The following is a 144,179-nucleotide window of genomic DNA, read 5'->3' as shown; positions in this document are numbered from 1 at the left end:
TTACACAATTTAAATTAGTGAAGAAAGTAAAGGCAGCCAAAAAAAATCGAAACCTTCGACAGATCTGTCGCTTTCGTCTCCCAAAATAGCCATTAGGGAGGTATCTTAGGAATGCATTCACATTCCACATCGCGTTCCATGAGGAGGCAAATGTTGTGTTCTCACCGAGAGAAAAGATAAATTGTGTAAAGGAACAGGAAAAAGATTTTAAGAAAAGGCTGATAGAGAGAATGACACGTGGTTTCGTAATTTGTCATTGGCACTCGATATACAGAAGATGAGACGGCGTTTGAGACGTGGGTGTGGTTTTCACGTGGATTGCGTCTTCACAGAGCGGAGAGAATGATAGATGGGATGGCGCTTGGATAGGTGTTCAGAGGGAAAAACGTTCCGACAAGGCTGAGATAGAAGAATGACTGTCGCTGAATCAATCTGACAAGATTCTAATTGACATTTTGGCCGATGATGATCAGAGCTGGGGATTAGCTGAGTAAAAGTAACTGAGTTACCGGCAACGATTACATATCAACTACTTTCTACCTGATATCGTTAATTTTGGACAAAAGTATTACTTGTTATCTACTCATTGGTTCATGGAAGTAACTGTAACTTTTCGCCACGTAGGCTACCGGGCTATGTTGTTCAAATTGTCAAGACAAATGCTTCTGAAGTGAGATTTTAACAATTTACTTAAACCCTTTCAACTAAAGATATTTGTTTTCAACCACACCACGACTAACTAAAATGGCAGTTAAATGCTATTCATTTAAAGATATCTATATTTTGACTTTTTTAGTAGAAATTATGGATTGAGATAGTATATCAGAATGATATACGTCATTGAGAGCCCGAGGACACTACATGCTATTATGAGCCTTAGTAAAGACAGTAGGAAACCAAAAAATATGAAAAATGAGACCCTGATTTTAGATGGGACTATGTCATTATCTAATTTTCACGTAAACTAATACGTTAGGATGCTGACTTGCTCCGGTGATTACAATTATCCTTGACAGTCAAGTGGAACACCGAAAGCGCTCCTTATTTATCGCTGGCCTTTGAAGCATGGGCGTATGGTTCAAGGTTATACCGTTTGTTTTCCTAAAAAAGGTAATTTTCCATTATTTTTTACTGCGCCGTCACGGCAGATCTAAACTACGACCACTCGAGCTTCATTTGTTTTCTGTGGTTCAAAATAGAATGCTAGGATGGTAGCGCAAGGTTATTATTATATTCTGTGGGATGGAGAATTGAGCAATAACATTTGTGGTTGATACAATGCAACCAGACATAGGCACGTGCCCCCCCCCCCTCCAGACGCTTAAAAATAGGCGAGATTTTTAATATGGTTATCATTAAGTTCATATTATTTTGTGCATTACGGAGCCTCAATGATTTAATTTAATATTAATAACTTTCATATCAAAATAAAGATAATATGTTCTTCAGTAATTGTTATATTTGTCATTAATCTCAAATGTGAAAATATCTGTGAGACCCTTGTGCCCCCTTAGAAAAAAATCCTGGATCCGCCCCTGCAACCGGAGGCTGTGACTTCTCCAGAAAAAGATGAAAACTGTTTTTCCATTGGACGAGAATAAAGCATCCATCCTCTCAATCTGACATATGAATATCTCGCATAGCGACAGGGCTGGCAATTTACCCCATTCGGATCAATGACAAAATTATACGTCACGGTTATCGCTGCATAAGAGGTGAATATCACCACTTACTTCCCTAGAGAAGGAGTCTTGATTTCACACGCCTAACAGCAAAGTTTGGTGTTCACTCCACAATCCGTATCATCGTCATATTTACCTTCCTGGTGTAGGTAAAACAAGGCGAGAATGATTACAAGAAAAATTTTAGAGTCGTAATAAAAGTATTAAGACGGTTCCCATTATACAATTCAACGAGAAATCCAAAATAAAAGCAGTCTATTTAATATACAGTGTTGGATAAAGAGAGTATATTAGGGATAAAAAACATATACAGGTAAAAACTCTTTTATTTTTGACAAATAGTTAATGTCATTTAAGTCATATGATTTTGACAGTTTTTTCATGTCATACACAATATTTTCCTTCCAGGTTTCTACTTCCAGGTACTCAATTTTTGGTCCCAGATTAGACTAAATTAAGAGAAAGCCTATCAAATCTTTACGCAAACGAATGATTAACTGGTTTTCGCAGATATTTTTCAAATTAAATAAGGTAAAATATCTTTACTTTGGAAGCTCAATGCTGACTGCATCGATATCATTACCTATGAAGGGGAAAATTAAAAAGGGTTTCTCCACAAAGAGCATTGTGAACATTGGAATATTGCACCATCGCCACCGAGAAAGCACATTTAAATACGACTTCACTAGATTCATTCATGTTTTTACATGAAGAAAATATTTTTAGAAACTTCTTCCAAACATTTTATGGCCGACGCAAAACTTTCTCCAAACAGTTGATAAATCCACGGGTAAATCGTTTACTCATCTCTTGCTCGAAGTAGCCGATTCTTTATTGGGACATCTTCAAGAGAGAATAAACATAGTACCATTCAACTACGATTACCTTTCCTCTATAACGCGTTAAGCCCAGCTCTCACCAGGAAACAAATTCTCTGGCGTAGGTAGAGATCGATACGGATTAAAACTCCTTAACCTATGTCAGCTTTTTTTAGAGACGCACAAGTTATTTCCTAAATAGATGGAGAGATTTCGAAACGCAAAATTTTTATAGATTAATTTAATAGATTTCATTTGCTACGGGGATCGGACTGGTGTGGTAGCTAGAGTGTTGGCTTCCACCCCGTGGACTCGAGTTCAAATCCCGGCAGTGGCCGAGAATTTTCAGAGACTGCCCGCTTGAATGATGTCTGGAGGACATTTCCAACGCAAAAGTCCGTCCGACGGATGGGATGTTAAGCCGTGGTCCCCTTGGCGCCATTCGTTAAGAGCAGGCTAATGCTGACGCCGAGTTTCTCTCCACCCTTCCTTACCTACCCTTCCCTCATGGCGCAAATGACCTCAGCTGTCGGTCGCCTCCTCCAAATGCCATAGCATAACTTCATCAGCCGCTTCCCTCAACTATAATGTGAACTACTTCGATACCGTACAAAACAATCTTAAGCCTGAATCACCCGATCATTTTTTTTTTCGTCCCTCTTAGTGATCACTCTAGCGATCGCTTTTCCCGACCGGAAAAGTGATCACTCGAGTGATCATTTTTCTGAATCACACGGTCCCTACCGCCGTCCCTTTTCGCATCATTTCCGATATCATAGCTCGTTGTCGAAGGACTCGCATCACGAAAATATGTAGCGTGTTTATGTTTACCTATGTCGTTCCCACGATTGCCAAACGTTGCGCTGTAATCGCTCCATACGGGCATACGTTCTGATTGGCTGATATGGTGTTTCAGTGACGGTTTCAGCGACGGAAAAAGCGACCAGACGAGTTATGAAAAAAGTTATGGGAATCCTCTTCATTGGAGTGAACGCGAAAAGCAATTGCCGGCGACGATCATTTGCGAGTGAACACTCGAATGATCGCTGGAGTGATCACTCGAAAATTACGAAAAAATTATCGTGTGATTCAGACTTTACGATATTTCAAAAACATCAATAGAGACGTAGTGTGCGGCAGACCAAGGTGAAATATTAGGTCTCTACTATTCTGAGCATTCAATGCCGATAATATGCACTTGAGTAAAATAGAGATGATTTGGCGGACGGTTTGTGTTAATAATTTATGTTCTGCTAGTGTTTCCTACGGAAAATTGAACTCTGAGCTTTTGCCAGGTAAGACGCGAGGGGATAAGGTATTGAGGGGCGCAGAACCAACCAGCTAAATCGTGACTGCTCCCCACAAGTTCTAAGAAGGGGAGGCGGTGCTGAGGGTAGCGTGGATTGGCGAGGGGCCGTATTCCACGGTAAAATACGTAAGTAATACCAAAGTTTAGCAAGTCGCATTACTTTACCACGTGACATTTCATTGGTACCACTTTTTCATCAATATCGGTAGTATCAAATTTTGATAACCAGGATTAGTTTATGACATCATTGTTTTCATCATTTCTAGTGCTATCAAATTTTAATTACCAAAGTGATATTTGAATTATATAAATTTTGTATCACCTAAGGGGGGGATACGTAGAGGTGATATTGGTGGTCCTAAATTGATATCATTTAGACTAAAAACCAACATGTGGTGGTCCTTAGATACCTTGAGCGCTCTGTTTACTAAAAGGTAGAAGGTGTAGGTTTTAAGAAATACAAAAAAATGCACCTAAAAAAATCACCATGGCATGATGAAAACCTTAAACAGAGCCACCTTTGAGTTTCTCCCAATTTCAAGGCAATAGAGCAGCTACTTTTCTTTAATTTTTGTTACCCTCCATAAAAATTTCATTACACTTTTTGAATGCTCAATTAGGACGCCATCTTACGCGGGAAAATTTATCACATGCGTAACCTTTGGGCCGCGAAACTTTGCCACACAGAAAAATGTCAAAAAATGGGCACAGAAACCATTGATACGCTTATGCTCGAAAAACGTTTCCCAAATTTCGCAAAAAGGAAAAAAACTCGAAAATCCACGAAACGTGTGTTATTTTGATTCGAAGTCCGAGAAATGCAAGTAATTCCCCTCATCAAGTTCATATATATACATCAAATTTGAGCTTCACTCTCGCGAAAATTCACAAGCTTCCCCATGTGAGGTCCTTACTGAATAAGGACCAGATTTGAAGATCTTGCCTTCGAACAATGAACAATTGCTAAAATAAACAACTTATCATAACAACGATAGTTTTACTGCTCATCACTTTGAACTGAAGACAAATAAATGTACTGATTATGATTTTTTGAGTTCAAAAAGAACAGAGCAGGAAAAAGTTCACAATAAATAGAAATGCAAGATTATTAAGATAATATTTTACGGCCATATATCACAATCTGTACAAAAACTAAGAACTAAGGTAACATCATTCTGAATTATGCTGAAATATCCAGGTATGAAAATACCTAGAATGCTTCATGGCGATACTTAGTGGAAATAAAGAACATTAAACATGGTGAATGAAACAAACTTTGTAAGTTCCCCGATCGTTTTGGACGACTAAGGGCCGTATTTCATAGCGTAACTCAAGACTTGATCCCGACTCAAACTCGACTCAGTTGTCACGCTAGTACTCCTAGACCTCACTCTAGTCCCAGCTCACATTGAGTCACTCCTTTCCAAAAATTCCGCCGCCATCACCACACTTTTTTAGAATGAAACTTCCATCGTAAAAATATATCCATATGTGTTACTCTAGTAAATATGTTTTTTGAAGAGTAGGAGAACATGAATGAAAATAGTTCCCGTAAATGCATTATTTTTTAAATTTTTGATGAATAACGATTACTAATGAATAATAATTAATAATGATGAATAATTAACGAATAACGATGAATAATGAACAACGATTCTAGTCGGTTGAGTTAAATTTAGTTTCTAAAACACCAGTGGCGTAGCCAGGAATTTCGTTCGGGTGGGAGTCCAAAACCAGGGGGGAAAATTTTAGAGAAACAGGGTACTAAGTAATGGGTTTTGAAATAATTTTAAAACTTTTCACCATCGGAAAAACTTAACATCTCAAAAAAATATTTCGTAAATTCATGCTTTTTCGATATTTTGTTTACAGAGGAAACACAATACATAGTTATCATGTAAAATTGCCATGCATTCTGCAAAATTAAAAATAAATTACTTTAGGAGGAAGTTGGCAGTATTGTTTAATACATCGTTAGCGTATCAAGATTTGGAGGATATTTCCCAGGAAAATAAAAAAGAACCATCGTTACACAATTAAACACCGCGCTAGCGCCACCCTTGCTGTGGGAAACACTGAGCAACGCGAAAGTTGCGAAAGAGAATATTTAAGAATGGGTAGTGTGAGGAGAGGCGACCTCAAAAGAAAAAGGCATCTCCAGTGGGCAACAACCTCGCCGACCAACCAACACAAGCACGCGACCATCCTCCTATTTGGAATATTGTGTAAGCGTGGGCAATACTAAAAAATAATAGTTCCCCATATCCTAATCCACAACCTCCGAAAACGAAAGAGCGAACAGTCTCACACGCGACCGCCTCCTATTCCTCGGAGAGCTGACAGCTGCGCGGCAAGATCGTGTACAGGACTAAATGGATATCAAAACAGAGCCATTACAGCGAACAAAGGGACTATTTAGAGGACGCCCAATTCCAACACGCAAAAGCTTGATTTCGAGTAAGTAAGGAGGAAGTGCTAACAAGAGTGAGATAAAAGAGAAGTCTTCCATAAATCCTAAAAAGAAGACGAAGGGACAACACAATCGACGATATCAAGAGACGTGATGGCCCGATGATGATATTCGTCGAAGGACAAGTGGACGAGGGACGGCCCCTAATACATAATAGTTACATTTATGTTCAATATAACAGGACTAAGCGTGTAAAAGAGAATTAATCCGTCACTATGAAAAGGTTAGAAGACAGGAGAGTGAAATGGAGAGCTGCGCCAAACCAATCTTACGATTCTTGACTTATGATGATGTTGATGTTGCCATGACATCGCACTTTAATTGGTTTCCAAAAACGTCCGCAAGGAGGCGATAAGTGCAGAGCGATCCACTTATTTTCAATTTCCGCAGCGTATAAAGGCGTGGAATATTACATATTATATAAAGAGGTGGAAGTTACATTGAAAGTGGAAAAGTCACGTGGAAGATTGACAAGTTACGATATCGATTGATCATATCATCACAAATATTGTTTTAGGATAAGAGCTCCATTTGCAGCAGTGCTTAAATGCTTACAGTTGCAAAGCCATTTAAATGCGCGGTGGGTGAAAGCAATTTCAGTAGTCGACTGGAGATTCCTCTGCTGCAATATTCGTGAATCCCACACGCGACCGCCTAGCATTCCGTGGAGAGCTAACAGCTGCGCGGCTAGAGTATCCCAGCGACAGGGCGATAAAAAGACCAAAACAAACCCATTAACGCGAGAATGAGGAGGGAAGGAACGTAAAAATCCCAAATTTGGGTGAAGGTCGTATCTTTTTGCTACACGAAAAGAAAGAAACATCGGTAATGTTATGAAACAGGCCACCTCGCGCAGAATATACCTTCCTCCCAGTTCCCCCACTTGGATCCAGCCCCAAGAGGAGTAGCCACGAGTCGAATCTGACCTTGGTCGCGTTTGACCCCTTCACCACAATAAGCGACGCAAGGCGTAACACGGACCCTCAGCCCCGTTTCCTTCGTCGCAACAATTACCTATTCTCGCTTTCGTAGGCCATTGTTCGCTCTTGCCATGTAACTTCCACTTTGTAAAGAGCGCACGAAATCATTGAAACTAGTACATGGCTCTCCACTATGGTGGCCCAAAAAGAATTTTAAGCGCACGCAACTTTTGCTCGCCTATGGGAATGTTGCAGTTAAGGTAAAGTAATGTTAAAATAACTATAAACAGTTTTTAACCTTTTCAGAATAGGGAAAGAGGACTTTTATCACCAAACGTAGTCTTTACTAACTGATAACCGGAATGTCTGCCATAGAAACAAGAAAAATTCGAAGTTCGACCGTGTAAAATATGCATCCACGAATATTACAAAAGAGGATCCTCAAGTTGTCTTCTAAATGTGTTGTCACTAAACGCTCAATTAAAAGGATATACAAAAATCGCCACTGGCGTCGCTGAAGGACAAATTGATCCGAGTTTCACGGAGAAATAAGGTATAATTAGGGGTATTAACCAAAATTTATGCACGTGATGATGTGATCTAAGCTATTCCTCGGAATAACGAGCATTATACTGCAAAATATTGGAAAAAAGTGGATCGCATTGCACATTAAAATGGGACCGAAGTGGAAACAGAAATCAGCCTTCAATGGGATGGAATTGGGCCCCCTTGTGTCCCCTATCTTTAAAGCTCTGTGGTTTGTATATAACGAAACAAAAAATTCGCCCACACTTGCAACCATTAAAAAAAAGTTTTCCGCAACACTATTGCTGCAAGCATTCAGTAAATACAGTAAGAATTTAAAGGCATGATTCACCTTATTACTACTTATTTCCAAAGAAATCCTATCGATAATATGTGACGAATTAATGCAGCGATTTTGTTTATTTATTTACTATACTGTTTTTAAACTATTGTGGTGCAGAATTAAGAGTTCACACCAGAGTTTTTGCCAGTCTCGGTGGCAGCGGGATTAAGTCTTCGCCTGCCAAATTTAAGGTTGTGGGTTCAGGCCTGGTCTGGGTAGGTTGCTCCTATCCAGCGTATGGGTGTTTTTGATCGTGGTACGTTATTGTTTATTAGATTCCCCCGCTGTAAAATTAAGAACTGCTGTGCGCTGTTTTCAAGGCGATGAAGATAAATAAAATGAAATTTGAATATGTAAAAGCATCCGATAATGTGCCCACTTTCTAGAGTACGTATTCTCTTCTCCTGTTTAATGAAAAGATTATGTGTATAGCCAATCTCATAATGGAGTATGCATGAATTTTTTATAAGAATACATGTGTACTGAACGTAGACCGTGATTTCCTAGGTACGAAATATAACCCATGTCATAAAGGTTATTGAGGCCAGTTTCATCTCTAGGGCCACATCACCCCGCGAAGATTTTTGTTTGGGGTGTCCGGTACCTGTGGGGGTGGGGGTACCTGACGCCAATTGTCCAAGGGAACCTCGGTAGTTTTTCGCAAGACGCAGAAGGATAGGGATTTCAAAAATGAGTTTTCAGAGCGACATAGGGGATAATATGAGTCTAAAACATTACTTGAAGAATTTAATTTTAAAAAAAGTATTCGCGATTGATAAAATATAAAAAGGCATTGAGACTGACATTAGAGTGACGAAAAAATGGTCGGTAGTGGAGTTACATATTAAAGTGTGGAGATTACTATCGTTTTTTATATAATTTTTATCATGGATGTATCGCATTTCCATCGCGTCATGCCTGAAATGATTTCATTTATTCTCGATGATTGATTTAATGCTAAGATACTTTTTCCTTGATCACTTTTGAATTTGTTTAGCGACAAGGAGCGGAGGAGGAGTTAGTTACAACTAACAGTGGGTAGGAGATACTGGGGTACGATTGCATACGCGGTGCGTAAACACACTGGTTATAGTTCGAAATCCGTGAAGTAGAGCACGTCACAAGTAATACTATCTTCTAAACATGGGCGTACCCAGCGAGGGGCAGGAGGGGGCAGCTTCCCCCTCCCCACCCCCCCAAGAAGCAAAAATTGCAAACGTCTTAGAGGAAAATAATATTTTTTCAAGCAAATAATTTTGAAAACTAATAAAGAGCTGTTACATTTTCCATAAAATTTTGATTTCATTCACCTTTTCCATGTTTAAATCTTACCTACAACTTGAACAACCATGGCTTGCCCCCCCCCCCCCCCCTAGTTTTGATCCTGGGTAAGCCCTTGCTTCTGAAGGGCTTCTTTTCAACCTTTACTGCTCCAATGGAAAGCATTCAGTCACGACGTTTATTCAAAACACTAATGGGATGATTTGACCGCAATTTTACTACCACTAAATTTTACTGGTGCTTAAAAATGTGAATTGAAATTTATTTTAAAACTCCAGTTAGTTTACTATTTATAAATCATTAAGTTATTTATTGTAGAAACGTTTTTGACAGCAATTGCAAGCGAACTGTGGAATATATTTGTTAGGATGGGCCGGAAAAAAAACTCATTTTTTTATTTCAAAGTTGTAATAGCGCGGAAAAGTTGCGACTTGGATAGACCAAAAAAATTTTAAAAATATCAAGATCGGCTGACATATTCCGGTCGTGCATAGGCCCTAAATTTTGTCAAAATACGAAAAAAAACTTCATATTTGCGATATTTTTTTTACTTTTGAAATAGATGTTTTCGTAATGCAATAGTTTTGTTTCTTCTTCAAATATGGCCTAAAAACATTTTGTTTTAATTTGGTGTTCATTAGTTGATATCTTCCGGTCGAGCAAAAGCCCCTAAATTGGCTAAAAAATTGAAAATTTCACGTTTTTGCAAAATTTGGTTATTTGATAAATAATTAGTACCAAAATGTGATATTATAGTTTTTAGGAAGAGGTGATTCAAGATCCCGACTCACATTACGTTGGCCACATTATGTGTGACATGTAGTCGAGATTCTGTGATTCAACTCGAAAAACTCACCTCGAACTAAGACTCAGGTTTGTAAATTTAAAAAATTCAGGTAGGGAGGCCAGTTTATTTCCCCGGGCCACCTCGCTCCAGGGGTGTTCGAAGACTTTCACGTGGATTTGAACCCTAGAACCCCCAGCAGCCAAGCGCTGAACCTAGTTGGCTGCTGCGCTCTCTAAAATAATCAGAAAACAATAAAAATAAGTGGACTCTGACGTAATGCAGAGATCCAAAAAAAATAATCCACAAGACATACGAGAGCGATTGAAAAATATACATAAAAATTTACGTAGAAACATCGAAATTTCTTTTCCTATTAGCCAAAAAATTCGATAAAACTGCCGAGTATTTTACTTAGGAGACCAATTGGTAATATGCAAAGCATACATTATGCATAGTACACCCAAAATTCCCGAAAAACAGGTAAATGCGAAAAAAAACAGGAAAAAAACGTGAATGTTTACCTACTACTGGTGCGACTACTTCAGCATTTGTCTCTTAGAAATGCAATTCTAATCCGAGGAAGCGAAAGCTGAATAATGAGGGAGAATGAGATGGGGGTAGGATTAACAGGGAGGGTGAAATACTGAACGAGCTAAAGCTATTGCGGTTTGTACGGAGACAAAGAATGACTTAATTGAGGTTCTACATGAGAATGGAACGACCGCGCCTCCTATTTAAACTCCGCCTATCAACGTATTGACTTGCTCTCCCTTGTCAGTGGCTCGTTAATTTGTGACCCCACCTTCCCTTGTCGGAGCCCAAGTTCTTAATGTCATTTGTACCGGCGAAGGCGGAACTACGGTTGAGTTACAAGAGCAGACAGCTGAGGGCGTTTCCCGCGTGCTGAGGCGATAAAATGCCGTCTTGCATCGATGGTCCACCACCAGTTAATCGCCTATGACTAAAAACTCAAGCACCGCTACCAGAAATATATACGATTGCATTTTACCTCGTGACCTCTCGCGGATAGGAAAAAAAATCATTTTCATCCACTACACCCAGCTTCCGAACGTTGTCCGAGGTCATTGTGCAAAGCAGTATAAACCGGATTCAAAAATAATGAGAATGGCGCTGATATTTATTTTCAAAGAGAGTGCAAGTTCGCTCTCTATGCAGAATTTTGCTGAAGCATATTTTATGATTCAACCAGTTCCAAATTCCATTGAGTAGCTTACGAAAACTTTCGCGAAATGCTGAATTTTTCTCGCAAAATTTCACCGTGGCCAATTCAGATTAAACAGAATTTAATAAAAAAAAGACACTGGTCTTATTGAAAAACGGAGTGTCTACTGTCTAGAATTGTTTATAAATTATAAACCTTATTTAAGGATAAAAATCCAAGGTACCTGGCATGAATATTCTTTAGTTTTAGATTCCGTGATTCAACTCGAAGAACTCACCTCGAATTAAGCCTTAGTTTATAAATTTCACTCATTCCGGTAGGGAGGCCTGTTTATCTCCCCGGGCCACATCGCTCCTGGGGGTGTTCGATGGTTTCACCTGGGATTTGAACCCGAGACCCCCCCAGCAGCCAAGCACTGAACTCAGTTGGCTGCTACGCTCTCTAAAATAATCATAAAACAATAAAAATAACTAGACTCGGATGTAATGCAAACATCCGAAAAAAATAATACAACATACGAGAGCGATTGAAATACACACAACTTTGCATAGTAACAGCTTTATTTCTTTTCCTGTGAGCCAAAAAATTCGATAAAAGTATTGTGCCGAGTATTTTACTTAGAAGACTGATTAATAATATGTAAAGCATAATTTATGCATAGCAAACCCGAAATTCCCCGTAAAATAGGAAAAAACAAAAAAATCTCGCTTTTAAATAACAGATATAAAATTGAATTTGGACTCAAAACCATGATCAGAACAAAATATGTAAAATAAAACGTTTATTTGTTATTGCGTCTACAAAACAAGGTAAAGAAAGAATCAAATCAAATTTCAAACTCTATTCAAGTACATTAATTTAGGACAGCTCCTCACATAAGGACACATTTTAATGAAACATTTAGTTAGTAACGAGAGGATGATGATAATAATGAAAACCTCAAAACAATGTAAGAGTTTTCTTTTGACAGCGGTTTCGGGGCTTTTTGCCAACTATCCGTTTCATGGACACCTAAGCCGCCAAAAAATCACCATTCAATCTTAATTTTGTCGTAAAACAAGAATGTTTATATCGTATTTAAATACAGAAAAAGTCGTCTTTTACAAAATACATTTTGCCCCGTCACACGCTTGGTATAGAAATGAAAACATCCAGTATCAGAGTCAGCTAGAGAAATACGCATACCTAACAGGCACAGGATGAGTTATTTGATATTTTCCGATTACTGCATCCAATATATTTGGTCATTTTCTAATGACATCAAATTAATTAATATGTAGTAACAAACGTTTTATCCAAAAGTACATCATTTTCGAATGAGTTCTATGCATGCGAAAAAAACCTCTTGCGATTTGATAAAATTTTCGTATTTAAAATCTGAAACCAGTGATTTGATCTTGATAAATAAAAATCAGCAAAGTTACTGGACATCGCGTACAAAAGCAAGCGAGGGAATCATTCACGGTCTCCAAGTTACCTTGATTAGTATGTATAATGGCTGATTTCAGGTATTTTTCAAAACGCCAGTTTCTACATTATCCTTAGAGACTTCTTTGTGTCGATCAATAATTAAATCATCACAGCCAACGATTCCATAGTGCAGTTCTGTGCCTCTAAGCGGGTGGGTATGCATAAAATATGGGTAAGGTCATGTTAAAGGAAGAAGATATATGCTCCCAAAAATAGTCATCCTCGTCGACGATTTCAACCAAAGGCGGCAAAGCCACCGACTTAGTCAACGTAGTTCCGTTTTCCGGCACAAATTGGCGCTTCATACAAGACCTGCTGCTGGACCTGCTCTTCTGAGGTGTCTGTCGGGCTTAATCACAGGCAAAGTCTAGAGTTTTATGCTGGGGGGGCAACAATCCTGCCGGGGGATTGGGGATATGGAATACCCCTAGTGAAATATGGGGATCCCAGGGCTCTTCCCCCTGTAAAATGTTTAAATTAGCCTCTGAAAACAGCATTTTAAGTGCTATCTAAGATTAAAATTTATTTAAACTTTGGATATTTTTGTTTTCATTGTTCTTGAATTTACTGGCTTTGTACTTTTTCCGGATAAATCACCATTGAAGTTGGGTGGGCTATGCTCCCCCTGGCCCACCACAGCCCTGCCCATGGTCTCTCACCACGTGGGGTGTATTTGGGGTTAGGGACCATCCATTCTAGAAGTCCTCACAACCTGAGGGGGTCCCACCTTCTTTACACCTTTCCCATACGAAATTGAAAAGCCTCAATCTGCACTCCTGCAAAGCACGTTCTAAACCAACCTGATCTGCAATTCTAAATGTACTCTTCTATCCCCCAGTGTCGGATTCAGGCAGGGGCGCCGACTTACAAAAAATATTGGGGGGGGCCATTTCGGAGGTCTTGCCCCGGGAAGAGGTTATATTCAAAGTGTGTCGCAACACCGAAACACTAGCACGATTCACACCACCTGATTCAGTTAACCTGCTTAACCTTATAATTAATTGTTTCATCACACATTGTTGAATTTATTTTAAAAGGTAACTATCGTCAAACATGGGAAATAAAAATTACCAATATATTTTTGTGATTTCACTAAGCATAATATAACTTAATTATTTTCTTGAATTATTGAGGGGGCTCCGCCCCCCCAAACGAATCTTTGAGGGGGCTCGGGCCCCCTCAGGCCCCATGGAGTCGGCGCCACTGGATTCAGGTCATTGTTATCAGGATTGGGGGAGAGAGTTCCTAGGAAGAATGCAATAACTCTTCCCCATTATGTGTTGAGGTCTAATATGTGTAGATAATTGGTTTTTAGATACATATGTTCATCAATTATTTTTTTTTGTTATTCACAGCAATGGCTACATGAAAAAATTTCCTGGCTATAAGGTAAATCATTGCCTTTCTGGGACAGACAACTATGCTATCCAGGTGTCAGGACTAAAAGAGTTGAAAGCCAGTGACTCCATTCCGAGTCTTAGGAAACAATTTCCCAAGGTGATTATTATGAATTTCACAGCTGCTAACACAAAATGTTTGAAATATTTAACGATGTTTCCTTAGCTGGTTATATATACACTTTCATTGGCAAGACACCTTAAAGACCATCTTTTCAATTTTTACGGGGGGCAGCCAAGGGCATACCCAGGACCATAACTAGGAAGGGGTCAAACCATGGTCTCGGCAAAGGGGGTTTTGGGGGGGGAGGGAAGGAGCCTGGGGGGGGGGAAGTCAACTTGGGACATTTTATCATGGGAAAGGTGAATAAAACCAACATTTTAAGAAAATTATAACAGCACTTTATTATTTTATGGCATTATTTCCTTAAAAAAATAGTTTTATTTTAGTTACATATCTTGTACTAATATATATCATTTTCCGTGGGTTTGAAGAAAATTTGTGGAATACTCTCGTTTCAATTCAGTGCTGATTTTGCTATAAGACTTATGCGATTTTTGCTTCTAGGGGAGGTAGCTGCTCCCCCCCTGCCCCTCGCTGGGTACACCCATGGGGGTAGCCACCCCCAACCTTCCACTACTACCCCATACAGGCAGTTGATTTTGCTTTAATTGAAAGTTATCTTTGCAGACTCCACCATTCTACTTATTCCTAGTCCCTTAAAGACAAAGCACAGCACCAAAATATCTGCCACCCGAGAATGGTATCTTTCAAATATGACTAGATGCCTTTGGGCATTTTTTTATTGCAAGCAAGATTATGAGCAAGGTTCCTTGAAACAACCCAGAAAATATTATGGTTTGGAGTCTTGAAAGTGATGAAAAGTAACATGGGCGTACCCAGGATCAAAACTAGGGTGGGGGGGGGGGGGAAGCCATGATTGTTCAAGTTATAGCAGAGAGGAGAAGAGAGGGCCAGCCTTTATGGGGAAAAGGATATACATTTGTTGTTGTGAATTGCTGTCGAGAGAGGGCAGTGGCGTACTCTCGCACGGGTAAGCTGACCTTGGGTCCTCTCCCTCCCTTCTTTCCCCTCACTGTTTGACGGGGGGACACTCGTGACATTCGACACCTCAGTCCGACGGGAGACGAAATCAGATCGGGCTGTGTGAGGGAGAGAGCTGTTGGGACAAAAGAAGCATGGATAGGAGGGATTTTTTTATCGCCTGGCGAGCTGCGTCTTCCACAAATCCTTTCCTCATCTCTCTGCTTGGCTCTTCCCGTTACTACTGAAAACACTTTTACAACATGCAGCTGTGAATAACTGTTGAAACAGTCTCATACAGTTCAAAGAATGCGGTCCGAAGGCAAGAGAGAAAAAAAATTCAGGGCACCGGGACCCCCGGTTTGATGGTTATAAGTGAAAAATGAAGCATCCTTCATTATTGAAAACTCAAAATTATGTAATCTAACCTTGAATTAATCATCGCTTCCGCAAAAATATTATCCATCAGTCCGAAAGAACAGATTCTTAAATTCTGAATGCATCTCCATTCCGGGTCATATTCCTTTAGGGTATTTTGTTCCATATTGATAAACTAAACGAATAAGCTATCAGTGAGAAAACTTCCGGGAAGTATCCACTCGACCTCCAGGGATTTTTATGAAATTTTGAGAGGAGATATGCACGAATATCGAATGGACGTTCAGAGGATTTCAATATAAGACAAGGTCTCAGGCGTTATTTTATGGAATTGCTTCATGTTCAATGAAATAAAACATAGTTATTTTATTTCATTTAACAGAGGATTTTATATTCAGCAATGTGAGACTCAATGAGTCCTTTGACGAAGTTCTGCAGCCTTCCGCAATACGGTACTGGCACCAAGGCAAATTTGAAAGATAATAACGTTTATAGTATTTTGTCGGAAGAGATAAGCCACTTTGTGAAACTTATTGGGCTCCATTAAATGAGGCAATTAAATATTATCCGCTGATAAGTTGACGCAAAAGTGGAGACAAATTTATGAAAGTAGGAATCTTTCGTTCGGAGTTTCTTATTTCAGGAATGAAGAGCATATAAAACGAAAAAGTTGGCGCACAACAACATGCGAAAAGAATTACACAAAATAGTTCACTATCTCAATCCTTTTGATTAACTCAAACATTCTCCTGCGAACAGATGTTTTTTATATACGCTGAAAATAGGGTATTTTCGGACAAATTCTAAATTAAACGATCACACACACACTCCTACAAAATATTTTTCCTCTGTTGGAAGTATTTTATAACGTCTGAAAACATTTTACTAGTTTTCAATCGTAGGGAAAATAGTCCCTAACAATGGAGGAAATTGAGGGCTTTACTTCGGGAAAATTATTTATAGAATACATGTCAGTGAAATGATCTCCGGAGGGGCTCGTCAACAGGTCGTTAGCAGCTAGAACTTTGAACTTTATGTTGCACACTGGGAACAAATACTGTACTAACATTGAAAATCAATATTGTATTGAATAATTTGTTATCTAAGACAAACAATTAGTTTTGGCTCGTTACATTCTTTGCAAAAAGTCAATCAATATCTAAAGTACATAACATCAAATATTTTGTAGCCTTCAATGAATGGATAACTCAAAATACTTACGCGATGGCGGTTTAAGGTTTTGGACGTTGGATTAAGTCCACAAAGTTTTATTTGTGATCAGGGAAGCTGAAACAGAAAAGCTCTAAAAGACTTGGTCGTCTCGTTTGAAAATCCTTATTTCGAGGTAAAAAATAGAAAAATTTATTGCATATTAGATGTGCCTCATCTAGTCAAATCTTTAAGAAATAACTTACTAGTGACTTTGTAGCGGATGGAAAAATAATTTCATTCGAAAATATCCGCAGTGTCCATAAGAGCGACACTTCGAGCTCAACCACAAGAGCGATGTGGAAATTAACGCCGGCTCATTTGTGGCCAAATGCCTTTCAGAAGATGTCAGTGAAGCTGGCTACTCAAATATTCAGTTTGTCCGTCGCCGCCGCAATCCGTGCGAGTTGCTCCACAGAAGAGCTGATACTATCATCAGCTACCTCTACTGCGGACTTCATTGAGATGATAAACAACATTTTTTATTTGCTCAACTGTAAATTAAATGTCCGCCTTTGTGATAGCAATATTAAAACCAAGTACCTGCTGCATGAAGGGTATCGGATAATGAGTGGGATAACAAAAGTAGACGGAAGTCGACCTCCGTGTTTCGACGGCTTTCTTTTGTCGATTAAGTCAATTATGGCACTTTTAGAATCTAGTGAAGAGGGAGTTGCGACAGCAAAACTAAACCAAGACGCCCTGGAAATTTTTTTATCCGTGATGAGGCAGAAGGGGAGATTTAATCGCAATCCCAAATTAAAGGGATTCAGAACGAGCTACAGGCAAGTTTCAGTGCCGAAAGAAGTTTGCTGAAACCTCCTAGATCTTCAAGCTACGACTTGGATGATAGCTACATGCTGGACATACAGAATGAGGAATGGATTAGATCCATGGAGCCATGCTCTTCAATTTTGCCTACCGATATGGAAGAAGGTGAAGAAGACACTTCAACAAACTCCTCCGAGGAGCATGTTGACGTCAACTCTGATATCGGAACGGATGTGATCACCCTCCAGGATTGCTCCGACGTATACTTCTCAGGGTACTTGGTAAGAAGAAAGATTTTCCTGTCCCAAGTGCAAGGAAATGTTTGTACACAAGGAGGACATGAGCGATAAGTCTCAACTCCTAATTTTATATAAGACCTTTCCTGGCCTGAAGAATACATCTTCTGGTCTTCATTACCCATCCAGTGACTTTTTTGTTTTTACTAAAGCTGCCTTGAAAGTTTCCAAAAGAATTTTCAAAAAAATTCACATAAACAAAATGTAAGAAAAAATTTAATTTCTAAGTTGAAAAGAAATCTGAAATAGAAACTAGAGGGCCACACCGACGCGAGCATTCCATTTGAATGCAAATTGCATCTATTCTATGCATTTGACCTGCTTTTTACGTGCCCAATTTAAAAAATTGTTAATGGATGTCAGTCAGTAAACGCAATAGCCGAGATAAGATAAGAATTTTGTCTCATAAATAAAAAAAAGTGGTAAATATGTGTTTGTAGTAAAAAACTGAAGTTAGTACACTCTTCTTTACACAAATCATGCTATTTTATTCTCTCCATCAAAAAACTCATTTTTTATAAAATTACTCTTTACTGAAAATATTCTCTGGAAATCTCTTGAACGACTATAAAAACGATATCGAAGGTCATCGGATTTATTTATACCAAAATAGAAAGTCATTTTCAATGATTACAAGCTTGAACGTTTTGAGATAAGTTAGAAGACAAATTACCTTAACATGGAAATTAATTATATTAAATAAATACTATATTAATTTCTTAATTAGTAAATCACGGCTCCAAAATACTTGGAATCAATCATAAGCTGAAACAGTAAAGTTAACGGTTCTCTTTCTAGGATATTTGTCTTCGAATGGGGTAAAAATTCTTTGGCGCCGAAAAAATTCAAGAATTAAGAATTGAGTTCGACTTATTACGTGATAGACGGATAGATTCAGGGTGTAACTTGATGTAACTGTATTGAACTACACAAAAAACTACAGTAGCAGAGAAAAAGCTTCAAATGGTAACTCAGGTGAATAGTGGCAACAGCTCTCTGAAATATTATATACTATCAAAATATGAATGGACTATCTTGAAATATTTAATGCCCACATTGCACTAAAGAATTTTATAAAGATGTTTTAAACGGCCTACGTAAAATTGACAAAATTCAATGCGGTCAAGTAATTTTAATGTTGTTTTGAAAAAATGCAGACTAATCGAAAATGATGGGAAGTATATGTGAGCGTGTATATGGAGTTTCTATCGGGAAAAATAGAAACCTAGTCGCAAAAATGGTTTCCTAATCTATGAAATATTAATTTTCGGATTTTTGTAGAAGTGAATGTTGTGAAAACTTATAAAGCATCCCGCACTGGTGTTATTAAAAAAACAATACGATTTAATTACTTACCACAATAGAAGATCCAGAAGATCTTCTCCATACAAAGACAGAAATTCAAGATTCTTGACGCGGTAAACGCAGAAGTAAAATGATAGTAAATGGAGCCTAGAACCTTGAACACTGAAAATTGTGTTATAAATTATGATACAGCAACCGATGTTTTTTAGAGTATATGTATACAAGGGCCGACAAGCCCATCTACAGCAGACAAGTCTTTCTACAACCAAAATTGGTAAACCTTCTTAAAAATGAAAAATAAACCTTTGCTATTCTCTCGAGAAACCCACTACTCATCCTCCGAAAACATTGTCTTTGGTCAGAATAACTCCCCAAATTAGTGAAAATAAACTTTATGGTGGTAGCAAGGCCCCAGAATTCGAAACCACCTCATTATAAAGACCCAAGGCGAAATTCGTCGTTCCAAGCCGTCAAAATTTGCTTTATTTCCTGAATAAGTAAGTAAGTATTGAAGTTACAGCGAATCAGTATTCTCCTTTAGGGATATGTAACGAAGGAGTACATATTTCCTAGTAAGCATTGACAAAAATATCCTTTCCCGCTCGAGAATTTTCTCTCCGCGCGCATGGAGGTTGCGAGAAGCTCGGCTAAGTGGCGCCGTAATATTTTTTCGTAATATCAAAACCTTGTAACTCCCTTCCAAATTGAGATAGGTAAATGATTTTTTCACTAAAAATAGCTATATAGTTTTCTTCAAATTTGATTCACAGCATATAGGGACCTATGATGTAAGAAACGTAAGTTAGTAGGCGACTACTTTTTACCTTACAAAAATCCCAATTTTCTTGTCCTGGTGGGTGTAACATCGGTATAACAATTTTTTTCCCAATAACTTTAAAAAAAGGTGAAAACCTTCAAAGAGAAAATAGTATGAAGAAATGTATGCAGAAGATTCAATTCAATACACTCAACGGTTAGGCGGCAATTGCGAGAAGAAGACAAAGTAAAAAAATACACGTTTCTAACGGAAAGTTAAGGAAATGTTTTTTATAGCTTTTGTTATAACTTTTATTGAAAAACTATAGGTACCAATGAATGAAGCGTCTTATTCTACATTAGAATGCATTTTTTAACTAATGCAGGGCGCAATCTTAATTTTCATGCTGTAATTGACGACTTGGAACCGCGCTCCCAGCCTTATGGAGAATAACATGGGAAACGAATCTCCATAAGAAACCATACTGTCAACTGAATGTGGAGCGCTTTATACGACGAGAGTCAAATAGCCCGCGCGATTGGAGCTGTGAGCCTTAGAGCCATCTGAGCCACAGCTCCAGAACTACGTCAAAAACGCATACGCTCTGATAACATGGGCTTGGTCCTCCTCTCCTCGGTTATAGGTAAGATTTAAGCATGGAAAAGGTGAATGAAATCAACATTTTAAGGAAACTGTAACATCTCTTTATTAATTTTTAAAATTAATTGCTTGAAAAAAATTATTTTCCTTAAAGACATTTGTGATTTTTGCTTCTAGAGGGGGGCAGCTGCCCCCTCCTGCCCCTCGCTGGGTACGCCCATGAGAAGTAATACTTGGTGGTAACACCTAAAATACAGGAATGGGTTCAGTTCATCTGGGGGGGCAGGCCTAGTCGGAAAGTCAAGCAAGCCTGATTTTCAAAAGCTAATAATGATTTCAGTAGGTTACTATAAAAACTATCTGAAACAGCAGATGAAGTAATTTCAAGGAGATTGGTCCCACAAAATAACTACAGAGAGTATGCAAATATAATTCTGAATAAAAGCTCTCAAACTATTTTTGAGCAAATATATTTTGGCACAATTTTTTTTCAGCAGTGGTTCTAAGTTCAAGTACCATTACTATTGAAAACTCAATTAACCCATCCCTCGTGAGGGTATCCATTCTTTGATGGTCTCTTTCACAAATTCGAAGATATACAGCATCTAAATTATCACAGATGATGATGAACAGCTAATGTGTGGGGCACAGGAGATCTGTGGGCTTATATTCACCTGCATTATGGAGATGGAGAAACTTAAGTAAAAAATATCTTCCAGACCATCAGTTTTGTCCATGGCCACTTTGAGTAAAGATCCTAAAGCAGAGGAAGTGAATATGGTTGATTCGCCAAGTGATTGGGATGGTCCCAGCATCTTGAGTGCTGGTTATTTTATTGATTGATGAAGTGTTATTTGTTAGAAGAATTATCCAACCCGTCGTACAGTGGTCACATAATTAGAGAGATAATTACATTTATGCTCAGTTTATTGAGTTTAAAGAAGACGTAAAGCAGCAACAAATAATTAAGCTGCGCAATTCAACAAAAAAAAATAATGATGCACGGAGATGAGGGTGTAGAGGAGAATGGAGGGAGTGAGATGAATGGAGAGGAAAAGGAAAGAATGAGTGGATTTACATGGTGGGTAAGGAGAAAAGATGGAACGTAAGTGCCAAAGGGGCAGGAATAGTGGTGAAATGAATAGAATAAAATACCCATACTGCAAATTGAAGTGGGTCATTCAATTTGGGAGGGGGTGATTTGGTGGTATGATTTACAAAATGCTTCTTGTGAAAGCATATTATTAACAATTAGAAAACCTTCATAATAATTATCAAATATACTCCTTATTTCACTGAATTGTTAAAAGAAAAATACCAATGTAAGAGTATTCCTGTGAAACAAAAGGACACTTCATTCTTCATCCAGGTCTCCTCTGATAGGGTTGATATTACACACTTAGCTCTTTCTGTAATCAATAGATTGTCAATTTAGAGGGGAGGGGTTGTTGAAAATTGAAAACAGTGTGTAAAAGTGTAGAATGTTAGGTAAACGAGGGAGTGGAAGGAAGAGAATCGGACTTTTAGATAGAATGAAAGGGAGTAGGCCTTATTTTGAATAGAAGAGGGAAGTACATGAAGGAAGGGGTGGCGGCCAGAATACTTCGTAAGTACTCCATGGACACCTGCCTTAATTGGTAGAATATTTTAATAAAACTGCCTCCATTATGTTTCGTAAATAGCTGTGCTGTCTCAAGATACAGCCAACCAAACATCATATATCATATATAACTATCATCTTCATGTTTCTGCATTGGGTTCCAAAATACCTTTTGAAGCTCTTTCTTCTCCTGTTTCTCCATATACATCCTCATTCCTCACATTATATTTTGTGTCAACCTAACCTTCCTTCTCCGCCACTGGGTTTCATTTTTTCATTATTTTTCTCAAGGGCACATGTTTCTGATCCACAGAGTTCTACTGCCCAAAATCATTTTTTCGTGTACTTTTTGTCTCCAATCAAGTACACTTTCAAAAAAGTCACTTTGTCTAAAAATACAGTCTTAGCTTTGGATATGTCTGCAGGCAAATGCCTGATATCAGCTACACAGACTGTCAAAATAAAACAAATATTTTTCATTTCTAACTGGAGTGGTAGAAAAAATTTGAACCCCTTGATCTCACAAGCCATGGCTCAAGGTAGTTCTGACAAGTTATTTCATACATAAATCAGACCCAGTATTGATCACATAAGATTTCAAATCATTTACACTCTTCTCCTCTTCTTCTTCATCCTAGCGTTTGTCCCGCGCAATTGCAGGGTCCGCTTTTCTGCAAAGCCATCTCCACTTGGCTCGATCCAGGGCGTCTACTGGCGTGGCGTTGATGGTCTTCAGGTCCGCCTTAATTTTGTCGAGCCAGCGCATCTTTGGTCGTCCTCGTGGTCGGCGTCCTTCAGTACTCAGCCGCATTGCTGTTTTGGCCACGGAGTTCTCATCACTACGCACCACATGCCCATACCACCGCAGTCGAGCCTCCGGCATCTTGTCTGTGATCGATGCAACTCCCATTCTTTTCCGAATGTCTTCATTCCTGATGTGATCCAGGCGGGAGATGCCTAGGATCCATCGCAGCATCCTCATTTCAATGACATGCATGGCCTGTTCTTGATTTGCTGTGGCTGGCCAACATTCTGTTCCATATAGGGCCACTGGGCGGACTACGGTCTTGTATACTTTGGCCCTGAATCGTTAACACAACACATAAAAATGATTTCCATTGCGGCAGATGCATCAGTAAAACAAGAAAATGCTTTCATCGGTGAAGAATACCTACTTCCTCTCAATAATTCACTAACAAGTTGGTGCATGATTGGACCCAGGTTGTTGTGTTATCAAGCAAAATTCACCAAAATAAAGTACATTCTCAGGAAATAAAAATTACTGAGTCCCACTGGTGCATGACCCTAAAAATAATTTACAGCTAATCTACAGCATTCACTTTAAATTTAAAATTTCTAGCATTTTAACACACCACTCACCATACATTAACTTCACTTCACTCTTCCACATTAATTTATTTCATCACCATACATGGCACAAAGGCTCTTAAATTGGCTGAACTCTAATTATAACTAACAGCTTGGATAGAAAAAAATAAATAGAATACAAAATTTTCAAATGACAGAGGGAGGATTATGGGTTAGAGAGTGATGAATTGTCCAGGAGGCATTTTAGGGAGAATTAAAAATAGTGGTAGAGGAAAAGAGGTCCAAGGACGGATATTTTGAAGCCAGTGAGTTAAACAAGGAGGGGATTCAGTAGAAAAGGGAGCATTGAGAAATGTAATGACAGAATCAGGGAATATGAAACCAAGAGCGATTATGTAAGGGGCAGGAGGAACATGAAAACGAAAAAGAGAGAGAATTTCACAGGCCCGGAGAGGTTCGATGAAGATTCTAGGCGCTTAGGTCGCACGGGCCATACGGCCCGTGCTTCGACTCCAACTGTGAGTTACTGAATGAGTTCCTGAGTGCGTCCATTCCAATAGCATCTCCACCGTGCCATTATATAGGGAAGTGGAACCAGGATGTTTTCGTCCAATAGGAAGGGGAAAGGAAGGGGAAGAGGAAGGTTAGGCGTTCTTGAAAGTGAAAAGGTGCAAATCCCAAGGCATAGTTTGTCACAGCTGGCTATTCTGAGACGTCACACAACAACATATTTATGCATATTTTGGAAATGGAAATCTTCCATTTCCGGATCACTACAATGGTAACATGAACTGAGGAGCTGTGGATTAAAGATAGAGAATTTGAATGGTTATTGCACTGGTATTAATGTTCATGCATGAGTAACAGGTGGCTAATGATAGGATAAGTCTATGTGGCATAGTTTTTATTATAATTTTATTATATTTATTTATATTTTTATTATTTTTAGTACCTAAGAAATATTTGTGCACCACGGCATTCACCTACATCTATTTGTTTAAATCATCTTGCTTGGTCTTTTTACTGAGGGTTCTAGTTGACACTTCCTCTTTCAATTAAAACAAGCATTTACTTGCTGATGCTGGTAGCTTACTTTACATGCAATTTCCTTGAATGATTGGCACATGTTATAAGTAAACACAACTCGAGCAATAGATTTATTGTGACTATTTTCTAATAAAAGAAACTTAGTAACAAATGAACCGCAGCTAAAATATTGTAAGGCACTCAGCTTAAGGGTATACCTTCTCAAACCAACAAATCAATTTGTACATCACCACAAAGCCAATACCTTTCACCAAAGTCTTCAGTATCCCATTCACAACCACATCTCAAACATACGATAATGACCATGGCAAAAATTTTCCTTGGAACGGGAAATAAAATATGCTTCCTTGACTTTACTATCATTGCGCTGAATAGTATTGCGGAAGTGTAATAAATTCCTAATCTGCTACTCTAATGGCAGTGAAATTCACAGTAATTACCATGGGAAAAAATCATCGTGGACCTTGTGGCTTTCATGGCCACTGTGCAGACTACAATGCTGTAGGTTCCTTGATTCCCATGGCAATTTACCAAGGTTCATGATGCTAAGCATTAGGTCAAAGCCATAAGTCCGAAAACCCAAAGTATCAGTGATTCAATTCCCGGACCAGAATTTTTCCCATTAGAAACTACTCTTGAATTTCACCGCCATAAAGGCTGCAGGTTGAAAATATATCACACATCTCAAATACCTTCAGTCTCTTTCCAATAGGTTCAGATATCTCCACCAAATATCAATGTGTATTCTCCAAGTCTGACTCTACCTAGGCATCTTTCCTTCATGGTCTTCCTCAATATCTCTGCCATTAATTCTTGCCCAACGGTAAACTCATTCTTTGTCAAATAATGGAAAGTGTAGAGATATTAAGACTGACAAAAGAATCAATTGAAATGCACACACCAACTGTGACAGACTAAAATAACACTTAGGCCCACTCCCTACCAGGGAAAGAGCTTTTTGTTTACAGCTTTGGGTGCATCTGGATTCAATCCCCTTCTTTGGCAATGAATCTCCATCTACCCTCAACTTTATAAAAAGATCATTAACTAGGTCCCACTCATTGATTAGCCAAGTTAATTTATGTACAAAACCTTAATTCTCTGCTATAAAAGTTTTATGCAATACCTTTTTCTGATCATTTCAAGTTCTAAAAATTCCTAAGATTTTAATGGTATTTGTGGCAATGTAATGCATTGCTGGGCATCATACGTACATGTTGTTTGACAGCCTAATTTCCACCCCACCAAAAGATGCATTTCTCAACCATAACCCAATCATCTCCTAAAATAAGTGCATACATTTAAAGTGAGACAGTTAATACTTCATGAATTAAACCGAGGATAAAACTCTCCTCTCCTCTCTGATAAAACTTACACCCAAATGTTCAAATGATATGATATGGTGAAACAACTAAATAAATTGAAATAAAACTTCACTGTTCTGTCCTCCCCTTTTCACTGACTAAGGTTACTTATTATGTGTTTCAACACCAATGACTTTAAATGAATGAACAATAACGCCGTTTGAGTGGCAGGTTCGAAATTTATGACTCTATGATAAACGCATCTAAACTTCATAAAAAGATCGTAAAATAGGTCCCACACATTGGCAAAGTAAATGCATAATCAGCTCAAGTTTGGATCTAGATTTATATCATAAGTTGACCTGATGATATTGCTACACATCAAAACCGATTGCAAGAAACCTTTGCCAATAAAAAAGAAAGGACAGTAAAAAAAAGTTTTACTTTGTGTGACTATCTGCCTAAAGGTTACCATTGAATCATGATTCTGGAAATTTTAAGCAATAAAAAACATAAAAATAGAGAAATGATGATATGTTGGAGGACAACTTATTAGAAGAGTAATAAATATAATTTATTACCACATCCAGAAGTATTTACTTCATTACACTTGAATATCAAAAACAAAATACATATAACTTTTTAAAAAATGAAAACAAATGGATATACCAGCACCTACCCTTTTAAAAAGGGAAATGCACCTCTAGGGTTCATTATCCTAATGAAGAATCCACTTTTTCAGAGACACTTCTGAAGGAATTTATTTAAATCCAGCAATGCAGCGCTTAAGGCACCTTTTCATAAATGGCAGTCAAATGTTCAGTCAGAGGCTGCGTATCAGTTGCCATAGAAATCACTTGCTTCAGCTTATCTCCTTCCAGTGACAAAGTACGCACAGTCTAAAAAGAAAAGATCAAAAATATTGTGAAGCATAATAAAACTTTGGTCAAGTTTCTTGAAATCTAAATCAAAGTCCTTCAACAATTTTACCACAAGAACAGCAGATCCCTTAGCAAAAGACATTCTGTTAATTTTTTTGGTCTTTAAGACAACGGTTGTACCATCTACAGTTCCTTCTTCAATAACACTAAGACCTGCAAGAGCAATCAATAGATCATGAGTAACAATACATTAAAAACTACAATGATTGCATCAATACTACATTCAATCTGGAGAACTGAAACTCAAACTTAAGAGCAAAAAAACCATTACCATTGTATCAATACAGGATCATATTTGCACAAAGGATATGCTGGTTTCAGAAAAGTAACATTTTTTTGGAAAAAAATACAAAAATTAAACAAAATATTTTGGTGATAAGTCGATTGCCAATTGGCTTGTTCGCCAAATTTTTATGGTAAGTTACAATGGATCTCAAAAATGAAATTGTCCAAGCTTTAATTTTCCAGAATAAATACTTGAGATGAGTTACTAATTGGCTTAACATGTTCACTGGGGTGTGACCCACCGGTGAGTCAAACCTGATTTCCTCCCTGTTCAATGGCATTGGCTTATTACTACTTCTCTTTATTTTGCCATTCAATGACATAAAATCAAGAATTTTCATTATGTAGCAAAGAGAAAATATAAAAACTCATTGAGCAGAAAAAAAAATTCATAACGTTGCAAAGAGAAAAAAAAACTTGGTGTGTCTATACTATACATTAGGGTGGGCCGAAAAAAGCCAAAAGTCATCCGATCAAAAACATCTTAAAAGTTGTGCATCATCTGTAAACAAAATATTAGGTCTATCGAATAATGTCTTAAGACTACACAAATGCCGTAAAATGTTATATTTTTGTGAACAAAATTTCAATTCCCAGATTTTTTTAAAATATGTTTAAATATATGATATTAAAAAGGTGGATGTATATCTTAAAAGTTTCTTTTTAGATATAGTATCATTAATAAAAATATTAGACCCATGGTAGAATAATTTTAGAGTGCGGAATGGGGTTAAAAAAGTGATTTTCGTGATGAATTTCGAAATGATTTCAACCATCCAATTGTGATTTTAAGATTGTCAAGAAAGCTTAGATAGCAAAAGAAAATATACTGTGGATGTAATATAAGAGTTTATGAGGCTGCATAATCCTTAAAAATGCTGTAGCAAATGAAAGTAAAACTACTCCTTCATCCGAGAAGATTGTCCTTCTATCATTTTTTGCGCAAACACAATGAGATACGGACAAGAAAAAATATATTTATCAAAGGGTGTAAAGCTGGGTAATAGATGAATTCTATGGTACGACCAGCTTTCCAAATGAGACAGAAATATTTAATATTCCTAATGACAATATATGAAAGAATTTATATAATTTCAGCATATATTTGTAAAACCTCAGGTTTTTATGGTTAAATGTATTTACATCGATCCTAGGATAAATGCATTTAACCATAGCCAGCTGGCAGGAATATCGATAAGAATGGATGAAAACGAAATTATTTCTTAGAGATAAGGGGCACAATGAGTAGATATCTGACTACGTGCAATGGCATTAATAGTGAAGACAACAAGAGTATAAAATGCATCGGTACATCACACAACCTCAGCGAATGGTACGATGAACATCAAGCAATGGTGAGAGAAACGTTTGCCCAATACATCGCCTGGAACCGTTCACTGAGAGATTTTATATTCGAATACTATAAGATACTAAATACTAATTGACATGAATTGAAATGAAGCCAAAGGCATATTTAAATTAAATGCATACTACAAACTCGAAATCCAAAGAATAAGCAGCTTTACGTTAAAATTAACCCATTATTTCATTCCAATTCCACCCTCAATTATTATCTGGCTAATTACAACAATTATTACCGAAGTTGTGAGCCACCATGAACGCTAACTCGTTGGTTCCAGGTTTTATTCTTAGAAAGCCGGTTTCGAGATGCATTGGATTTTTCTTCTCGGGATGCCATGAATATGAGTGGTAGTTCAGAATGGGCTGGCCTATAGAGGTGAATTCGACCTCTTCACAATAACCAAACGGTTCAATTGTGGGATAATAACCCTTTCCTTGCTCAGTTTTCCATCTTCCGATGAGCCAAGAAATAGGCTTCACAGCATCGTTCACAACAGCATTGTATACTATGGGAAGGTAAGGAAAAAGGGGTCATTAGTAGAATGTTCACTCTTTTAATGATAATAGTACTTAGAACGATAACTTACATGAAGGTTGACCTGCCATTTTGCTTCTTCCGAATATATCAAATGGTAATTTAAGGTAATTATTCCGATTATTCCAACATGCGAAGCATTCCCGCTGAAGCGATAGTAGCACCACCTGCGCAGAACCCAGAACCGGTGGCCGGTGGCATCAGAAAACAGACAAGATTTGAAGATCCCAGTTTATCTGCCACCTGTAGGCATATTATAGAAACATCTCAAGTAGCCAGCATCAATCGGCGGGTCATTTAATTAATTCTTTAGGAAGACTGCACAAAGTAAAATACATACATTTACCATTGATTGATGTAAAACAGTATTCGGAAGCTATTTTACTGCTGCAAACAGCAATTTTAATTTCTTGTGGCCAGGTTTTATCCATTTTCTGAATTTTGTATGAAATATAATCTTCTAAAATGAATGCACTAACTTTAAGTATTATTCTCATTCAAACTCCTCGTATTATCTAAAATTATTAAATAACAATCATTTAATAGTTTTACGGACCGAATTTTTTTTCAGTCCTCAAATTGGTAACCACCGGTGCAGAGGAACTAAAAGTATCTTTAGATAAATGAATGCATAGAAAAAATTGTATTTTACTTAATATTTATTTCAAAATCTAGGGAAATATTCATTCCAATGTATAGAAATATATCAACTACATTCTCAATTACTCACTTACTAAATCTTCAGTAAATCAACTACATTCTCAGTTTAAATGCGGTTCGTATAAATTATTGTATTGTAGCATTCTTTTATTGCGTAGTTTTGCGGACATGCCTGAGACACTTTACCGCGGACGAGACCTTGATTTGGATTTTGAAAGTACATTAAAATGAAACCTTAACATCTAACAAGGGCATGAAAAGAATCCTCTGGCAGAAAATACGAAGTCATAAGATGCTAGGGTGACAGTCTGAACTGACCTAAGTCATCGTAAGGTGAATGAGATAGAAATGCTGTAAAATCCAAGTCTCCAAAATTCTCTCAAAAATTACCATATAGATTTCTGCGAACATTCTTTGTCTATGTCCGCTCCCCAATTCAAGGTCGAGATTACAACTAGATTTCCTTACATCCCGGAATCAAGAGAGTTGATACTGAAATTTACTCCCATGAATGGAGCTTCATTCTTCAACCAAGCACCTACAGATGCATAATGAGACCCATCAGAGATGAATTTATAAGTTTTTACGTAGGAATATGATCATTAGAACAAAGACTTAAATTAGGGCTAAAAATTATCGTTGGTTGGGAGTTGCATAGTATATTTTATAATCAACTGTACTCAATGCAATCACGCACACTGATTTACCTCAAATATCTGCTATATTAAAATCGAGTGAAAGCCATGACCAAATGTGATCATCAGTGGATTTCTGAAATAATGATCATTACGACTCCGGCAAAGTATTTTTGCCTCCAAATTTGTATTACATTTCCTTGTGATGTGAAATTATTGAAAAAAACTTCTCTTCCCTGGGAGGGCTCTTGACTCGATTTTAGGGTTTTGGTTATCGTGCTTATAAGAGAGTAATCATTTTACATAGTTTTCGAAGACTTCATCATACTCCTAGTAATTCGCAGCTTTTCTACCTGATATTTCTCATAAGTAACTCTATGATTGCCATCGCAAAAAATATAATGATGCAGATTAGAAATGTTTTTTGAACTTAATTTTCTGAATATTAATGAATGAGATATCACTCTAATGAAAGAAAGGACTAATAAGAGAGATGTTATAGGATTTGTAAGGTTCGTTTTCACTTATTATATTATACTTACTTCTTCTTGACTGAGGCTGCTTGCCCGATGGTTCATTACCTGAATTATATGTTCATTATACTTACGAATAATTCCCCGTGCCTAACATTTACGTATTATAGAAGTATGGATGCAGGGGCGGAATGGGATGATTAGCAACCCTCGGCTGGGGCTGGAGGCTATTCATGGGTCCTCCCCCGGAAAATTTTAGGATATTGAATGCCCGGAAATGGATTTTGATGCTATTCTGTCTCTTAAAAACCACATAAAAGTTAATAAAAAAGCTATTTCATAAGAAAAAATACTATGAAAAGTGAGTATTTCACAGCTTATAAAATTTAATAATGTGTAGTGGTTCTATTATCTGTTATTTGGTGAACTTGTTCCTTTAAACTACGTCGAAATCTAAAAAACACTAAAATAAACTTTTAGAATAACTCTTTCAAAAAAAGCATCAAATTCTCTTTTATCTTCCGATAACTTTATTTTTTTCATATGATATTTTTAAACTTAGCATGTTTTAAATAAATTATGCTGTAAATTAAGCATCTAATGAAAACGTAGAATTTTATAATTATAAAAACTTAAATTCAAGTAATCTGATTCCTCTTTATTACACCTTTCATATACGCTTCACGATAGATGTGAGCGTTTTGGGCGCCCTAAGCCCCTAAGCTCGGGGCCCTCGGCGATTGCCGACCAGCCGACCTAGCCAGACCGCCCCTGAATGGATGGTTGGGGACAATTCATTTCTCTCTAAGAACATTCTATTAATGTGGCATGAGCAAATATTTTTCCCTAAAATCACTCCCTCTTTTAAGAAGTGGTGTAAATGAAAGTGAATGACAACAGTCTATGCTGATAGTGTGGTGAGTAGGATGTCCCTTAAAAATAACAACCGTAAAGATAATGGAGTTACTGAGATCCGGTGAAGATGATTTCAACTGCAGATTGGACTATTTTTTGGAGATTGATAATTAGACATATGCCGCTAATTTCTACATATATCGAGAAGTACGTCATTTTTTTTATTTTTAAACCTTTTACTTACCAATAACATACGAATATCGATATAAAGTTCCGTTCTTATAAGGGAGGGATGAAAGGCCGTTTTTTGGGGGATTCATCACCTTCCGTGCCTCCTTCGTGGTTTGTATTACCCTGCAGCGATAATACGTCTGAGTTCTCACACTCTCACAGGTGGCGCATGTGTATTTATCAATTATTTTTAAAAATTGTATCTTAAGTTGATGAGTCAGATACTTTCATCGGATAGCCACCTTATAGAATGCCACATTTTCAATTTTTCCAGAAATTACCTTTTTCCCCAATAATCCGCCACTGGTTCTAAGCTGCACTTATATCAATATGGAAATATCTTTTAGCGAGGATATAAAACGTTTTTTTAATAGCTTTTTAAATAGTTTCTAGGCAACTTTGGGTAACTCAGCTCATTATTAATTATTTGTTTCGTAAATATAAATGGATAATCATATTTTTCACATAATTACATCCATTAGGCGGCTAAGACTGTATGCATGCTACCGAAAAGAATGGGAAGTCTTGCTGACAATTTTCAAGTATACGAAACATCCTTCAAGCAAATGCTGAGATCATTTATCAATGTTATGTGCAGAAACTTGAATATCATCTACTTTCAACTAAGAGATGGAGAGATTACCGATAGCGAATACCTATTACATGGCTTCGGAGCTCCATGAAGAGGAGAGGAAATATATACAAGCCTGCAGGAAAATGCTGAGATCATATCTCAGTTTTTTGTAGAAACTAGACCATTAACTACGTTCAACAAAACAGTGGAGAGACTACGGAAATGAATACCGATTACATGGCTTCGGAGCTCCATTAAGAAGCGAAGAAATATCTACAGGTCTGCAGGAAAATGCTGAGATCATATCTCTGTTTCTTTATGCGGAAACTTGACCATTACCCAAGCTGAAAAAAGGCTGAAAGATTTCGGTAAACGAATACCGATTACACGGCTGCGGAACTCCGTGAAGAGATGAGGAAATATCTACAGGCCTGCAAGAAAATGCTGAGATCATACCTCAGTTTTTTTGCTGAAACTAGACTATTAACGACATTCAACAAAACATTGGAGAGACTACGGAAATGTATATCGATTACATGGCTCCGGAGCTCCATAAAGAGGCGGGGAAATACCTACAGGACTGCAGGAAAATGCTGAGATCATGTCTCTGTTTCTTTATACGGAAACTTGACGATTACCTACGTCCAACAAAAAGATTGAGATACTACGGTAAACGAATACCGATCACATTGCTTCGGAGCTCCATAAAGAAGTGAGGGAATATCTTCCGCAATATCTCCACTAAAGTGAAACATAAATCATTGGGGGGGTCATCTGTCACTGAGACTCTTTACGCTCCGTTGGCGAGAAAGGTGCCCGGCCTTCTGGACACTCCAGCTCATTAATTGTAAACATTCTCGTAGTCGCTCGGCCGTCACGAAGCGGTGAACTCGAAAAGAAATTAATGGAGACAGAATAGCAGCACGCCCAGAATCGTTGCATTCACTTGCTGCAGCCGGTCGCACGAGAAATGCAGACATTATTTCTTGCCCCAGGTTCCTTCACCTACTTGTTGCGGAGATGCTTCCTTCAATAATTCATCAGTAAGCCGTACCACATGTAGAGATGCTCGGATAGTATCACTCATCAATGATCCGTCAGCCAGATGCTCCTCTTTCCCCATTGGCTGCCAGAAACTGTTTCAACGTGGGTCATTGAAAAATCAAATCTTCTCTGGAGATTTTATTAACCGTCTTTATTGAATTTTCGCACAGGAATAACGATCTTAAAGGGCATAGTCATGGTTCGCGTGGTCACTCTGAAGATACCTTTATTGTTCAGTCAAAACAGCTCCAGTGCTGGAATGGCATTAAATATTATACAAGTACAAACGAAACTTGGTATCAAAAATACTGAGAAGGTGACGGAATGACCCCTAGACAATGGGTGTTCATCTACATCTTCAGTGGACGAGTTGGTGGGCAGGTTGCTGTCCACGGTGGTGGTTGATTCATTCGCGTCCTCGTCCACGGCAACCTGACGAAAAATGAAAGAGTGAATTAGATGACCAATGATATTCAGAGAGAAAAATCAAGAATATAGGACAGACTGGGGTGATGACGGTCACCCAAGGGAAAATAAGTACAAGGCTTCACTTTGTCTTAAATTTGAAACGCAGTCGTATGGAATTACTTGCATATAGTATATATTACCTATTGCAGACCTCAATTTAGCCCTAATTAACCTTAGCTATTGATAAAATAAAAAATATTGCAAAATCAGCTTTGACCGGTACTACCTCTACCCTAGGGTAATAGCATTCGGTAATGTCATGTTCCATTAAATGGTTGTAAAATAAAAAATATGAGGATTTTCAATGACATAGGCACGTTAAACCGAAATATTTATGTTTATTATATTAAATAATCCTGCGTGTAAGAAATTAAAAAAAAAGTAAATGGAAGTATGGACATAATAAAAAGTCAATTATTGAAAAAAATATCTTTCCATGGTAAAAAAAGGGCTGAAAAATGTAAGGGTACGGCCAATATGCTTACATAAGTTGATGAGCTTTTAGAAGCTAAGTTGATTTTACATTCCGGAGCACATGTCACATAAATACCCCCTCAGGAGTGTTCCATCTACAACATTCTTGATGTGCCCATAATTCACAAGTAGTGCACCGATACCACATTTCTCCATCTTTTCCGGTGTCTTCGCAACAGAAATAGGTTTCTTTACCCATTTCCTTTAGAAGTAACTCACTTTCTGATTCGTCTTCACAAATCTTTTTCTCATCAATTTCAAGTGTCTGAGTCAAATTCAAAGAGTTTCCTGCTCATTTTCTTTTGCTTCTCTTTTTGTGTTTTTATTTTAGCAATAGCAGCCGTTTTATTATGATTTTTTATTGAAGATCTCTGCTAAACGCTACTACCTTTATTTGCTTTCCTTATTATTTTCTGGGCTTATAAAGCATATAATAAAAACAGATGAGTACTAATTGGGCAATACTGGTCAGTTGCCAAAGCGCCTGCCATTAATTACCCCAATTGCATGTTTCCATTCAACGGCTAAAAAAATAAATATCAGTGCTAAAAAAAAGTAAATAAAACGCTACGTGATAGAACAATATGGCTTACCTTGTTATTTGCTTTGTCCTATGAAAAGTAAACGGTAAGAGCTGATAGTGGATTAAACTATTGTCTTTCTAGTAAGGCGAAACGTCAAAAGTATTTCTTACACAATAGGCAATTTACGATTGGGAAGACGGCGATCACTCCAGAAGTATATCCATAAACTGTCGTGAGTTGACAGCGCCAATCAGTTTAACTCTGCATTGTCCACTTCACGAGAAATCATAGTGGCAGCCATTACCTCAGTCTCCCCTACATTGGCTTCATCATTGGTAAGGCCAAGCTATTTATTTTCCAAAAAACCGTTTCATTAAAATCAATGTGACCAGTCAAATATCAACCTCATTTCCTGACTTTTCCAGACAATTTGATAATTAGTGTTTTACGAAATATAGCAGAGCTCCACTTTACGATCCATTATACATGATGGATTTGGCCACGAAAATTAAAATAGAGGCTTCAACCGTCGGTCACTAAATGTGTTGTCACTATAAGCACAGTTGAATGGGTTTACAAAAGTCACCACTCGCGGCGCTGACAGACAGAGCGACCCGATTCACACCGTAAAATGAACTATAATTAGAGCTGTTAACCGAAATTTTTATTCTTAATGATGCAATCCATCAAATTCACAACTTTTCAACAATATTTCTCTCGATGTAAAAATTATTTAGTAAATATTGAGAATAAATGGATCGCTGTTCACGCATCGCCGCGCTGCGGACATTTTTGAAAACTGAATGCAATGCGCCAAATTTTGCGGCAAGAGTCAAGCTTCTACGGCACGGATTAGAACATGTTTATTCCATTCCCCTTAGATTCGGCATTCTATCTGTGCCGATGTTGCGCGCGCTTTTTCAAATTTCAATTTCCGCCGATTTTTAAAAATTTACTTTTAATGAAGTATAAACCTTATCATTGTAATTTTTGGCGAGTTAAAGCAATTCGATACCTCCTCTGCACAAACGCTCAACAATCTTTATACTACTTTAAGGGCTATTAGATGAGCGGATTTGATTCGGTGGTCGATTGCGTTGAGCGTTTTCGCAGTGGAGGTATCGAATTAAAAGCATTTATTTCCTCACCTCTACTGCAGCGCTGAACGTCGTGTTCATTGTTGGCATCTGACACTCGTACCTTCCGGAATCTTTCCCGTTGACATCTTCTATCTGCAATGAAATCAAATTGATTAGTTCCACTGATGCACACCAATTCTAGGAAAAAATTTAACTTCGCAATTTTAGCCATTCTATAAGTTTTCGTGGGTGAGAAAGATTTCGTGAAAATTCATCTGAGTTTATGTAGGCATTTATTTGCCTTAGGCGCTGCAAAAAAATCTATCAATACCCACTCAAGAATTACTCAATATCTGCTCTTCTCAGTGGTTAAAGGACTACCTGTCATACAACCTCATGGAAGAGTATTTTACAATTATTTACGATATAATTTGACAGCAGTACGCAATACCACCCATAGGAGGAGATTTATGGCCAAATTTGAGGAAAAATATAACGTGGGATAAAAAATTGGGATTGATTTTTAAAAAACATGCTATATAGTGATCAGCCGGAGTTGTTGCCTCTGAAAGGGGGATGTATTATCAGATTTGGGAAGACGGCCACCCCTGGTTATGCAAGAGAATATGATCTCCTATCGAGGTAATATTGGCCGCACCTATATAATATACGTACGAATAACGATGGTAAGAGTCAAAATGAAAGTAAAATTTCGCAAAGTTTTACTCTCACTGTGACATGGAAGAAATTTCACAAATATGAGCCTAAAAAGATAGGAATATTGATTGAGATTGTGATTTACTAAAAATAAAGCAAAATACAAGAAATAGTGGGTTTTTAGAAGACTTTATGCTTGTGCATGGGCGTACCCAGCGAGGGGTAGGAGGGGGCAGCTGCCCCCCCTCTAAAGCAAAAATCGCAAATGTCTTTAAGGAAAATAATATTTTTTCAAGCAATTAATTTTAAAAACTAATAAAGAGCTGTTACAGTTTCCTTAAAATGTTGATTTCATTCACCTTTTCCATGCTAAAATCTTACCTACAACTTGAACAACCGTGGTTCACTCCCCCCCCCCCCCCCCCAGTTATGATCCTGGTTACGCCTTGTGATTGTGATTTTTTATTTAGTTTCTGGGAGATAATAAATACTATCAGCCAAAAATAAGGATTAAAAATACTGGTAAAATTAGATAAATTACATGCTCCAGAGATAAAATAAGGTGCAAGCATAAAAAATTGTACAAGTCAGGCATAGAGCCATTTTTCACATCTTGGCGATTTCCTCTATCCTGAGCGGGTGCCTTCCAAAAGCCCCAGTGTCAGCATCCAGACAAAGGCAAAAATAAACGACGAACACACGACGTGACGGAAGTTATTGAAGGAGGAAAAGCCGAATAAACACAGCTTCAGGTTCGGATTGGTTGAAATAACAATAACAATGGACTTGAAAGCTATATAGTTTACTCATAGCATAGCCTTTAGTCAGTTTCCAAAGGAACCCTGCGTCGTGATGTATCAATAAATCTTCAATGGATGGACGTGTTATTTTTACGTGATATGCGGAATGCAAAAATTACATGGCCATGATTTAAAAGAGGTGCTGAGGAGTAGAGTATTATACGTAGCTGCGACCTAGCACATACTCGGGAACAATAACTTTTGGGAAAAATTGACGACTATTTTGTGCCACAGTTATAATATCCGTGCACAAGAACCTAACAGCCATTCCATATGGTGGCATACTTCGCCTTCCGGACGTGTTTTGTTCTCTCTGCTCTTTTTCATTTTTGTCTCAACCGCTGTGCACTAATCCAGAGAATAGTAAATTAAACTTTTCGTTCGTGTCATTTTATTTTCATTTTTGGCCAATCTCTGGACAGGTTTTAGTTTTTTCTGGACATCGTGTCGGAGATTCACTTCACACAACGATTAGGTAAAGCCGGCGACATTACTATATAGACCCCTAAATTTGTCACCGTCGGTTCAGGACGTATATAACAAAATCTTAGTAGACTAGAAAATATAAAGTAGAATATATATTCAAAATATCATCTGACTTTTCTTTTGCCCACTCCTGACTTCTGATCCAGACCACTACGCCACTGATCATGGCATAAAAATTAGGAACACACAAAAAGTATTAAGGTGGAATGGTAAGGATATGCATATTAATTACGAAGCGCAAGTTAAAATTTAAATATTATTATTTCTTATTTTCTCTAAAAAACTTGAGCATAATTTTTACTTCAAAAGATTAAAATTTCATTACTCAATCACACTATAAGATATGATTAGCGCCACCATGAGGAACATGTCTTTCACCACCTAAAACCCTGGTAATTTGTTTATAAAATGAAAATAATTAAGTTTTTTCATCAAAATTAAATAAAAATATACGCTTAAGGAGAAAACAAATGCCATTTATGTCTCTAAATAATAAAAAAGAAAGTGATGTGATTCGTTATTCCATGCACATCTATCCTCCATTGTCTCTTACCTTGAGCAACGATATTCCTTCCGACGAGTTGTAATTAATGGAAATCCGATCGTTCTCAATGAGAAGTTTCTCATCGTGAGAGATTATGACAGAGCCTGGAAAAAACGAAATTTTAGTGATGAGGAACACTTAATTTCCACAATAATTCTTCTAGTCCCTAATAAAGATAAAATTAAAGACATTTTAGCTCCAAATTTTAAAAAAATCTATTTTTTCGTAAACGGAAAAATAGCAAATTACTAAATATAATAACCAGTGTTAAATAATTATCTGAGCCTATTGATCAAAACATCAAGTACTTCAGCCTTCAAATTCCACTCCCGTGGAAATTCTATTAGAAGATTTGCTTTTAGGAGAGATCTAGGAAATTGCACTTCAGCCGTAGACTTAAACAATTATCTTACGCGAAAACATTAAACTTTCGAAATGCCCTTAGCCAATAAGATATTATGAGGGCTATTTATATATTACGGTATGCTTTGGATGCATATTGTTTACAAAATAATTCATATGGTACACATCCAAAGGTCTGGTACACAGTGATGCCAGTTTCATTCATCACATCCGAATATTAAGGTAACTATTTGAGTATGAAAATAAGATTGTCATACCAGTCGTTAAGCGAAAATAAGCATTATTTGATTCGGCAAATTCCCAGATGGAACACAAAGAATTGAAAAAAATCGATTCCTTAGACATTTTAAGTGGCTTGCAATGATTCTCAATTATAATTTTTCAAGGTAAAAAATTGGAAAGTTTAATATAGTAGTGAGAGCTGATAGAACTGTGAAGCACTATTTTTTTACCCAGAATTAATAACAAATTGTTAGATGTCACGAGGTAAAACAGCATCAAATGAGGTAGTGTAGCTATAAACAGCTACACGGTAAATTTTCACGACTAAAGCAAATGGTGGGTAATCATTTTCGACACCGGAAAAATCATCATGCTGAGTTATTGATGATTTCTCATAAGTAGCGAGGCCGTTACGCTTCACTTATGGCTATTGAACTGATCATTGAACAAGCCTGCTAGTACAAACTCGTTCAAAATTACTCACGCTTCTTTCCCCTACCATCAATTGAGACAAATGCGCCCAAACGTTTCCATTTATGTGTTTTATTTTTAAATTTCAGAGTAATAAGGGCACTCAATAGTTAGACCTGTTCCCATTTCGATTCAGAATATATAGCTGCCGTAAATCGAATAAATTGACCCTGCTCGTGAGGCGTTTCCCTGATCTATTCGTGACAATAAATTGCCTCGGCGCATTCCACATGCAGCTATAAAATGGGAATATTTTAATGCTGCAAAAAATTCAGTGATAGCACCACTCCAAAAAGAAATTAATGACGAGATAATTAAACAGACGCAGCGAGTCTGTAATTGAGTCAAGCATTGTGACATTATTGGCACCCACTTGTAGCACCACGCCGATATCAAATTAATGACGAGATAATTGAACAGACAGATCAACTCTGTCCCGAGTCAATCATTAAACATGAGATAAACAATTAAATTAAGGATTGCCAGTAAGAAGAGCAATTGATAACTCTATCAAATCAAAAAATAATATATAAGCTTGTTGCTATTGGAAAAATCCTCCAATATACCCAATATGCCAAAATGTCGAATACTCCATAACCGCTTTGGTCACCCTCGCAGGACATGAAACACTCAGGTCAAATTGAGGCTGGTAGTGGTATTTGGAGAAGGCGACCAGCACGTCATTTTCGCCATGAGGGAAGGATAAGAAAGGAAGGTGGTAGGGAGAGGGATTTGTTCATCTCTTCTAGTGATAATGAGTGGTTGCTAATTCAAGATATCGAAGAAATTAGCGACTCTGCAAAACTTGTGATTCAATCGTCTTAGGACTAGAGAATTTAAACTACCCACATACGAATAATATGTGTATAGCGACGAAATAACTGGAATAAACGAACTTTTCGCCATTCTCACCCCCCTGCTGTAATACATAGGGCGTTATAACACCAACCGTTTATTTCCAGTTATTCCGTCGCTACAACACCTAATGCGCAACTGAGTCACAATACCTAATGAAATCAACGTCCTATGCGTTTACCAGGCAGATATCGTATGTAAGATAAATATATCATGCGTCCCCTAAAAAGCAGGCCGAGGCCAGTGTGTTTATTAATATTTAGCGATTTTTCGTTCTACATAGCGAAGATACTACGAGGACGTGCCCCGTGAGCTTGTTTCGGTAGTATCATAGCAATGGAAACGACAGTAGCTAGTATCTTTGCTACTTTGAGTAAGCAGCCAATAACAGAAGACGGAGAATAAACGGCCAATCGTAGGCGTTGGCCTTCTTTTGAGAGGACGCGCCACTCCCGCGAGACAGGTTATTTTTGCAAGGAATTTCTAGGTTATGACTTTCACCATCATCTGAAATTTTCATTGTATATTAAGTAGACTCTCAACGAAATTTACTAATATGTACGTCAAATTAGAAAATTTCACATCAGAGTTTTCAAAGATTTAATATTTTCAAACTTTGAGATAAGGTAAATCGTGCGAAAATTCCACAGAGAAAAATCACTCGCCTTGACCGGGATTCGAAGCCGAATCCCCCGATTTCCGGTCGAGTGCTAGAACCAATTGAGCTACCGAGGCTGTAAAAATTTGTACACTATACCGGACTATATGGTGGGGACTGCTGAGCATATTACGCGACTAGCAGTCCAAGTCGTGCGCAAAGCGCCACAGCCAGAGAGCAAAGCCCTGACATTGAACACTTAAGGTGTTCGCTCTTCACTATTTTAATAAGGAAGGAAATACTGTTAAATTTCAACAAAATTCTACTTCAAATATCCTTTAAATTAATCAAAATGATAACTTCAATTTCCAGCGAGTAATTCGTCGCGAAAAAAAAGATATAAAAGGAGAAAAATGTCCTTTGTTCCATACTAGTAGTGCCTTCCACACAGTGGCCAAGCGGGAAGTTGTCGCACTCTGAAAAATCTCCGCAACCACAAGGGATTGGAAACCGCACCCAAGGGGTAGGACGCGAACATGCCAGCCACCACACCAAGCATATCCCCTTAAAACTGAACAAGAGCAAGACCTTGCGAGGACGTGCTTCAGTGGTTGAGGGAACTGACCGTCATCGTTGACTTTCACCCAGAGGATGTTGGATGGATCGGAGATTCTGGCGTGGCAGGTCAGTTCAAGGGAAGAATCAGCGGGCATCGATACATGGCTGTCACCCTCGATCCACACCAAATCACCCTCAGGAGACTCCTCCACTCCTGCAACGGAGAAAACGATAGTAATTAAACCACAGGCTAAGTGAAGACTGACCAACATTCTTTGCACAAGAAAGCATTTCATTCGCTGAAAATAATCTTGGATTAATTCAAACTAACACTATTATAAGGGGTATTATAAAAATGTTGCCGAATGACACCATAATTTTACATAATTTCCATTAGTATGCAGAATATTGTGAAGATCTTTGTTACCAGTAGCTCAGGCAGTATTACTTTTGTATTGTGTATCCGTATCTGTGTATCAGATAAATTTGAAGTTTCTTATATTAAAAATATTGTACAATGGCATCGCAAGCGCATTAGGGATGCGCGGTCGATAAAATTATATCAATATACGGAAGAAAAACTAATATTCTCCTGCAACTTAGCTTACAGTCACTAACCTTGTAAGCAAGTATACTTCGGCTCATATAACTAGAGGAAAAATTCAAGAATTAATGGATGAAGTTTTTTCAATTAACTTAGTTGATTTTATTCTCGGATGAGAAAATTATATGGGAGTCATTAAATATTATCTAATTAACCTTTACCTTACTAATTTGATTGTAGTACGATATTATGTACCCAAAGAGCGAAATACAACGCTAAAAAGTAATTGAACCCGCGTATTCTAATACAGCACGACTCGATTCAGCAAAGTTTTTAGATATAACACTTTTTCTGTCCATCTTTAAAACTACCAAAGCCAACACTACGACTTTTCGCCATGAATAATTATGCTACTGCTCGAAATCTCCATTACGGAAAAAATCAAACTATCGACCATAATATCCCCAAGAGTGAGCACAAAAAACTTTTAGTGCCACATTCCTGCGAAATAGGTTTATGCTGTCTCGGAATTCATGACTATGGATTTTACTCGCCAAAATTAACCGGTTCCATGACGACAAAATCTAAAATAACGTTCAATTACACTTCAGGAAAAAAAATGATTGAGTGAACCTAATCACTCAAAAACATCCTTAATTGCAGCAAAAATTTTATACAATCAATCGACCAATAACATCGAGTAAAACAAAAAAATCTACACACAAAATCGCGGAAATCAAGGAGCCAGGCACATAACTCTAAAAGCCTACAATCTCTTTAAATCCTCTCTCCTCATCGCTCGTCTTCAAATACTGAGATAAGAGCAAGGAATAAATGGAAAATGGTCTTAGCGTGCCAAAGAGTTCACCAGAATATTAACCCCGTGAGAACAGCATCCCTGCTTCCGCGTACTCTTAACGATGAGCGAGTAGCGCTCTCATAAAAGTGACGCCCGCTAAGTGAGTGTGCTTTTCGAATTAAGGATGAGAACGGAGTGAACAAGATGGATAGAGGAGGAAGCTGCGAGAAAAATGAGACGAGGAAAGCGACTAGAAAGTGAGCAATTACGCTCCCTGCGGAAAGTAATTCACTTTCCGCTTCGAGGCCCCTTGCCGAGCATTGGCCCCCGCATGTTCGACGTACTTTACGTGCTTTCAGAGACCTACACCAGGCAGCGCGTCGGAGCACCTCTATAAAAATTCATCCTTAACCTTTGGGCTGTGGGAGTTCACGATTTTAGCCGCCAGCCAGTGCAGAAGAGTCCCCCGGTGAAGGATGCACCCCCTGCCACGAGGGCTGGTCTGGTAGAGCTAAGCCCCTTACCGATTCTTGTGAAGAGGGAAAGTGCCCAAGTGCAAGATATCCAGGTAGCTATAAACAATTTGGATAAATGCCGCAGTCAGCGTGCAAAACGTACAAAAAAGTTCCCGCACTCTAAGAGCCGATTTTATAATGTCTGGTTAACGCAAAACATGAGATGATTCAGCCAGGGGTGCCGACTTACAAAAAATATTGGGGGGCCCAAACTGGGGATCTTGCCCCGGGAAATATCATAAGTAGTGAGTTTTAAGTTTTTTAAGCATTTTAGAAGAGCCATATGATCAACATTAGAGCCCTGATAACTTGAATCTCGATATCTGGACACTCCGGGGAAAATCAGCAAGCCTGACACATTTTTTCATCACACCCATAATGAATTTTTGAGGGGGCTCGGGCCCCCTCAAGCCCCATGGAGTCGGCGCCACTGGATTCCGCCTTCTACGTTACTTGGCGGTGGCTGAAAGTTAAGGTTAACTTTGGAGCCTGATCTTGTGCAGAAGCTGATCAGTACCTTAAGCCATCACCAAGTAAATTGAACGGCTGTATCATCTTATGGTTAGCGTTAATTAGGCATTATAAAACCGACCCTTAGGGTCAAGTGCGCGTTTGCATTTGGAGCCTGAGCTCATATTAAAATATCCTAAGACAACAAAATCCAAGCATCAATTATATTTGTAAATGATTGATGTATCCGAAGCCAGCTTTTCCATTGATTTAGTCAATTATCTACTGGGAGGAAGATATGTAAGGGGCTATAATAAGTAAGAATGTTGGGCTTATGCTAAGGATACCTCCGCTCATAAAAGGACATCCATACGCCAATTACAGTGGTAAGCTAAAAATCTGAAAAAGATACGAAATTTTTTCGATTGACTTGGGAAATCATCTACATAGAGGAGAATGAGTGTTAACTCATCGAGGGCTAGACTAAGAGTGGAGGTATCCTTAGTATAATCCTTACATTCATAGTATATCTCTCGGCGAGTTAAAACTTACTTTGGGTCCACATTGTCAAGCATGCTTACGGAATCTTCGCTAAGTGGCAACAACTTCACAATTGATTGATTAACTACGTATTTGGTGGTCAGGTAATGATTTCAATCCATATGCAGAGTTTTTGGTCAATTATTACGATTTGCGGATTTTTTTATAACAACGGAACGTGATACAAGTAGGTACACGATAGTTTGTTTAAATAATTTGAAATAGCCGCATGAAATTTTCTTGTTAGCATTTTTTCTTAATTAGCTGAGACGTTTGGTTAATCAAGTGTTTGCTTAGGATCCCTGCATGTTACTTCTGCCGGTTATAAATGTCACACATTGAAAAATTATTCCACTGGTCATATGTTCATTATCTATATATAGCGCATTTAACTATGCATACCTCGTTTGTGTTTTATGATTCAGAGTTCGCTCAACCTAAGCATTCGTAAAGTCTATTCCGATGGCTGCTACGTGATTGGGCTACATGCTATACGTTTGGCTTAACGACTTCGGTATTTGCAAAGGCTTCGAGTGCAATCAGAAGCAATTGGACCGTCTCGCGCTCAAGGGCGAAGCACGGATTTTTTTCTCCTCCCTGTAGACGATTGCCTAAATCAATCAAAAAACTGGTTTTGGTACGCTTCGGTACACCATCTACGCTTTTGTATACAAACCGCCTCCTCACAACAGAGCTTAGATTGATCGCTGTTGACTGGGCTCCTGAGATAGCATGCTTTTACTACCACCTCTTTTCGTCCACTCTTTTTTATCTGCAGCCACTACTATCAATTCCAAAGTTTCCGAATGTTGAACTATTGTGCTCTATAGTTTTTTTGTCATTTTTTGCTGCGGGTTCGCTGTCTGCTAGGATGGAGTACCGATTGTTCGATTGTTGATTGTGTGCGCGCGCAACTACCGGTGCACGCTATGATTGAATGTGATCGCGCCTTTCGTGCAGTTGTTGTAAATGATGATGTGTATCTATGTTAATCCAAATACATTTGTTAAACTAACTCTGTGTAAGTCCTATTATCACTGCTTAAAAACCTAAACCACAACCAGGTCCACTAGAAATCCTTGGCCAGATACTAAATGATGTGGGGCCCATTTCTCAATTGTGAATATTTGCAAGTACATTCTACATGCGATTTCAGAGGAATAGAAATCGATAAATTCCTCCTTTCATTGGTTATAGAATTATATCAAACTGATTTCTAAAGTTATAATCGATTCACTTGAAATTCATTTAAAAAAAAGGAATCGAAATATGGCATGATAAATAACAAATTTAAATACTCTTACAGCATACCGTTCGTAAAATGTTTAATTCAATCAAATAATTCTTGATTTCCACTAGGATATCCTGGATACTGTCAATTTAAACTTGCATAAAGATAACATCTCAATAGAGTCTTACGCGTAAATGCATCTCGATAAATGGAATTCCTAATAGATAAAAATTATCTACAATAACTTTTACTTAATCTAAATGAGAATGGAAATTTTTGCACAGTCTGGCTTAGTCAAAACAAAAAAATTGATGCAAAAAGAACAACAATACCTAACAAAAATCGACCATGAAAAACAATCTATGACCGTTGCTGGCACGAATAAAAATTACAACAATAGTATAAGTGGGTGGAGCATAGGACATATATTTTAAAGTCAATGGAGTCTTTGTAAAATTTTTGGAAACGACGGAAAAAGGTATTTCAAAGATAAAAATTCCATATCAAAACTTTTAACCCCTCATATTTCGTACTCATTCAGCAATAACAGTTTAAGAGTTATGTTTCAGATATTACTTATTTAGTGACGCGAGTAAACTTTGCCGCCACACATTGCAAACAACTACGAGCTTTGTTTACAAAATCTGCTTTGTTTACATTATCTTTTCGTGTAAGTTAATGCAGCAAAGTAAATATGACTTGGCTTTAAGACAAGGGCATATCCAGGATCAAAACTAGGAGGGAGGGGAGCAAGCCGTGATCGTTCAAGTTGTAACATTTTAGCTCAGAAAAGGCTAATGAAACCAAAAGTTTAAGAAAATTATGACAGAAATTTAAAAGTTTTTACAATTATTAGCTTGAAAAAAATAATGCTTTTCATTTTAGTTCCCTGTCTTATACTTAAATCATTTTTATCCAAAAGAAGTATGTTTGTTCAAAACTTTCGTTTTTAACTAAATTTATTTTCGCTTCTAAGCTGCCTCCTCCTGCCCCCCGTTAGATACGCGCATGCTTTGAGATGCTAATGGATAATATTGAATATCACACCATACAGGCTAATAACACACGAAATTTCGGATGATAACATGAATTTTAGGGTTTTGGGGTACGGTGTTCTAACCTACTCACTCCCCCCTTCCTCCACATATACGCCACTGAGTTACAGTATATATATAGTATTGCCTCAAGCAGTTAGCATAAAGTTTCTCTAATGCATGTTAGTATTAATCACCAAATCGATCTTCCGCCTCTTTTGGACTTAAACCGCTGTAACATGCGAAAACATTTCGTCATCATGCCTTCATTTTATTTTATGTGCCATGTTTTCGATAGGAAACATAACCCATGCATCCAAGGCCTGTGACGTCATGGAACGTTATTACTCTTTCAATATCAGGTAAAAATTCACTTTGCAGGTTCCGCACTGAATATTTATAAACTCCGACTATAGCTTCCATAATGTTATACCTTATATGATAATCATATATCAGTATCGAAACCGCGAAACAATGCTAATTAATATTTTGTAGAACGTGAAAAGTGAATTTTATTCTCTATATACTAGTTCCACTGAGTGAAGCCGGAAACTTTAGAATGCCCTTCGACATCGATTAAAAAATTACAATATTACTATCATTTATTATTTACAACGTGCAACTAAATATTTTAACACCGGTATTGAATCTCTTATGGTATAAAAATTCCCTGATGCATCACTTGTCATCCAACTCTTACCCTTGAAACAAGTTAAAATTGTTTATTTTATCGATGTAAATTCGTCTGATCTGTGTCCTCGTTAATAAACCACTCTCGTAATTATCTGGTAATCCGAAGGGAGAATATTTTGTCATTGTTTGGACCGCTCCTTTCATTGTTCAGAAGCCAACTAAATTTGATCTGAATCTCACGTTAGCCCAGAGTGGAGCACGCAAGCAGATAAGAACGCTTCAAGCGCACCTTCATCATTTCCTTCGGGAAAACCCGGAAGGATACTATATCAGGGTGGGGCTCGATGGGGTCGTTTCTTTTTATTATTCGGGGAACATGATGCTGGGAGACTTTTAACGAAACAGGTGCTCGCGGCATGGGAGAGATACGGAGAGTAGTATAGTGGAGCTATAAACAGCGACTGCCAGGTGGACCAAGTATATAGTTGAGAGTAAGTATATATACTACATAAAAGAGGATGTATGTTTGTCTGTTCACAATGCGTTTCCATACGGCTGCACGGATTGCGACCAAAGTTAGTATATAGGTGCTTCTCATGCTCAAAAACCCCGTAGTGCTACTTTAGGCTGCGTCCGACGCTTCCTTCGCGTCGTTATCTCATTACCATCAGTTTCGAAACGTCACACAAATTCTACGGTTGGACATCCTGCTGGGTAGGCACACATCTTGACACGCTCAAAGGGAAACGTAAGTCAAATCATTCTACACTTAATGAATAATCCTCTTGGTACAAACCTTTTTGCTGTGGTATGCGTTCACACGACGTTTTTGGCCTACGCACGTACAGACGAACGTAACGATCAATTTTGTGGAGTAGGGTATAAGCTGATCGCGTGCGCGGCATACGGAAATTGTTTTTTCCATTGTTTGCTGTTACATATGTACATCATCATCATACCCCCTCTGCTTTTTTACCTAAAAGTCCTGCCATGTGACCATGAATTCCAAGTTTCCCACTTCTCTGGGTACGTACTATCCTTCCCGAGCAACGCCGGCTGGCCTGCTGGTGCCAGAGACCGAGAGCTCAACATAACTGAGCAGTTGCAGCGGAAAACATTGAAAACCTCGGGACTTCTTCATCACACCGATGTTATAATAGAAAATAATACTTAGCGACAGCCTAATAGAAATAGTTCCCATTAAAAACTAATTCCTTTCCTTCTTCATCATCGCCTTCATTGGTCATCAATCCCAAGATTTGTTTCACGCAGCTCTCCACTCAATTCTCCTATCAGCTAATCGTTTCACACCTATATATTTCTTCTCTTTCACATCCTTCTTTACCTGTACCTTATATTTAGATCTAGGTCTTCCTTTTCCGTACTTGCCATTTACCTGTCCGCCTACGATTGTCTTCATCAGGCCAATATGTCTCAATATTAGGCCTACAAGGCTGTTTCGTCTTCTTATAAAGGTTTCCATGTGTCTTCTATTCTCTCCTACTGGTCTTAGGACTTCCTCACTACTAACTCTGTCTAGAGTTTCCTCCTTCGTGAATCCTAAAGCTGAAGCCATGATTTCCAGAAAGGCACACGACTGCTTGACAGAAATTCAGGATTTACATATTTTTTGCAAATCTTTGCAGCTACTAAAACTGCTGCTTGTACCTCTAGTAATCTATCAATTCATGGCATAAAGTGGAAGTGACGGCTCCATAGCTTCGAAGATGCACTTCAGAGTGGGTGGTTGGTCTTCAAAAATCGGTGAATGACAGAGAAATCAGGTCTTCAGTAAATGGGTGTACAATTTTTTTCGACCCATGCCAATTCACCGCTTCGATTTAGTCAATATTTTTTGACATAATCGGCCAATAAGCCTCTTTTATTGCACGGAAGTGTGTGGGATGTTGAGAAAGGGAAGAAGTGAGTTCGAAGATTTTCATTTTTTTCCTAGTCGCATGATTTTGAGCCAACACCGTTGTTTCTATCCTCTTTCGGAAGTAAGCGTGGCCAAATGTACTATTGGACAGGTGTACTATTCGTGTACCCTTAATGGTACTAGAGCATTCATATGGATAATCCAGTATCGACTCGTACATTCGTCCAGGCTCTCAAATATCCAGACAAATAGGTAAATTAATTACCACATTTAGTCCTTATAGGTGGTGTCATGGCGCCGGAACGAGCCGGAACGCCGTAAGAGTCAAATGACACTTTTATCCATTTTTTTGCTTTAAAATTTCTAATATTTGCATTCGTAACCAAAACAAAATTTTTTATAATAAAATGTAAATAATAGCTTCTAATAAAAAAAGACAGAGTAATATTTTACTTCTAAAAAAGTTCAGGAAAGTGCGTTGCGACACTACTATTTTTTCCATGATATTACTGGCTACGTATTCCGGTAATTGTATTGGAAAATCTGCACTTTTATACAGATCCTTATGGGGATGCTTGCAGAATCTTACGAAAAAATGATAATTCATGCCAGAATATATTAGTTGTTTTTAAAAATTTCCCAAATAACTTACGTCATACCTAAAGAATCACGAGAAAAACCTAGTATAGACGCATCACCGGACTACTTTATAAATCATAAGCAAACTTTTGGTGTAATTGAAGTTAAACATTAGTTGCATGAAAATTCCACTGCGATCGGCTCAAATAGCTGTGAAAGTGTACACTTCAAAACAGAATGATCGAATAATCCACATTCAGTGTCAAATCAATGGTTCGCGAGTTCACTTCTAGGAATGGTGACATGGTAGGTAAAATAAGCATTGTTATATTCCACACAGTATTTATTGAAAAACTTGACCGCTTTCGACTTTTTCGGGTCATTGCCAATTAGTGATGACCTGAACATGTTGAAACCGATATTTTTCAATCATTACTGTGTTGAATATAACAACGTTTATTTTTTAATCTGCCACATCCATTGTATTATCAGTTTAACTTTTGAACAGTGGTTTTCCTCTATGATGACGCAACTTTATTTAAATAATAATTACTATAGGCGGATATATGGGGGCACGGGGGCACGTGGCTTCCCCCACCCTAGACCCCAAAAAATAGACATGATTTTTTAATACGGATATTATTAAGTTCGTTCTTTTCGTATTACGGATCCATAATCATTTAAGCCTTGAACCCATGCCATGAAGACATATTTCCCGGCCTTCGGTCATTCGCTAGACTCAATTTTCGCTATTCTCGAAAATAATCGTTATTATATGTGTAACTTATTAATATTTCCCAATAATAACTTTCATATAAAAATAAAGAGAATATTTTGCACTACAATTGAAGAACATAGAAGCCAAAGGAGAATATCGTGCATTCTTTTATTTTTGGAGATAAGTACAGATCATGGTTGTGGGGTACACAGTACTATTGTGGCAGAGGGATGCAAGTGAATCACTTATAACCATGTACATATAGATTCAGTTATTTACATGCATCTCTTTGTTGCAACAATATTGTGTACCCCATCTACCATTATCTGTACTTATCTCCAAAAATAAAAAATATAACACTTAATATCCCTTGGCTTCTAAGGTCCTCAATTGTTGTATGTTGTTTTAATCTCAAAGGTGAAAAGACCGTTTGCCCGCCCTCCCCCCCCCCCCCCCTGCACAGTAAAAATTCTAGGACCGCCCTTGACAATTGCGAAAAGTATACATCGTGAATCGTGCAGACCTTCCACTTGGCCGAAGCTGGGATTTCCCGGGCAATGGAACGGGAGTGTGTGATCGCGAGGAGAAGATGAGTCTTGGCGATAAAAGAAGCCGGTCGGGAGACGGCGAAAGAAATCAAATCGAAGAGTTGCATCGGCCGACGAGGAAATAATAAAGGAGAAAAAGAAGCAACCGGGGCCCATTGTTCCGACGAAGAATGTATATTCAGGCGGTGTGCGCGATTTTAATGGTTTCCGCGAGTCGGTATTGGAGAGGGGGTGGGGTTGGATGGACAAGGTTGGTCGCCTCCATAGCCCTCGAGTCATGTGCGAGGAATCGCGCCGGTTCATTGAATCGAATAACCATTTCGATATCGTGTGGGCGTGGGACCGCGTTTTACCCAAGACCCTCCCCGGCAGATTATTATCGCTTTTTGCGGAGGCGCGTGGACACTGATCGTGCATTTGGGCCGCGCTGGAGCATGCGAGAAGCGAAGAACTTCCGCATCTCTTTAAGCGTAAAAAGTCTTAATACGGGTTCTTTCTTTTGCTAAGCTCTTCTTCGCATAAAACGCCGGCTAACATATCTTGTACCTTAGAGCTAATAAATTTAACGAAATCCACATGATAGGTAGATGGACAGGTGTACAATACACAGCGGTGTTGCAGTATAATAACTGTGAAGAGTATTATCAATAATTTGAGGAGTCACTTCGTGAAATTGCTTCATGTTAAATCTAAAAAAAACTTGATAAATTTCTCATTCACGTGTATGAAATGTACAATTTTATAAAATTTACTGTACACAGGATTTTAATTGGAGCGTGATCACGTGGCACAGTGGCTATATAATGGAGTTGAAGCATAAGAAGTATTATACTTAACTTTTACCCTTTACCGTTGCAAAAATAGAAACTATCCAGCATTCTCGCTTTTATAAGCCATTCCTCCCACAAAAGGTTTCCAGATAGGTCACAGCGGATATCCACTTAAATTTCTGTCTGCAGGATAAGAAGTCTTAACGGAATGTGGCGCGATTTCATTAATGAGCATTCATTCGGGAAAATTTGAGACTTCTACCTACATATTAAACCCCACTTCATACAATAAAAATATTTAAAATTCACTTAAGAATACATCGTTGACTTAAAATTTGACCTTAGTAAAATATTGAAAACATAACTGGAAACAATGAAATAAACATGCTTATAAAAAGAACAGTTGAATATGACAGGGCTTCTATACAAAATATGTATGTGAGAATTCATAGAGATGTAAAAATAACAAAATATTCTAAAGATAAAAATTAATAAACATTTGGACATAGACGCAAGAGCTCTATGATTGAGTGTAACTCTATTTATGACTTCATTCATTACTAAGGAAGGAAAACGCGACTGATGTGAAGAAAAGTGGTGCCAGAATAAAGTTGAACATCCACATCCCTTTGCAACATCAAAATAGAAATCCTTCAATGATGACGAACCACATTTAACGAGATGGTTCAATTTTTATATGAATATGAATTTTAAATTAGAACTATGTGGTGATGGCCACACATGAGAACAGTTAATGATAAGGCAAGGATCGCTTAAGTTGCGAATATAATCGTATTGTTTTTGTAAAAGAGGAAATGATTCCCCAAGGGACTAAATGATAGTTCGTAAAAGTGCTGAATCCGTATCATCCGTATTCGTTACGAGCGGGGAAATTAACGTTAGCGATCATAGGGAAGTCCAAGGGACGTTATAGGTGGGATTTCGTTACATGCGTGATCGTTTTAAGCGAGTTTTACTGTAAACGATTTTAATTTTTCCTGGTGAATAATATTCACGAATTCGTCTCTGGTTTTCGTCTTAGTAATACATGAAGACCAGCGGTGTCATGGTGCCGGAATGCCCCGGAACGCCTTTCCAGCACTGGTTCACAAAAGAAATAATAGTCAGTCAGCGAAAAGACATAATAATCAAAAATTTTATTAACTCTGTCGCCGGAGAATTTCTAACATAAACATTCGTAACCAATGCAAAATATTTTGTAATAAAATGTAAGTAATAACCTGTAAAAAAAACACAGAGTAATATTTCACTTCATAAAAAATTAAGGAAAATGCATTCCGGGACTGCTAATTTTTTTATGACACCACTGATGGAGACCTGTAATCAATTTCATGAAAAACATAAGGAAAGCACATAAAGAACTTCAAAACACCATCAGCCAATCGGACGACACCTGAGCCTTATTGTTGTGCTCACAAACGGTCGATTCGGTTCAGTGTGAAATTGGACATTCAGAGAGCCTTGAGAATGGAAGACAAGTCTTTTTCCGAAACGTCGCCCAATACGATCGAATTAACCTGATGTAGAACCCGGGAAGAATTCCTGAGTTTTACTGTATCTACTAGCAGAGAAGCCTCGCTACTAGTTAAAAGGAGAAGGCTCAGGAGTGAGACGGAACGTGAGAAAAAAGTAAAAAAAATGGATGAAATAAATAGTGGAAATAGACCGCAGAAGAGGAACGTAAATCATAGACAAAACAGGCGATATGGGTGGAGAGAGCGAGAAATAGAGAGATAAAGAGAGAGAGAGAGAGTTGAAAGGAAGAGAGAGCAGGAGCCGAAAATAAAACAATGAAGAAGCGAGAGGCGCGCTCAGCAGTTGCCACCGCAACTCCTTTTCCCCCCTTTCCCGACCATCACACTTTTTTTCGGCCTCCGCAACACCCGCCTGCTGCTATCTCTACTAGTTGCGTGCCGCTCATCCAGAAGTCTCTCACTCTCAAACAGACCTCCTCAGGGCGCATCTGCACCAGATTTCGCCATCTTCAAAGGAAACAGCTTTGGAAGAGGAGTGAATCCTTGATAAATGCACGAAGTAGGGGAATGGCAGAAAATATGGCAGGAACTCAACAATAAAACCTAAAATTAAGCAAATGCTCGGTCTCTTTAAGGTAGTTAGAGTGGAATCGGCTGAAGCCAACTGATGTACTCGGGCACCCTGTGACTTACGCATGAGAGGCAACAAAAATTTAAGCAAAAGAAAACATAATAAGGAATGAATTGTGAATGCAATTTTACACATCAGCACAATGGAAGCGTCAAAAATGAATTTTTTAAATTAGCTACATTTAATTACAGTTAATTTACAGTAGTCAACTTGACTATTTTCAACACTGCTTCGAACCTTTGCACACTGAACTGTTGACGACACACTTTAACTAAATATTTTCAATCTAAGTGGTAAATCCTTAATAAATATATATTTATTTAAAAACAAAAGATATGTAATACGCATGTCAAAGCCGGGAAACTTAATATATTAACGTAATTTTGGCTAAGTAGGTGTAGTGGCTTTCGTTTTGCGATGTTGGTACCAGAGATTCCCAGCCGCCTTGCCAGTTTCAGGCAGTTTTTCGCAAATATCTTTCTTATTTTATCATGAACTTATACTTTCCCGTACATATTTAGATTTGTAACAAAATCTTGCTTCTAATGAGTGCCGTCTAAATAACGCCTTGTTACAAATAGCTTCGATAGCTCGAAGAAAACGTATTTCTCCATACGAGCTCATGTTAAATTATCCTAGTTTTAGTGTCAAATATCTCAAGAACGGCACATGTGAATCCATTTTTCTTTGGATTATTGAAATTGCGTATTGCAAATAATACGTGACCGAAGTCAGCAAATTCTTTTTACTTTTACCGAGGCCTTTATCACTACCACGCATCAGACGAAATGTTCCTTTGAAACAATCAGAGGAATTAACTATCCCAAGTATCGAAAATTGTACCACAGCCACCAGACCAACCACTAAACATTATGAAATATTAATTCACCAAAAATTGACTATAGTCAAGACACCCGGCAATAAAGAGCTAACGACGACTTTGACACTTTGACAACGAAGCTTTTCATAATAAAGCCTAAAATATTTTAGGCAAATATTCCTCACATAAAAGGCAAAGTAATTTTGATACAGCGTCAATAATAAAAATTGAGGGGGACCGGAGTTAGGTAAGAAATATTAAATGGAAGGACTTTTAAGTTTATCAAATGGGAATATCATTATATTATAAAACGTATCCTTTTAATTTATATATCCTGTTTATATAATAAATATCTGGTTAATAATCCTTAACTATTTTACTAACACACATGTAAAGTGTTACAAAATTTCCTTTGCAGCAAAAAGAGCACGTTTGCATGGTTGCGAATGCGTACAATAGCCGAAAATCAAACACCGTAATATCATCTACTCTAAACCGAGATAAGATCATGCCCCTACCTTTAGGGAAAGCAACTAAAAATGAAATTTGAAAATATATTTTTTTTAAGTGCACTCTAAGTACAATATATTTCGAGTGAAAGGCAAATAAATACACTTATTACTATTTTACCCTCCTTCGCACCCAAAATTATCGAAAACCCATAATAGAGTGATCATAAAGGAACTGGAAATATTAGTTCGGTGGCAAACAAATTCCTTCATCTCTTACGAGTGCCGGCTAGTCGATAAGCCAGATTACATAAGCCAACGGTTAAATATTCACACGCTCACATATAACACGCGCTACACTGACTATCGTCATCGCATGAGACCTAGAAATTATAAAATACACTGTGACATATGTGGCTGAATATTCAAATATATCGATTGTGGCGTCGGGAATTTAAAGGATACATAGCCTCCGATACATCTGTCAATTTTCTTGGCGAATTTCTTGTTAAAAACTTAAGCTATCGTCTTGAGATTTTCGAGGTATGCAGAGTATATTTTTTCCCATATTTTCCCGAATCTCATTACTAAATATTTTACCCTCGTAAATACATTCGCAACAAACTGACAGCTTGACACCCTCGGTTAATTAGTGCCTGAAAATGTTGAATAAACTTTGCTCAAAAGACCTACCCACGGTAGATAATTTCCTCAACGCCAACATATATTGCGAGAGCCTTAAACAAGGCAGAAAGGAGAGTACAAAGACGGCCTGCATTGCATTGCGCTCTGGGAATGATTCCCTTCTCATTGGTCATGATTGCGGCCCTCTTGAGTGAATGAGCAGTCTGAATGAACAACCCCTTCGCCAAGGATTGAGTCACGCTCAGCTTTGCATCGAGTCCTCGAGAAACCTCCCTAACCACGCTTCGCTCCAACTGTTGTCGCGCCGCGTCACAAAAAATATATTACACGTACTTAGTGCCCCATTGACGGATGCGTAGACACAGAAACGGTCCCCGCTTTTCCCTTTGAACGCACATGGTGGACGACAAAAAACAGTAAGCGTTAGAAAAATCCGGAATCATACATATGTATCGGGAAATATTATCAACAACAAAGGCGCTTAACTGACGGTACTATCCAAATCTGAGTCTCACAGACGAAGAAAACTGATTTTCCGGAAAACAATAAATACCTTCAAAACCGGTATTTTGATTGAGCTTCGATTCTTATACATCGAGAAGAATAGGCCTCGTGATGGCAAGGTTAAGAGTGCCTTTATAATCAGGGCAAATAATTTAGATTTCCCCAACCGTAATCGGCCATGCAAAACGAAAATGAAGTATTTTTCAAGATAATTCCAGAAAATTAAAATGAGGAGAAAAGAGCCTATGAACCTAGCCCTCGTCGGGTTAATATCTATTCCCTTCCCCATAGATGGTTTCCGATCCAATCGAAATATTGGCCAGGGACATAATATTTCTACTAACTTCAAAAGGCATTTATATTTTTCTTTCTCCAGAAATTTTCACTTAACCAAAGTAGCACTTCAACTTAATTATTCTAAATCATTTTTAATTGCCTTTTAAATTTTAAGAATATTTATTCAGTCTGATGAGTTTGAAAATGATCACAATGCGAGGGTATCAATCAGGGGTGTTATTCAGGACTTTTACGAGATACAGATATTGGCAATTTTAGTCGCGAGATGTCTTTAATTAGGAACATAAGTTCGAGTAAATGACAATTCGGGAAAATGGTTTGGAAACGTCTGAAATAAGTTGCGGGCAATAGAGCCTCTGATCACCACGAAAAAATGGAGCGAAATATTGAAGAGGTTTACCAACCAGGAAAGGAAAAGCATTCCCGAGGTAAACCGCAACACTATTTATCGGTATTCTTTGTTCGGTAATTTTTGGGCACATAATGCAGACCCACTGAGGTGTATTTCTACCGACACCAAGGCCCCAGCCAGGAAACTGGGTCAACTCGGAGAGAGGGTAAATTTAAAGGGAAAAGAGTGGGCAGATTCATTTGGAGGAGATGAATTTATCCCCGTATCTCACAAATATTTCGAGGGTGTGTAGACCCCTTCACCTCCCTCCCCCCTACCTCGCTCACTACGGCTTTGTTCGAAACCAATCGACAAGGGTAAAATTCATTGTTGTGATAATTACCGAATATTACAAATTTACATAATTATTTACCCGAAATTTACCCAAAAAAAACATTGATTTGGTTCTTCCTCCATACGCGATATCGAGTTTAAATCTAAAAAAAGACACAACGGATTTTGCGAATCGAGGAATTCTACAAGCAACAGCGTACTTGACGATACCGCACGTCTCAAATGGAGCATACATGAAATGGTGAAGTTAAACTGAATCACTTAAAATTTTCCATTGTGAATACTAATAAAAGACGCCTTCACCGATTTTTTCTTTCACGGTTATTTGTTATAGACTTAGAAAATTAAAGAGACGTACAGTATTTTTTCAGTTTTTCAATACATGGTATCAGATAAAATGAGCCATAGTATGAGAGATGAGAGAAAAAGTACTACTTTGGTATTAAAAGTGCAATTCTGGCAGAAAATACCATCGCAGGCCAAACGATTTCATCCACGTGAATTTCATCCCGGTAAATTAATTTGCATCAGTGTGCGGTACTGCGAACAAAATTATTTGTTATAAACGATACTTAGGAAAACGTCTGTAGTTTTAGGGTTTCCGTCCCCGACCGAGGCTCAAGCATTACTGCCCTCTCTTAGTATCCAACGATTTGATCGCTGAATTTTTCTCTTTAATAGGAAAATCCTCCAAAATCGTTGGCACATGAATGGCTGATGCCGGGTTTCGCCAGTCAGTGGGCCTTTTCCGCTTCTATAGCGGTAAGGTGTTTTACCCCGTCCCATCCCTTCCAACCCTTTCCCTACCACAGAGGCGTCGACGGGCTCCTATCGCGGCGGCGCCTCTTTCCTTTTTCCTTCCCATCCAAACCCCTCCCCGGGTGATCGGGCGTATCAGTTGAAATACTGGGTCCCGGGCCCGGTGTGTTGTATCCTCAAATGGTTCCCCTAAGCCCTTACATCTCTTGCCGTCTCTTAGTTTGGGCTTGAGACGCATAAGTTTGCTCGAAAAACCTAGCCTGAAATTCAACCTACTTGTTAAAGCAAGATGCTTTGGTGGGGTAACTGTTATCATACCAGTCCGGGTTCGAACCCTGGAGACCCCAAATGATTTTTCTCGGTGAATTCCGTACCAGATAAAAATATTTTTTGACCTAATAGACACTCGAGGAGATATCCAATATCTGTTCTCGACCTCTCTCAACTACATATGCGAAATATTAGAAAACCTATTCTGAAGACCTTAGCAAAGAAAACACGTATCGCATTTCGTATCCTACTCCGTTTTCATGCATACTCGTGGAATAAATCTGTCTCCCACTGATGATTCCACCTTTAAATTCGCAGTCCATCCGTTACCTCCGTCACATCTGTATTTATATTGACGCTGCATTCCGCCACTCCATTGTCGGGAACAAAATGTATTCGTAACCACCACGAAATGCAACCTCGAGCATATTCGCGAGACTTATGGTCCCGAACAACAGCGTGAATCCATAAGGAGGTACTCACATATTCCACTTCCCTGCATTGAAAGGAGGTTTGAGAGAGAGCCAGGCATAACGCGGAAGAGCGGCAGGTGTTCGAAGAGATGCTGAGACGTGATCGGCTCACTTGAAGACACAACGGCATGTGCGATTCCAGGAATTCTACACGCAACAGCGTACTTGACACTACCGCACGCCTCTAATGGAACATACGTGGAATGGTGAAGTTTAACTGAGTCTCTTAAAATTCTCCATTACAAATGCTAATAATAGACTCCTTCACAGATTTTCTTTCACGGTTATTTGTGACAGACTTAGAAAAATAAAGAGACATGTATTTTTTCAGTTTTTCAATCCAACGTGTAGTTCTCGAACTATTTGCGACTAAATATTGACGGCTTTAACCATTTCGCAACTAAGTTGATGACATCACGAACTTATGCCTAGCGGGTCACAGATTCTCACCTTCTCCATAGTGCAATTGAATAATTTTATGCATGGCTTCTTTAATTACTAGGTTGTCACTTAAATGAGACAAGAGCCGATAAATATTTAACGCATATTTGCACAGCAACACTCAATGGCTTAACTCAGAAATTGCTGTAGAACAAGATCGACCCCCAGAAATCGAGCAAGTCAACTCCTCAATCGTCTGCTACGGGTGAGCTCAATACAATCAATTGAATAGCTCATTGAATGGGAATATTACCAAATAAACCCTTGATTTCATTTTTGCATTGGTCGTCCGTGCAATAATTTTGAGACGTTAAGTGATCTATCAAAGCAGGAGATCGAGTTCGACACCAAAACATCCAGAGAGCTAGTTTATGAGACGAATTCAAGTGTCCGTGCTTGTAAGCAGAGCGATGCCACTAATTTAATAGATGCGGGAAAGATGGCAGCCCCAGCAGAGCTAAAAGACCATGAAGCAGGCTTCCTCAAGCAATCTTCATCATCAGCGAAATAATTTAACTCTTGTCTGGAAATGGGGGTGTGAAGAAAATGGCGGGTAGTGTTAGCAAAAACTAAGAATCGCAAAAGAATTTGACGATATTAGCTCATTTTAAATTTCTGCTGTCAACTGAGAGCTTTAAACGCGCGGCATTTAATTGAAAAAGATGGTGTATTGGAATAATCCTAAGCATTCGTCCACAAGGTTTGAATTAGGTATTTATTTTTAAATTCCTTCAATACACAATGATTCCGTTTTCGTGAAAAAATCTGTACGATTTACTAATATCTCGGGTATCCCCGACCACTATAAACATATGTATTTAATGCGACGTCCCACAAAGTTCCCACCACAAGTAGTTACACCCACTTAGTAAAATCGGAATAGAATTATTTATTCTATCCACATGTCACAAATCTGCGTTACCGATTTAGTTCAACTCGGTTTGCAACTGACCACGGTCGGCAGAAAAGTGTTATTTGAAAAGTACGTTACACCTGTACGTAGAATTACAACTAAAGTGGAGGTCAATCACGGATTACGAATAACACTGAAAATATAGTGCATAATGGTAGTATACAGAAAGAAATTAATTCCAATTTGTTCAAATTTGGAATACCTCCTCTTCACTCGTGGATAAGGATTTATGAATGTTTCTCCACATATTTTGTACATTAGACATTTGGGAATGAAAATATTTTCCGAAGAAGATGAGAAAAAAATTCGTGAGAGGAATACATAAATCTATCTTTCTTAGGTGAACAGGTTGGATTCTAAGAAATGTTGGATGAAGATTAATTGCTTTCCTTTAAATACTCACTAACATCACTTGATAATAGTTAATGAGCTAATTTTTCTTAAAAAATATAATCAGTAATATTTAACTTCCTTTAAAATAATAAATATAATTTAATGCCTGTAAGTAATAAATCACTATTATTTCTTCGATAAGCAGATACGTCGACCTGTCATTGCAAATACGTATTTTGAAGACCACCTCTGCATCTTAATAAATAGTTTAAACATTTGAAAAAAGTATAGAATATAATCCTATTTTTTTTCAAATTGAAAGATTGAACAAGACAGCGTAAATCAGTGAAACGCATATACCTCTATGGATGAGACAATAGATCGTTAATGAAATTAAAAACTTTGTTTTATTCCACCAATCCATTTTTAGATACGACAAGTTTCCTCGAAGCGGCGTCATCCTCAGGTTCCTGAATAGTCGTACTAAACAGTCGTACCCAAAAATGAATTGTTGTAATACAGCAAAGTTTTCCATTTCATTAAGTACTACCTAAGGATGTCGCCGCTGCGTCGAAACTAGTCGTACCTAAAAATGAATAGGTGGAATACAGCAAAGTTTTTCATTTGTTAACGATAAAATGTTTCCACAAAGCTGAGCCTGAGACGATATAGATAAGTTAGACAACTGATATTTTTTCGGAAAAAAGCGCTCCTTAGATCACTGCTCGCCGTGAATTTCCCAAATATCTTTCTCCTACGGAATCCTCCTTACCAGACTCTACGAGCGTTCCAGACTGTCCAGACGGAATTCCTAATCGTCCCATCCCCTTTCGCGTTCCCTTACATTGTCATCAACGTTCGTCCCCCGAAGGACGCGGCCGCTGGCAACAAGTGACTAACGTGATGAACGGAGGGGATTTCTTAAAAGATGCGGGCGCCGCGGCCGTATTCGTATGTGTCATAAGTCCCTCCACGGCCAGGAAGAGGAGGATTTGTCATCCCGATCAGATTTACGTCGCTCCCAAAGTGGTTGGTAAATGTACGTATGAATATGAATATACGTAACATCCTTTATGGTGTGGCCTTCCTCTATTTTAATCCGCGGCCTCCTCCGGCATTAGGCCGCCCATTCATGAAAGGCTGAGGAAGTGTATTGGATGAACAGTGTGGGCGGTTTCGATGGATCCTTTCCTTTCCTCTTCTTCGGCCATGCGGCTGAACTGAAGGCTACAAGGAAGGAGTGGTCATTTCCCTCGAAATTCTCCACGGCTTCTCCATGCAGTTATGGATATGACGTCAGAATACTGTGATGTAGCGGACTGAATGCTGAGCTGTAAGACTGCATGGAAGGAGTGGCCTTTTCCCTCGAAATTGTCCACGGCTTCTCCAATCAGATATGGACATGAAGCAGTGGTGTCATGTTGCCGCAACGCCGTTCCGGCACTGGTAAACATTAGACATAATACTGAAATAACACCCTTGTAAATTTTGGTGCCTAAAAATTTCTGATATATACATTCTTAACCAAAATGAAAAAATAATAAAGCGTAAGTAATAACTAGTAATAAAAAAACACACTTTTAAAAAAAGTTAAGGAAAGTGCGTTCTGGCCCTGCTAATTTTTCCATGACGTTACTTATATGAAGGTCAGAATACTTTTAAGTTGTTGCGGAATGAATGGTGAATTCTTAGTGAAAACTAGCCCGAGACACACATTCCATCATTGTGGTAATACCAATAGTGAATAGTGAATGATGAGATATACTCAGCTCCTTCCAAACACCTAAAAGATGGCTCGCAGGATATTATGTAGATTTACTAAATACAAACATATCCAAAGATGGAAGAAAAAAAATGGAAAATGTTATTTTATATATCTAAATTATGCAGTCTAATGACCTATTCTGCGTTTACGCTGAATTACAACTTTAATTGGTGATAAAACCACGGAATACGAACAGCACCGAAAATATAATTCTTAAGAGGAGTTAATTCCAGTAAATTCAAATTTGGAACTTCCTCTTTTCACTCGAGAATAAGGGATTTTGAATGTTATTTCCGCATAGCTTGTACAAATACACCAAATTTCATTCTTTATTCGGTTAATTTTATTCCAGGGTAACAGTCCTCCAATCTGAATGCTTCTAATTCGCCGCTCATGGTATAGTCCACGGTGAGCTCTACTCTCTCCTATCATAACTAACGTTAGGGTCCTTGTAATGAGTTAATCAGAGAGAAGAAAATGGCAATACGTTCGTTTCATGTCAGGACTTCTTGGAGGGGGAATGGAGGAAGGCAAAAACTGCCCCATATCCTTCATTCTTGAAAGGAGGTCGCTCGCTCATACCCAAAATTCGCAAATATGTATTTGAATAATTCATTAGATGGATGGGTAAGATACCTTAGGACGATATATCTCCTCTGTACATCCATTCTCTCATAGGTTGAAAAGGAAAACTTGAAAGTTCTCGTCCACTTTTCATGAGTTGGTGATGTCATAAGAGATCCAGTTCATTATCCCGTTCAAGTTGAACCACTCAATGGGGAAAGAAATTAGCCACAATACCTTAAACAACGACAGATCACGTGAAGTCGATACGGGAGGCCGAGAATAGGGTAGTTTCCTTCATCAAAGAAAACGAAAAGCATTGATGGTGATTCGTTACCCACCATTAGAGTATTCAAAATGTACAAATTACTTCGTTTTAGAAATAGCGGTTTAAACGAATGGCAATGGTCCATTTTTATCCTCATTTGAAAAGGGCCAGATTGGCGCCCATGCGATGCCACTCCACGTGACGTCACAGGGACCTAGTTTCTATACGAGAAGATAGGAGTTATACATCGTCTGAGGTTACCAATGCATGCATGAGGCGTATAGCTCAGGGAAACATGTCTTAATAATCACTTATTAAAACTTGCTAAGGTCGGAAAGTTTTCTTCATTTGATAAGGTATTAATAATCCTTATTTAAGACAAGCGCTACCAGCCAGCAGGGTACTCAGCTACCCGCTAGCAGCCTGCGTCGTATCAGCGCTAAGCCTCGCCTCAAGGTCACCTCACAGGGGGGCAGCGGAAACCAGAAATAAGTCTCACGGAGAGATTTCCCGGCATTCATACTAACGCGTCGCGTTTTCGCGCGCTTGAAAATTTTCACTTTTCATTTAATCGCGAAAAATAGATATCGTCATTTAAAAATCTAAATTCGTGAAATACGTACTCCAGGTTTAATAATATTTCGATTTAGGCAATAAAAAAATAATAGGAAACCACCCTATTGCCATAGACCCATAGAAGCGGTATCCCGCTCGGCAGGAGCGCATGACGTCATCAACTTATCATCGAAAGGTTTGAGACCGTCGATTTTTCGCCGCGAATGGCTCGAAAAGTAGGCCATGGATCGGAAAATTGAAAAAATAAAGGCCTCTTTATTTTTATAACTATCACAATTCACAATAATAATGACTGGTGAACGAATCCATTTGCTTCGTGGCTTAGTCCGGGCTTTTATCATTGTAGTAGCACCAATAGTGAATGTTGAAGATTTATATCAGATCCCTTCCAAATACCTATAAGGTGGCTCCCAGGGTATCATGTAGATGTACTAAATGTAAACATATCCGAAGATGGTAGAAAGCAATGTTTGGGACCATATCATGCTCATAAATTTCCATTCATGGAAAATATTATTGTATATTATTACATTATACGGTCTCATTCATTATAAATATTCTTTTGAACGAGCGAATCCACTCAATTGCCTGTGACTTAGTACAGGGTGAGCTCAATCCCCCAAACTGACTGAAAAAGGGTAAAGAAAATGGCAATAACTTCAATTCCTAGATGTATTTCCTCGAAAGGAGACCGAAAAAATGCAGGGTATTGTTAGTATTCTGAGATGCATGATGAATTCTTCTGTAAATATCAAGTAAATGAAGATGGATTATACTATTTCAGACGAGAACGAGGCAGATTGGTCGGGGGAGGGAGGGGGAACTCTTTAAGTTGCGGCTTCGCATCCCCTCGTTTGGTAGCGCCCGCAACTGTGATGAGAAATGACATGCCATTTCCGTTCTCGCCTTGCAGTTGTGGACGCGGGACCGGATTCCCATCACGAAATGAGCTTACGGAAAAGTTCCATTACACGGGATCTTCACGGAATGGTCACGCGAAGCAACTCGGCTCGAATTCTGCGCACGACAGTAACCAATCGTCACGGGGCTGGACGGAGGAGAGTCAGTAAGCTTCGCAAAACATTTAATGTCTCCTTTCACCAAGAATAGCCCCTTCCACACAACCGTATCTTCTTGCGAGGGGTATAATGTTTCTCTCAGCGCCTCTATCCGTCCGTGCATTCAAAAGACTTGCAACCCTGTAAGCCGCTTTTCATCCCTTTTTCCTCTAGCGGCAGCGATATTTTTAACGCGTGGGGTCGCCTGTTGGAAAGCGCACCAAACGAGCGTATGTCCGTACTTATTTATCCGGTTAGGTTCGCGAATATGATACTTGCCCCTGTTGTAACGTGAGTTTCATGTTTTGCTACGAGTGCAACTGACGATATCTGAGATCGCATAGTTATTTATTATCCCTCGGGTTACCCCGAGAAATGAAATGGCAGCTTTACTAAGAGAACAAAGGGTGGAATTTACCATTCAAATACCTTGATACTTAAAATAAACGATAGTCAATAATCAATCCCCAATTATTTTCTTCGTAACCACGGATTTCTACGTCATCATCTTATGAGTGAGAAATATAAAAATATCTAACACTTATTTGACGAAACCCCTTTTTCCCAAATACCCAAATGAGTAGGCACATTAATGACTCATAAAATCAGGGAATTATCTCTCCAAGAATGTCTATATTTTAAGCATCACGTCTTCACTGGCCCAAACAAATCGTTATCACGACTTTTGTTGAGGATTCATCCCAATTATAACCTGTTTATTATTAAAAAATAATCATTCGTGGGCAAATAACAGTATCGTGTAAATACGAGATGTATCGAATAATTCATGAGTCTGCAATTCGAAAAGGTAAAAATATCACTCAAAAAAGTTTAAAATTTTCTTCCAAGCGAGTAATGAGGGTCCATATATATTCCCAACAGGTACGAACATACTTAGGCTGGTGCACTTGAAGACGCTATACAGAACAACAAAATCTAGATAGTGATACATTCTCTACATAGCATACTTGCCCCTCAGTGACTTTTCCGTTGATATGCATGTCTTGAGGATTACCTCGGGTGACCTCGGAGGTAGAAACGATGGCTGTAAGGCAAATCCCTCTGCTGGGTATAACAAACCACCACAGCCATTTCAGTGTCTACAAGCGTTCCAGATGCATATTTTAGATAATGCCGAAGGTCTTACTTCAATGCATCGACAATGCATGTCCTCCTTTACACGACGAACTGGTGCGTTCACTTCAACGGGCCATTTAGATTACCCATCACTGCGACCAGTGGGGTAGCCAGGAATTTCGTTTGGGGGAGATGGGGAAGTTCAAAACCAGGATGGAAAATTTTAGGAAAACAGGGTACTATGTACAGGGTTTTAAACTTTTTCATAATCGAAAAAAATCATTTGTCAAAGAAATCTTTTGTAAATTCATTATTTTTCAATATTTTGTTTTCTTTTATGAAGGAAAAAAAATGTGTTTTTATATTTCGGGGAGATCCGGACCCCCTAGACCTCCCCCTCGCTACACCACTGACTACGACCGAATTACGAAGGTAGAGATGGCATCCATGTTTTCTTACGCAGGCTATAAAAGCTAATTCTAACGTACGCGTTAACGTAATGCATTTCGTATTTGTAATCATCACGGGTATTTTTGTCTCCAGCATACGTGGCCCCTATGGCAAACATTTCAGGGTAAAATCCATGATCGTTGAGGCAACCGCAATAGTCTGGAGATACACGTTTCATAGGCACGTAATGGCCTGCACAATAAAAATTCAGTAAGATAAAAAAGCAGGTAAATGCATGCAATGGAGATAGTATTCATCCTATGATAAATCTTTGAGTAATTCATGAACTCGACAATACTACAGATTATAGAAGAAATTAGGTCTCCACGATTGGAACTTTCCCTGCAAAACTTTCTCTATATTTCGCGAAAATTGTGCAAAGAATAAAAAGAAAAAAGCTCCAAGCACTGTAAATTTTATAAAGGTATTCGCTTTCGCTTAGATGTTTTGACCCCAAATACCTCCAAAAACCAGAGGCAAAGAGGCAGTTGGCAACACTGTAATAAATAGAAAATTTAGTGTTTCGGCAATTATTTGAGGGCCTACGATGACTTTTTGTCACACCTCGTCTAGTTCACTCCAAACATTTGTATGAATTAGTCAGTCAGTGGTCGGAAGTGGATTTTATTGTACATATATTAATGACTCATTTAAGACTGTTATGGCATGGGTTTTATCGCAGATGGTCAAATCGGAATCCGAATCAACATTATTTGTTTCAAGGAGGCCGCATTTTAATTATCAAGTTCCAGTATTCAGCGCAAAAAATCTAGGTCAAAATGGGCTTAAATCATTAAGGAATCACGACCGAGTAGAATGATACGATGAATTTTTATTGCAGAGCACGGTCGTTCTTCCAGGAAAGAGGTTTCTACGTACGCAAATGGAATCAGCCGTGACATCGATTTTGCTGAAGTCCAACCACACGCAAAAAATGATGTTTTTGCGAGAGCATATTTATTATTCCATAGCCAAACTGGAATATGCCATGGTGACTTAGGAGAAACCGTTTGTAGTACGCCGAGGATTGAAGGTCAAAAAAGGAAAACTAAGAGAGGAAATGGAAAAATTAAATTGAGGAAGTACACATCCGCACCGTGAGATGGTTCAAGTTTTTTACGCTGAAATCCGAATTTCGCGGAAAAGCGACTTCAGAAATATTTTATTGAGTTATAATTAGGGCACGTCTCGCCTAAGCTATATTATTCCGAGTTAGGTATGGATATACCTACCTATCCAGTGGCGGATCCAGAATAGGGACAAGGGGGGCTAAGTGGGGGTAAATTACCAGCATTAGTGGAGGTCCGAAAAAATTACAATTCTATCTAGTGTACATTGGATACTAGTCCCCCCCCCCCCCATAGATCCGCCACTATACCTATCCATGTATAAGTACACCAATCACGGTTACTCCGCTTTCCATTATTGACTGTAGCTCATTTCTGGCCAGGGAAATAAAATCACGTTGTGATCATACTAAATATTTTATCCTAAAAGTTAAAATACAGTGAAACAGCTCGGGTACAGTTACGGATTAGATTTCATCGCAGTTAAAATATTATTAATAACAACTTTAGTTTCTTGGAAAAACAAACTTCTATTTTTTTTAATACTCTCCACTGCCAGACGGGTTTTAGTACTACTAAAGAAGTATTCAAAACGAGAAATATCATGAGTATTCAACATGAAAATCAAAGCTCCTGCATTATAAACCAAGGGTCAGCAATATTTTGGCAACGCAAACAGCAATATTTTGAAGATATATATTGATATAAAAACACTTCAGCAACTAAATTTAGCAATGTATTCTCTCCATATCCCTTTTAGTCATTCAAAACGATAAAATCATAAATGCACCATAGTTTTTCGGGATGCATGACACTGTTTTGGGAACTGCTTAAGACCTGCATGCTACCGATAACTATATCGCAACATTTACACCTACCCAAAACGAAGGGTGGGCAAAGAAAATGTAGTAAACCGCTCGTGTGTTTTCTCCCATGGCTCAAGCTCTTGCATGGTTAGATTTTTATTGGAACTGGTTCGATAGAGAACGAGAGACAGGATATATGGGATGGGAAAGTTGGAAGGGAGGATACGAGTATGCCATCATGATGTGATACAGCCAATCAAACTAAATTGTATTGCAATGATCTCTTTTGCCTCTGGTTTTACTCTCAAGTTAAAAATATAGGCACGCATCAGTGGACTATTTCTAGGAGTACGTCTCCAGCTTTTTTTATTATTAAAAAAATGTGAGGCTAAAGTTAAAAACTTCATTTTTCGATAATCTAGGTTTTCATGACAAGCAGCTAACAACTCTTCTCATAATAGGTGATGGAAAAGAAAATTCCGCAGCTTTGGCCTTGTTTTTGTTTTTTTTTATAAATAAAAAATATGAATCCCTATATCTCAAGGAAAAGAAAGAAGTAATGACAAATATAATCCAGGTTGGGTAAGGCAGATTATGAAAAGACACAATAAAAAAGACTCACAAGTATTTAAACTTTCGGTGGAACTTCCACCTTCCTCAGAGTTAGGAACAAGAGGTAAGAACTCCGAGGAGGGTAGTTGTGCCACCGAAAATTGAAATTCGTGCGTCTTCCATACTGTGTCATACAACCTGGCTTATATTTGTGCTAAATTCATCATCGAGAAATATCAAGAAGTATTATTATTTATAACAATTTCTTTTTCTTGACCTCAGTCATTTAATGATGACTAACGTCACTTTAATGTAATCATTACCATTCATAGCCCTGAAGAAGATAAAATAAATATATCGAAACGTTGCCAAACAATTCGACATATCACTCTCAGACCTATACTCCGAGACGTCAATCATCATTATTGTTTACATGATACGAGAGTACAACTAGAGGTATTTCTCCAACGCCTTTAATGCCTTGATGGCGACTCATGTGGAGATCTCTCTCGAGCAGGAATTTCTCGGCGCGTTGAAGTCTCGGTGGCTGTTGTGGGGGTGGTAGGGGTCGCGGCGGGCCACACGCTTGTCGGAAGGGGCGGGTGGGAGAGCGAATAGGGAGTGAGCGGGGGGTGGTTGGAGGGGGTTGCAGCCGCCGCGTCATCCAGACCGGATCATCAACCCCCGTGGGCCAGCCAAGGCAGACACACCCCAGCGGAAGGCCCGACCCTCGCGGCCCAATCGCTCGTATACTTCCCAAGTTATACTCATGGCTGAGTATGCACTATTACGGGGAGGGATTTGTTTAATACGATGCACAACTACATCTACTCCCACATAATACCCTGCGAGCCACCTCTGGGATGTTTGGAAGGGGGTGATCAATCACCAGTATGCAGCATGCAATAGGATTCCCGCATGCACACCACACGGTCCAAAAAAACGTTACGCATGCTAACAAATAGGGTGGTTTTGTTAGAGTGTGCAATTTCTCATATGATCAATGTTTATAGGTTACCATGATACGGTATAATAATGTGAGTTGTTGATTGATTAAGTTCTTGTGTCGGTTGTGTCTGTATGACTTCTTCAAAAATAAAATAATAAGAATATTAACAAAATACAACAGGTTATGGGTCCAGTCACGATATAAAAGAAGAAAAGTTTTATGTGGATCTGCTAAACTCAGTGCCTGGCCGCGCATAAATCGAAAGATTATTACTCCTGGAGTACGTATTTCACGCTTTTAGATTTTTAATGACGATATCTATTTTTCGCCATTAAATGGAAAGTGAAAAGTTTCTGGGTCCGACCATAGTAATTTTAATAGGTGATTATTAGATATTTCCCTGACATCTGTGCCTCGTGCACGCATTGACAATCTCAGACGATGTAAAACTCCTGACTACTTGCATAGTATCTAGGTCCCTGTGACGTCACGTGGAGTGGGCGCATCGCATGGCCGCCAATCTGGCTTTTTTCAAATGAGGTTAAAACTAACCATTAACATTCGTATAAATTGGGATTTTTTAAACCAAATAATATGTACATTATGAATACACTAATGGTGGGTAACGAATCGCAATCAAAGCCTTTCGTTTTCTTTGATGAAGGAAACTACCCTATTACACTACCACACAGGCCCGTGGTGTACCCCTTCTTAAGGCGGAGAACGGCCGTGGCCAGAGGGCGCCAGCACCGCCAGCACTATGCCGCGGGAGGACTACCGGGTGATGTAGTGTATTTATAAATTGTTTTATGCACTCAATTCGGTGTTAATTATGCTATTAAATGAGACATCATTGAAATCAAGTTAACATCTCAAGGTTGGTATTCTGACAGTAAAATGCGTCAGTTTGGGAACAGGAGGGCGCCAAAGATTTCCATCTGGTGGCTGGAGGGCGCACCGGGACACGTCCGGGCGGTCCAGCACGAGCCTGATACCACATTCACGAAAGGGCAAAACTTTCCAAATACTCATTATGGTAATCTGCCAATAAACCTTTAACACACAAAACATGCTTTTAGAAATAATAAGAAATTCCAACAATTAGGTTCTCGGATACTATTTTTAGAGTTGCATTAAGCCAGTACATAGCAATCAAAATTCCATTGCCTAACATTAAAAGTTTCCTCTTTTATTTGAATCAATGCATACACTACCGGTCAAAATGACCATTACCAGGCTTGTGTGTATGGTCAGAGAGGAGTATGGTCTAGGTATGGCATGGTCTAACGTCATGGGGTTCTAGTGTTATTTTTCACCGGTGATTGCATTCATTTTAATCAGTTATTCTGGTTTATCTATTGTCACACAACACTTTCAAAATTATCGATAGGCATACGACCTCGCTTATAGTATCGTCTCCTACTAGAGGGGCATTCACTTTGCCACTCCCACCCTTATTTGACCACTTACCCCCACCACGGTCTCTCACGACAACCCACCCTCTCTCCCCATAGCTTCGAAGTGGACGCCTTTGGCTGCCCATGTCTTCCGCTGGTGGCTTCGAGTGCTGAGAGTGGGTTACGGGTAGTGCCATGTAAACTGACGAAGCGGAACGCGACGCAAGTATGCCTATACTGGACACAACATCATCATCCGGCCTGCTAAGGACCGCGATCGAGACGGCTCATTGAACCAAGATACGCCCAATGACGACTCTGTGTCAATGCTCAATCAGGAAAATGCTTGTAAAGGGATCAGGTGCTTGGCCAAAGTAAGAGAAGATCGATTAAAAAAATAGGAAATATTATTTCCCCTGAATGCCATAGATTATGGAATAAAAGTGTCGGATGCTCTGAACGGGAGTATAATGTCAGAGATGTGAGTTCAACGTTTGGAATCCGCGGAAGATAATCTGTCCAATGAAGAACTATTTGATGCTGTGGAAGGACTTCAAGAGAACTACAGTTTCTGTAGGAAATAGGAAAGTGGGCGAATAGGAAATCTCCCTTCCAGATCAAATCGGGGAGTTACAACATCATAGAGTGACCACGGTGGCTAAACAAACTCAGGAGAGCATATAAACTCAATGAAACTGAAAATAATAATTATCCAGAATCCAATTCAAATACGAGTACACATGATCAGTGAGTGCCACCAAGAAAATTCCAGGTAAACCTTTGCCGTCCATACCCGTTAAAAATAATCCTGTTCAAACATGATATATCATATCACTATTACATCACATATTAAAAATTTTCACTGATTTTCTTTTTGAAAAAAGCGTTTTAACTACTCGCAACATCAACATGATCATTTTATATCTATCACATCACATGATGCATCAAAATTATTAATTATCATCCTGTTCGTTAATTGCCTTGAAAGTTGTGATGAACAATTGTCATTGGGGAAGGAAAGTGAAAGTTTCTAATAAAAATATGTACTCAGAAATAATACAAGTATGCGCGTCAAAGACTGCCAAGACAATTTATTGTTATAATTCCTAAAAAATTTAAATAGCTAAAAAAAATGCCTTCGATTCCAGAATATACAAACAACATCAACAAGATGATTTTCTAAATACCATGTCACAGAAAACTAAACAACACTTTTATCGTAAAAAAACTGCTACTGGCGTGAAGACAGCGTTACCCAGATGTAAGCGAATTTGGCTGGGAGCCGCTGGAGACACGGAGGCTGCGCGCTAGCCTTAGATTGCTTGAACAATTGAGAATAGATATATTTAGGAGCGACACGGAGAACATCATATTAGAGATCCACTATATTTCCAGGTCCGATAGAAGCGATAAATTAAGAGAGATATTTTGCCGAAAGAATAGATATGGGAATTCGTTTTTCCCCCGAATTATAAAGGACTTTAATTAATGCTAGTCGTAATTTTGTTTGAGCATTTGCTTTTCATAGGTAGATGGCTGGTGTCCTAACACCCCCTGCCACACGCCACTGCCAGGTTTAAGGGACTGGTCGTGAGAGTGGTTTGGGAAAGGGGGAGAATGCGATATCTCGAGTTCCGAGGAGGCTTGGCGTTGTGGTAGAGCGACAAGGGAAGTGTGGGTGCGGTCAGGTGGTTCGGAAGGTCGTTTTCTTTAGAGTCTGTTTCTTGAGAGTGGAGGTACGTCCGCAAGAACTACCGCTCATTACAAATATACGTTTAAGTGCGTATCACCTGATCTAACTTCGTTTGAAAAGGTGTAGTTTAAATAATTTCTGAGAGGATCTGTAGATTTTAGGACATTCATTTTTGGTATTTGAGTTGGAGGAGATCTAAAGCAAATGCTTCTCAACTGTAGGAGGTGTTCGTTAAAGATGGAGCAAGAACCGCACTTTCTGTCGCTTGAAGAGTATCCATTGGAGTCCAACCTGAATCCTACTAGAGATAAACGTTTACATAAAATAATGATAAGAAGCAAAGTGGAAAATCTGAAGAAGAAAACGTTAGCAGTTAAAATACAGTCATGTTTATTGAATGCCTCGACAGTTGTGATAAAAAATCACTGGAGAAATGGAAATTCAAAATTTATAATGCAATACGTACTAATTCTATTAGCTTTAAAGACTGCCTAAACCATTTATTGCTTTAATTATGTTTCTATTATTTTATGAATTCCTAAAATATTTAAATGGTTAGCACAAACATGAGGAGGCATTTACGCATTTTATTCCAGGATATAAAATAAAGATTTGACAACATCTCAGACCAACAATAACTTCTCACTCACTGAAAATTGCTTCAATAAAAGAGTCCAATCCACATGACGTATTGAGACGCAGCCATAAAATATTTAGGATGGAAGGGATATTTCACCGCAGGACCACCCAAAAAAAATATTGTATAAACGATGCAATGTTTTAGCGCAGCAATATAATGACGGTAGCAAATATTACATAACCGTTGAGAAAAACTTTGTACACATTTGGTGGAAAGTTCAATTAAAAATTAAAAAATGAATCGCATAAAATTTAAGTCTTTGTAACCAAGACTGAATGACTTTTGGTAATTTTCCAGCGACGCGACGGAGAAAAGTTATAAATCTAAAGTCAGTCAGACAACATAGCATTATACAAGAGTGAGAAACGATTTAAAAAAGAAAGGCAATAGCCTCAATGAAAAACTTCGGCCTAGTGCCAAAAGTGGGGAGAAATTTTTGTCGCAGACGGTTAAGGGGGATTTGTCTGCTCAATTCTGCGGATCCCATAACGTGCGGCGTGGGTGGAGGGACAAAGGGTTGGGGCAGGGAAGGGGCACAACGGATTGAGTGCTCAACCATGTGCTCAACTCACAGAATGGGGTGATCCACCCGAAGAAATGAATATGCGATCCAATAAACATCCTTCCCCAGTGATAACTTGTTTATAACAACTTTTGAGACAATTTATAAACATGATTTTATTTTGTAGAATTTTAGTTATTCTGGCGTATAGTTTGTAGGCATAATTTCCGGGGGTTCCCACCGGGTGTATTTATGGGTAGTAAATAATAATAATAAAAACAATAATAATAATATATTTCTATCTTTTTTCATTGTACAAATAACAATATAATGTATTTTTTTCAAAAAGAGCAGAGTAATGTGAAATTGGATAACTGATTTGTGAATGAAAAACTTTGCTGTTTCTATAAGTTTTTCATTCACAAATCAGCAAGATGGATTTCTACAACGTGAAGGCCTCTACTATTCATGTAATTTTTTTGTAAATGTAAATTATAATGTTAATACTTTTTAATATTAACAAAAGAATGGCAAGGATAACAACAATTTATGCGAAGTAATAACAATATTACATGCATATATATTACATATATACATCGTGGCCTCATACAGCTGCATCCGGAACTAAAATGACGTCACACGGGCTTTTCCCAGCATTCATACTTAGCCGTCGCGTTTTCGCGCGCTTAAAATTTTTCACTTTTCATTTAATGGCGAAAAATAGATATCGTCATTTAAAAATCTAAAAGCGTGAAATACTTACTCCAGGAGTAATAATCTTTCGATTAAGGCAATAAAAAAATAGGAAACCATCAGTACCCCGTAGGTTAACCTGAATCGGGGTCACCATCATATATTAAAGCAGAGGTCGGTGCAGAATTATGATTTTTTTTAATGTAATAGAACAAAAATAATGTTGATATTCAAATATATAATGCGTGCTGTACAAGAGTGTAATCAATAAAATTCAATAATTTTAAATTACAACGATGCAAATACAAAAAAAACATGAATTTAAAGAAGAAAATAAAATATTGGAAAAAATTGTAAGAATAATAACTTTTAACGATGAAAATACAAAATAAATATCAAATTAAAATTGATCCCAACGATTCGAAGGCTGAGCCTGTCATCGCCTTCAGGGATAGAGACAAAATCAAATGGATTCTAGCCCAAGAGCATAAATGAAGGAATTAATAAACAACGAATAAAGGTTAGAAAAAAATGAGGGATCAAATGAACTCCGCCGCCGCCGCCCAAGTCCGCGCTTCAAGTGTTGAGACTGCTGCGAGCATAAAGTTTATATTATAGCTTATTCCTTCTTGAAATTCTAATCGCTTTGCTCGTCAGCGGCGTGAGTGGCGACTCTTGTAAAACAATTCAAATGCGCGGCGGCTGACAACACAGCTAGAGGCCGACCGGAGAATCCTCCATCGTAACATTGGTGGACGGATGCATCCCACGCGAAAATGCACACACCAACTAACCACACACAACTGCAACCGCACAACACGACGCATCTGTTCGGGAGGCTAGCAAAAGAGCGAAGGATGGATGCGCGTTGCGTGCAATTACTTACGTCTCCTCTCCTCTCCGTTGGGCTATGAGAGCAGCTCATGCTATTTAGTGCGGTCTAGGGCCCAGAGTCCCGCGGAGTGACGACGCGACGGGTGCGGCACACATGTGGTGTGCGCCCGCGGAGAGTAAAAACCCTCCCGCATGCACGGCAAGACGTCATCGGCAGTTGCCTCTTCCGTGGTCATGCGTGGGAGGGGGCAACGAACCCCACCACCTCCTCCAGGGCATCAACCATTCGTAGGTGGCGCTCCTCGGCCGGAGACGCAGCGGACGTACACAGTGTCGTCACAGCGAAACGGGGCGTGGCTATGCCAACGGCGATTTTCACACGACGACACCTGTAAACAGCACGAAGAAAATTCGTCCCCCCCTCACTTACCCCCAGAAATTTTTTCCCTTGTGGCGACCACCCGCGATACATCTGGTGATGAAACCACTATCCCCTGCCTGGGGAACTTATCTTCAAACGCTACATTTTTCGATACATTTAATATCGCCTACCAATAACCAACGATGACGATATACAGCACAATGCACGAGAAATATATAGCTGATTTAATAAAATGTGGTTTTGCGAAGCGTGCGAATTTAAAACAAAAAAATCAGCATAGGCCGCAACTTTCAAACCACTCGGGCTCCCTCGAAACAAATTTCTGGCCCTGCCACACCCTATGAAAAAATTGTGTAAACCTATTTCAAAATTTTATACATTGCCATGGCACAATTTTTTCATAGGGGACCGATCCCTGCGCGTACAGCGCCTGGAAGAACAATTGAGTTGTTCAGAAGCGCGCGTTCTATATTACAGTTATACCAGAATCTCTGAGGAAATATTTATTAGAGTTTACATGTGGGCTTCGCTGAAATCACAAGCTGAGGCGAATACTGAAACCACAAATCCCGTTTAGGACTTGGAGACAACAAAGCAAATGCATAAATAGATAATATTGAAATTCCGATGCTTTTCCTTCATCCCCGAGTATCAAACGTCATGAAAAAAATTCAATAGAAATGGAGAAAATAGAGCTATCCATCAATTTATTTCGTCAATCTGCAAGCCCTGTCGTGAAATTTATAAGAATATTTATGACATAACTCAACTATCCTGCGGCTAGTTCCAGAAAATTTAGGCGCTTCGATTATTGTGTTAAGTCATAAAAACCCTATAGGCTAACGTTCTTTGATATAGTAATCTATAAATTTTAATTACCTCTTTTATTATTTTATGGTTGAGGGAGAAAACCGAATAGAATATTCATTAACTCAGCGACAGCTATTGCTGTGAAAGTATGAGACAATTCCAATGAGGTTACATACACTCATGTTTTATCTAAATGTCTTGATTCTTCTCACCATCAAAACCTTTGGAACATGCTATTATACGCAATCGAGCCGAGAAAAAAAATCACTTTATGGCCAGGTAGTATTTTCTTTCGCAACCCATTAATTTTAACTTCCTTATAAGGAGTATGGCAAAATTCCATCAAATAAAATTCTCTCACGACGCATGCCTCAGTTAATGATCGATCCATTAATTAAAGATAGCATTATATTGAGCCGGAAACTCGGAATGATGCCCAAAGACAGCTGCTAATACTTCTTTAAGAGAGTAGTGAACTCGCTTATATTGCTGCGATGTGAACTTCCTCAGCCAAGATAAATGGTATATTGATTCCATTGCGATGAGGGCAAAGCTGCTGACAACACATCACTCAGTGGTAAATGAAGTTATTAATGCCAATATGTTTTGACATACCTTTATTAGATACCATTAATGAATTAAAATTTACTAGTGCGAAAAATCCACAGAGGAAAAATCATTCGCCTTGACCGGGATTCGAACCCGGATCCCTCGATTTCCGGAAATCGAGGGATCTGGGTTCGAATCCCGGTCAAGGCGAATGATTTTTCCTCTGTGGATTTTTCGCACTATTTGTGCATTGCGGGTGACTCCGTAAAAAGTTATCACCGTGGCTAGTCCCGGTATACTTAAATAAAATTTACTAACAATTTTTCACTAATAAGTTCAATTCAAGTTTAATCTCACGACTGGTCACGACTTTCATATTATCCCCACCTTTAGATCATGCATAATGTATTGAAACCGTACATGAGTTTATGCTACTAAGACTTGAGATTATATTATTACGACCATACTATTACTGGAAATTTCCAAGTAAAGTTTAATTTATTAATTCATAAGAATTCCAAGGTATTAAACACTAAAAGCTATTTATGCATCAAAAAGTTTTCATCTTCAGAGAATTATTTTGAGCGAGGGGTTCTCGTAAGGGCGTTCTTGATTCCAGATCAGACTGAAAATATAATTTCTGATTGACTGAGAATCATGGATGCCTTTGGATGCTCATCGCCCTCTAGTGGTGGGGATGGAAATGAATCCTCGCCAAATGAGTTTTTGACCTTCATAGCATGAGCTCTGAATGAGCAAAATAAATTAGCGACCTTTAGTTGGATTTCAACGTACACCAACATTGTCTGCATGATTTTCCACTGCTGGCCCATATATGCTCAAGATAATGCCTGTGAAAGCGTCGTCTTCCGAAAAAAAACCAACGCGGTGAACACCAGAAAAGCAAGAAGACTTCGCTGGACCAATTGAAGCCGATAGAGAAAATTGCACACTTCCAACAGCCGGTTGCATTTGCTCCGGAGGACTTCATTTGAGGGCGAAAAGGCAGTGTCCGACCCATCGAAGCGTGAAAGCAAACGTGATCGTCCTTGAACGGAACCGAGAGGGAAGCCATATCGCCTCAAACCGCATCGAACAGAATCCAACAGGCAACCCCCTTTTCAACATACACTCGCATGTTTCATTATTTTTATTATTCACTCATGATTAGGCTGAGGAGTGGCTGAAGTATCCTATGCCTTTCTTCACAATCCTAAATGTTCAAGTTCGCATCAATCGGCAATGTAATGTTTTACTAACGGTTATCACATTAATCATCTAGAATTATCATTGATGTTGAATATTGAAGAGCAATAATCCCATTTTGAATTAGAGTAAATTTTCATTTACTTCCCAGTATATATGATAATGAGGACGCAATTGTAATCCCATGCGCTAGGAAAACTTGCTCCAATTCCATTTTGAAGGGTAGCCTTTTCCATTTCCTAGTCTAACTAAGCTAACTAGCATATTGTAAACAAATATGATTTTAAGTTAATGGGTATCCTTGATTAAAAACATTTTAAACATAAAACACATTTCAACAATCTCAAATATGTGATGATAACCTCACCGCTAAATATTTACTTGTTTTAGAAATTTTCCATCATCAATTACAAATGCATTTTTCAAAGTTTCTTATAAATTCTAGGATAGATAATGATTTGACTCATTGAGCAAGCACGTATAAATTAACCATTCAATTAGCCACTGCGAAGGGGCGGATAAGGTTGTTGTTTTGGGAAAGGAGTACGGTTCATTACATTTAGCGGCACAATGGCGGTACGCAATGCCTCTTTGAGAACTTGGGTCTAACGTCTAATATGCGTGGCTTTTAGATATTCGGCAGTTATTTTCAAACATTGCTAGTTAAGCGGGTGAAATAAAAACTTTCGTGGGAGAGCCACCATAAAGATTAACATCTTTCATTTTTTCCAGAAATTACGGAGGAGCTACCCTCCCCCGCATACGTCACTTCTATTGTGGATTAAATTAAATTTAACTACATTTATTCTTCAATTTGGTGCCATAAAATTTTCATTACCTCCAAAAATCGAGCTCATAATTTAGCATATTATTGTCTAGCTTTGAGTAATGGAAGTAGCTTGAAGGTAGCCTCTCAAGAAGACGCATACCCTCCTCTCTACCGGTCGAGTTGTTTCGTTTTTAGTGACGGATTACTCGCAAAAGTTTTGCTATCATCTTGAAAGGCTTAGAGTGTGAGTAGAGTAGACCATTTTCAACGTTTGCCGGTTTCTTAAATGAGAACATAATTGCATCTGAGAAAATTCTAAGTTTAAACTTTCAAACCTTGGGTACAGTAGACCGGCCCTAGTTTTTTCATAATTTGGAAAATTCACGTTGTCCTAAATGTAGCTCATATTCATGTGCTCAATTTTTTTTACTAAAAAATATCGGTAACCCGTGCCCCAAGGGTTTTGAGTGCAAACGACCAAAAGCACGAGTTTTTGGAGCTAAAAATTATATCCCTATAAAAAAACGAGTAAGTAAAGATCCTATGAACAGAAATTTCGTTTTTTTTAACGTATCTCTGAGCATTTATGAGATATGGACCCTCGCAATCCGTTCCCCCCCCCCTCACCCGGAGCACGACCCCGCACTACAACGTCGCCAAAGTACGGCCCGCACCACTGACTTACGCTGCCATACACTTCCCCTCCAATCCTTACCCTCTCCCGGCATAGGAAAGATCTAGTTTCTGAAGGCTTGTTTTTACTTTAAAAAACAATGGTTTAAATTGACGTTACATACTACAATTCTGATCAAGTACGAGCTATTTATTTACACAATGCCCGCGCACGTAAGTAAATACGAACTAAAATAAAAGGTCAAATTAATATACCCTGAAATTTTCAAGAATATTATGCACGTTTTCAGCGAGTGATCTATCACCAAAAAAGACCGATTAAGCGGGACGTATGAGTCCTCATGATTACTCCTTTCCCGAGGTCAAGAGCATATCGAATATCAAGCTTTTATAATACAGTTAATACTTTCCTTTTTATGATACAGTATCATCTCTCTATGTCGTTCTTTATTTATCTGTTGAGTACAAAATAAAAATATACCTTTTTACGGCTCCCTGCTAATATTATTATTTTTATTATTCACTCCAAGATGGGGAAGTAATTGAAGTACGCTAAGCTTCAAAATTTTGATTTGCCTTGATCAGCAATTTGATACTTTGTTAGAGGTTAATTATCAAATATCCAGAAATATCTTTGAAGATATTGAATATCAGCTATCCTGTTTGAATAACGGACGATTGTCATTTAAGATACATCCCCAGTATCTTTCGCGTTTTTGTAAGCCCACAAGCTTAGGAAACTTTTAGAAAACTTAATTTCCATTTTTACAGTGTGTATCATCGTCTTATAAACGTCGTATAAATGTCATCCACTATTTTTAGGCCTTTTCATTTGCTATCCTCTACATTATTATATTAGGGCTACGGCATACAGAACACTATTTTATTGTATTTATTATATAGCACAATCTATCTAGGAATTTCTGATTCTACTATAGTGTGCAAATAATTTCCATACCCTGTGCCATGTTGCTGCCCACTCATGCACTTATGCTAATTTGTGTATATGTGTAAACATGCATATGTGCATTTGCGTATGCACATATGCATATTATATCGTATATGCGATTGCATAGCGCCAGGCTGCCCCGTGCTCCGTAGCTTTCATCCCACCCCCACGACTGAGTGAAGGTGACGTCACACTCCATTTAAGGGAAAGGCGAGGCGTTGGAATGGGGGTGGTTGGGGGAGAGGCCACCAGGGGGGAGGAAGTGCACGGCGGCGCCAGCGCATGCCAGCGGTATTTGAGGTCCACGGACTGCGAATGGATAAAAGAATGAATGTAAAAAAAGAAGAGCGAAAATGGAATGCGCAATGATTCAGACGGTCGAGACGCGCGACAGGGCAGTTTAATGGGACCCAGCCGAAATTTTCGTACTCATTATTTTTACAGGGATAATGTCACGACGGTCAAAGTGTGGGATATGTTTTGGCTCACGCCTGCATGCAGGCTGCAGCGAGGATTATCATAACGCGTTGTGAGGGCATAGCAACCGTAATGCCCCTTCTTCAAAAAGAGCCATATTACAATAATTTATAGCAAGCCATATTAAAATAGCAGTGAAGTAACAAATTATCGTCGTGAAGTCATTCCTTAAAGTACTTGGGGACTAATTACTAGTCCTGCAATTAGTTTAGGCCCATTTAATATTGTAAAATCATCAATTATTTTCCTCAATAACAAAGAGCTATTATTAATTTTTACGTAATGAACTTCAAAGAATATCTCATAGGATGTGTTTTGGGTGTTTGATACGCTGGAAAAAGCGATAATCTATTATTTTTGTGCATTTCACCTCAACAACCCTTTCGATCTCAGTTTTCCCAGGTAATTTAAGGCTGTACGTTTTACAGGGATCCCATTGTTGAAGCTTTCGCTGACCAGTATTTGAGCTGTATTTAATTGATTATTTGGATTTTGCGTAGCTATCTTCATTAATTGACTTCTCAAACGTACTGATCAAAGGTCAAACCGTTTTGACTATTATTCAAATAACCAATGTAATATGAGAACTCAGACGAGATAGAATGGAAGCAAAGCGTAACTACACTTGAAATATGATAGGCAACTATAAAATATCGAATAAGAATGTTTTCGTCCATACAGCATCGCCAGTTGCTGTGACAAGGTACCGTAAAAAAATTTACATGAGTTGAAGCTGCCTGTATTTTCAAATTACCACTTTTTTTCCTCAAACATAGCTTCAAGAGTAATATTTTATATAGTACGACAGAGGTATGATGAACGACACTTAAAATAATGAAACTTTCGTGGTACTCCCTATGCGTCCGTCGTCCACTATAAACTCAAATCAGAGATGGAATAACTGCGTTAACTAATTAAATTTCAAGAATCCTGCTTTGTAGTGACATGGTCTTTTAACAAGGGACGTTAAAGGAACATTTTTCGGGGAGCAAGACTCCAGCTTTCTATGGGAAGGGCGTATGTCAAATCTAGCGAATCTAGCTAGTATATGGTAAACGAACCTGAGTGGAAGGTAACGGTTATAAATATTCACTTGCTACAAAAGAAACAAAAGCACAATTTAAAAAGCCAAAATTGGTATAGGACACATCGATATGCATCGATAAATTTTACTTTTTTTATAATTATCTCTGCAACAATTACAAACACCTGCTCACTGTCTCTTTTTAACACAAGGATAGGGTTTGATTTGACTTATCGGTGAGGTACGTATCTATTAAATATACAATTAGCTATTGTGGAGTAAAATAAATTATATTATGCTTTTTTCTCTAAATGGCAACCTAGAATTTTCATTCCCTGTGTAAATCAAATTTAAAATTTGGCACTGTCTTGTTAAGCTTTGAACAAAACATTCAGTATTTTAATTTCGGGAGGTAAAAGTAGTGAACTGGATTTAAAGACCAATATATATTTGTAAGTTATCATTTTAAAATAATGATTCAATAAAAAATTTAAAAATCTATAAGCTTTGTCATGACTTCACCAACATTACCATGCACTGCAATATTAAAAAAAAAACTGTCGTAACTTCGACATGGAGATATGTTCATTGAGAATATCTAAAACTTCTTTATGCTTTAAAAGGGAAGCTGAAAACCTCATTAAAACATACATTTGACTAAAACGGGAATGACTTATTTGTGATAGTATTTTTTTGCATTTTCTTATAATTAATTCAGAAATTTAATTTCCTGGCTTTTTGAGTTTTCATAATACTATTACTTTAAATAAAATAATTTTTGAACAAGGAAAGAACAGAAATACATGCTAAAAATCAATAAATCAACAGACGGTAATTCCACGGACAAGATAAAATATAGTTCTTGCGAACTGACGATTATTTCATAGGTTGCCACGCCGTAGTTCAAAATAATTATTTAAAGCTGAGCTCAGCTTTAAGCTGGAATGAGATGTAGCCGCGCGGATTGCAACATCTTTGAAACCGTAATTTCCCCAGCGTTGACATCCTTTATTAACCGGTAAGTGGTCCGCTCACTGTTGCACAGAGCAAAAGCACCGCAGCGTGATTCAAGGCACAGATTATTATCTCTAAGGGAAATTTCATACAAAGATAATTATTTATTATCTATCGATGCTAAAAATATAGCTGATTTTGAAGACATTTACAGGCCATTCAAAAGCCTGAGGTCCATGCATTTTAACGCAATTTGTATCGACTGTGTATTCGGTTTCTGCAGGTGAATGAAGACCCGAACTCCTGTGAAACTGGCATCTTAACAGTGATGATTGATGCAGCGGAAAATTCTGTTTCAGCTTCAGCCCGTCGCGACGCGTCGCAGAATTGTACACAAAAGTAATTTACCTCTGAAATTGGTGCGACATTCGACGCAGAGCAGTGAAGCTAGAACTAACAAATAATACAATTAAATTATCTAAAGCGTGTAATAACCCGTTAAAATAAATGTGGCCCCTTAAGAAGGTAAATACAGATAATAAGTCATTAAAATTGTTCAGGAATGAGTAGAAACACAATAAAATATGTTAAACCGGCATAATGCAACTTATACTTCAAGCTCGAGCTTTTCAATTTGAATTTTATGGCCTCAGCAATGTATGACCTGGTAGCACACCACAAGGGAATGGATTTTTAATTCGATCTCTTGTGAATTGCCATCATAATATAGGGTTTCTAGATTTTTAAAGACTTATGAGGCTTCGTAAGAGTTAACATCAAAATTCATGACAAATTTTGGTGGACCCGAACGGAAAATGGATGACTACATGAACCAAATTATAACAGGTTTTTTCTGTGAACGCATTCGTACAAGTTGGGTGGTTTCACGGTGCATTTTTGCATTTATTCACGCATTCATATATATAAATAAATACTCTCGCACGGGTCAATGTACCGTTTACCCAGACCAATGAGAGCGATTCCCAAAAGATATTTCGAAGTATTTTGTGGAATTGAAAGCCATTTTTAAAAAATCTAAAGCTTTTTGACTCTTCAATGACGAAGCTGAAATTCTTAATATAACTACCATAAGACTTTAAAATCAAAGATTAATACCCTCAGTGTGATTGCAAATTTTGTGCACTTACTTGTAACAAAATTAATAATTAAGTAATTGCTAACAGGTTGAGTTCACACAATTTCATTACATATAAGGTAATTTTTGTAACAAAGCAATCCAGATAAAATATACGCCAAAAATGAACAAATGAGCGGGCTAAAATCTTTTGATGATTGGCCGTTAGCCAATCCTCAAGCCATATAAAAAACAATACGACCGTTGGCCGTTGTAGGAAAAGGTGGAATTCACATTAAGTACACAGGAAATATGGTATGTGTATTCAAAGGAAAAGTGGCCGCTGATAGAGGTGGCTGCTGAATAGAGGCGGTCGATTGAGCAGGTTTCGCAATGGATGGTACAGTTGTATAGCATAATGGATGGCTAATGGTTAATGATCATCACTCCAGTTCATTTCTTATCTGCACACATCCTAACTCTAACTAATACATGCCGGCTTTAAGACGGCTCTTGGCTCTGAGCCCGATACGTACTCGATGAGGTTTTCAAGTGGTTTTCCCGGAACCTCTCTCCCATCGCTGTAGATCTTTCAAAGTTTTGGCAGGCGAAGGTTCCCTTCGGGATATGATGGCAGTGAATACTAAGCGATTCGCGTATCACCGCCTTGTCAAGCTTTGAGAACAAAGAAAAATTACTTCCTGGTCGTACACACAAAGTAAATACCTATTCAAATGATTGAATAAGAGATTAAAGCGCTCAAAACTTATTTTTTAGATCCATCAAAATTTATGTGAACCGAGAACATTGTGCATTGATAACTGTCTTTTTAATATGAATACTTGGAAATTCTAGCGTTTCCTCTTACAATGGCCTTAAATAAAATATGGAAATAATAATTTTGCATAGGTTCTTAAACTCTTGCGAGAAAAAAATCAATACTTTTACATATTGCATTCTCACAATATCCCTTTTATTTGGAGTTCCTATGAACACTTGATGAAAACATGTCGTAGATAATACTGCACAAAGTATGACTAAGAGCTCCTTTTATTCATGTCAAGTGTACAGTGGATCTTTGGACCGTTTTCTGAATCGTGGCTATCAAAGAGCATTTTTCAAAATTTCAAGTTTTTACTAATAAAATCAATACCTACAAACATAGGGTAGGTACTGCTACCTAAAAAAAATTTTTGCGGCAGTATCTGAATATTTGAATGAAATATAAAACAATATAACAAATAGATTTTGGCAACCTTGATTTAAACCCTTCCAAGACCAACATCCATGACTTGACTCAAAGTAACAAGGCTTACAAAGTAAATGTAGAGGTAAGCACAGATCTACGAGTAAGACAATAAGTCACCTTTTGTAATTTTTTTCTCAAACCTATGTCATATGTTAAAAGTTGGTAATGTGAATATCAAAATTAATTCCTAGATAGACTGCGCGTCACTTAGTGACAAGCAATTTATCCCTGAAAATTCACAGTAGCTGAGAAATTTTGCTTGCATAAGGAAACAAATGAGATATTTGGACTATAAGCAACTTAAAGTCGCAAATGTTGACAAATAAAGGCGGAGATGAAAGAATATGTCCACCATTTGCTCAAAAGTTCTTTCACCATAAATTTCTTTGAGTGATTTTTTTTGCAATGATCTGCACAGCGATGACCTATTTATTATGCTTACGATTGTGGACAAAAAATGAATACTGACACATTAACACGTGTTGGTAGGCAATAAAGAATTCTAGAGGAGCACACACACTAGTTGAAATTTTTTGGAGATGCCTCTCCAAAGGAACCGCTTCAAGGCCAGTTGAAAAAATTAGGTCAAATGAAAGTGTGAGTTTACGTGCTGTTCTCTCGTGCCTTGATGGCAAATGCACTTGACGCCTTGGTGGGAAAACGCATTGTTTTTAGAAAAACAAAGGTGTAGCATTTTCGTTGCGCTCCTTCAGAAGCTATATTCATTTGCACATTAGAATTGCAGCTGCAGTTACCGTTAATTCCGATTTCAATTAATTATCAAATCATAAATATGACAATCAATTAAATCCTGGTTCAGTTTAGATTTCAGAGAGTCATATTCTAGCCTTGGGTCAGTAAACTCACGTATAAGCGTATCACGCGTGTAGCATTTTCGTTGCGCTCCTTCAGAAGCTATATTCATTGTCACATTAGAATTGCAGCTGCAGTTACCGTTAATTCCGATTTCTATTCATTATCAAATCATAAATATAACAATCAATTAAATCCGTTTTAATTTAGATTTCACAGAGTGATATCCTAGCCTTCGATCAGAAAACTCCTAACCCGAATAAACTGTTTTCCCTATTTGAAATGTGTGAACTCAAAAGGATCAAAAACCACGCGCCGACAATAATTTACAAACATACTGTCTGAAAAAAACTATAACAGTTCTTGAGGTTCATTTTCTCCAAGCAAATATTCATCGGCGGAATCACCGTCCTTAGAACTCCAATGAAGAGCAGCCGGAGAATCTATAAGTTCAATCTCGAAATCACTTGTTTTCTCCCACTCAAACGTATCTTGCACGAAAGTTGTGTTTCTTACATGAAAGCATACGGAATAAGCGTATCACGCCCGATTCTCGCAGAAAAAATTATAACGCTATAGTAAAATAAAAATACTTTGTTCTATTCCACACTTTATTTTAAATAGTACGACCCGAGTTCCTGCATGTGATGCTATCATCAGGTATCACCTGATGTATGATGACCTGGTATGATGAAGCAGTTCCACAAAGTAACGCAGGAGACCGGATCTTATATAATTCTATAGTCTTGCGATTCAGTCAGCTATGGAGCTTATTTCAGGAAAGCTATTATTGGAGAACTATGATCGTCAAACATTCTAGTCCCTCTCTAAAAATGCTTCTATTTAATATTTCACCGAGGAATTCCCTTCAGCAGTCCAAAGCCAGAAGAATTCCAGCATTCACTAGAAAATAGATTTGAAGTGATTAGCATTTTTTTCCAAAAGAAGGCGAATAGAATTTATTCGTGATAATCCCTCATTTCAAAGACTACTGACGGAGCTACAGTAAACATTTGAGCTTCCTAAAAATGAGATCTGTATTACAGAATGGAATAAAGGCAACCACGTGGTGTAATAAACTGTTTGAGGGATTGCCACCCGTGAAAATCAGCTCGCGATGTGATAAAAACAGTAAAGACGGTGGAGCATTAATTTTCAGAGCCAATATTTTTATGTAGCATATGCTTATTAAAAACATAATAAAGAAAATAAAAATCAGAAAAGTAAAAACATAAATACCACCATGAATTAGGGTACTCCATACACACAAAAAATATACAAAATCCTCATCTTCGCATCAAATAAAAAAAAAGTAACGATCAGTTTTCCATTTTCGTGAACACTTATTTGGTTGTTTAAAAATGGGAAAGGATAATGCGAAATGCATAAATTGCAATGCGAAAATGTAGATATGAAGTTGGAAGACGGTGTTGCAGACCGTACCTTTGAAAAGAAAAGCAGTCAAGGCGAAATTTGCGGTTCCGTCTGAGGGAAGGGGTTGGCTGTAAAATAAGAGAAGGGAAGATGGAACTTCGGTTGTTTGTTTACGGCGCGTTTCTCGGGGAGGGGGAAGTGGAAATTGAGAGGAGGGATGGGATGAGTTGCTTGAGGCATGCTTGCCCACTTCGCACTGCGCGTGGACCACTTCTCTCATCCCATTCTTACGAGGAGAGAGGGAATATCTGGATTCCCTCTATCTTCCCTCTAGTGGAAAGAGCGAGACTCCGCCAGTCCCGAAATGGAACTCGCGGGCTATAAAAACAAATGAAGACCTTAAGGCGGGTGGAGGAGGAGGAGGGGAACAGAGAAGACGAAAACATTTTGACCGCGAGGCGATACTCGCTAAGGTTGGAGAGAAACCAAACTTTTTTCTTTTTTTCAGCAAAGAGGGAATTAAGAAGAAAAAATCATTAATAATATTAAGTCCCAAAATGGAAACATTACTGTCGACTCGCTTTTCAAAATATCATCATCAGGTCAGTGACAAAAAATACTTTTTACGATGGAACACGGTAGGTATTCGATCTCGATTCGATCGACTTATATAAATCGATCAGTATTATACATTTATAATTGAGCCTTCAATTTCTTGAACATAATTTCGAAAAACAACTTTTGAATTGGAGAATGAAACATTAATTTTAATATCAGTAGGCTTATTTTAGCTATATTTAGTTAGTTAATTTCATTTTAGCTGTAGCAAAAATAGGTAGGTATTCACTTGTATGAATCAAACAGTCTTAAAAATTTATTAATGAGCCCTCATTTCCTTAAACATAATTTCAACTAAATATATTTCTTATTCGGAGCAATGAAACATTAATTGTAAACTTAGTAGTTATTCTTATTTTCGATTAATTTATTCAGTTAATTTTAATTTTAGTTTTTAGTTTTTTAGTTTCATTACAGAAAATAGCATCGGTGCTTCAAATCGCAAACATTAGACGATATAAAAAACGAACCTACCAGTATCATTAGCCTAAATCTGAAATCCAACGACATATGGCCATTGAAAAAGAAGGAAGATAGACAACATGGACAAGAAGAAAGGAAAAGTGACTCAAAGATAGGCAAAAAAGCGAAGACTGATCAGTAAACCCTTCTAAATGAGACAAGAGAGCCGAATAGAAAATTCTAGATCGATAACGTCATCTGCAGAATAATAAAAAGGATATGTAGCACACATATAGAATCATCTGAGAAAAATCACAATAATAAAGTTGAAAGCTATTCGTTAATAAACCAGCATATACGCTGGTACTTCAAAACAAGGGTTAAATTGTCATTTAAAAGTGTTAATAAATTGTCCTTACACTATATAAATAAATTAATTCAGCTGCCTCGCAATGTGACAATAATTTAAAATAACCATTAAGTGCTGCTTAAAAAAGAATGTACTTAAGATAGGTATTATTTGTGTTTTCAAAGTAATACGTGGCTATTTGAAACTCCTTATATAAATTAATATTCATAATTAATTTTTGCAAAAATGATTTTAAAATTTTAATTTTTCGATAAGAATTGAAGCATTTGTTCACAGTTAATTCTACATTTATATATTTCAAATATCTAAGGCAATGCGAATTTTCGTCCATCGTTGATTCCATTTTTTCGACAACAAGGGTATTACCTAAACATTTCATATATTTTCATCGTTTATTGGATTCAATCATGGATCTAATTCTTCAATACTACCGCAAAGTTCATTGCGTGAGATTACATTCTCTTATTGATCTCATGAGCGCTGGGCCACTCGTAGTTAACGTTGCCGCAAGCAGAATGAGTGATATTTCCTGATAGAAGAAACGCACAGAAAACTGGCAGCGCGATATAATATCTAAAAATCAGAACACATCACCATATCATATCAATACAACACACAAAATATCACATCACCATGACGTTTCCCAATAAATTCAAATAGCCAGTGAAAATGTCCCAAAAAAGAGATCCCGGAAGAAGATTTGATACTTACAAAGCAAACTAGGTGCGACAAAATCACCTCTATCAACTACGATAACCTTTAATACCTCCGAGGAAAGGATAGTTATTAAATTTGATATTAGGCCGTAGCCACAAAAAATCGGGGGAGGAAGGAACGAGATAATTGGGAAAAGAGTACATTTTGAGGTAGGTTTAGTCTACGGTGGTTCGCTCAAGACGTATCTTCTATATATTTCTATGGGTTTTGAATTCAAAGACATTCCCGCTTCCTGGACAATATCAAACACAAGCAAATTTTTACACGATTTTCTGGGTAAACATTAGAGAAATTACAAATAATAAAAATACATTTCTCAATAACTTAAGGCAAAAAATTTATTTGAAATGATTCCATCTTTTTGCAAAAGCAAGGAAAAAGAAAGGCAAACCATAAACGGAAAAATAATGGTTCATTTCAGGCACGTTCGATCATAAAAATAATTTTTAAAAATTACAAAATGCGCTCATACCAAAAGTATGATTCTATAAGTTTTGTGCGCTATTCGTAGTTGTACTCATTAATAAATATGTGTAACAGTGAGCTTCGCCTAAACAATCTGTCCCACGCGTTTCCCCCGCGTTCCTCGAGTGAGTCGACAGCTTTCTCCTCGCGTGCACGACACTATCAACAACCACGAGGATCTTATGACTTCTCTCCATTATTTTTTCGTCGAGTATCTGATTCTAACGCTCGTGTTCATTACTGCGAACACTGCCATGATTATGTTCCTGTGAGTACACTTTCACTGTTCTCCGTTCCGATAACCGGTCATCTACATTTTCCCTTTGAATAGTTATAATTTGACTTAGCCGAAAATTACTTCCACTACACACATTGATATACGTATACAAAATTACTAATTATACGGCAAATTGATGACGCCAATTAACAATCACACGTTGGATGAAAAGATATATAACAATCGAGTACATCACGATTTAAGAATAAAATAGCAACGCTAAGATATTGGAAGGAACTCGGAGAATATTAAGGGTAATGTCGACAAACAATAGTGAAGGCTTAGCAGATATTTACCTATACTCAAGACGCTCTCAAGTATCACTCCCGCTCAACCAGCCTTTTTTGCGACGAATAACTCGTTTAAAACTCACGATACCCTCTTGAAAATCTAAGAATACATAAAGAAAGGCCATTTTCAACATTTTATAGCTTCACAAAATTTGAAAATTTTATCTCAGCATGTCCTTATATGTAATTTTTTGCGTATTAGATACAGGAAAATGTTGAAAAAGGTCTACTTTACACACGATGGAAATTGGACGAGGATCACTTGCGTTTTAAATGAGAAATTCATCGTGAAAAAAAGACAAAATACGACCAATTAGGGTGGAGTGATACGTACTCTTGAAATTAGCCTGTCCGTCCTCCTCAAAAATCGCCCGAATTATATAGCTGGAAAAGGCCAGCTGCCGGTATGTAATCACGTACTCTTGAATTATACGCCTTTGAGGAAGGTACTGACAAGACTTTCACATAAAATCATTTGATGTATGCAGCCACTTCAAAGCTTTCAACATTGGAAAATACGCTTGTCCTCAGAGTTCATATTGAGAATTACGCTCAGCCATATCAGCACATGCACTTCAGATAATACTTTGCAAAGCCAGATGAAACAACGCGTAGTTTAAATTGGGAGAACCACCATTTAAACTCCCTGGAGAGGGGTAAGCAGGCTGACAAGGGAAATTGCACCAGCTGTGAACACAGCTAGAGTCAACAAGCCATGAACTCCATGTGAATATCTCATCAACGGTTTCTCGTTTTCGTATCTCACACTCAAACACGCTTCTTAAGGCCGCTATGCACGGCGAATGATCATGCTGAGCAGTGGCGCAGCGATGGGGGGGGGTTTGGGGGATAAAACCCCCCCCAGAGCTCAGAGAAATTTTTAAGTTTAATCAATTTTACTTAGTTGGATTGATATTACTAATAGAATAGTGTAAGGATTAATAAAATATCCCGCAGAAAACGTAAAAACTCACCATTTTGAACCATTTATCTTAAAATTCCGCAATTTACTAATATCGCACCTACCGCTTATCCTGATGGGTATTCCATACCACCACACACCCCGGATTAATTGCACCTTAACCCCCCACCCTTAATTCCTAGCTGCGCCCCTGATGCTGGGTGATCATGCGAATGAAATCAATCGTCGTGTATAACGGAAAAATTGGCGAATGAACCGTCATACGCATGATCATTCAGTCAAAATTAGAACATGTTCCATTTTGCTCGCATGTGAATTATGGCATGATCATTCAGCATGATTATTCATGTGTATAGCGGCCTTTAAAGATAGACAGCACGCGACTTGGAAAACATGAAGAGGTCTCATCTACAAGTCAGGATTGGTTCCATAATGCTTCTGAATCGTTTATCCAAGGGCATGTGCATCGTACAGTTTCTATATTTAATCACGTTAATTTACACAGAGTTATTTGTTAGCAAGGGAGGCTCGACCACGGCTACCAATGGTCGTCGCTCGACTCGACAGCGATCGGAATTGGTATCGATTTTCCTTCCGAACGACTGATTTCGAGTGGTTAGCAACGCGATTGGAATTTTTTCAGTTTAAAAATTTTCATTCTGATGATAAGATCCGTAGTACTGAGTCGTCGGAGTTAATTTTTTCTGACACAATAGATTCATATGGCGTTACTACTCACCGTAAACAACAGTTCGTAATGGAAACCAATGGGAATAATTCCGATCGCTGTCAAGCACAGCCCCACAAGTCACAGACTTGCATCATCATTATGTACTGATTTTTCTTCAATTTGCAGGCTTCAAAGATCATAAGTCCCTAAAACAAATTAGGCCCTATTCCAGGCCTCTTCATTTTTCTTCACGTACTCCAAAGATAAATTAACCACGGATGGGATTTCATGGTTTTCCCCAAGTAATCAATGAATTAGCATGGACATAAGAAAGATAGTGGGAACGTGGTAGCTCAGTGGGTGGATGGCAACCGATCGAAGTGTCCTGGGCTCAAATCCGGGGTGAAGCAGTCGGACAAGCACAGAATGTAAATACTCAAAGACGTGTTGACCCAAGGAAAGGAGGAGGCCGCCCAAGCTAACAGAGTTAGAACGCGTGCAAAGGAGAGCTGTCAGGTATGTGAAAAGTCGTTACGATAATCTTGTTAGTGTGACTGACCTCTTAGATAAACTCGAATGGGAATCTCTGTCGGACCGTAGATTGAAAAGTAGGTTAAACCCTTTAGATAAATTCAAGAGCAGTGTCATTTCTAACGAAGCTAACCATATCTTACGGACGCCAACATACTACGGAAGATCAGATCATATAAATAAAATAAGAGAGATAGATTGTAGAACAGACGGATTCAGAATGTCTTTTTTCCACGATCAATAAGAGATTATAACGGCAGCGATAGAACTCATAAATAGATTGCATGACTTGTAGTGTAGCCTACTAACCTATGTAAAACTTAATGCATGTTTCTTAATTTTATTTTTATTTTTAACAGCATATGGTAGTATAATTTGTTGTATACGTCACGCTTTTTGGACCGTGTGGTGTGCATGTGGGAGTCCAATTGCATGCTGCATGCTGGTGATTGATCAACCCCTGCCAAACACCCTAGAGGTGGCTCGCGGGGCATTATGTAGATGTATGTGAAATCCACACACAAGTTTGTGGCTTATACAGGGGCGAGCTCCACTTCCGCCAAACTAAACCAACCCATGGGTTGAAACATTCATCTACGTCTGCATATTACCCCGCAAGAGGCGTGTGGCGGAGGTTGTCCGGACACCAGCCTTTAACAAGTAAAAAGAAAATGCTTCAAAAAAATTAGGCCTAGCATTTATTAGTCCTTCATTGTTCGGGGGAAAAACGAATTCCCATACCTATCCTTTCGGCAAAATGTCTCTCTTAATTTATCATTTCCGTCGGACCTAGGAATATAGTGGGTTTCTAATACAGTGGGGCCCGTGTCACTCTTGAAGTTATCCATTCTCAATTGCTCAAAAAATCTAATCCTTGCGCGTAGCCTCTGAGTCTCTAGCTGTTTCCCGCCCAATCCGTTTAACATCTGAGTAACGATTTCCGTACGCCCGTAGCAGCATTTCACCGGACGGGTGGTGTGGCCGGACGAATGCGAAAAAGCACCTCTCTTTTACTTTTTCATTCCTGTGCATGTGCATGATAGGTACTCAAATAGGATATTTCCAGAGTAATAAGGTAATCCTTAAAATACGTCGATGTGTCATTTGCATTTTCATTGCTGCGTAATGTATTAACTTGGGTAAAACCAATCTATGTTACCACCCGACCGAACGGTCTACTTGTAACTTCATTTTTTAGTAATATTATGATAATTTCATAAAAATATTTCAACGGTAACTGACAACATACGTTGGGAGAGGAAACGCGTCTCCGTCATCCGTTGACTTTTTGAAGGGCTCGAAAAAGATGTGGCACCTATTTGTTTACCCATTAAGAATTTTTCTCCGAGGAGACACACAACAAAAGACCCCTTCATTGCAAAAGGCCTCTCCTCAGCTGCGGGAAGAGGACGGGCGGCCAAGTTTGACGACACCGCCCACCCGCTCCGGAGGTGCAGGCGAGGAGAGGAACGAAGCCACGGCACGGCAAGTTGCGGGGAATGAAAACCGCACGACAGGCGACGAGTACGAGCGGCAGGTGGAGAGGAGGGGGGGGGGGTGAGGGGGAAGGATGAGGGCGATTCGAGGTGACAGTTCGGTCCATCGTGTAACTCAAGTCTGCCCCGCAACAATCGCCGCTTCCATCCGAGGGATGACGGTGGAGAGGGGAGAGAAATGTATGGGAGTGTACTGAGAGCGCGAAGGTACTGAAACCACGAAAAAATCAAGCTGCTTCGCTTTCGTAAGGTTTTTAATAATTGATATATCTGCATCTGCCGTCCTATTGGTTTATGATATTCATCCCAAGCAGCAATCAATATCCCAACAACATTCAGGCAACATTTTCAACGCTAATGTATGACATCCGTGCAATATCCATGTTAATACAATTATATCGTTGCATAGACATCCGTTTAATATTCAAAGAACCCGCCAATCACGCTTGCAGCGATGTACAAAATTGGACATGGAGGTCCATATTAGAACATCTCTGAGATATCTATACAAAATCTAATGAGAAGATAATGGGTGTGCTTATCATAAGCGGATTTTGGGTGGGCACGTGCCCCCACCCCCCACAGACGCTTATAAAACAATACGGTTACCTTCGTTTTTTTTCTGTGTTTAATTACGTGTTAATAACTTTCATATTTAAATAAAATGATATTTCGTACAGTAATTGCCGTTTATTGTTTTTAATCCTTAATATGAGGAAACTGTTTGACAGACCTTTTTGCCCCCTTTTTGCCCCCCCCCCCCCCAGAAAAAATCCTGGATCCGCACTTAGTGCTTATTATGGTTTTTGGTAATCCCCAGACATACATACAAAACATTTGTGCCCTTCATTTCTATACAGAACATAAGCTACCATTTGATACTATTTGGAACAACTGTTTTTTAAGACCATGGATATTACAACTTGAATGTCTATATATAACGTTATTTTTAGAACTCATCGTGGATGTTACATATAGGATACCTAGGTAACGTTGTCAAAATATTCATGGTGTAATAACAAAGTGTTTTGGATATATCAACCTTATTTAGACATGCGATGGATAATGTCTGCTGCTTGGATATTTGCTTACAATTAGTGATTCGATGGTATAACAAATTCCATCGTGTGTCATATATTCACGTTATTTGTTGAAAAGGCATTATCTCCGAACGAGGAATCGATTAAAAGGACCTAAGTGCATTCAAATACTGCTACATTAATAAATGTGTTTCGCTGACAAATGACGGCGTGCAGTTACGTAAGTGATGATATGTTGTTCGAGTGGTAACGCCTTCTCCTTCTCCCCAAATGAATGTGTCCTCCATTTTTCCCCCACCCTTCCCATTTCTCACCCTCTCCCTCCTAATCCCACCCTCCTCTTTCCCCTCAGCCTCTTCCCCATTTTGCCTTCCCCTCATGATATTTAAATTAAATATTTTGAGGTGAAGACACCTGAAGATTGAGGGAGGTGAGGATTGAACCTAAGAAAGCTTACGATCCTATTACAGAATTTTTGCCTTCAGTTAAAAAAAAACTAGCTGGCCACCCGGCATTGCTGGGGAAGGATAGTACCCAAAGGAGTGGGAAACTTGGATTTCATGCTCATATAGGATTTTTGTTTCCTCTCAGATCGTGTCAAGAGGTGTGCCTACCCGGCCAACCGCAGAAGTTGTATGACGCGATGTCACAAAAAGTAATGAGAAAACGACGCAAAGGACGCAACCGAAGGTATCACTACGGAATTTAGGAGCATGAGATGCATCAATTGGTAGAATTCATGTAATTTGTACTATAAGATGCACCAATTGGTAGAATTGATAGTACATCTTAGGTTGCAATTCGTGCAGCCGTATGGAAATGCATAGCGAGCATATAAACAAGCATCCTCATTTTGATTTTAAGCAAATCGTAGCAAGTTTCACCTGACACAATCGATTCGATCAAGTTTGTGTCTTTGAGGTGACGCATCCTACCCCGTTGCATGGACACCGTTCGTTAGATTAAACTATTTGTGAAAAATTACCAGTGATACTTATTTTATTTAGAGGCATTCCATAGATTCACCACGAATAAACTTTTAAAGGATACTATGAATCTGTGAACTACGACACCCTGAATACCTGCTGGGGATGTCGTGGTCAAGCGACCAGTGGAGTTTGAGTCGCTCCGTAAGAGAGGCAAAGGGGGAGGAGTGGGTGCATGCCACTTCATGAGGTTGTGGCCGCGTCACCCCTAACGTCTCCCAGAAGATAGGATAGAAAGATGCTAGGGTTTCCCAGGAAATTCGGTATAGCTGTCATTCTAAAACATAAGTAATATTCATAACAAAACACACGAACTAAATAAAATCAGTCATTAATAAAAAATTAAATAATTGAATAAGAATCTGTATTTTTATTCATTAAAAATGTAAAATAAAAAAATACATAACGTAGAAGTAATTTTATGAAGAAATTCAAACAAAATACTTTATATCGATTCCAATGCCTTCCTAACGGGCATAAACATCCTTGCCATCCCTGTAAATATATTACCTTGACTCCACCGGCCGATTCATTAAAAAAATCAACAATAAACTTACAGATACAATAGCTTACATTTCTCTCAATCTATACGGTAAAAAGTTATCAAAATATTATGTACCACACGCTTTTAATTACATGCCTAAAATTTGGCGATCATGAAGGGATGGCATACGTAAAGAAAGAGGTGCATTCATAGTTACAAAGTAAACGAACCCTACCGTAGACTGACAAAATAGAGAGTAGATGGACCAAAACTCCAGTGACGTCAACAACTCATGAGAAGTGGGAGGCAATTTTCGCTTTTTATCATTTTGAAATTAATGTTTATTATTTTAACTTAGATGATTATGATTGAGGAAGATTATTTTTCCTCGTGTCTTATTTTTCCTATCCATCTACCGACTCTTATTAATAATTTGTTACTTCGGGTCTAAGAGATTGACCCCATTCAATTTTCGCTTACTTTTTTCTCTCATAAACGGCCTCACCTCAAACCCCTCGGCTCCTACCCCAGCAAAAACCACCCCATCGAAGACCGATCGTGGACGAGAAGTCCACAGGTGACCAAGGGAACGCAACGACGCATGAGGAGGTGGTGAGGGGCGAGAGGTGTCCAATTCGCGGCAATAGCGCAGGTCCCTGCCCCCGGAATGGGACAGGGGAGATGTCACGTGACATGTCTATCGAGAGTGGTGCCGGCAGTGCCTCTCATCGAAGGATCTCATTACGCCTCCCAGGGAAAGATGACAGTGTCGTGCAGTCAAACGAAAAAAGAGAAATCAGTGCCGCGTCTCGGGAGAGACGCCTGCTCAGAGGGGGGGGGGGGGCAACCGAGAGAGCTTATCCCTTTCAATTTGTAAAAGTGTCATAACCTACCTAAAATTAAAAATGTTTGCTCCCAAATGGTAAAAATGAATGAGCCGTACTTAAATTGGGTACGTGTAAAAAAACCCTTAATCTTATGAACACAATAACCTGTGTCAAGTCGGTCTATCCCTGAAAGTAATCATCAGATTGGCTCATATACAATTATTAGGTACTTCAACTTTCAATAAATATAACTAATTTAATAAATAGTGGTTATTTAGAGAAGTACGAAAATCATAATAACATAATTCACGAGAGTTTCGAAATGCCAAAAATTTCGACCATGCTAGGCATGAATCTATGGAGAAATATTTTATGAAATAAAATTATTAAGCATAAGATTCCGACTGGAGAGGAATAAAAATACGAGTCCATCGATTGATCGTGGTAGATACTGAAGTGCAATGAAGAGGGTAAAACTATAAGGAGAGGCGAAGGTCAAACCCTACAATTATGGAGACCAGTTGATGCAGATTCGCATTAATGAGTAGAGACGTCATCATCTTATCCTCATAATTAGGAAGAAAACGGAGGTTGAATGGACGCCAAGTGCTCATGTACTCATTTTAAAACAATCACGTTGCAAGTCAGGCTTTTACACCAATGATTTTATTGAATCATTTGCATGTTCAATCAAATATAATTATTCACTTCTTAAAATTTGTTTTCTTCTAATAAAGGACGTCTTAACTAAAGATTTTGGCCCAGTGGATGCATTCAAACTTTTAAAGTATGAACAGTCTAAAATTGGGAATCCTAAAAGAAAGGAGTTAGGAGAAAGAGGAGAATATTTAAAATTTCAAATTAAATTTCATGGAAGCAAAGAAGAGAAATCATAAACTTCCTGCATTCACTGCAGAAAATAGTACATGAGCAAAGATAGAGAACATGGTACTCTCCACAAATTCGTGTCGGCGGCCTCATTACTTGCAATTTTAAAAATGCACAAATCCGCCCATTTTTCTGCGACGCAACTTACCATTTGTAAAACGTTAAATTTCTATTTAACCCTTTCAGTCACAGTTCCCAAGGGAATGAACATGGCCATTAGGGAATTTGCACCTAGATGTGTTATTATCTGTTATCATCAGTTATCTGTCCATATCTATGAATGCAGACCTTAAACTTTACTCCGCGAAAATTATCCAAAATTTTAGGCTCAAGTGTTCATGGGAACAGAATTAAGGGAAAACAACTAAAAAATAATTTTCATGGATCTGGAGGAAGAAAAGCTTATCCACCAATTTTGGATTGGTGGATAAGTACATAGTTTTCTTTTCATTTGTTACCCATAATTTTATTTTCAGAAATGGAATTTAGGAGGGTTGCTTCACCGCAATGAGATGAATTTCGAGACAAAAAATTAATCCAGACACTGAATAGAATTTTTTCCAGCAACTTAAAATCAAAAACAATCCTTTACTGTACCACTTCAGTCCCAAGCCATTCTATTGTTTGAGATGGACATTTTTAGAGGAAAACTATCAACAAAAATAACGCATATCTACCTTCTAGCTTCAAAATGATTTCAAAGGAATAATGAATTCATGTTGGAGTAACTAATAGAAAGAGAAGGTAAAGACATTTTAATCCTCACAGTGTCACACTGTGTGACACTGTCTCAGGGATTCTCTTGGGAGAAACTGATGATTCATTATCAGAAATTCTCATTTTTTTAATGTACATAAAAATGGTAAGGAACAACATTGAGATTCCTAAAGAGTAAGAGATTGATCCTTATAAACCATGATAAAAGGGACTGATGGCTATTTCTTCGGGTGAACCGCATAACAATAAAAAATTTAATAAATCACGGACGAAACGGACGAAGAGGGATTTAAACTTCCCAAAAGATATTCGGAAGTGAGTCCTGGGTTACTTTCCCTTCCGATATCAATTCCAACCACAGAAGCCGAAGAAATTTCAGTCTACGGCTTTTTGAGAAAAATACCGAAGATTCAAGAGTGATGGAGTGGATTTTTTCCATATTGAAATAAATACTAGCAATTTTCCACGATTATAAAATTTATAACGACCTCGGTTTCAATGTTACTTCATCATATTCAAGGCGGTCCTCCAATGTCCTATGTCGTAATAAATTTTACAATCGTGAAAAATTGCAAGCACATTTTTCAATATTTTTAAGAAAAGACTAAACGCATAATGTTGTTCAGCGATAGAAAAATTCACAATGCGGTAAAAGTCGTCGACCACGGTGGCGGAGGTGATAAGTCCTCACCTACCATACCGAAGGTCGCGGGTTCGAGTCCCACCTGGATAGGTTGCCTCTTCCAGGACATGGGTGTGTGTGAACGTCCATTGTAGATAGTTTAAACTCCCGATGTGAAGGGCTCATCGTGCTGTTTTCGGGGGTAATTGAGATTAATAAAATAAAATATTAAAACGCATGAAGGTTTGCAGTGAGGGGACACAAGGACTAAAAAATTTTGACTGTCCTTGCCGGAAAATTCAGTTCTCCTCTTCACTTTTGCCTGGTAATCCGATGCATGTTACGTGGTCTTCAAGCGATTATTTTCACATGGACATACTCCAGAATCAAACGACCAGACCAAAAAATCAAAGGATAGACTCCGTGTCTTATCTTCCCTCGGCTCGATACGAAAAGACATCCGAAACAAAGAAAACGAAAAAAAAAAAGATTCACCCTCCGCCGAGTCATGGTCTGCATTCTCTCCCCGCGTTTGACATTGCGGGTCTTGTCCGGCCGATTGCGAATCGCGATTTTCGTCCAAGACGCACCAAATAAGGAGCACCGCTGAAAACCTTGTCATGCAGGAAGGTTCATACACACAAGAACTGCTCCCATTACAATCGACACATATGCACTGCCGTGCCTCTGCTTTCTCAAATACGGCGCCTTTGAGTCAGTCCAACACACTACAGTTATGGATGCCAAAACTAATTTTCAGGAAATATAATAATTCTTTGTATCTGGATTGCGTAAAACGGACTCCGATAGCGATAAAAATGGTTGATAACAATAAAAATTTAATTCATTCATAACAATAAAATCTTAAGACTGGTGCACTGTTTTCCCATAAGATTGGTTTATGGCGCATTTAAGTCAGTCCAACACACTACTGTTACGAATGTCAAAATAAATTTTCAGGAAATGCATCAAGCTTTTTCGGTATCTTGATTACAAGGCGTAGGACGGATTCCGGTAACGATAAAAACGGTTTATAATATAAATAATTTCATTCATTCATAGCAATACAATCGAAACATTAGTACACAACACCCCTATATTTCTCACTTTACCAATCTAATCCATTTAGTTCCCTATCGTCCTATTTAATCTGTTCCAAGTATCCCTTGTCCTCCCTCAAGGGACATAGCCTTCCATTTTTTTCCCTCGATTATACTTGCCACATGATCAATGTGTTTAATGACATGGCATATACACCGGGTCCTTCCCTGCCACAAGGCGCTCCATAGTACCACATACTCACCTATTCTACGGTAAACACCCACGTACCTCACCCTATCCCTCCGTTAGGTCTTCGGCACCCGCCTTCGAGTCGTAGTGCCAGCGCCGGCGCCGCTAGTGCTACGACTCGAAAGCATCTAATCTTTACCTATAAAATTTTCTAATGATGAATAATTATGCTCATTATAAGAAAATGGGGGTTACACATTTTCTTATCACGGTTGCGTCACAAATTATGCCTCCATAAATAGCGGAATATTTTGCATGAAGGATCAATGCGTAACGCAACCTATTCTCATCACGGGTGCGTTATGCAAATCCGCCGCTAAAAAAAGAGCAATTCCACGCGAAGATAAATAATATGTATGAAAAAGAAATGAGTTAATTCAACTCACCGGAAGCTGGATACAACAATGAGGCAGCGAAGAGAGCCGTGAGGAGGGCGGTGGTGTCCCTAACTTTCATCTTGGCAGGAGCGTTGAAGTCTCCGTTTCACACACGATTCTGCAATCTCTTAGCCGGTCCCAGATTCACCACTCGACGCACGTCCGTCCGTTCGGAGGCTCAGCCTCCGGGAGAATGTAACCCGCCCCCAGCACAGCTGCGGCAGCTCCCGCCGAGAGCGCCCCTCAAGCCAAACTAATAACTTCGCGCGCGGGAATTCGAATGGCCAAATGTTTTCACATCATCTCGCATTCACTGAAGTCCTCGCTTCCAACTAAAAGGGATTTTTCTGAAAATTAAAGTATCACTAATGAATTTTTTTTAATCAGGCGTGTAAAATAGGAGCTTTGGGCATAGCTAATGATTACACTGAATATGCATCGATCCATACAGCCTACAAAAAGTTCAAGCCGCTTATTAATGTCATGTCCGGTGTTTTCCGGCGAAAAATATAAATGATGATCTCACGTTTTTCTAACTGGGTTAATTCTGTATGACCATTGATCGAGGAACAGATGTGGATAACCAGTGGCGTAGCTAGAAATTTTGTTCAGGGGGGGGGGGAAATTTTTGAAAAACAGGATACAAAGCAGAAGTGGTAGAGGGTTTTAAACTAATTTTAACACCTTTCGTTTTCGAAAACAGTTCATTTTTCAAATAAATCTTTTGTAAATTCATGATTTTTCAATGTTTGGTTTCTTTTGTGGCGGTAAGTGTGCTTTAATATTTCAGGGACCCCTGGCATTATTTTGGGTGGGCCAGTACATAATTAACCCATCGCTAATGCAGAATGCAGTATCCAGGACTGAGCGAGGAATGCAGCTGCATAGGGCAACGAGCAAAAGGTGGCACTTAAGCACCGCTTTTTAAGCCCTAAAAATATCACCTTTCATACATGAGAGCAAGCACTTTATGACTTCACACTGATACATATTTAATTTTCAACCCTTATTCCTAAATTATATTTATTTTAAAATGTATCCAGAAAGAATCTCTACTACCTCTCAAGCTATTTTTGAAGGGGGTGGGGCAGAATAATGTTCACTTACACTAGAAAAATGTCAAGAACCAGCCCAGGCAGTATATTACAATAATAATATACCTGAGGTCTGTTATGCATAGACAGATGGCTATTGGATATTCTTCAATTATTTTTAAACATTATTAAGTTGATGAAATGAAATCTTACATTTGAGAGCCACTTTACAAATGACCTTTCTTTTAACTTTTTCATCCCCCACCTGGCAGATGTATACCTAACAAAAAAATACACAGGGAAATGGTGGGCCACCTTAACGAGTTCCATTCAAAGTAAGGAAAGTAACACCCATGCAAAATCTTGCTTCAACAGAGTACCTAGAAGGGAATTTTACTAGGTTTTGTATACCTACCTTATCACACATTTACATACATATTTCATTTCAAAGAGAGCGACAATAGCAAAGACGGATAAATATCAAGAGCAAGCAATGTAATAAAAAACTCGGTTGAAAGTACAAATGTATTTTTTTCCATTTACAATAACCACATCATCACAATTAATTTAATACAATTATAAAATTAGACAATCAACAAATTCATACAAAAAAATACGTATCAAGAAAATATATGACCCTAAAAAACAACAGCAATGACTGTATCCCTATATATGTACAAATAAGAATAAAAACATTATATCTTTGATCAGTTGAGCCATAATATCACAGTCACCAATCTCACTATATACCTCCACAAACTTTTTTATGTTTAAATCAACTGCTTCTGCCTACCAAAAACTGGGATGAGTGATATGGCATGCTAAGCCATGAAATACAAAGAAATTCAAACATCAAGTATCATATTCAGAACTACTAAAAGCCTTTAAATGGTATGGTAAAAGAGTTAATGCGATGAATTTACCTGCATGTTAGCTTCATCAAAATTGAGTCTATGTTATCAAAAAATTTCATGCATGTATCCTTACAAACTAATTAAAAATGAAAAATTTGATGGAGACATGCATAAAATCAAATGATTCTTATTACATGATTCAAATCAAATCTAGCTTGAGCAACACTTACATAGCACTCCAATTAATCTTGGCCTCAAAAGGTGTCCATAAAATATTGTCACATCAGATTTTTTTAATACAAGGCACACGAATATAAATGCAGCAATTTTCTACTCTTATAAAAGTGCCAACAGTTTACAAGATACAATTACAGATGAATTCATTCCAAATGCACACAAAAAATAAGTTTGACAACGAAAAAAGCCCATTAAAAAAGTGTTAGGAATTAAAATTTATGATTAATTCCTCATTTGTGAATGATTTCAAGAATAGCAGGAAGTATTCCAGGTTACAAAAATAATATGTACTCAAATTTGCATCCTTGCATAATATCAATGTTATTCAAAGGCACTTGATATTAAAGGTTTAGCCTCTCATTATGCAATAATATTTTTACCTGCTTTTTAACTTAATTGATTCTTGGGGAAAAAATTAAAATGAAATAAACAAGTACCAAATAGTGTAGCACAAATTCAACCAGAAATTTGCACTAACTAAGGCTGAAGAATAAACCAAATACAAGTCATTAAAGGTCATTAAATGTTTATCTCTGTTGAAAATCTCATTTTTTCCGCTCACAGGAATAGGAAATATTTTTAGGCTTTTTACTAATTTATAGGGAAAGAATGTTGAAAGAGCCACTATTCAGGGATGTTAAAATATTCTTTCGCTAAAACATCATAAAGATTTTTCATTGAGTGCAAATAGTTTTTCAAGAAATAGTACATACACCCTTACATATTTGAATTAAAAGCATTTTATAATAGCAAAATAATTTTCCGCAACGTAAAATCAGAGGGCAATTTTTAAATGGCATAATGATGGTGCAATTTATCTTCAACCATCAATTCTGTTCTGTAACAATCTTGAACAATAAATAGTTGCTTGATTTTGGGATAGTGATTAACTGAAGAAGAAATATCCTATCTCATCATCTTGTAAACAATAAACGTCATCAGCTTATTCATAAAACTGTAAATTAGGTACCAGTCTTAACTCATATAATGATTTTCATTTTATAGTCAATGCCTCATTGACTCACCTATGAATAAAAATAATACCATTCCAAGAATGTCACACAAATCATAGATTAATAGCATTGAACAGAATAACACACCTTCCTGTGATATATCCATGAGTACATAACTACAGTGTATACTTACATCCAAGTCATCCTGAACACACTGCATTTCGACAATATGCATAGATATTTGAGTTCACAGTACACTGTGAATAATATTGAAGTCTACAGAGCTTCACAATAAATAAGACACACAATAAAACCTTGTTGACATGTCATCCAAATACATAAGCAGCATTTCATGTAACTATGTACAACCAAGAAAAGTCAAACCTCGAGCCATTTAAGTTCAAGAAAGAGTTGATGCCTGGAGAAACACATGTGGTCCATATAAATGGTAGAGTTTATAGGGTATTTTTAGATGCAGTTCCTAAAAAATTAATTCAATTCAATGTCACTTCCCATGAAAAATTGCCTTAAGAATTCTCCAATGAACATATCAAGTGCTTTTCACAGAATTAAGATTGAAACTTAAAAAAAAGATGCTATTACCCTAGCACTTAGGCTTTTAATCATCACATTTGGCTTAGGGTTCTTGGAAATTTTCCAAAAATGGTGCTTTTGCAAATGTTAACACATCCTTTACATCACCACTAAATTAAAAGCATTCTATATGCATTCACACAATCACATTCTAATCACTTTAACAGTCAACAATGGAAACCAATGTTTAACAAGCAGCATAGAATTATAAAAGGAACATAACAAAATACAAAATTAGAGATGAAAAAATATCGGAGTAGAAAAAAAGCAGCTTTAAGACAAAATTACGTACAACCAAAGATGCTCACATATCAATGCAGATCAATCATAAAATAAAAAATATAAGTACAATAGAGTGCCCTCAAAGTGAAGGGGAAGCCCATTTGTCTCTTTGTAGAGTTATATATATAAGACCTGTACATACAGCAGACTCTCGCTGCAAGATATTAATCCATTCCAGAGGACCGATTGTAAAAAGAGTCATATTGTACGTTGAATAGGCATTATTTCTGGACAAGAAATCAGTTGAAAGAGCAACGGCACCAATGAAATTAGCTACGCCAAAAAGTGTGTTTTATTAACATTAAATGCGGAGAATTACTTAACTGATCGCATTTTGTGCAAGTGGAAACAAATTGGTGAAATTTTAAATTTAAAAAACACATGCAAAGTCAGTACAGAATAAATTTGAATCCATAGTTAATTCGGTGGAGAGAAACCCAGCACTAGTAATAGCCTGTTCTAAACAAATTGCACCAAGGTTGCCACAGCTTAACCCTCAAACTGCCAACTTATCACCTCTGTATTTCATTCCATGCAAAAATTGTTTATTATATTCTGGATTAGTTTCACTTTAACAAGAGATTATATAAATATTTATCACTCCTGAGGAAATGGTACATACTTCTCCTACAATAGTTAGTGATCTATATAAGCAAATTAATTTGTCTCTTTTTCCAAAAGCCTAACATGTTCTTGAATCAGCCTAGAGCTTTCTGGGAGTGAAAATGGAAATTGCAAATAGAGGTTGAGGGTTGGTGCCCTATCTGAAGTACAGTGTGCTGTATTTGAAGTGCCCTCTATGAAGCAATAAAGCAGGGATATGGGAGTCTCAGAAAAATCTCCACCACCATTTTGATTTGAACCAGATCCCACAGGGTGGAAAAGTCAGCTCATTAGCCCCCAAACCAACCCAACAGCTCTAAGCAAGGCCAAACAGTAGTGGTAGCAGTTCCGGAAGGGAAAGAAAGGGAGAGAATATAATTGAGTGGGGGCTGGCAAAGAGATTTGAGGATAATTCACAAGGATACAGTAAGTCCTCGACATATGAATGAGATGCATTCTGAGACCCTGTTCATAAGTTTAATTTGTTCGTAGCTTTAAAGCAAGGCATCGAAAAGTGTATTTATCCTGCAGAATGCAGCACTGTATTACAATTTTGTGCTAACTTCAACGTTCACGATGAGCTGGAGTTGAAAACATTTTGCTACCTGCAGAGAAAGAACGGATGAAACCATGGCCTCATTTAATACTATGTAAGAGAGCTGTAAAGGATGCCATGGATACAGTGGCACAGCGAGGGGGAGGGGTTTGGGGGATAACCCCCCCCCCCCCCAGAGCTAGGAGAAATTTTTAAGTTTAATCCATTTCACTCAACTGAATTAATATTATTTATAGAATAGTGAAGGATCAACAAAATGTCCCTCAGAAAGCCGTACAAGTCATTTTGAGCCATTTATCTGAAAAATTTTCTCGGGGAGGACCACCACACCTCCCACTTACCCTGACGGGTATTCCACACCTTCAGACTTCCCAGTGTTAGTTGCAACTAAAACCCCCCCTACCCTTAATTCCTAACTGTGCCCCTGCATGTATATGCCCCAAGTACAAGTTCCTTTATGCCACACCACATTGTATCAGCCAGCTCCAAAGGCACCAAATTTAAAATTTCGGGCACATTTGAATTTTTTCTAAGTTCACATCTCTGAAAGTTTGTAAGTTGGATGTTTGTAAGTAAAGGACTTGCAGCATTAGATAATTGGCACACTAATGTAACCTCAAAGCAAGGGATGAATCACCACAATCAGTAATTCAGACAAAGACTCATTGTAAAACAACGAAAATATTACTACCTATTTTTAAAGGCTGTTTTATACGGTGCACGGAATTGCGCAATCTGATGTACGTGCAAAGGCACAATCGAAATTGCGTCGTGTAAAGCGGTGAATTGCTAGAACACATGCAAGAATGTGTGGATGCGAGACGGCAAAATAGCCCCTCTTCTAATTTCATTCATGCATTCGTGCAATTCCATGCCATTTTAGAAATTACCTAATGCGGCTCTAACCTGCGCAATTCCGTGCCCCGTGTAAAACGGCCTTAACAATCCAAATCAAAACAATGGCCTTAAAAATATGACATTAGTAAACCTGAAAGTAATGCCGCAATCAGGGCAGGACTGGATGTTGCTACAATATGGGAGGATGAGACTCCCCTTGACTGAGCCGGTGAATCTGTAAAACCAATAAAAAATTATGTCATCACAGTGTATTTTCTTGATCCCTTTTCTCTGATTATAACTGATACTGTATTTTTTTATCTGATCTTCAAACCACCGTGGTTAACAAGTGCTGTCATGGTTAAACACTTGACTTCATTTTCAAATGGAAAAAATATTCATCCCTAAACATAATACACAAGAGAACCCCAAATCTGAAAGTTCAATATCCAGTTAACCCTAAATTCAGAATACGCCCATATTTTGAGTTACCCTTTTGGCCTATGAGGCTAAAATTTGTTTGAGTGCATTTTTTAAAGGGGCTTAAATTCATTGATTAATTATTCTAACAATAATTGAACATGATACTTGGAATCAACTAATCTTGAGAAAAAATTGTAGAGAAGAATGATGGGAAATGCAATTTAACATGAGGTATTAATGCTATTTAAGGTTAGCCTAAATAATGTTTGTCTAAGGAAAGAGTGATGGGGATGTCAGTCATTCACGTTGAAAAATCAACTGACACCATTTTGGTTTGATTTTATGGCACAGATCAAGAATAATTGCAATAAAATACAATAAAAATGAAACAAAATAATTTTGTACAAATCCTTTTTTTACATTAATTGTAAATGTTCACACCATGAGAAACATCCAATTTTTGGTCCCTCACTAATCGATTTAAGTGGGCCGTACGAAGACAAATATAAAATAATTAACAGGAGAGAGGGAATGGAGGAAAATATGCAGTGTTGGGATAGGAGCAAAAAGAAGATCTTTTAGCCACTGAAATGGAGGTGAATGCTAAAATCAAGGAGCTAGATATAAACCAGGTAAGTCTGTGACTAATAGTAACATTTCTGTTGTTTTACACCTGAATAGAGAAAAGTTTTTTTCTCAAAATTTCATCTCACCTACAGATGATTCTGACCCTGACAATTCCTACTCATTTGACTGAATAGCTGATCTACTTAACAGTAAGATAGCAGCATAGAAATACAACAGTAGAAATACAAATCAATAAAAATATGAATAAAGCCACTCAAGGAATTATTTTCCAAACACATCACAAACAAATACAAGTCAACGCTTCAAAAAATAACTTACACTTTTCATTTGGATCTCTAGTCCCACATGGCCGGTAGGCTAACTGCGTTCTCCTCTTGGCATTAGGAAGAGCACCTGGTATATAAAGCGATGGTTGAGCTAATTTTCCAGAACCCATTAACCGGCTAAAGTCCTGCTCCAACTGATTGGCAATAGGACCTAAGGACAAATGAAAATTCACAATATCAAACATATTTCTTTACTATGACTGCTAATTTTCGGGTTCTCCAGCCGCGTCTGTCGTTTATGGTTGACAACAGTTTCGGAAGCCATCCTGCTTCCGTCTTCAGGTCGAAGGTGGACCTGAAGACGGAAGCAGGATGGCTTCCGCAACTGTTGTCAACCATAAACGACAGACGCGGCTGGAGAACCCGAAAATTAGCAGTCATCGTGAACAATGCCACGGAAACCTACGCACGAATATTTCTTTATTATTAGATGCTAAAAATTAAATTATTAAAAGTATTATTTCTGAATATGTAATTAGGTTTAAAAATGAACCATGTGATGTCTATTTTCAAATTGGAAGATAAATTGAATGTTAAATACACGTATAAATTTTGTCTCGCATTGCTAAAATATTTTAACCCATTAGTGCATAGCGTCCGATATATCGGACGTGTCCATGTCTCACATAAACGCTTCTCGAGTCATTAAATTCAATGAGTCAACTAAAATATTAGCGGGGGGGGTGAAGACAGACATCCATTTGAACTTAATACAGTATTAAAATGTGGCGCAAGTCAACTGGAGCCCATAAAAAAATAAAATACACCCATCCGACGTATCGGACACTATGCACTAATGGGTTAAGGCGCTGCACTTGACATAATTAGACCTTGCCCTAAGAATGTTACAGCTGATGAGCAGCATGACTTCTACCCTTGTCGCTAAACAATTATGAATATAACCACTTTTCAGGGTGATATTCTCAATTCTTTAGATAAAGGATAACAAGTAGATGTCATTTATATGTATTTTAAAACAGCCTTTGACATATATATGAGGATGACCATCTAATCGCTTAGTTACAAGGATATGGTTTAACATGTCAAGCTTTATTATAGTTCCATGAGCTACTTGTTGGATAGAATATAGATAGAGTAAGGATAAAGTTTAGTTTACCTGAGGAATATATTGTGACATCAGGGATTTCTCAGGGGTCTTAATTTGGACCACTTTTATTAACCCTTTTTATAAATGCCTTAGGGGGATCCATTAATTAGGTGAGGCAATTACAGGGTGAGGGGGTCATGCCAATTCTCACCCAATCTTACATGGGGGAGAGGGAGAGCAAAGACAAGAATCATATAATTTTTTTCCGTAAGAAACAGAGTAAAATACATATGATTCTAGACTACGATATTAGTAATTTTAAATAAATATGATTGAATAAATTGTTTTTTTTTTACTAAATCCAATGCAAAGAAGCATATTTACACTGAACATACGCATTTTTAACTATCTCACGCGAGATTAGAGGAGGAGGGGTCGAACCAAATCTCACCATATCTCACTATGAGGATAGAGGGTGTCCAAAAATCACCAAAATCACCTCACATAATATAATTAACGGATACTCCAATACCCCAGCTAAGTGTGTGCTCTCTGAAGATGATCTAAAGATTTATCTCAGAATAAATTTTTTGGACAACTGCATGAGGTTATAAAGGAGTATGGACAAGCTTTATGCTCGGTATGATGATAATGCTATGTACTTAAATCTAAATAAGTGTCTTTGTAAGACATTTTAATAACAAAAAATCTATTATATTCAATTACCAAATAAAAAATGAATTGCAGGGTAGGACGTCGTCAATGAAGGACCTAAGCGTGATATTCAATTTAACCCTTTCCTGCTGGCGCCTACAGTAGGAAAACATTTTCATTCCACGAGAAGCATGAGAATATTTTAACCTCTCTGTATGGAGCTCTTTTTTGGGGTGAGTGGCCTGGGTATTGTCGTCCCTCAGATTTGGGACCCAGCTCCTTTACCCCAGCCACTGGACTAGACCCTCAAACCCTATCACAGCACGAATCCACGGTCAACTTATTGCGTTTCCAGCAGTTTTTTCAACCAAACATTGTATTTGATTTTCAATAATTTACTCTTCTAAAAGAATTACTAACATTTTTTAAGCATTGTGGAATTTTAAACAGGCTTCTGGTATTAATAATAACAAAGTTAATTCAAGATAATAAGGCTATAAGTCCAGAAAGGCGTTATTTTTAATGCTAAAATTTCGCTTAAAAATTGCTTTAGCACAGAACAAAACGAAGAATTCATTTCAATTTAAATAAAAGATGGTAGCACTTTTCCACAATGTTTAATGTGTACAATGCATTTCGGCTCACAGAGCCATCATCTGGTACAGTTCTTATACCAGATGAAGGCTCTGCAAGCCAAAATGCGTTGTACGCATTAAATATTGTGGAAAAGTGCTGCCATCTTTTATGTATTTAAATATGTTGAACTTCCACCACATAACGCCTGAATCTGTTCAAATAATTCATTTCAAGGTAAAAAAAATTGTAGCATGCACAAAACATATCACTGAAAAAACTATTGACAATATAACCACCTCACAACGGATTCCTGCAGTGAGGTTGAGTGGGAGGGTTCAGACTTAATTGCCGAGGAGTGGCTCTAAGGACTCGCTAAGCTGGGTCTAGGCTGGGCCTGAATGCATCCGAAAATTGCTAACTCATTGGTCACTTCCCTTCCATCACATCAGCCAGAGCCGACGTCTGGTCATTTGCATTATAAAATCCGCGACATCTATACCTCTATCATGTCTTCTACGTATGAAAATGCCCATCGGCTCCACCCGACGTCCAGTGCGAAAGAGTTAAAAAACGTTTAATGAATACATAGATAAGATAAAAAGGGACTTTAGGATTTTAGGAAATTTTTTTAACTTAAGTTTATGTAGCCCAAAAAGCATTTTAATCCATCTCAACTGCTGGAAATGGTATCTTTTAGAGTGTCCATTGCTGAACAAAGGTGTAAGAGAATGTTTACTCGAGGAGTCTTTAGGAAGAATTATTTATATAAGAGTCCAATGACAAGGATTAAGAAGGAAGGAAATTCCGTACCATTGGAAATTTTTTTAACATGAGTTTCTGTAGGCCGAAAAGCATTTTAAAAAAACACCTATAACTTTTTATTTTACCACTCAAATGTTACTATGTACATTATTTATATTGTGTAATAAATAAATATAAGAATGTCAAGTAGAAGAAATGAAAAACCTAATAAAAAAACTATTTTTACTCATTAATACTTATAAATACAGCAATTACCCTTGAAATGAAGAAGAAACTGGATACAAGCACCTCCGTGCAAAACTTTGGTTTTGCGACTATCAACTGTCAGCATCCACTCTGGCAGCCCCATTACTTCTCTAACATCATCAATGAATTGGGCCCTTGAACAAAATTTGATTAAAATAAATATATATGACTCACCATTAGTGTCCACTTCAAATGACCAGGTAGCTGAGTATTTGGTTATACTAATCAGCTCTCATGCAAAAGGAGAAATGAAAGTTGTGGTATGGCTCAAGAGCCGAGGCAAAGAAGGGTAGAACAAAAATTTAGGGAAGAAAGAGTCCCAACTAGACGTTGCCTTATCAACTATGCTACTTAGGGATACAAATTCAAGGTTAACAAATACTATGAGAAATGGCAACACCGTGACAGGAGAAGGTAATCAGCAGTAAATCAAGATCATTGTTTTGGGGAGGGACAGTTCACTACTTTCTGCAAAGCCAAGTGGTGTACAAAACCTCTTACTGATTATGCAACTGCTTAGAAAAATGGCTTTTATATATTCTCAAATCATCTATAAAATTGTTTCCTTTGCAAGTGAAATGAAAACTTGGATTGGAGAGCCACCTTAATGATTAAATACCAACTTTCCATCTTCACTACAGTGGAACCTCGATAAAACGACACCCCACGGTGCACCAATAAACACTCGCTATAGCGAATTGTCGCTTTACCGGAGGTGGTGCAAATAATAGCCATTATACCTCATATTATTCCTTTATTTTTATTTTCTCGCTTAGAAGTGTTTGGTGTTTTTTTGGCCATGGTGTGTTCCATCAACTATTCATGCAACTCATGGACGTGCGGGTATGCTGACAACTGCTTTCTGCCGCCCAAGGAACAAAAGAAGATCAAGCATTCACGAATGCTAATGCCACAATATTTTCACCAAAATTAACTACTTATTTATCGAACGACAGTTTACCACAAAAATTTGAGACTGAGCACTCCATTAACTTCATTTCTAACAGATCGCTAGCAATTACAGAGATTAAGGAGTCTTGATATAAGTTTTTCCGGCGGTGAAACCCTCGCTATGGCGAGAGCCAACACCAAAAGGGCCTCGTAAAAACAAAATTTTTAACATGCTTATTATAGGATCAATTGACGGTACATCGGATATCTCTCGTAATAGCGGGGGTCTCGCTATAGCCCGTACTCGCTTTAACGAGGTTCCACTGTACTTTGTCAAGAATTATGGGGAGTAAGCAATCCCTATCCCTCCTTCATCTTCCCCCTGATATGTTTTCCCAAGATAAAAGCCGTAGAAGGTTTGAGCTGCTGATAGAAGAAATTTCTTTCTCAATGCTCCAGCCAGTTACATCAAGGCCATAAGGTTGGACTGCAATTCCTTTTCTCAACTATTCCCGTCCTTTTAACTGATAAGTCATTTGAAATGAACTTTGTTTGCATACAAAAAATAATACTGACAATGTCAAAATTACTTATTAAACTTATACAGATTTTCAAGCATTCTGTTTCAACAGGTATTATTTATACTCACGTGACAAATCTCGGGGGCTTGCGAATGTTGGCATACTTTATGATATCCTTATCAGGCTCAATATTAGCACAGGCATAACGCTCACCACCTCCATTCTTATTATAAATCACAATTGATTTCCCAATGGCTGAAAATGTACCCTCTGAAAATAAATAGTAAAGGAAGGAAAAACTTACAATACTACCCTTCATATATCTAGAGTTCATAGTCACATTTAGAAAAATTTTAACAGTCATATCCAAAATATGCAAGCAGACAAACATTCCAAATCAAATCAATACAGCAGGTTCATTAAAAATCATTTCAATGAAGCAAATATACAACACGTCTGACAAAATATTTGAAAATTATGACAGTGCATCAGAAATTAACATTGTCAAAATAGAAATAATTAGTGGAAAAATAAAAATACTCGAGTTTTTCATATGAAAGAATACACCCATGTCTCGTATAGTGCAAGGGATGCGTTCCTTGGGGTCTTTGCGCTATACGAATTTGCGTTATACGAGAGCGTTTTAACATTGGGAAGATAGGGATGCGTTCCTGGAAGCATAGGTCTTGGGTATTGAATTTCCTCTAAAACATATATATTCCCATAAATAGCCTTAGAAAACATTATTTTTATAAATTTTTATAGTTTAAAACACCTTTAAAGATAGTATGCACACATTTGAAGACTTTTATTCACGTTAAAAAAAATTCCTACGAGCTTTTGAAATTCCCTCCTGTCGTGCGGGTGGGCTAACATCTGCTATCTCAGGGGTTCGTAATGCATTGCCGGCAGTTGACGATTTTTCAAACCAGTCTAAAAACAACTATTGTGTCACCCAGGCCCTTTTGTCGCTCATCGAAATGACAGGCAAATGCTACCTTGAATGCCATTTCATAGCTAGCGGAGTTTATGAATGATATCATTTTAATTTGAAGTCCTCCGAGTCATTAGCAGCAACGTGAAACAGTCTTTAAATGCCTTGAAACCTGACCCAGGTTTTCCTTCGCTGAAAATGAATGAACGAGAATGCATTCTTTTCCAAAAGAATATCGTCTCGTCAACACTAAAAAATAGTTGAGGGGGAAAGGAGCCACTTTCAATCACAGCTAGGAGTTCATCAGAAAATGTTGTGATGACTGCGCTATCAACATTTGCAGATTCTCCTGATATCGCCGCTCTGAAAATACCTGCTTGCCGGTTAAATTCTGGAACCAACCGCTTTCACTAAATGTCTCCGAGCGATTACCACTCTCGTCTTTTTGTAATGATTCACTATGAACTTTCCGTATGTGTAGACCGCTTGGTTGAAGTTGGTGCGGCTGAGGTCACTGATGTTTTAACTTCGTCTTTATTCAGAATAAGGCATCGTGCGTTTAAACTTCCGCGCAATATCGCTTTGACGTTCTCCATTTTCAAAGCAATTGGCCTATATCAATTTCTCTTCTAGGTTTATGGTTTTTCTTGATTTTTCTACCCGCATTCCTATTTTTTGCCATTTTCTCTTGGTTTTTACTCGGCATGGCTCTATCGAAATCACCTTCTACTGCTGAACTGTATTCTTGAGACGCAGAGGGCCTACGACTGCGGGGAGGGAACGAAGCTATTGTGTTTGAGACTCTATAGCGGACCCTTTTATGTGTTGATGCTATTCATACGCAACTCGGCCACCGCTCCATTTCTCCCCCGTGAATACCGATGACCTTGAAGGTTTTAGCGTAGACCCTCTCCCTGGAAGTCAATCGCCTGATAACCTATGACGGCAAAAATTACGTCTCAACCAGTATTGCTTAAAAAAACTCATTTCCACTAGCCCCACGCTTAATTAATGATCTAAATTAACTCATTCTGTTATGGAGACGAGATAAATTACTTCGGTAGGCCCAATCAATTACTTCTGGACCCAATGACGAGTAATGCTTTTGGCCATTGCACAGCAATAGATTTCGATTAATACATAAACAAATTAGAAGATTTGAAGCAAGCAATACTATTAATATGCGTAAAATGATAGCAATTTCGTGTGTACTTAGCGCAAGTTCAAGTTTTATCACGAGAGCGTTTAAGATTTTTGATTAGGCTACACTGCGTTGCAATGTTTCCCCGAGGAACGAATTTGCGCTATATCGAAATTGCGCTAATCGAAATTGCGCTATACGAGACATGGGTGTACTTAGAATTTTTTTTCTAATGGACTGCGGTAAGAACCCTAACATGAGTTGACCAAGTCAACATCATTTGCCCATTTGACCTGCATACCAGATGCACCAGCTACTTCAACGCCCTCTGAGAATTAGCACTAGTAACAGCAATATTTCCATTTGCTAAGAACTACAATCTGCAATGATGCATTGAACTTTGAAAGTGAGACCTTGATATGATAGTGATTTTTTGGCACCATCACAGATCACATTAGCAAGGTTAGAATGTTCTTAAAATATATAAATGTAGGAGAGATGAAATCAACAAGGACCAGGTCTTACCTAAAGGTAAATTTACATCAGTAAAAAGTTGCCTCTGACCACCCAAGTGAATTGGTCCCAAACGGCCAGAGATATCTCCAACATCACATCGCAAGGGATTATCTGGGCCACACTCTGCTCTGTAAAGTTCATCCTGAAAAATACATGTTTCACTACAATTAATAAATAAACCAGTCATTCACAACTAATTCAGTCCACAGTTAAAAGTGAGAAATGATGAAGTCAGGAGATTTGTGCTTCCAGATTCAAGATTTGCTCTAAACGGTTGGTTGGAATTTGTAGAAATGTATAAAGGTAGACATCTTTTGTGGCATTTAAAATGAGTGGGTTGGCAGAAAAATACTATTACAATTGTTTGGAGTGAAGGCTGGAGAGAGAAGAAACCTTCACCTCGATTATGTACATGTGACAGCGATGACGGTGATAGATGACCATCACGTTCTCCTATCACGTTCCGCTCCATCAAGCCATCATGTAAGCTACTGTCATCGCGCATATCATATATGTAGGTACAAGCATGCGAGGTGTGTGTCATTGGGAAATATGAAGACCCAATGAAATCCTTCAACACATCTCTGTCCGAGAATGCGTATTCTGCGGTGTCTTAGGCGGAAATAACAAACAACTAAACATAAAATGGAGGCAGTACAAGGCTAAGTACTTCGCTTCGCCAATAGGTAATATTATGTTGAAGAATTACGGTAAAGTTATGGGGAAATTGTAGTACTACTTATTGATGTGTGATCACGTAATCTATTATTCTAATGCTGGACGAGAGTGCTGCAGTCATTCTATTTGCTATATCATACAGAATGGTCAAAAAGTCGTAATGCTAGGATGGAAACTAATTAATGTTGAAATGATAATGGAAGTGTAAAGTTGGTTTTTAGGCACAAGCTATTTAAATGTGAGTAGTTAATAGTTGATTTATGATGATGTAAAAATCAAAAAGTTTGCAGCGTGAAAAAGAGTGCGATCACAGTTTCATAATCGCTGCTATCACCCTCCGTCGTGGGAATCGCGTTGCCCCTGGTAATGACATCACTCTCACCCTTCTCACAGTTACATAATCAGGGTGCTGAAATGAGCAAAGCCACTCACCAATCAACACGATTCAGTATAGCACTGATCTGCATTAGCATTGTTTATACTTTGATAACCAGATCTGGTTTCAAAATCCCATCTGTTTTTTGCATTAACTCTCTTGAAAATTCCACAGTGTGCATTGATTATTCTTCCCCGTACACCCTTTGTCTCAATCAGAGTATGTATTAAGCTTCTAGTTTGTTTCTAAAAATACAACCCCAACGTTAAAACTTTCATAAATAGATATTTTCAACAGCACAGAGGAAGTCTGTCAGATAAGTATTATATACAGTGGAACCTCGTTAAAGCGAGTACGGGCTATAGCGACACTCCCGCTATAACGAGAGATAGCCGATGCACCGTCAATTGACCCTACAATAAGCGTGTTAAAAAATTCGTTTTTACGAGACCCTTTTGGTGTTGGCTCTCGCCATAGCGAGGGTTTCACCGCCGGAAGACTTTCATCAAGACTCCTTAACCTCTGTAATTGCTAGCGATCTGTTAGAAATGAAGTTAATGGAGTGCTCAGTCTCAAAGTTATGTGGTAAACTGTCGTTCGATAAATAAGTAGTTAATTTTGGTGAAAATATTGTGGCATTAGCATTCGCGAATGCTTAATCTTCTTTTGTTCCTCGGGCGGCAGAAAGCAGTCGGCAGCATACCCGCACGTCCGTGAGTTGCGTGAATAGAAAGCATTTGATGGCAGTCACCATGGCCAAAAAACACCAAACACGTCTAAGCGAGAAAATAAAAATAAAGGAGTAATATGAGTGTTGAAATTAATTTATCTTCCTATTCGCTCTGCAAAATTAAAAAAAAAAAACAAAAGCGCCCAAGGAATGCAGACGATGAAGAGTTATAAGGAGCTTTGTTCGGGTGGTTTTGCCCATTCAAATCTGCGGGAACTTCTGAGAAAGGGGCTACGCCCAAGCCTGAAGCGGAGTATTTTAGGGATAGATTGCGAATCGAGAATTTTAAGAGTGCGGAAGGTTGATTATACTAATGCGAAGCACCAAAGCGTTATCTCCCCTCACAACTCCCCTGGTGATGCCTGCGGTGTAAACCTGAAGTCGTGGAAGAGAGGACTCCGATCATAAGTATCTTTAGAAGTATTCCCCACGTCATATAACATAGACGAAACGGAACTTTTTTTACATACAACTCCCCGACAAAACCCTTGCAGTATGAGGTATTTCTTGCAATGATGCCTCTAAAGGTAGGTAGTGCGCCTTAGCGATGATGTAGGATGTACGAAGCAATGATACTCAGCGTGAATTGTCCGGATGGACGTATTTATTCTCCGTTGCGGATTTACAAGGGTGAACTATCCGGGTCATTGGTCGGAGTCGTACTGGCGCTCTCTTTTGTTACGTGGGTAGCCGAGCATCCCCTGGTGGCCGCTGGAAGAACTCACAGAACAACTAACTCTCGTTTGCAGTGCCGTGGTAAGCTCGGTGTATCATTTCAAATACGTCGCGAGCGTAACACTCAAAAAGAAACTTTTTTTCAACAACGGTAATTTTAATCACGTCATTTTTCAAGCTTAGCAAACTTTTTACCGTAGATGATGAAGATATTACATTATCTGATAGAAAAAGTTTTCCAAGGCGGGAACGTTATACAACCTTCCACCTGTAGAAACAAATGTAATGCGTTATTTCACTTCACTGCCGGTTAACGTACAGAAACAATAAACATACACCAATGGAAACCTTTGAGGCATTAAATAACCACGATACTGTTTTGTCAGTTAATTTTTGAATTTTCAGTGGAAAATACCAAAATAATAGAATGATCACGTAAATGAACTAATTAAGTGCATAGAAAAATGACTTCGTCGGTTGTGCATTAGCATAATGATTGACGAAACAATGCTTTCCATGATTTTTATTCAGTGCGGCGCTTATAAATGGTTTGAATAGTTAGTCGTTGTTCGAGTAAGGAAATTTAGTGATGCAAAAAACATCGCCTTTCGTCTGGATTTATGCTTACGTTTATCGGATAGATGTTTATCTGTCGCCGCACCACTCCTGTTTCTGTATATCTGTCCGCAACAGGTATATTGGCTATTATTTGCTCCACCTCCGGTAAAGCGACAATTCGCTATAGCGAGTGTTTATTAGTGCACCGTGGGATGTCGTTATATCGAGGTTGCACTGTATATAAGTATCTATGGAGTAGTCACACTATCTCGGAGAGGGGGATGCCCATGCAGAGGTGCAGCTTGAAATCAATTAATCAAGAAAAAATTATCTGTCCCCACATAGCTCAAGCATAAGCAGAAGACTGCTCATAACACTGAATGACTGCTAATAGGGTAGTTTCCTTCATCAAATTAAACGAAAGGCATTGATTGCGATTCGTTACCCACCATTAGTGTATTCATAATAAACAAATTATTTGGTTTTTGAAATACCAGTTTTGACGAATGTCAAGGGTCCAATTTTATCCTCATTTGAAAAAGGCCAGATTGGCGCCCATGCGATTCCACTCCACGTGACGTCACAGGGACCTAGTTTCTACACGAGAGGATAGGAGTTATACATCGTCTGAGGTTACCAATGCATGCATGAGGCACAGAACTCAGGGAAACATGTCTTAATAATCACCTATTAAAACTGGCTAAGGTCGGAAAGTTTTCTTCGTTTGATAAGGTATTAATAAACCTTTTTTAAGCCAAGCGCTACCAGCCAGCAAGGTACTCAGCTACCCGCTAGCATCCTGCGTCCTATCAGTGCTCAGAGCCTCGATCAAGGTCACCTCACAAGGCGGGAGGGGGAACCAGAAATGCGTCGCACGGACTTTTTCCCATCATTCCTACTTACGCGTCGCGTTTTCGCGCGCTTGAAATTTTTCACTTTTCATTTAATCGCGAAAAATAGATATCGTCATATAAAAATCTAAAAGCGTGAAATACGTACTCCAGGAGTAATAATCTTTCGATTTAGGCAGTAAAAAAATAATAGGAAACCACCCTATCGTCTATATTCTGATACTTTTCCTCATTAGAAGATCAGAAAGCATCATAACCTAGGAAATAATAAAAGTAAAATACTTTTTTATTAGTTAGTTCCTCCTTACTAAAACACAATGTAAGACGGTGTCGAATACGAAAAAATAAAATGCATATCCACACTCACATTTAATGGATCAGCAAGCTGATTGTAATATGGATTCCAACGATAACCACCAGCAACACAGCGTGTGTTATAAGTGGGAACAGCAGCATCCTGGCCAACAGGATTCACAAAAACTGCCCAGTTATGATTTTGTGTCTGAAAAGAAAATATGTAACAGGCATTACCATTCGAGGAAATTTTAACTAATATTCCTTACATAAAAATATGATTATTCACTTGATGACCTTAAGTAACCTGTGAAAGTAATACACAAGAAGAATATTTGGTCATTGTTCATTCAATTCTTACTACAAAATGAACTCATTTTGTGCACATAAAAATAATACTTATAAAAGCGTAATGATTCTTGATATTGTTTAAAATTAGAAATGTAGAAGTGGAGGGTTGTATATCACACACTTCAATGCAATTTTCTCCGGTAACTGATACCATGTTCTTTATCCATATGAAGAGAAAATTGTATCAATATAATTAATCCTGCAAGATCAGAGATTTTTTTCCACTTTCTAATAAACTACAATATATGAGTTTGACCTAAGTCTTCATACATTTTTATTCCCTAAAAGTTGATCAGCTATACACTACTATTACATATTTATACCAGCAAAGAAAGATGCACAAAACTTTCAATACAGTTGGATTTCAACCCAGCTGAATCGAGTTCATCGGGCATAGACCAGCAGTACCTTTCCTATGCAAATTTTGAAGCCATTTCTACATTTTTTTACTCGGAAATTTGAACAAAAGAACTTAAAGGAAAGAAAGACAGTAGAGAAAGATGCAAGTGCCCCACTGCCTACCTGCTATAATGCTGCACTGCATCTAGGTGTCTATGCACCCACAACTGCTCAGGATAAATGGTCAATCAAATGGCTCATGAGTCACAAAGACACCCAAGATAATAAACCTATGCCCTCAATCGTTTAACTTGCCAAACTACTCTGGGATTCCTCTTAAATCATTCAATTTTCAACCTTCCTTTATTTAAGACCCTGGCACTAGTGTCTCTGGTTGACCTTTGTGTGCACTAGAGGTGGGTTAAACTGTTCATTTTGATGAACCGTTCACTTTGAACCTGTTCAGTAAAAAGAACAGTTCAAAATATCTGTTCATGGTGAACAATCACGGTCATTCCGGTAGAAAATACTGTTAATCGGACGTTCAGAGAAAATGAAAGCTTAGTGTGGTATCATATGGTTTGTGCAGCTGGTCATAGTAATTTCAAGCAAATCCTGTCCCGGGCCTTTACTTGGTTACCCATGTGCAGGACAATATCTGCTGTCCACTTGTAGAATAAGCCAGAATTAATATTTATCAACCCAGCATCTGATAAAATTCACGTATTTAGCACCAGAAAATTTTTTTAAATGGTGCTCTTATGAGCAATTTAGACTTTCATACACAGCGGTTCTTTATAAATGGTATGGTATTTGGAGGAGGCGACCGACAGCTGAGGTCATTTGCGCCATGAGGGAAGGGTATGGAAGGAAGGATGGAGAGAAACCCGGCATCAGCATTAGCCTGCTCTTAACGAAAGGCGCCAAGGGGACCACGGCTTAACGTCCCATCTGACGGACGGAGTGTTGCGCTTGAAATATCCTCCACACAACACTCAAGCAGGGATCGGGCAGTCTTTAAAAATTCTCTACCACTGCCGGGATTTGAACTCGAGCCCACCGGGTGGGAGGCCAACACTCTAGCCACCACACCAGCCCGATCCCCTTCTTTATAAATATTTTTAGTATAAACGTCATTTGTGAATCTCTCCCAGCTAGCAAAGATTTGAACTTATCCTAGAAGAAATCAGATATTGTGGGGAAAAGCTTATTCTCCACGTTTATTATAACTTTTTTCCACGATTTCAAGGGCTTGGGGAAGGGTTGTCACAGTACCCTATCGCCAAAATTGGCCTTTCCTTTAGATAGAAGATCTCTTAGACTCCTCGGTAAGATATCAATTTTTTCTCCTTGTTACAGCCTGTGTCAGGTATCTATCCACTCAAACGATGCAATTAACTGTCAATAATAGCATGTGTAAGACGGTAAGAAATAATCAGTTTCATTGCTAAATTAGTACTTTTGGTAGAATGTAAAAAAATAGTAAAATATATTACACCCGTGGAATTCTGTAACATATTTAAATATTAAACATGGAAAGCAAAGAAAGAGTTAAAGCTTTGAGGTGTATTTATGTGCACTTAAGCTATAAGTGGTCACAATATAGCACATAAAATATCACGACGTGAAAAAAATTGGTCATCAAATGAAATCGCCGCAGATAACAAATTTTTTCATTCCTTCGAAAATGATGCTTATATGCCTCTTTAGACTTCCTCTGGAAGAGTATGAAGTCCATCCCCTTCGATGTCTAATTACACTACAAACAAGTAATTTGAGGAAAGTTGAAGCCAAATTTTTGTTTCCCAAAATCATCAGTTCAGACCTCTTAAAGCAATGCTGGGTAAAATACAAATTAACCCAGTTAAAAGTTAATTCGATTACGAATAATTTAATAGCAAAGTAAATAGTGGATATAACAGAGTTAAATAATTTATGTTTAACTTTTCCATTTGCTGAAATAGATTTTTGCATTAATTTAACTAATCAAAATGAAGTTTTAACCTAATGTTTAAATTAACTTTGAACCATAGCACAAATTACAAACAGATAACTGACCCGTAAATTGACCACGAACCTGAACCATCGCATCCTGTTCATCAAACACTAATGTTCAAATGAACCTGAAATCAAAAATGAACACGAGATTCCAAATGAACAGCCAGAGGAAATGAACGGCCTCCAAAAAAAGAAAGCCCTCCGTGTAACTAATACCCTCCAAAACAAGAATACCCTCCGCGAAAAGAATGCCATGGGGGAAAAACACGGCCTCTACAAGATGAATACTCTGAGAAAAAGAATGGCTAAAACAAACCTAATATTTTGAACACCCATTCAAACCATTCAGCTATCCTGTTTTTTTTTTTTGGATGGAGGGGAGAAAGACGGAGGGGCTCGGTCGTCTATGACGCACTTAGGTGGCCTTGGATGGTCTGCATCTGTTGTAGCCACCACGCACTTGATGGAGTAAGCTGAAGGTCAAAATACCTCTTGGTGAGCATACCTGATGGACCGAATGCGACGCACGTGTGCAGTGCAGTCATGAACAGTGAACTGGGAGTTTTCGAGAGCTGTTCATTTTACAACCGGTTCATTACAGTGAACAGTTTGTTTTGGCAGTTCAGTTCTTTTTGACCCATCTCTAGAGTGCACAACAAAATGGATCTAATTCTGAGTTGATACCACACCTATTCTCAATAGGACAAGACTCCATGAAAAAAAAATCAATTTTATGAAGCAACCCTCCATGCACATCAATGATTAATACAATCATTGCGCTAATCCCAGAATATTTAATCTGAGGTTAGACAAAGATAAACTATAAACACATAATATCAGATAGGTACTGAACTTTTTTTGAGTGAAACTGTTCCCAAACTATGCTCCAGAACCATTATCTAAGCCACAAAGACAAAAAATATTTTAGTTTTACTTACAAAATTCCTATCATTTTTACCAGGATGCCTCAATTTGACTTCAATGGCTGTGTCACTCATGCTGCCATCTGAGTAAATCAGCTGAGTCTAAGGGCAGAAAAAATGAAAAGAAACAATAGCTACGTAAAATCAATTAAAGGAGTTCGAAAACATTTAACAAAAATTGAAAAAGCAGACAGGCATGATCATATACAAGACTAACAATGCAAAAACTTTCACAGAATAGAGGAGCAAAATAAATCGGCTGCAGAGTAATCTGGTAGCTGACTATGAAAAATATAAAAATAATACTTAGAGAAAACAAAACTGATTTCATCTAAGAAGGGAAACTCATGAAACTCATGTACTCCACCGATTTTGTTCAAACTTGCTAGGATCGTTGCATTTAAATCTTGGGCTGTGGGCGTTCGCAATTTTAGCTGCCAGCCAGTGCAGAAGAGACCCCCTTTGAAGGAGGCACCCCCTGCCACGAGGGTTGGTCTGGTAGAGTTAAGCCACTTAGCGATCCTTATGGTAAGGGAAAGTGCCTAAATGCAAGATATCAAGGTAGCAATAAAATTTTTGGTAAATACCGCAGTCAGCATGCAAGAAGTATAAAAAGGTTCCCGCACTTCAAGGGTTAATAATAACAGCTCAATTGTAAAATTTCTTATGTCATGATGTCTCTTGAGCTGAGACATTAGCTCTCTAAGTTTCATGCTCATCACCAATTTTCCTCTTAGGGGTTACTTGTTAACAGATGAAAGGCACCAGGTGGCCAAAGCACAACTGAATGGCTTCCACACTGGCTGGGACTACCCCTCAGATAAAATGGATTAGGAGGAGGTGAATAAAACTGATTTGGGGCTTTAAGACGGCACAATCGATCCCAAATTTTTTTTAAGTTAATACATCTGATTAGTGTCCAAAGTCAGTCAAAATTTTAGTCCCCTTATTCAGAAATAAAAATTTCATTGGTTTACCAAAATATGACAAGTACCTGTACTCCAACTTCATGAGAAGAATAACATGATATTTCAAAATGGGTTTGCGTTTAGCATATGAACTATCAACAGGATATAAATATTCTTTTCACTCAACATCAAAATGAGAAAATAAAAACATCAAACCATTCTGATATAACCATAGGCAAATCCATTAGGGTGATGAAAAGATGCAATCCCACGACGTTCTCTGGCCTCTGATGGAGCATATCCTCGTTCAATGGTGGAGCAAGCCCATCTATAAAAATTAGAATACAGTTATATAGAATGTGCATCAGAATATCATTGAGATAAGTCTAAATTTATTACTCTGCATTCAAGTGAGAAAAGGAATGGTTGAGTTCGCCTCATTGTCATTCAAGAGTGATCAAAAAAGTCAATAAAATCTAGGCACCATGCATGCCAGTGCCACTCATTCATAGAATGGGGTATTCCTCTTTTTCAAATGATTGTGCACAAAGTTCTACCACAGAGAACACCATATTATGACGATTTTATTGTGGGGGTATCCTAGACATAAATCCAAGACCTTTCTGTCAGCAGCCCAATTCCCTACCCACAAGGACATAATTCCTTCAAAATTATGCTTACCCTTAATTTTCATCATTTCACAACCAACATTTTATCCATTATACACCACTTAAGTGAAAAAAGGCATTTCAGAGACATTCCCTGTTCAACGCTGATACACATGTAGACCACATGCTTCACAAGCAAGGGATAGAGTGGAGCTACATGTGCTGTTTGACTAGATTATTTAATTTTCAATACTGACAAGATAAAAATGTCCACCATGACCTCATGCTAGCAAAAAAAAGTCCCCGTAGAGAAGAGTGAAAAAGCTAATGCACCCCCTACGGAGCCCAACAAAGGCTGAGTTCCCATAGTTATCTGCCTACTCTATTTTAGCCTACTTTTGTGTTAGTACCTTTGGCCACCACTTCAACCGTTGGGACTTTGATAAAAATTTAAGATTAGTTTACATGATAAAAATTCTATTAACATATGTATTTGTAATAATATGATTAAGAGATGGCTAACCTGCGAGACATTTTTCCCCGGTGAATGATCACAGAACGTCCAATTACACTGAGTTCTCCATACAGTGGAAGCTGGGTGTCATTGAATGCTATTTCTGCTCTTTCAAGGTCTTGCAAGGAACCATGTTTTCCACTTAAATCTCCAATGGCCCAGGATTCTTTGGGCCCATGATTTTTCTGAGCTGAAAAAGGATCCCAGGTGCCATACAAAGTACTTTCTTCACAAGGAAATTCTTGCTGAATTTCCACAGAGGCCTAACAAAGATAAAGAAAATATCAAGCTTAAATTCACACAGGAATAAAAAATGGATCTATAAAATTAAAGTAACACTTGGCCCTTGACTGGTACAAATTAATCTTCTGATACAAATTCTGCCAGCCCTAGATGAAGTTTAAAAGCAGGTGAGGTACCAAAGATACCTTTTCAAATAAATGCCCAATGTGAGAAAATCAGTGGACCTTTCTTTTCTCATCCTTTATTATATCTATATACTACCCAGAAAACCACCCCAATAGGTACATGGTGGGTGCAAGGACATACACAAAAAAGAGAAAAATAAAGGAAAAGGAGATACCTGTATTTAGTATCACTTAGAATTTATATAATTCCCTTATTATTTGGAGGAAAAACAAATTCCTACACCACTACATTTGGAAAAATGCCTCTCTTATTTTTAGCTCTTATCAGAACAAGAAATATACATTGTGACGTTCTAAGACAATGCTGTCCATGTTGCTCTGAAAGACATCTGTTGTTGTGACAGTTGACATCATCCACCAATGTATGTTGTAGTACCAGCCTATTTCAGAAAAGTGGTGACCATGACTACAAAAAATTGAAATTCAAATAAAAAAATACATGAGCACAAGGAATACTTACTTCACCATAATCGGTAAATCATCAATATGCAGCATAAAACACAAAAATTTATTAACCTGTTTACTGGCAGTCCATTTCCGGTCGGATTTGCAAAGACTGTCAAGGCTATTTTATGAAATTTGCAAGATTTCAGAATTTAAATTATTTAAAGTACCTACTTAATTTTATTGAATATATCTAGATTTCCTAACAATGTGAAAGATATAATTAAGAGGTTAGAATCATGAATGGGTTATGGGATGGTAGTTATGAAACGGCTGCCGGTGAAACGTCCGAAATCACGAAATAAAATAATTAAAAAAAGTCGGGCCAATATATATCAGCAGTTTCTACACAACCATGAGCGAGGGACAATATATATATTGGCCCATTGGCAGTAAAACCACCTAGCATAAGTGCCAACAGAGCTTTCCACAAGGGAGGATAATGGTGCAAGTTGGGCCATTGACAAAAATTTGTATGGGGGTGGGGGGGTCCAATTAAATATACATACGGAAAAATTCATTATGTGAACATTTTCACCCATTAACAGAAACTGATACATGTATCGCAAGCTTATAAGGATGAATATATATATATATATATATATCTTCTACATTGAGTGTTGGTTAGTAAACAAGGTCCCTGTGGTATGACATGTTTCCTCCAACTTCACATGATAAACTTCATTCCTTGATTAACAGAAATATCAAATGAGAATGAATTAAAAATTATTTACCTCATGAACATAATAGCCTCTTTCTTCTCCATCCAGGCCCTCTAGAGTAATCTCAACATCTGTGTCATCATATTCTGACTGCTGAATCATTTCCACTTTCCCACGAACAGGTGAAACAGTTCCTCCACCACCTTCTCCACTTCCAAACCAATCCTTGGCTACAGCTTTAAGCCTGTGATGCCATGTTATCCTGGTACACAAAGGTAAATGCTAAACAGACTTAATGGTTCACCATTTTTTTATTCACCTAAGATCAATAATATGCAATCGCTCATTTGAAATAAGTATGTATGAATATATTTAATAGTTCACCAGTGAGTAACTGTCACTAAAACAGAAACACAACAAAAGAAAAGACACACATGGGAAAAAATTATGTATATGCATATGTATTTTATAAGGAAAAATATTGGTAATGTATAAGATTCATGGATAAGAGAGGCTGTGGAGATACCATAAAAGTTCCCCATAACGGACAATGGGCAGCCAGAAATACAAGAAAGGGAAAATAAGAATAGAAAGGAATAAATTCAAAATATTTAAAAGGAAAAAAATCCAAATAAGCTCCAATACCTATAAATGACAGTATATACAATAAGAATACCAAAACATTTTGTAAATCCAAGCCACAATTATTGCTGAATAGCTGCATGAAATATGAACACTTAAGAAACATGAGGCATTCATTAAGAACTTGAGTGACTGAAATTGAATACCACCGACAGCTACAGTATATTCAGAGTGATGAATTGTAAGCAGTATGGTTGGACAGCATAGCAGTCATAGGTGTGTATTCTTACAATAAATCTTAGATAACCAAACTAAAGCTGTTCATTAGTGACAGCTTATAAATTACATATTTATTCATTAACGGAGTATTTATTTTGAGTAAGTTTTATGATACACTGCAATAAACTTACGTTGAGCATCCTAAACGTTCTCCACGTGCTTTTGGTCCAAAATCATCATAAAGCACCACTGAATGTCCGACAACACCATGTGTTCCAATAAGAGGAAGATGAGAGTCAGTGAAGAACTTCTTAGTAGATGCAAAGCTAGCCTTACCACCAGCAACCCTTAAGGTCCCATGCCTTCCTCCTAAATCACCCTGGGCACAAGTAAGTGCAGATCCAATATAATCATATGGACAGTCAGCAGGTTCACTTCCCTTGTCACCTGGACTAACAGGAACCTGAAAGGGAAATAGCAAAGAACTTAATACATACTAAACATACTAATACATACTGATTTCAAAGAAATTTTTTTTGCTACTTTGTCCAAGGGGTTTTCATATGCATGGTTATCCACACTAAATTTATGGAAAATAATAGCATATACCATTCATATACTGCTTAAAATTGGTGATTGTGTTCAAATCAGGAAAATAGTTTCTTAGTTCCAGAAAATTCATTTTAAAAATGCCAAACGCACAGAAATTTTCTGAATGTAGGGTAGGGAGTAACCTGTTATAATATGTATTTCAACTTCTTTTTCCACAATGAAAAGGCTGGCGAGTCCTAATAACCCCTACAACTGCACTGGTGCAATTACTCCTCATAGGGTCACCACCCTAACCAGATATGAAACCCAGCCAATTATCTCTGAAAATATGCAGTGAAATCAAATGAGTTTCAAAAACTTATCAAATAGGTGACTGGTTTAACAATATCACTGCTAGAGTGAGCAACTAGGAAATAAAAATAAACAGAACCAGAATACCATCTTATAATAGTTAATACATCCAAATTAACACTAAAGCATGAAAGAAATACTTATGCTTCACAACAAAACTGAAGAAGCACTAGGACATAAAACACTTGTCCTCAGTTCCAAAATGTTAGGAGTCATTTTTCATTAGCACTCCGTTGTCAATACTTAATTTAGAATTAGATGAAGTATCAATGAAAATACTTCTCTTACTTTGTATGGATTGTTGCGAGGTCCAGCACTGACACATCTAGCACTCCAGTTATAGAAATCTTTTCCAATTGGTGATTCAGAAATGGTCCATCTATGACCATCAGTGTCATTTTTAGTGCCATCAGTATAAGTCAAGTATTCCACCAGGATAGAAGTATCGGCCCATGGATCACCAGTAACTTGCCTGAAGATAATTCGGCCCACACAGGGATAGCGAAACTTTGCCACAGCTGTGGTGACTGGGAGCTCAGGGGCAAGAGATGCACATGAAACTGCTTCCTCTGCATCATCTTTAACATAAAATAACAATACAAAATATAAATAAATTAAAAAACGATGTTTTTATCATGAACAAGGAGGCTTTCCATATATGGAGAGGGAGAGAACATCTGATCCCGATGTTATTGCTAATTGTTTTAATGAACTCTTTTGTAATTCTCCTCGAAGCCCCACCATAAATTCTGCGGCCTTTACATCTTGCACCCCTTTTCCCTGCTCAATGTACTTACAGCCCACTGATGCACATGAAGTCATTAAGCTTGTTAACTCCTTCCCCAACAATTTGGTCCTCTGGAATTGATGACATCCCTATGCCGATCATTAAAACTGTAATCCATTATATAGCAAGTCCACTAGTTGATATTATTAACACCTCTTTCCTAAGTAGTGAATTTCCCTCTCGCATGAAACTAGCCATAGTATCTCCTATCCCAAAAAAAGGCTCATCTTCAGACCCCAACAATTATAGACCAATTTCTGTCCTTACTGCTTTTTCCAAAATTTTCGAAAAAGTGTTCTATTCCCGTATCATTTCTTATCTTGAATCAAAAGATATCTTACATGATTCACAGCATGGCTTCAGAAAAGCAAGATCGACAATTACTGCCGCATATCAATTGTTAAATTCCATCTATAATGCCCGAGACAAAAATTTACATTCACTTGGAGTGTTTTATGACTTGTCAAAAGCTTTTGATAGAGTCAATCATGATATTCTCTTACTTAAGCTGGCCAACATTGGAATGAGAGGAAAAACCTTGGACTGGATAAGATCATATTTAACTGGTAGAAAACAAATTGTGAAATATACGTGCCGGTCACAGGATAGTAATGATATCTCATTCTCTTCTCCTTTACATATTAACACTGGGGTCCCCCAAGGTTCCATACTTGGCCCCCTCCTGTTTATTATTTTTGTTAATGACCTACCAAACCTGTTTCCTCAACAGGATGTTGTGTTATATGCTGATGATACTTCATGTCTGTCACATTCTAGAAATATTTCTGATCTGGTAAATTCTGTCAATACTTCAATTTCCAGGATGGCTGAGTGGTGCAATACCAACCATTTATCAATTAACATTAACAAAACTGTTTTCTTGGATTTCCACCCTAAGAGTGTCACACCTATAATTAATCACCAACTTAATCTGATGAATGAGCCCATTACCCAAAGTAACTGTGTTAAATTTTTAGGTCTTCTGGTTTCAGACGACCTTAAATGGACACCACACATTGAAGCCATCATGAATCGAGTTAGCACTGGTATTTTTATGCTTAGAAGGCTGGCCCCATTTCTATCTCTTTCTACCCTCAAACTTATCTACCATGCTAATGTTCATGCTCATATATCTTATGGTATTATGTTCTGGGGAATTTCACACCATGCAAAAAAATTATTTTCTCTACAGAAGCAAGCATTGAAAGCTATGGTTCAAGTGCCTAAGAGGACTCCTGGTAAACCGATCTTTTTGGACCTAAAAATATTAACACTTCCCTCCATTTTTATCTTGAATTGTGCCACTTTTGTTAAAATGCATCCTGAGCATTTTCCAAGGAATCATGAATGGCATGACTACCACACTCGCTCAAAATGTGACGTTCACCTCAAAAGTCACCATCTATCTCTAGCTCTCAAGGGGCCTCATCACACTCCATCCATCATTTTTAATAAACTTCCATCTGAATTGAAAAACTGTCCCCCTTCCCTATTCAAAGTTAAATTATGTAAATTTTAGCAGGTAAAGCCTATTATGATATTAGCGATTATTTAAATGATTCTATGTAATTTGTATTATTGTATTTATGTAATTTGTATCATAGTGATTTTTGTGACGAAACCATGCAATGTACAGTGGAACCTCGTTAAAGCGAGTACGGGCTATAGCGACACCCCCGCTATTACGAGAGATAGTCGATGCACCGTCAATTGACCCTATAATAAGCGTGTTAAAAAATTCGTTTTTACGAGACCCTTTCGGCGTTGGCTCTCGCCATAGCGAGGGTTTCGCCGCCGGAAGACTTTCATCAAGACTCCTTAACCTCTGTAATTGCTAGCGATCTGTTAGAAATGAAGTAAATGGAGTGCTCAGTTTCAAATTTATGTGGTAAACTGTCGTTCCATAAATATAATGATTGACGAAACAATGCTTTGCATGATTTTTATTCAGTGCGGTGCTTAGAAATTGTTTGAATAGTTAGTCGTTATTTGAGTAAGGAAATTTAGTGATGCAAAAAAACATCGCCTTTCGCCTGGATTTATGCTTACGTTTATGGGATAGATGTTTATCTGTCGCCGCACCACTCCTGTTCCTGTATATCTGTTCGCAACAGGTATATTGGCTATTATTTGCTCCACCTCCGGTAAAGCGACAATTCGCTATAGCGAGTGTTTATTAGTGCACCGTGGGGTGTCGTTATATCGAGGTTGCACTGTATATTGCCAGTTCGGTGAATAAAAAATTATTATTATTATTATTAACCACTGGTTTCGAGCATGGAGCGAAGTGTGGCTGGAATGGGGGTGCTTGGGTAGGACAAGCCACGCCCACTTTGACCAAAACATTGACAATCCCCAAAGGATCAATGCTTACTATTTGGTGAAATTTTTGGTCATAACTCGTTAATACATTAAAATAACCTATGGAATGCACAATGGGAACCTTTTTTCTTACTTCATTGGTAGGCTTCGCAAAGTTATGACTCAAGATCCTTTTCTCAGGGAAAAATTATCATCAATCACCATGATTACATAATATGTACAACCAGCTCAGCTGAAAATAAAATCTTGCAAGAGTAAACTATTCATTTGCCTGCAATGGTATTTAATTTTATTACAGCAAACGGGAATCTAACAATTACAGTAATAAAATATATTTTCAAGGATATCCCCACCAGTAAAGTGGCTAACAGGCACAGAGTTTATACATTAATAGAAGTATCGTGAATGATGGCACAAATCTGATGACAATCACTGGCGAAGTACTAATGATTATGGTAGCATTTTTCACTTAATGAAGTTCATTTTCAGAACAAAACTTAGCCAACTCAAAATATCAGTCGGAGACTTAGTCCAAAAATTGTCAATCCAAGATGGCAGAACTTTGACCAGGCTTAAAACTCGGAAACAGCGCCTCCAGATATTTACAACCTCCTTGATCAAGAACTAAAAATAATACAACAAATTTTCTTCAAGCTTGACAGTCTCTAAATAAATTGCTTCATGGGTTTACAACGAAAAACATATGGTGCATGTTCCACTTTAGCACTCAATCAATACTTTATATCATAACATAATGAAACTACATAATACAGTGAACTACTGTTAATTTCATTTTATGCAAACAAATTTGTTGTTATGACTCTCTATCATTCCCGTTCCTTCAAATGATTGCAGTGCTGCCATAGGATTTTGATGGCAATTTATTGAACTAATACCAATTTAATTATAAATTCTGAATAAAAATCGAGATATAGTTAAAATCTTAATAAAAGCATTACAAAATGCATTGCCATTTGGTTCTGAGGTCATCTGAAAATGTCAGTTAGATGGCTGATCAGGAAGTGGGTTAAAATTGAGAGGCAATTTGACCCAAACTAGATGACAAACAATAAAGCCAGTTTATAAAATTTTACAAGAAAAAGGAATTACTTTGACGCACGTTTAAATAACATACACAGTATTTCTGCACACATGAGCCAATATTTCCTCAGACTCATTAAGCAAATTATACTTTCCTATTTTCTAGTCATGTAAAATTTTAAATGTAATGGATTCCAACAGTGAAGTTTTGTGAAAGTTTCGCATATATTGTTAAAAAGAACCACATTTGTGGTTAATAGTATTCAGCCTTTTTGTGCTGCACAATAATTAATAAAATGCGAGGAAAATTTTTAATCTTTCATATCCTAATTTTCAAACTAATACCAATGCAAAAAGGGGGTAATAATCTCTGCTTAGTTTAACTTAAGATTGGATAGCATTAGGTAGTAAGGAACCTTGGAACAATAAGTAGGCTCACATTTAGGAGAGACGACTATCAGCTAAGACTTTTAGGTAATTGTTGGAAGTGTAGGAATGAAAGGTGGAAAGAAACCCAATGTTAGCATGAACCTACTCATAATTTAAGGTAGGAAGAGGACCAAGGTCTAATATCCCATACATTAGTGTGGATCGGAAAAATCGATTTTTTTCATATCCATCTGGCCCAATGAAAATAAGTTGTGGGACTGATCAAAAATAAGGCCTGAAAAATTTGAGACCTCTAGTTGAACCCCTGACCCTCGCTCAAATGCAATTTAGGGGGGGAGGGTCAAAATTTGAAAAATATACAGTGCAACCTCGATAAAACAACACCCCACGGTGCACCAATAAACACTATAGCAAATTGTCGCTTTACCGGAGGTGGAGCAAATAATAACCAATATACCTGTTGCAAACAGTTCTACAGGAACAGGAGTGGTGCGGCGACAGATAAATTTATATCCGATAAACGTAAGCATAAATCCAGACGAAAGGCGATGTTTTTTTGCATCACTAAATTTCCTTACTCAAACAACTAACTATTAAAACAATTTATTCTCATATTTATCACAATTTATAATATATCCCTGAAATACTCCGCTTTAGGCTTAGGCGTAGCCCCTCTCTCAGAAGTTCCCGCAAATTGGAGTGGGCAAAACCACCCGAACAAAGCTCCTTATAACTCAACATAGTCTGCATTCCTTGGGCGCTTTTGTTTTTTTTTAATTGTGAAGAGCGAATAGGAAGATAAATTAATTTCGACACTCTCACATTACTCTTTTATTTTTATTTTCTCGCTTAGATGTGTTTGGTGTTTTTTTGGCCATGGTGTCTGCCATCAAATGCTTTCTATTCACGCAACTCACGGACATGCGGGTATGCTGCCGACTGCTTTCTGCCGCCCGAGGAACAAAAGATCAAGCATTAGCGAATGCTAATGCCACAATATTTTAATCAAAATTAACTACTTATTTATTGAACGACAGTTTACCACATAAATTTGAGACTGAGCACTCCATTAACTTCATTTCTAACAGATCGCTAGCAATTACAGAGAGAAAGGAGTCTTGATGTAAGTTTTTCCGGCGGTGAAACCCTCACTATGGCGAGAGCCGACACCAAAAGGGCCTCGTTAAAACGAATATTTTAACATGCTTATTATAGGGTCAATTGACGGTGCATCGGCTATCTCGCGTAATAGCGGGGGTCTCGCTATAGCCCTTACTCGCTTTAACGAGGTTCCACTGTAGTATTTTATGGTCATTTCTTATAGATTTTGCCGAGTTATTGCCCTTCTAGGGCTAATATTTTGTGCATTTTGACGTATCTGCCACCATTTAGCCACAAAATTCCTAATTTGAGTCCATGGCCGCAAAGAAAATATTCCAACGCCCACGCAGCGTCGCGGATACAAGAACCGCAGGCCGATCCCTTCCCCTCCCCACTCGCTTCTCCCCCTCCCACGCCTCCAATACAGCAAAATTCATCCCGCGTATGCTGCTAGGAGGTCGTTTATCTTTGATAATATAAATCGGAAGATGGTAGAAGGTAAAAAAGGAAGCGTAGTGAGATGACTTGTCCCTTATTAGGCGCCTCGTCGGCGTTAAACAAATCAATGTTACCAACTTTTAGAGAAGTGATGAAATATTTTTAGATCCAAGAACGTAGGAAAGGAGCCTATGGTCTATGAAAAGTCCTCTCGAGTGGCTATAAAGGTATGCGAACTTTGGATATGCGCTTCAATTTCGGCATTGTCCAACAGATGTGACTAAATGGATTTTGAGCGAAGGCCGTTTGCGTCTCCTCCCCGCACACTTCTCCCATGCCCCAAATGCACCCAAATTCACTACAAGTGAGTCTTTCTCCATTAGTGTAACTAATATCTAATGTTTCAGTATCATCTGTGGAGGAACAATCACAAAAGAATTACTCAATTATCTGCTTTCCAATCTGTATTTCTTATGTCACTGTCATTCCTCGTCTTTCGCTGTTGTCAACAAAGTTTTGGTGAATTTATTCATGAATCTCTCATCTGTATGTATGATAAAAAGAAATATTTAACTTCAAATTTGACGTTCATCAATCAGCGAGCGGGAAGGGAAAGGGATCGGCCTGCGGTTCTTGTATCCGCGACGCTGCGTGGGCGTTGGAATATTTTCTTTGCGGCTGCAGACTCAAATTAGGAATTTTGTGGCTAAACGGTGGCAGATCCGTCAAAACGCACAAAATATTTGCCCTAGAAGGGCAGTAACTCGGCAAAATCTATAAGAAATTACCATAAAATACTATATTTTTCGAATTTCGACCCTCCCCCCCTAAATTGCATTTGAGCGAGGGTCAGGGGTTCACCTAGAGGTCTCAAATTTTCCAGTCCTTATTTTTGATTGGTCCCACAACTTATTTTCATTGGGCCAGATGGATTTGAAAAAAATTGATTTTTCCAATCCGCCCTACCATACATGGACAGAGTGCTATATATGAAATGAATGCACTAAAGCAGGGATTGTTCAATCAATGAAAAATCCCTCAACTCTGCCACCACCAAGATTTGAATCTGGGCCATTAGAGTGGGAAGCCAACATTCCCTCTATCACACCAACCCAATTCTGTATTTGGAACACTACTCATTAAATATAATGCACAGTAATAATAGGAGAAATACATAATATTAAATTCAGATGGATATAAAATATTAATTTTTATTGGCTAATATCACACATTTGGCATCAGTAATTAAAGAAAATTTTATATGTACCTTGAATCTGTGACAGGTGTTTATCACAGGGTAACAATTACTTATAATGAGTCAATGAGATAGAGATAGAGATAGTTGAGGAAGATGAGGAGGATGGAGAAATGTTGGACATGAGGGTGGACACCAATATTAGTAGGCCATCAATTGAGGAGGTGGAGGAGTCGTTAAAACGGCAGTGGAATGGGAGAGCTCCAGAGGAAGATCAAATTGTATTGGAGTTAATCAAGTATGGAGGAAAAAATTTAACAAAGAACCTACATAGACTGATATGTGAAATATGGGAGAAAGAAGAGATGCCTGAGAAATGGAAGATTGGTTTAATTTGCCCTATATTCAAGAAGGGAGATAAATTGCAATGCAGCAACTATAGGGGAATCACATTACTAAATGTCACTTATAAGATACTTTCTTGTATACTGCAGAGGATACTTAACACGTATGCTGAAGTAATCCTTGGTGAATACCAATGTGGCTTCAGGCCGGGTAGAGGAACAACCGACCAAATCTTTGTAATGAGACAATGCATGGAGAAATGTTATGAGTACAACATTGACCTACATATGCTTTTCATTGATTTCCAGCAAGCTTTTGATAGTGTCAATAGAAGAAAAATGTTGAAGGCATTGGAGGGATTTGGAATACCAAAAAAACTAATTAAGTTGGTAAATATGACTATGGAAGGATCTCAAGCTAAGGCCTATATCGGGGGCAAGACTATAGTGAAGCATTTAAGATAACAACTGGAGTAAGACAAGGAGATTCTCTATCAGCAGTACTATTTAATCTGTGTCTACATGAAGCCATGAAAGAACTGGGGTTAGAGGGGACAATTGTGCATAAATCTACTCAGGCATGTGCCTATGCCGATGATATAGTTCTAATGGCACGGAATATGGATTCTCTGAAAGAAATATTCAAAATCTTAGAATAGAAGAGTAAGAATATAGGGCTCAGAATCGATGAGAGAAAAATGAAATACATGAAAATGTCGACCACGGAAGACAGAAAACATTACATTCGGGCAGTACAACTTTGTAAATGTAAAATATTTCAGCTACCTCGGTACTAATTTAAACTGTAAGAACTCAATGACAGAAGAGATCAACAAGAGGATAATGGCTGGAAACAGGGCTTTCTTTGCTTATATTAAGCTCCTGAAGGAGAGCTTAATATTAGCAAAGCTTCTATCTAAGGAGATGAAATTCAAGATCTATTAGACACTTATCAGACCGGTCGTGACATATGGAAACGAGCTGGAAACAAGCAAGCTCTGCGGATATTTGAACGGAAGGTTTTGCGAAAGATATATGGTCCCATGACAGATGGGGTAACTTGGAGGATAAGAACAAACAAGGAATTGAAAATATTATCCGAGGCGAAGACATAGTGAGATTTGTGAAGACCCAACGGCTAGCTTGGCTAGGTCATGTAAAAAGAATGAGTGAAGAAAGGATGCCTAAGAAGATTCTAAGATTCTACATGGAAATATGGATGGAAAGAGAAAAAGAGGAAGACCGAGGAAAAAATGGATGCAGGATGTGGAAGAAGGCATAAAGGCTATGAGGATTGTCAGATGGTGGGAGAAAGTGCAGAACAGGAGAGAATGGACAGGCATCTTGAGGGAGGCCAAAGCCCATACTGGGCTGTAGTGCCTAGGAAAAAAAACAAAAAAAACTATTACTTGCCTTTGTTTTGTGGCACAGTATGTGCTACCAGCGTCCGATGAACAACACTTGACTTTCCATGCAAAGGTAGGTAAGCATCCCACATGGTACGAGGAGCAATTCCAATTCCAACAGGAAATAAACCATGTTTACCGCTAATGTCACCTAAAATTTACAAATAAGCTGTATAAAACATCTTGATCAGGAATATTTCCATTTTTAAGCTTGCATACATATATTTTCAGGAAGGTTTTAATCATATGACTAGCTTACAGGATCCCTAAACGGCAAAATTTATGCAAAACTACATGTTAATACATACATCATTATGGCACTTTAGAAAGATATCAAAGTAGCAGTAATGTAAGGTCTCAACTGTCTATCTAAGTGAGTGCTATCAATAGTAATATAGAATGATAGATAAAAGATGAACATTCAAATCAGTGATACAGCACTTAACTGAAGGTTACAAATTAAGTTTGGCCTGGTTTGGTATACTAGCATTTAAATATCTTGTATATCTACATACACTGTGCCACACATCATACAAGATATTCGTAATGATAGATAGACCTTCTCAGCACAAATTGATAACAAAATAGGGGAGATACATAGGGAACGAGTAGCAGCTCCTAAGCACTTACCAAGGGGGTACTGGTCTTGAGTTCCACCACCTGGACGAGGAACATTTGAATTGGATGGGGAGTCAGCTTTGGTGCTATAAACATAGCCCACATCACGGCAGCGTGGATCACCACTCGTTACGTTGACCATCTTTCGGAATTTAGCACCTAGGCCACTTATGGGAGGAACAGGAAATTCGTGGATTCGCAAATGTGCATCCCAAGATGACAGAACACTTGCTGCTAAAATAGGAGTGGCATTCACATCTACTCTGGTGGGTTCGAAGGGGGAGTATTGGGTCAGTTTCACACGCGGCAGTTGGGGAGCATTGGCCTGAACCACACCGGGTTGATGCCTCCTCAACTGGGCACAAGCGTAGAAGCTGTCTTCATGGTGAGCATCATAGAGTACAACGTATAGACTTCTTGTGGCAACACCTTCACCAGTACTGAGCTCAGTGGGAATCGGGAAGTTTGGATCCCTGTAGAACTTCTTCCCAACCATACTCCCACCACTGCCAGATTTTTGACTAGGGTTGGGAAAAATGGTTATCTTCCCCAATTTCCTGGTCAAATCGCCAGCTTTGCACGATGCAGCATTTTCACTGGAGCAATTGGTATCATCACGAGAATCAGGATCAAACAATATTTGCAAGAAGTTACAGTTGGCCCTGGACTTATCTGGAAAATGATGAAAATGAACTGATTAGAGAAATTATCACATAAAAATACAGCGAAATTGAGGTACTACAGTGGGTAACAGAGTACAGTGGAACCTCGTTAAAGCGAGTACGGGCTATAGCGACACCCTCGCTATAACGAGAGATAGCCGATGCACCGTCAATTGACCCTATAATAAGCGTGTTAAAAAATTCGTTTTTACGACACCCTTTTGGTGCTGCCTCTCGCCATAGCGAGGGTTTCACCGCCGGAAGACTTTCATCAAGACTCCTTAATCTCTGTATTTTCTAGCGATCTGTTAGATATGAAGTTAATGGAGTGCTCAGACTCAAATTTATGTGGTAAACTGTCGTTCGATAAATAAGTAGTTAATTTTGGTGAAAATATTGTGGCATTAGCATTCGCGAATGCTTCATCTTCTTTTGTTCCTCGGACGGCAGAAAGCAGTCGGCAGCATACCCGCACGTCCGTGAGTTGCGTGAATAGAAAGCATTTGATGGCAGTCACCATGGCCAAAAAAACACCAAACACGTCTAAGTGAGAAAATAAAAATAAAGGAGTAATATGAGAGTGTCGAAATTAATTTTTCTTCCTATTTGCTCTGCAGAATTAAAAAAACAAAAGCGCCCAAGGAATGCAGACGATGAAGAGTTATAAGGAGCTTTGTTCGGATAGTTTTGCCCACTCAAATCTGCGGGAACTTCTGAGAAAGGGGCTACGCCTAAGCCTAAAGCGGATTATTTCAGGGATAGATTGCGAATCGAGAATTTCAAGAGTGCGGAAGGTTGATTATACTAATGCGAAGCACCAAAGCGTTATCTCCCCTCATAAGTGCTGGTGATGCCTGCGGTGTAAACCCGAAGTCGTGGAAGAAAGGACTCCGATCGCAAGTATCTTTAGAAGTATTCCCCGCGTCATATAACATAGACGAAACGGAACTTTTTTACATACAACTCCTCGACAAAACCCTTGCAGTATGAGGTATTTCTTGCAATGATGCCCCTAAAGGTAGGTAGTGCGCCTTAGCGATGATGTAGGATGTACGAAGCAATGATACTCAGCGTGAATTGCCCGGATGGACGTATTTATTCTCCGTTGCGGATTTACAAGGGTGAACTATTCGCGTCAGTGGTCGGAGTCGTACTGGCGCTCTCTTTTGTCACGTGGGTAGCCGAGCATCCCCTGGTGGCCGCTGGAAGAACTCGCAGAACAACTATCTCTCGTTTGCAGTGCCGTGGTAAACTCGGTGTATTACTTCAAATACGTCGCGAGCGTAACACTCAAAAAGAAACTTTTTTTCAACAACGGCAATTTTAATCACATCATTTTTCAAGGTTAGCAAACTTTTTACCGTAGATTATGTAGGTATTACATTATTTGATAGAAAAAGTCTTCCAAGGCGGGAACGTTATACAACCTTCCACCGTTTTCGCCTGTAGAAACAAATGCAATGCGTTATTTCACTTCACTGCCGCATAACCTACAGAAACAATAAACATACACCAATGGAAACATTTGAGGCATTAAATAACCGCGATACTGTTTTATCAATTAATTTTTGAATTTTCAGTGGAAAATACCAAAATAATAGAAAGATCACGTAAATGAACTAATTAAGTGCATAGAAAAATGGCTTCGTCGGTTGTGCATTGGCATAATGATTGACGAAACAATGCTTTCCATGATTTTTATTCAGTGCGGCGCTTATAAATTGTTTGAATAGTTAGTCATTGTTTAAGTAAGGAAATTTAGTGATGCAAAAAAACATCGCCTTTCGTCTGGATTTATGCTTACGTTTATCGGATAGATGTTTATCTGTCGCCGCACCACTTCCGTTCCTGTATATCTGTTCGCAACAGGTATACTGGCTATTATTTGCTCCACCTCCGGTAAAGCGACAATTCGCTATAGCGAGTGTTTATTAGTACACCGTGGGGTGTCGTTATATCGAGGTTGCACTGTACTTTAAAAAGAATATGCTCAAAGAAATAGAAAATCCCTTACCAGCCTCAGAGTCAAGGATATCAGAAGCAAACACCTGCCACTGATGTTTGGTGGGTAAACTAGATGGTTTCTGAATGTTTCCAGACATTTTATTGATGCTTCCACCAATAGTGAATAACCCTTCATTATATATCACAGCATCTACAACAGAGGATGATCCTAGCCACCTAAACCACAGGGATCCAGCAATGGGGTAGTAAAATCTCACTTCAGCCACTCTTTCTTCATATTCTTTATCAACCTGAGAGGAAAGTTAAAAAATTAATACAGGAAGAAATCAATGTATGTATGTATGTATGTAGATACGAATGAATTTTTTTTTAATAAGATAAAGATAAGAGCACACTCCAGACTGAGCAAACAGCATTTGACATCACACAATCCCTTAGGGGGTAGTTCCCTTCCCTAGACCACCTTGCCCTTAAAGGGGTATCAAAAGGCTTGACCCAGAATTTCACTCAGTACCCTCCAATTAGGGTCTCAATGCTCTACCAACTGAGCAACCATGTTCCTATGATTCACCACTTTTTAATCACACCACAGTCCATGGCCATATTTGAATCAAAGTCATTCACTATTAAAAAAATTGCTCACAACAATGGCTACAAAATGTATTTTTTAATTGGCAAACTGTGACAATACACCAAAAAGAAATGTACCAAACAATTAATTACTGATATAATAATATCTTTTAATACCTTCCCAAAAGAAAAAAAAACAATTTGTCATTTTACAACCCTAAAATTGTAGGAGAATTGCTTTTCAACTCTTAAGGATTAGTCTAATAATCAAGACTAAAGTGGTATGTACATACTAAAGTGGAACACTTCTTATTGTTCCCCCTATATCACACAAAGTGGATGAGCAATTTCTACCCATAATCACAAACATAAGAGGTCTTGGTTGACCGTGGACAACAGAGTTGGATTTGTAGAACATCTGGTCGAGAATGACCATAAGAGTGACTTCACCTCTGAAGTACTTCACACAGAGGAAAATGGAGGTTAATTTCAGAAAATTTTGCATAAAATACCACTCACTGCTATTGTGGCACATGCTGCAAGCTGGTATGCAGGGCTATCAGGCTCCCCTTCTATAAACGAGAGAAGTAGGGATCTTCCCCAAATGCCATCTTTTCCAGTCAGATTGAAACCGGTGCTGGTCAGCACACTTGAACCATTGTCAGGCAATGTTAGTTCGCCTAGAAATTTATCCAGCTGCAAAACGCTGGAGTAGGAAACAGTAATAAACGTGTCACATGATAATAATTTATACATATTTAGCATACAAATTTGACTTGACATATATTTCCATTCGTAGACTATTAGAGATTTTTACTGTCACTGTCATAACAGAAAATATTGCATATTTATTCTAAATTAAGTATCATATAATGATATTATTATCATCATTAAATTACGTTTGAAGAAGTAATTTCGAAGCATCAAATATAAAATACAAAAAAACGCAGAAAATAATCATTTCCAAGAGACTAGAAAATTCCATTTAACGCAAATGGGTAATATTAAAGACAGTGTAACAACATAGCAAAGGAGTAAACTCTTCGCCACTACCTCAATTAAACCGAGGCAATTTCGAGGATCCAAACCAGCCCATCGCATACCTTGATCCAATTTCGGTCTCCGAACATCTCCCTTCCATATCCTTCCGATAATCCACAGGGAATTCTCGCACCTCCCATGATATGCGAATTGGATTTACGAATGCCGACTGCAGATTAACGTTAACATTCACCGGAGACGAAGGAGACTCTTGCTCAAAATTAATAAAGCCCCTTATTCCACGTTGGGAGATGAATGAATTTAATTTCAAACAGCTCAAACCATAGCCTGAAAAATGAATCATGGAAAGAAGAAAAGTGGCAATACATTTCTCTTTTTAATAGCCAGGACCTCCAGACAGCAATTTTATCCAACTTCATATTCAATGCATGGCACATAATGCTAGCAATGGATAATGGTATAGGTATACAAACAAGCAGAGCCAATGAACTGGGTAACAAATGCATACGGTAAAAACTTGACGGTATGGCCAATACGTTTAATTTGTGCCAACATTATAATCAAGGCCATCACAACACATACCATGGAGAAGGATGATGATGACGACTGGATGCAATCGAAGACCACTACAGAACATGATTACTATTATGATCGATGACAATCCATTGATAAAATCAAACAAAACAAGCTTCCATATGCACAGCCACTGTGCATACCGTTATATTGTTTTCATTAAGCACGCTCGGAACCACTCAGCAGACAAGCAGCAGGATTGCCAGATTGCCAGTGGCAACCAATTGGCGGAATCTCGAGGACACTTTCACCTTTCACCAAAGGAGGTAAGCCATTGGCTAAGATTGTCATCCTTATTCAGCGGTACTTTTAACATTCTCACAAGTGCTATTGACACAGAATAAATGTATATATATTGTTTTTGAAGAGGAAATGGACAAAATTAGGGAACCCATTATTAAAAAATCTCATTCGCCTATTTTATATAGATTATAATTCGCGCTGTATTGCGTACGACCGAAAGCTCGAAGAGACTTCAACGGCTGCATGCAAGAACAAACCAACGTTTCAATCAATATAGCAAGTAAT

General features: G+C 38.1%; 3 protein-coding genes across 3 annotated transcripts; all 3 read right to left on the bottom strand.

Moving 5' to 3' along the window:
- Positions 1–26,378: 26,378 nt before the first annotated feature.
- On the bottom strand, positions 26,379–29,143 carry LOC124153614 (peroxynitrite isomerase THAP4-like). Its single transcript, XM_046526899.1, has 4 exons — positions 29,002–29,143; positions 28,651–28,920; positions 26,817–26,920; positions 26,379–26,725 (listed from the first exon to the last, which is right to left on the bottom strand). Exons 1-4 carry the CDS (start codon positions 29,018–29,020, stop codon positions 26,612–26,614), a joined length of 507 nt encoding a protein of 168 aa, XP_046382855.1. The 5' UTR covers positions 29,021–29,143; the 3' UTR covers positions 26,379–26,611.
- A 4,412-nt stretch (positions 29,144–33,555) lies between these two features.
- Positions 33,556–101,829, bottom strand: LOC124174034. The gene is made up of 5 exons (XM_046553175.1): positions 101,630–101,829; positions 41,588–41,734; positions 38,463–38,557; positions 36,036–36,119; positions 33,556–33,853 (listed from the first exon to the last, which is right to left on the bottom strand). The coding sequence occupies exons 1-5, from the start codon at positions 101,697–101,699 to the stop codon at positions 33,659–33,661; spliced, it is 591 nt and encodes a 196-aa protein (XP_046409131.1). The 5' UTR covers positions 101,700–101,829; the 3' UTR covers positions 33,556–33,658.
- A 5,840-nt stretch (positions 101,830–107,669) lies between these two features.
- LOC124153613 lies at positions 107,670–143,886 on the bottom strand. The gene is made up of 18 exons (XM_046526898.1): positions 143,661–143,886; positions 143,180–143,405; positions 142,596–142,782; positions 141,556–141,796; positions 138,892–139,551; positions 138,269–138,412; positions 129,526–129,815; positions 128,526–128,797; positions 127,606–127,795; positions 126,009–126,262; positions 125,094–125,205; positions 123,985–124,071; positions 120,432–120,566; positions 116,206–116,338; positions 113,734–113,875; positions 112,203–112,327; positions 108,900–109,058; positions 107,670–107,805 (listed from the first exon to the last, which is right to left on the bottom strand). The coding sequence occupies exons 1-18, from the start codon at positions 143,713–143,715 to the stop codon at positions 107,699–107,701; spliced, it is 3,519 nt and encodes a 1,172-aa protein (XP_046382854.1). The 5' UTR covers positions 143,716–143,886; the 3' UTR covers positions 107,670–107,698.
- Positions 143,887–144,179: the final 293 nt, after the last annotated feature.

The sequence above is a fragment of the Ischnura elegans genome, chromosome 2 (genome assembly GCF_921293095.1).
Source record: "Ischnura elegans chromosome 2, ioIscEleg1.1, whole genome shotgun sequence".
Taxonomy (NCBI): domain Eukaryota; kingdom Metazoa; phylum Arthropoda; class Insecta; order Odonata; family Coenagrionidae; genus Ischnura; species Ischnura elegans.
Note: the sequence above shows the minus strand (reverse complement) of the source record. Positions and strands in the feature narration are given on the sequence as shown.

Bases quoted from the DNA above. Each gene is read 5' to 3' on its own strand.
- LOC124153614 (XM_046526899.1), bottom strand. The intron at 26,921-28,650 runs GTAATAATTGTT...TTGCTCTTGCAG, and splicing joins CATGGTGGCTCACAACTTCG to GTCTTAGTGTTATTGAAGAA. The intron at 26,726-26,816 runs GTAAAATTGTTG...TTTTCTTTTTAG, and splicing joins AGGGATCTGCTGTTCTTGTG to ACTGTGCGTACTTTGTCACT.
- LOC124174034 (XM_046553175.1), bottom strand. From the start codon at position 101,699: ATGAAAGTTAGGGACACCACCGCCCTCCTCACGGCTCTCTTCGCTGCC. The intron at 41,735-101,629 runs GTGAGTTGAATT...TCTCCGTTGCAG, and splicing joins ATTGTTGTATCCAGCTTCCG to GAGTGGAGGAGTCTCCTGAG. The intron at 38,558-41,587 runs GTCAGTTCCCTC...CGTTTTTTCCAG, and splicing joins GGTGAAAGTCAACGATGACG to GCTCTGTCATAATCTCTCAC.
- LOC124153613 (XM_046526898.1), bottom strand. From the start codon at position 143,715: ATGTTCTGTAGTGGTCTTCGATTGCATCCAGTCGTCATCATCATCCTT. The intron at 143,406-143,660 runs GTATGTGTTGTG...TTCATTTTTCAG, and splicing joins CATCATCATCCTTCTCCATG to GCTATGGTTTGAGCTGTTTG. The intron at 129,816-138,268 runs GCAAGTAATAGT...TTTATGTTAAAG, and splicing joins TACTGTGCCACAAAACAAAG to ATGATGCAGAGGAAGCAGTT.